The sequence below is a fragment of the Heteronotia binoei genome, chromosome 4 (assembly GCF_032191835.1).
Source record: "Heteronotia binoei isolate CCM8104 ecotype False Entrance Well chromosome 4, APGP_CSIRO_Hbin_v1, whole genome shotgun sequence".
In the NCBI taxonomy this organism is placed as follows: Eukaryota; Metazoa; Chordata; class Lepidosauria; order Squamata; family Gekkonidae; genus Heteronotia; species Heteronotia binoei.
In genome coordinates, this window is record NC_083226.1 from 139,831,325 (window position 1) to 139,975,503 (window position 144,179).

Here is a 144,179-nt window from a genome sequence, read left to right on the forward strand (position 1 = left end):
ATTTATACTCACTCTCTGCTTCCTATTACTCAGCCAGTTTTTGATCCACAAGAAGACCTGTCCTTTTACTCCATGACTCTCAAACTTTCTAAGGAGCCTTTGATGAGGAACTTTATCAAAAGCTTTCTGGAAGTCAAGGTAAACAACATCTATCGGGTCTTCTTTGTCCACATGTTTGTTCACCCCCTGCTGTTCACGCTTGAAATGTTTCAAGATGAAAATGCCAAGAACAGCTACAATCCTCTGCAGCAGGGTCCCTGGCACTTCCTATCCCTTTCCTAGACCTTTACATGCAGAATCTCCCAAATCCAGTGCCCAGGATTGGAGAAAGACCTCAGCATAAGGGACAGGCTATACCTCATGCAAAATCTCTGTGCTGGAATTCCTGACAAGTTATCTGGCTGTGAAAAGCAGCCACAGCAGATGGGGAACCAGGGCTTTTTTTGAGCAGGAAAGCACAGAAGCACAGTCCCGGCTGGCTTGGTGTTGTCTAATATGCAAATGAGTTCCTGCTGGGCTTCTTCTCATCCAGGCTTAAAGAAAATGGGAGCACTGGATATTTTTGAAGCTCCCTCCCTTCCAGCACTCCATCCAGAATGGGCTAAATAACACTGAAAGTTCCAATTCTGGAAACCCAATATCAGAGATAGTTTTGTCCTGTGATTCTGAGAAGCCACTGAGAAGCCATTTAGAGTACTACGGATACCAGCCTCAGGTGGGACCCAGGGATTTCATCTCATCTCCAGACTACAGAGATCAGTTCTGTCACACAACAGGGGCCTAGGAAGGCCTGCTACTGGCTACCACCACTCTGGTAAGAGTCTGTATGGGAGGACCCAAAGCGCCCAACCACCCCTGTCTTTCTTATTAGTAAATACGTCTTAACTGTGTCTACGGAGACATGAGGACCCAGGCAAAATAACAACAACAGTTTATTTACAGTGCTCAAATAATAAGTGGGTAAAAACAGTGGAATATATACAGTATACAGTAAAGGTGGGTTAGGCTTCCCAAATCCCCTGCCTGGGCAGGGGACCCCTGATTTGGAGCCTCCTCTCCCCACTCGGCAAAAATCCAGAAAGCGGGGGGAATGGCGGCCCTTCCCACGCAGCCTAGATCCCAGCAGCTTCTCCTCTCCCCTTCCCACTGATCCCTGATGCTTCTCCTCCTCCCTTCCCTTCTCACCTTGGATCGCAGCAGCTTCTCCTTGCCCCTCCCCTTCCCACCCAGCTCCATTGCAGCAGCCGGAGCTTTCCCAGGCTGCTTCCTGCCCCGCCCCAAAGGACCATGCGCCTTTGCACCTCCGGAGGTGGTGAAAGGCTTCAACTTTCTGTGTCTGTGTCTTTGTTACTGTGAAGAAGCTGGCTGGTAAGTAGAGAGCCAATCCCCTACATCAGATTTGTAAGAAGGGGTGTGTGTGGAGGAGAGGGAAACATCTTCATTATTTCCTATGTGAAATATTTCTCATAGGGTATAATGGGGAATTGATCTGGAGGTTTTGGGGGCTTTGGGGGAGCTATTTTTTGAGGTAGAGGCACCAAATTTTCAGTATAGTATCTAGTGCCTCTCCCCAAAATACCGTCCAAGTTTCAAAACGATTGAACCAGGGGGTCCAGTTCTATGAGCCCCAAAAGAAGGTGCCCCTATCCTTCATTATTTCCTATGGAAGAAAGACATTTAAAAAGGTGTGCTGTCCCTTTAAATGTTATGACCAGAACTCCCTTGGAGTTCAATTATGCTTGTCACACCCTTGTTCCTGGCTCCACCCCCAAAGTCCCCAGATATTTCTTGAATTGGACTTGGCAACCCTAGGTGTGCCGTCCCTTTAAATGTGATGGCCAGAACTCCCTTTGGAGTTCAATTATGCTTGTCACAGCCTTGATCTTTGCTCCACCCCTAATGTCTCCTGGCTCCACCCCAAAAGTCTCCTGTCTCCAACCCCAAAGTCCCCAGATATTTCTTGAATTGGACTTGGCAACCCTAAGGTGGGTACAAATAAACAGAAGCCCTGACGCAACTAACCAGACCAGGGGTGGCCAAACTGTGGCTCGGGAGCCACATGTGGCTCTTTCACACACATTCTGTGGCTCTCAAAACCCCCACCACTCTATCACAGGCTTGAAGGAGGCCTCTTTAAATCACTTCTCCAAGCCAAACCAGCGAGTAGCTTGGAAAGGCATTTCAAGTTAAAGCTGCTTTCTTTCCACCTCTCCCTCCCCATTTTCCTTCCTTCCCTCAAACATATGACATTCATGTCTTGTAGCTCAAACATCTGACTTCTATTCTATGTGGTTCCAACATTAAGCAAGTTTGGCCAGCACTGAACTAGACATTCTCTGCTGCTAATACCAAAACTCACCACCTTCCTTGAATGAGGGATCTTGTCCCAGCTGCAACCTCTCTAGACTACAGCCTGCCTCCAGCTCAGCCTTTCAGAGAGAACCTCCCTGCCTGCAGCCTCTTCAGGAAAGAACACACACTGTCTGTGCTTGGCCCTTTTATGCTTTCCTCCCAGGTCTCACCCCTCTTTGGGCTAGTTTTCTTTCCAAAACCTTGCCAAGCAATCAGAGGGACAGAAGGGATCCTGGGATCCTTTCTGTAATAACTCTTAGGCAGGCTTCTCTGGAGCCTATAGAACTCAATAGGCCCAGGATCATGACAAGTTCCCATAGAGAAAATGGATGCTTTGGAGGATGGTCAGTATGGCATTCGACCCCACTAAGGCTCTTGTCCTCCCCTGCTCCATACCCAAATCTCCTGGAATTTCTCATCCTGGATATGGCAACCCTACCTCTCCATTCCCTGCCAGTGGCTAGGGGGACCTGGCAACTCTATTACACGGTACTGGACTAGATAGATAAGTGGTCTGAATGCATAAGGCAGCTTCAAATCTGTTTTCCCTTTACATTGTACAGTGTTCATCACACCAAAAATAACTGCCTTATAAAGTGCGAACCAGACCTTGATCCTTCAAAAATTTTGCATGCACTTCAAAATGCATTTGACCTTAACACATTTCCCCCCTCTTGCGTTTAAGGCACCAGCTGCACACTTTATGCTTATGTGCAGTTTTTAAATGCTTGTTCAACTTTCAGTTCTGGCCTTTCACGTTTTTCATCCCTCCCCCCACCTCTCTTGGGAATGACGATTTCTTCTGCTGCCACATTGACTTGTAACCCTGGCCCTTATTTTAATCCTGAGTCAGGAAATGGAGCAGCTTTCTTGTCTCTGCAAAGAGACACCAAAAGAGTGTCTGCGTCTGCAGGACAATGATTTTTGAAAGTTAAGGTCAGTTTAACTCCTAACATCTGTGTGTATAAAATCAGTGGGATTTGAATTTGGATTACACCAATTGAGATTTGCTTCAATTGTGTGCAGGGAAATTGTCCACCTGGTTAGCAGGACAAGAAGGCTGCATGACAGGGTTTCTTTCTGGAGCAACGTAAAGACTGTTTTGGAGTTTACTTGGTGCCTGAAGGTTATTTCCACGGGCAGCGTTAGTCTAAATACTCCCTCCCTGCGCTGTCATAATCTGTATTAGGTGGCTGCAGATTTTTCCCCATGAAAGAAGATGAAACATTGTTCTCTCCCGCATTTCACATTTATTAAAAGATTTCATCTTCTCCTGTGTAATGTCTGCATCACAAAACAAATCATCAGCTTGCTTTGACCCTGACACCATTTTATAGGCTTAATAATAATAAATCTATGTCCTGAAATAGTTTCAGCAGATTACGGCAATCAATCAACATTCAGGGAGCCTTAAACCATTAATGTCATCAGCAATGATCCAGCACCATGGGAATCTATCTAAATCAGCCATTATTACTGAAAATGCTCCTTAAGAGCCTTAAGATAAGGGTAGTATTTGGGAGCATAAATTGCAGCTGTATATTTTTTTTATCAACCATTGAGAGATGATTGTCATAGTGATTTTTAAAAATGTCTTTCTGAACAAGGCATTACTGAAAAAGTGCCCTGTCTTATTGCATGCAGCAGCCTTAAGTGTTAGACTTAAAACAATTGTGCTAGAATCAGGGAGGGTACAAGATTTTTTGCTCCCTGAGCAAAAATTAAAAAGTGCCACTATTCCATTAAATGTGTCTTATCCACCAAGGATGGAGAAATATGTAGTGTAGCATTTCATTTTCATGAATGTTCAGGAGGACCATTTTTGTCCCATGTGGTTTCTTTGGGAAACATGGAGGGGAAAATATTATGCCTCTGTTATGTTAAAAGACATTTTTATGCCATTTATTATATGCCGTTTAGTACCATTCATATGATACTTGGATTCAATTGCCACAGATATATCAATTTGAATGACAATATTTCTTACTAATTTTTTTAAACTAAAATTTCTTACTATTTTTTTTTGCTAACAATTTGGATAATGGATGACTATAGTTCTATCTGAAGTATGGAGAAACCATGAAAAAATTGAAATTTTTGTATCAGGCCAAAATTATACAAAGTTCTGAGTAGAATCAGGATTGTCATGAAATTTAGTGACATTCCTCCTTTTCTTATACTAATTAACATAACAGAAGCCATGAGATGATAAGGTAAAGGGGATGTCATTTTCTTTTCTTTTCTTTTAATCTGACAGTGTTCTAATCTGGACTAAGTATTATTCCTGGATGCCTTTGACCATTATTGATTCTCCATTCAAGCATAATAAACTATCATGGGCTACCTCTCTGAAAACTTCCACTTAGTACTTTTATTTAGAAACCTGTAAATCATTGGCCACACTTGGACATATGGACATATGAAGCTGCCTTATACTGAATCAGACCCTTGGTCCATCAAAGTCAGTATTGTCTACTCAGACTGGCAGCGGCTCTCCAGGGTCTCAAGCTGAGGTTTTTCACACCTATTTGCCTGGACCGTTTTTTGGAGATGCCAGGGATTGAACCTGGGACCTTCTGCTTCCCAAGCAGATGCTCTACCACTGAGCCACCGTCCCTCCCTTCTACAGTGCCTGTACAGAAGCAGTGCATGCATTAGGTTTACCAGATGCCTGATATGGCAGGCAGACTCCTGGTAATTGTCACTGACACCCACAACAGTCATCTGGTTGATGGACAAAAGCAAGCTGGCAAAATGGGGGGCAGCCATCTTCATGACTCTATGGGTTTTCTGGGTGAGTGCTAGAGCATTGTCCTGGTGTGGAGCCAGCACTTCTGGAGCACACCGGAAGTGACATCACTGTTGTAAGTCAAAATGCCCTCAAAAGAGGTTGGGGAATTGACAGGTGGGCACCTTTGGCTTAAAAAGGATCTAGAATCTATGTATACAGGATTCCACTTCCAGAAATTATTGCTAAATTTACCAAGGACACTAATTAAGTAAAACAATTATGATTTTATTACAGAAAAATATAGAACACACACATACAAGATAATAGACTCATATAGCATACATACAGGCCTAATAAAAATAGAGAGAAAAGCATAGAGGTAACATAAGGATGGACAAACAGGGTGATAATTACTGATCATAGTCTTCAAGGAAGGCTCCAATAGCAACAAACGAGGACGATGGGGAAGGGGACCCTCAACTGGCCAAGAATCGGGGTTGTATCTAAACAGCTGGAATGGGGTACTGCTAGATGCATACCTGTGGGGAGTTAGGACTGTGGTTATAAGGACTACCTTGAGCCCTTAAGGGGTAGGAGGTACAGGAGCGGATGACAGGTGGTCAGCTGGTACATGACCTCAGAAAAAGGGGAGGCTCCGCAATGACCATAAGGGCTGGACTTATGTGGTAGCCGATAGCCAGTTTATTGGGGGCACCTAATTGGATGCCCATACCTGGCTCAATGAGCAGACCTGGCCCTGGTTACCTGATTGGACTTCCAGGTAACAATGGGCCAAAGGGGAGGCTCTAGGATGATCATTAAGGGAAAGAATGGGTGAAATTATTGGGGTGGAAGTGATTAAAAGCTATCAAAACTTATCTAAAAGGTGACAATAGATGGCCAAATTGCTACCTAAGGTAACACCCAATCTATACAAAGAAACTTGGCTCTGGGTGAAGATGTTCTTCCTCTTCTTCATTCCTCTGCTGGCACCATCCATTGTCTTGGGTTCTGTTGGACAAAGGCTTTAGGCAGTCTGACAGGATCCACGCCTAAGATAAGCTTGATTGCCTTATGCATAGGTGACATCTGTTGAGTACGCGAGCCTCCTGCTTCGCTGTAATGGAGTCTGGTACTGCAGGAAGATAGCTGCTGGTGAGGTTAGCCTTCCCATATGGATTCTATGGTCAAGGCTGGAAACCGCTTGCTTGGAGAGTTCCTGGCGGCGCAACTTCTTCCACTGCAACGGCCGAGATGGTGGTCGCACGGAGCGACTGGAAACCCATCTTTCCTCCTGGTTAGCACTCTTCCAGAAACATGGAGTGCTGCTGCAACATTGTGGCTGTTAGTACTCACATAAGTCTCTTACAGTCTGGTAGACAAAACCCATGTTTTCCTGGCAGATGTGTGTGAGTTGAGTCTCCAGGCACCCTGACAACCAAATGGGTGACTACGATGTTCTGAAATTAAGGGTCTTTTTCTCACACTGTGCAGTGACAAAGATTGCTCATGATCCTCCCACCAGTTGCCAGGCAATTCAAAGATGGATGACAGGGAAATCTGATGTTGCATCTCTCAGAATCAACCCGCATATTATATGTTTTAAATTCCATTGTGTTTTATTAGCATAGTTGGGAAAAGACTGGCAGCAGGAGTTGCTGCAGAAAAGGGGAAAAAAGAAAAAGATAAATGGACATACAGCCCTGACAGGCAAGCAAACTGGAGATCACAACATCGCTTTCTCCACTCTCATAAGAGGTAGATCACTGTCACCCCTATTTTATGCATAAGAAGACTCATGGTCCAGAAGAAGGAAATTGAGAACTCTGTCCCTCATTTGTGCTGGATGAGGGTCTCTGTGTGGTACACAGTGTGTGGTAAAAAACAGGCAAAATAGAGATGAGGGGAGAGTTTTCAGTGGAGTATAATGCCATAGAATCCACCCTCCAAAGCAGCTATTTTCTCTAGATGAGCTGATCTCTGCCGCCTGGAGGTCAGTTGCAATAGTGGGAGATATCTAGTCACCACCTGGAGGTTGGCAACCCTAACAAAGAAAGGCCTACAGGAACTAACATTCTGTGCAAGAAAGAGAGCCCCAAAAACAAGGAAGGAAGGAAGGAAGGAAGGAAGGAAGGAAGGAAGGAAGGAAGGAAGGAAGGAAGGAAGGAAGGAAGGAAGGAAGGAAGGAGGGAGGGAGCTGTAGAACTGAGAAAGAAAACTGCAGAGCTGAGAAGTTATAGGATTTTTAATGCAAGTGAACTGCTTTGAAAACCTTTTGTTTTCAAGTATTACAAATAACTAAATAACTACATAGACAACACAAACCTGACAGTTCCTGGAATATACACATCCCTTCTCTGCTCTCCAGGGAATTTTTTTCTGCTTATCAGTTTGGGTTTTTTGCCTTTTATTGTTAGCAGAAGTAGAGCTGTTTTTTAACCTCTCCCAAGTTGAAAAACCAGGAATGATAGCCTCAGGAACGTCTAATAATTTTTATATACTATGCCGACCATTCTGAGTTAACTAATTTGCATTCAGTACGAAAGAGCCGTTGTTGGATAATAAAGTGGTTAATGGGGAGCAATGCAGCGACTGGTGGTGAGATAAGCCGTAAAGACACCCTTTATGTACGATTTTTACTGTTTAAAAACAGTTACTGTAAAATACCAGAGCTGTCCGGGAAAAGAGGTGACAAAATTGCCTGTAAATGGTATGTGCTTACTTCTTATGTGGTTGAGGTTATGGTTGCGGGATGGGATTACCTTTAAAGAAGGATTACCTTGAAAGAATCATTCTAGTCTGAAGAAAAGATCTGAATGTCGAGCAAGAACTTGTTAACCAGTTCAGACTATAGCAGATGTAATCCTGTGTTTGTTATACATTAGTTTTGTTACACATTTCCTGGCTTTCCATAGACACGGAGTATAGCCAAGCAGAAGTTTTTATTACACAATGAGATTGTGAATGTTTTGATATGGATGAAATGATTGTCTATGGCATCATTTACTTTAGGATTCAGTGCTACACAAAACTTACCAGGGAACAAATCCTATTGAATTCAGTGGATCTTCATTTTGAGTAAACAATGTCATTGGTATTGTTCTGCTAAGAAAAATTAAGCAAAAAAGGGCACAGGCATCCTACAGTGTTGCAGCCATTTGCTTACTTCCCACTTCTATATCTATAGTTTGGAGATAGTTTGGAGACCAATGTCAGCAGGCAGTAAAAACACGTGATGTTGTACTGGAAATGTCTCTATTGTAGGCAACCTGCTGATGTCAGGATTCCCATGATCTGTAACATCATTATCACATTGTTAGTGTCGTTATTGTATTGTTATAAAATATCTAACTTAGTTGAGTACTGAACATCAATTAAATATGCAGCAAGTCCTGCAAAAATTCTGTTTTGAAATAGAGACTGAAACTTCTACCACAGTGGTTATAAAGCACTGACCCTGACTTTAAACAGAATGTGATCCTTTGCAGCAGTGCTCATTCCTTGACCTATATGACTTAAAAACTATCAATGAAGCAGTTCCCTGGAGAACATGAAGCATGCGTTTGCAGACTGGATCCCCTGGCATGTATGTTTTTGTTTCTATGCACTTCCAATGGACTGCACACATCTGATTGTGGAAGCATTTTCCTAATCTAAATGATTCCTGTGAAACTGCAATTAACCAAGCAGGGGGAAAATATAGGCATCATATGGGTAACTGTGTTTTTCTCCTGTGTGAACAGCAGCTTGAGGTAACATTACCAGCATTCAGGTGGGGCCTGGAGATCTCCCAGAATTCCAGCCATTCTCCATACTACAGCAATCCCTCCCCAGACACTGCCCTACTCATGCTCCACCACCAGATCTCTTGGAATATCTCAACCTGGAGATGGCAGCCCTAGTTTGAGGGAGGATTTATTTTTATTGGAGACATTAAGGGAAAGCACAGCATCTTGTCACTCACCCCAGCTTTCTCTGAAGTAAGATAAGGTAAGGTAAAATTTTATTTGTATCCCGCCCTCCCCGCCTAGGCAGGCTCAGGGCGGCTAACAACATCTTATACATATACAATGATAAATGTAAAAACTTTAGATTTAACAATAAAACTTAAACTTAACATCATAAAAACCAGTTAATATACTTAAAAGTTCATAATTTAATTTAATCTGGCAGCAGTGGTGACATTCTGACGCTAATTTCTGCCGGTGTGATTAATTCCATGTTAAGATAGGTCCTTGGACAGGACCATGTTGGCGGATCCTTAATTAACAACTTTCAGCAGTCGATGTATGCTTGTTTAAAGAGGGCAGTCTTGCAGGCCCTGCGGAACTGATCAAGGTTCCACAGGGCCCGCACCTCCTCAGGAAGCTGATTCCATAGGGCGGGGGCCGCTATTGAAAAGGCCCATGCTCGGGTGCTCTGAAGCTTGATCTCTTTCGGCCCAGGGATAGTCATTCTATTTTTACTAACTGACCTCAGTGCTCTCTGGGGTTCATATGGGGAGAGATGGTCCCTCAGGTAGGCCGGTCCTCGGCCATATAGGGCTTTAAAGGTAATAACCAACACTTTGTACTGGACCCGGTAGGTAATTGGCAGCCAGTGCAGTCCACGCAGCCCCGGCCGTATGTGCTCCCATCTCGGGAGCCCCAACAGCAGCCTGGCTGCCGCGTTCTGCACCAGCTTCAACCTCCGGGTCCGGCACATAGGTAGCCCCAAGTAGAGGGCATTACAGTAGTCCAATCTTGAGGTGACCGTTGCATGGATCACTGTTGCGAGGTCGTGACGCTCTAGGAGAGGGGCCAGCTGCCTTGCTCACCTCAGGTGGAAGAATGCTGACTTGGCAGTGGCTGCTATCTGGGCCTCCATTGATAATGAAGGCTCCAGTAAAACACCCAGGCTCTTCACTTGGCGCGCTGATTTCAATGGCGCGCCATCGAAGGCCGGGAGAGCTATTTCCCCCCCCCCCCCCGAGTGCCGCGACCCACACAAAGGACCTCTGTCTTCGCTGGGTTCAGCTTCAGTCCACTCAGCCTGAGCCACGTCGCAACAGCCTGTAAAGCCTGGTCCAAATTCCCTGGGGCGGAGTCGGGCCGGCCGTCCATTAGTAGATAGAGCTGGGTGTCATTTGCTTATTGATGGCAACCCAGCCCAAACCTCCAGGCAATCTGGGCAAGGGGGCGCATATAAATGTTGAACAACATTGGGGAAAGAACTGCTCCCTGAGGCACCCCACAATGTAGTGTGTGCCTCCGGGACCACTCATCCCCAATAGCCACCCTTTGTCCCCGATCTGAGAGGAAGGAGGAAAGCCATTGTAAGGCCAACCCCCCAACCCCAATGTCGGCGAGGCGGCGCATCAGCAGCTGATGGTCGACTGTATCAAATGCCGCCGACAGGTCTAGTAACATCAGTACCGCGCTGCCGCCTCGATCCAGTTGCTGCCAGAGGTCATCCACCAGGGCGACCAGCACCGTCTCTGTCCCATGGCCAGGACGAAACCCAGACTGGCATGTGTCAAGAACGGAGGCGTCATCTAGAAACCTCTGTAGCTGCAACGCCACTGCCCTCTCAATGATTTTACCTAAAAACGGTAAATTAGACACCGGACGGTAATTTGCCAATTCGGCCGGGTCTGCTGTACATTTTTTCAAGAGAGGGAGGACCAATGCCTCTTTCAGAGGCGTTGGAAAATGCCCCTCTGCGAGGGATCTATTTATGATGTCCCGTAAAGGACATCTAAGCTCCCTCTGGCAAGATTTAATCAGCCAAGAGGGGCAAGGGTCCAGGTTGCATGTTGTTGGGCGAGCAGCAGAGAGGATTCCATCGACCTCCTCCAGATAAAAGATAAAGCATATTTGGGGATTGCATCATGTATTTTGCACATCATTCCTGTTTTGTCCATAAAAAGTACAGAGGATGAATTGTTCCTTTCCCAAAAAGTGATGGCAGTGAGCTACTTCCAGGGGAAACCTGGAAGTGATGTCATTGCACTCACAACACTGGTGAGTTTTTAACCCTTGCCCCCCAAGTGGGGTGTACACATGTGTTGGGAGGTCTACATTTGAGACAGTTACTTCCTCTAAGCTGTGGAGTCTTGTGAGCAAAAATTCTACTTTGTGAGCTACTGCATAAATTAGTTTGCTCTGGGACCATTTTTCTTGAGCTAAGACAAAAAATGTGTGAGCAGGAGGCTAAAAAACTGTGAACTAGCTCACACTAACTCAGCTTAGAGGGAACACTGTATCATGTAACCAAACAAATATGGCAATCTGTTCATATTGATTGTAGCCATCAGGTAAATTCAAACATTGGATGTGTTAGCTGTGAAATCTGTGATATCCCTAGTAAAGGAAAGAGCACACATTCGAGACTTGAGCATTCATAATGCCAAGAGGAGTAAGTAAATATGAATGGAAAATGTTGAAGTCATGGGAAAGTAAGCCCAAAAGTAAAATGGCACCTTAAGTGACCGATAAGATTTCGAGGGGAATAAGCTTTCAAGAGTCCTTTTAAGGAACTTTGACTCTTGAACCCTCCAAACTGTCAATTCTAAGGTGCGAAGCTAGTTAGACTAAGGCATGAAGTTAGAGAGTAGGCAAATAAAAGGAAATGAACTTAGTCATATTTCAGTGGCCTAGAGCAAAAAAACTCATGGAACCCCTGCAACAAACCACAAATGTGGTTTATGCAGAATGGCCTCAAGAATGGTTTGATTCCCCAGTAGCTGTTGGGAAGGCTTGGGCTGTGAATGGGTGTGCAGGAATGAGCCATTCTGAAGTAGAAGTGTCACAATTTGTTTCTTTATTTGCTGCTTCTATAGCCTGTCTTTCTCACTGAGACTCCAGGATGATCACACCATTAAAAGCAATGCATCAGGGATAGCAGGATTCATTCAATAAACATGACAATAAACAATAATTACAAAATTAGAGAATGTATATGGGACAAAAACCTAATAAAGCAAGATTACAAAACTGGAGAACAATGTGACAAAAAGGCAACATAATGCTTATAAGGAACAATTCAAGGAAACCTACCTAAAATTTCACAGACTATGGCTATAGCCCTGCTCCCTTTATAAAAAAAATGCCCTTCTGAACAATTCCACTTTACCCATTTACACACTAGGAGCTTTATCTTATCTGGTCAGACAGATAAGTGCTAATTCATCCTCTATGAGATTGCTTTACAATCCAAACAGGAAATGGTTATTTGGCGAATGAGGGGATGAGACCCAGTGTGAGCTGCATGATGCATGGATAATTTGCAGCCCAGATAATTTTTAGACTTTAGTCTTTCTCTTGACTCATGACCATTTGTTTGGTAACTCGTGTCATTATCTTTGCTTCTGAAACTGAAGATGCTCTCTCCTTTATTTTCTCCCCGCCCCCTTTATCTTCTGGGTCAAACTAGACAGGAGGAGGAGGAAGACAACGAGGAGATTGGATTTATACCCCATCCTTCACTCAGAGTTTCAGAGCAGTTTACAATCTCCTTCCCCTCCCTACAACAGACATCGTGTGAGATAGGTGGGGCTGAGAGAGCTCTTTTGAGAACTGCTCTTGAGAGAACAGCTCTGAGAGAACTGTGACTGACCCAAGGTCACCCAGCTGCTGCCTGTGGAGGAGTGGGAAATCAAACTCGGTTCTCCAGATTACTGTCCGCCACTCTTAACCACTACACCAAACAGCAGCAAACCTGTTTCTTTAAAAATGAGTCTGCCCAGATCACTTCTAAAGCAGGAGAGAGGCGGAGATGGAGCATAAATTGCTCAGTGACACAGCATTTGCTTTGTATGCATGAAGGTCCTGGGCACAATCCTTGCCATCTCCAGTTTCAAAAATCAGGCAGAAGGTGGTGTGGAAGTCTGCTGCCTGAGACCTCAAAGAGCTGTTGCCGTTCAGAGTAGGCAACACTGACCTTGATAGACCAATGGTCTATCTTGGTATAAGGCAGCTTCCTGTATTAATGTTGTATGGGGGTCAGGGCCCAGCTGTGGCTTTCTTTTCTGCAGTCTGCATTCCCAGGCACCTTTTTTCCTCATCTAGGCTCTAGTACTGGAAGAGAACCAAGCTAGGAAAAATGGACTTGAGGTAGAAGCTGTGCTGTTTATATTTATGTTTAATTCGATTTATACCCCGCTCTCCCCACCGAGATGGGCTCAGGGCAGCTTATACCAAATCATAGTAAACTATGATTGCAGTCATAAAATCAATAAAACCATTAAACAATACAAGTTAAAACAATCTACAATTGGTGCTAACAAATCAGATGTTTTTATTTATTTATTTTATTTATATCCCACCCTCCCCGCCGAAGCAGGCTCAGCGTGGCTCACAACGTAAAATTTCACAACAATTAAATTAATAAGTATTAAAATTACACATTCGGTGATAAAATAGATATACAGTAATTAAAACAGTTAATGTTACTCATGTTCTTGAGACGACAGTTGTGTTAGGGAAACTGCTCTCAAAATGAGATTGGGGAATTAGATTGAGAGACAGCTGACCCTAAAAAGGAATCTTTTATTATCTGTGTATACCAGGCTCAACCGTTCAGATAGTCAATGCTCAATAAAGGACTCTAATTTAGTAAAATCAATTGTAATTTATTTGAAACAATAGTTCTTTCATACAAGGTAAAAATACAAAACATTCACACATTCACACAGGTCTAGGAAACATAGATAGATTGATAGGGACACATATCAGGGTAGACATACAGGGCGATATTTACCATCGTAGTTCTTCCAGGAAGGTTCCAATGGCGACATGAGAGGACAGGGGAAATGGACCCAAAACTGTGGCCAGAATTGGGGATGGATCTAGACAGCGGAAGGTGGGTTGCTGAATAGAAGCACACATGAGTGGAGTTGGGTCAGAGGTTAAATAGACTCTCTTAGACCCCTTAGGTGCTGGGAGGAGCAGGGGGAGGCTCTATGATGACCAAGGAGGCTGGACATCCCTTGCTGACACCTAATTGGATGCCAGTTTTGACCAATGAACTTCACCTTAGTCTGGTGAAGCTGGAAATTTCCAAGCTGCGATGCTGCCTGGGGCGGCTCCAAGGTATTAGACTAGGGTGAGAATGGAAATGGCTGGGTACTTAAGATTAAATGGGATTAGCTGGGAAGGTGACAATAGGGAAAAATGCTGGCCTAGGTACCACCCGGGTAAGACAAAAGACTTGATGAAGACAGGAGATGTCCTTCCTCTTTCTCATCTTCTGCTGGGCAAGATTTATTGTTCTGGTATTGCTGAGCAATTAGGATCAACAGTGGAGCTATTAATCCATTCATAAAACAGATGGGTTGCTTGCAGGCTCAGGGTGTGTACGTGTGACTTTCCCACGAAGAAGGAATGAGTCTAGCCTGGCAGGGTATGCTTGGATCAGGAAAGCAAGATGGATTCTGCTGTTGTTAGCTTTAGGTCCATGGAGCCAGGCTGGAAACATGGTGGCCTGGCTTTTTTCTACTGCAGTGGCCAAGACTGGGCACACAAGAAGCAGCTGGAGCAGGTCTGTAGTTCTGGCTAACACTCTTCAGAGATGTAGAATGCAAAGCTGCCATATAAGCCTTAGAAACTGTAAGCAAAGTCCACTTCTTAGAGCAGAGGTGTGAGAGTCAAATCTCCAGGCACCCTGGCAACCATGCTGGTGATCATGATGTTCACATGTATGAAAAGTAGGGGGCTTTTCCTCACAGTTGTTCCAAAATTCTCCTACAGTCGACTGAAAGTTTGCTGGAAGAGAGCGGTCTTGCAGGCCTTGCGAAACTGAGTGAGGTCCTGCAAGGCCCTAACCTCTTCCGGCAATTGATTCCATTAGGAGGGGGCCACCACTGAAAAAGCCCGATCCCTGGTGGTCGACAGTCTTGCCTCTTTCAGCCTGTGGATCACTAGGAGATGTTGAGAGCCAGATCTTAGTACTCTCTGGGGAACGTGTGGGGACAGATGGCCTCTCAAGTTAACAGGTCCTCGGCCATATAGGGCTTTAAAGGTAATAACCAGCACCTTGTAACGAATCTGGTATACTATTGGTAGCCAGTGCAGTTCCTGCAGAACTGTAGACAAGTTCAGTTGTGCCTCATCCTTCCTCTTTGCATCAAAGAGGATTTTTTTTTAAAAAAAAAAGCAGGCCTACACAAAGAAGTGGGGCAAGATGAGAGAACAATAAGATCTCCTTGTCTCAGAGCAGCTCTGTGATGGTGGGACAAGATGCAGCTATGCATCACTTATGCTGTGTGTTGCTCTGTCAAACCTTTAGTTCTCACTAAGCAAGCTTGCTGGTGCAATAAAAAGAATTATTTGTCAGTTTTAGCTGCTGGAACCATTGGCTGTTAAACAGGCAACCCAAATGTGCAGGGCTTTTTGTGTGGAAAAGTCCAGCAGGAACTCATTTGCATATTAGGCCACACCCCCTGATGCCAAGGCAGCCGGAACTGCATTCCTGCTCAAAAAAAGCCTTGCCCATGTGTCAGAATAAGCCCATCACAGCATAGTTGTTAGGGCAAAGGGCTTCAGTTAGTGTTATTGAGCATGCTCAGTGTGGCATTTAGCTGCATAATCTGTCAATCAGCTCTTTCTGTTGCTGCACCACAAAGTAAATTAAGTTACATATAGGTTAGGAAAGAAACATGCTGAAATAAATACATGGTGATGGTTTCTTTATGGATCTGCGTTTCAGATTAATGAACCAAGCTGAGGTTGGGTTTTTTGTATGTATATTTGTGTATAAATTAGATTTTGTATCCCATGCTTTCTTCTGTTTAAAAATTAGCTACTAACCCCTTCTCCTCATCAGAGTCTCTCCAATGAAAAAGGAAGGGAAAAGGAACTCATCATAACTTTGTATCCCCTCCACTGGAGCAAGCATCAGTGGTTGTCAATGAGGATTCCTTTCTCTTCTCTGTCTACAATTTGACTGGGCAGATCCTTTGGGGGACAGCTATAACCCCCGAGAGTTTCATTTCAATGTGTGTGTATGTGTGTTCCACATGGGGGGGGGGGGATCATCAGAATGGTCATGTTTCCCACAGAGTTCAATTGAAAATGTTACCACAGTACAACAATGAACCTGAATACATGTCAGAATGGTATCAATCCAAATAACATTTTTTAAACCTCTGTTGTGTCAGTATCCCTTTTGTGTAAGGAATGTTCTACAAAGAACCAGTCTGAAGTAACTGCCTCCTGCTTGTGGAAAAGCCAGAAGAGATTTTTTTTTTGGGGGGGGGGGGAGGGGGGGCTTCTCCTTTCCTGGCTTTCCAGGGTGTCCGCAAGACACAATTATTCCAGCGGTCTTTTTAGGCAGCCAGAACCTGGTCAAAGTGAGGAATAGTTTCATGAAGGCTTCTGGTGTTTTTTGATTGGTTTGAGTTTTAATATACTGTATATATCTGTTGTTTTAATGTTTATTTTAAAAAGGTTTTATATTGTTACCTGTTGTAATGGACTGTGCTTTAAAAGCTCACAAGTGGTGTAAAAACATGTGATATGGACTGTGTTAATGCCTTACAGATAGGGCTGCCAAGCCCCCACATTGGGCTGGCGGGGGGAACCCTCTATCCAGTGGATAAACTTCGGCAAGAATTCTCCAATGTAAATAATTGTACTGGTGTCCCCGTCAAGTAAATAATTGTACTGGAGCCGTCAAGCAGTAAAGTGCTAAAAGACGAGTGATTGATAACGGCGTGAAGCTGAAACTGGTCTCCGATAAGTCTGAGGCTTTTTCTCTCTGGTGATTGATGCACTGTGAGGACTACCTTGCAAGATTGCTTTTGGAAACTTTGAACTTTATGTCCAAACATTGATGAAGGACTACAGTATGAATGCTTTATCACCACTTACATAGAGGCTTTCTTTATAAGTGAATTTTGTCATTACTTAATGATTTCTGTACCTTTAGTGAACACTGATAAAATATGATGTTTACTTGAATGTAAAAGAGCAGTTTTTGTGCTACACAGGGATCTCTCTTTTTGTACCATATCTTACTGTGTATCCTCTATTGGTTTTTTCCCAGCTGGGGATTGGCAACCCTAGACAAATCTTGTGAAAGTTTTGCATCCATGCGGATGGCCCATCAGCACCAGCCATTTTTAATCTACACTTAAGAGAAAGGCAGGAAAGTCTGTGGTGAACATTGTTTTGCATCAATAATCTGCCCTGGATAAAATAGGCTTCCTAGTTCAAAGGAGCAACCCTCAAAAGAAGAGTGTAATAAAAAACGATGCACTTAGACCTTTGTTTAAAAGTTGCTAGCCCTCATGTTTGCTGATTATAACTGTGACTGCAATGAGACTCTAAATATGAGACAGCATGCAAAAAAAGAGCACCCAAATATTATGATTGTTTTTGGAGCTGACCTGGGGTTAGCATTCCTGCTGCTATTCAATCTATTATAGCCTTCCGCCTACAAGCTGACAGCTACTGAAGTCTTGGTTTCAGATTGTTTAGCTGGAATGATTCCTTAACTCTTCTCCCTGGTTTTGTTAATGGGAATAAGAGCAGCTGGGAAGAACATTTGCTGTGGGTCGTGCGTAGGTTGTATCAGGGATCATCGTTTAAACACACCATTTCAACACTGATGCAGAACCCATTTAGATTTCAGCTGTGAACATGTTTAATCTTGTTCAAAAGCGAGCTTCTTAGAATCTATCTGTATAGACTGAGAATGGCAAGAAATTAAGCTTGCGTTTACCTTTCCAGCACAAGGTCTCCAGCACAGCATGTCCTTGTCTGTTTGCATTGGCAGTGTACGGTATCTTTTCCAGTGCAACAAAGAACATATTCTATCAGTGTATGCATTCAACACCTTCTGATTCCTAACATGGATCTGGTCAACACATGGGGCAGAATAAAGAGATAGCATAGATTGTGCCACTTCACACTGCACATGGGGAAAGGTCATATTTTTAGTACTCCTCCATGTGAGAACTCTATGCAGACTTTTTAAAAAGCACATCAGGGAGAAAGATTCAGCCTAGGGGTCTCTACCCTTTTTACCCTGTGGGCACCTCTGGGATTCTGACACAAAATAGCTGCTGCAGGAGGTGGAGCCCACCATGAAATGGTGGTCATGAGATGCAGAGCCATGCATATGAATCCATACACACAGGAACAACCAAGTACAGGGGGAAAGGTGGGTCATTTCAAAAAGACATTGGGAAAGAGAAGTGAGAGAAAATAAAACTGACAATGTAGTGGGAGCTGTCACAGAACCAACATTATTTAAATCTGCCCAGCTAATCAGGTCTCCAGTGGCCAATTAGAAACTGCCTGGCATGAGACCAATGAGGCCCCATCAACTTCCAAAAATACTTGGTGGGCATCAGAAAAAGTATAGATGGGAACTATGCTGCCCATGGGCATAAGTTGAGGACTCCTGTTTGAGCCCTTCATAGTCTATGCTAATGTTCTGCTTACAAGATATTAATGTACAGAAACTTTGAGAATCTAATTATTCTCTGCAGTCTGAAACGTTCTATCATCCCAGCACTCTGCACCTCACCACCTCTTGCTGCTGCATCTGTAGACCAGGGCATGGTGTTCTTACAACAAAGTAGTAAAGATAATTTTCATAATATATAGCATCTATCCAGTACACCTAACCCAAATCTGAAGGATCCCCTTGGGGAGACCAAACTCTAGTAGAACAAAATGAGATCCACACAGCCCTCAGGTCTAAATTTTCTTTATTCTGGGTATGCACTGTGTAATTTTGATTATTGCTAGATGACACTCAGCCATTTCACCACCCTAACAAGGGCAAAGGCCATCTGAATCAACGTCAGCACCTTCATCTGACTGTTGGCTTTGGCAGCTGGGAAGCAAGGTCTTTCCTGTGTGTAGCAACACTTATTGATCTAGGATTATAAGGGAAAGGGGATGGCAATATCCACAAAACTGGGAGGAATGCAATAAGAGGGGAATCATTCAATATTATGGTTCCTGTACTCTGAGCTATCTCTTTGCCTTTTTACGTCTATCATGAAACTGAGCAAATTTGTATGATTCCTCATATCCCACATACTTGTGTCTGGGGTTGACAGTCAGTGGGAGAGGCAATAGGTTATGCTAGGGAATCTGACCTTGCTCTCCAATCCCTGGAAACCATACTAATCTGCTCCTCTTGCCTTGGAGATTTCAGCAGGTATTTCCTATGTTCCTTCAAAAATACTGCTCAGCCACTGTGGACTAGAAACTTGCACTTTAAAAAAAAAAGAGAGAGAGAGAGAGAAATAAGATTATCAGGTTGCTGTCTCCACCCCCCATGACCAAAAATTGAACCAAACACACCCCATTCTTTAGTCTAGTTATTATATATAATCTAAATTAGAAAACTAACAGCAGTTGGTAATGTTCAAAAAGATTTGTATCTATCTGTCATTCTGGCATCTGGTTGTCTGGGTTAGATTTCAAGAATGTCAGGGGGAGGTGGGAGAGAGAACAGTAAGCAGTTTGTGAGCTGAACTGCTGGGAGTGTGAACTTCCCCTGTTTAATTCTCTGTCAGTGCAGTGACTCCTGTTCACCTGCTCTTCTGTTTTCTCTGGTGCTGCTCCTGTGAAACACAGAAACAAATGTTATGCTGGCATGTAGGCAGACAGTACTACAGAATTGAGGGGGGATGGAGGCAGATGCTGCCCTCTGTGTATCTGAAACAGGGACAAATATTCTGCTCAAACACTCCAGAATGCTGGCAGGCATCATTCAAAGTGGTGTGTGGGTGAAGACAAAGTCTGTATTTTACCCTGGTTATAGGCAGTAACAACAGTGTCAATTTATTGTGTGCACATTGTAATCAATAATACACAGGCACCTATTATGCATGGGTGTTCTGCCTCGCTTTCATTGTACATTTTCATTCTGCATTGATTTACCTCCCTTCAGCACTCAGATTGTTTTCCAGTTGCTGTTTGGATTTTTTGAGGGTGCTTTTGTGTCAGTTTTTCCCTTGCTTTGCTTCCAAGGTGAAGGTAATTCAAAAGCATACAGATTCCCTTGGATTTTCCCTCCCTGCCATTTTCCCGCCCCTCAAACTCCATTTTCCCCTCATTTAACTTTTTTTTTTTTAATTTACAAGCAGCATGAGACTATCTGTAGTCTCAGACTGCTGAATTAAAAAAAAAAAATTAAAATGGGGGGGGGGGTGGAGTTTAAAAGGAGCTGCATGAAGTTAGTTCCCTACTGGTATTAACTTGAAAGAGGGATTGGAGAAGAAGCAAAAGTGCAAAAAAAAAAAAAAAAGGAATGCAGTGCTGCATGCAAATAAAATAGGGGGGGGAGATCATCAGTGTGGAATGAAATTGACAAAAGGGAGAGAGAGGGAGCGAGAGAGAGAGATTTTCCCATTTTATGCTTTAGTAAACAAAGTTTAGGAGGAACCATTTTGGCAGTCCCTGGAAGCCTAACATTAAAATGATGATTAAACAGACAAAAAATGGGGGGGGGGGGTATTTTCACAGATGCCCTAGTGCAACTGTATAGTAATGATAATTTCTTGCCCTTCCTTGCAAATATTTGCATGGTGCACAATGGTCATGATTTTGGCAGTTTTTAAAAGCCTGTCCTGTGAGGATTGCACTAAAGGTGGCAGACACCTGTGCATAATAAAGCCATCATTGGTTCTCCTTCAGAAATTAAATGGAAGTTCCAAGGCAACCCAGGGAAGTCAAACACATTTTATTCCTTCCTCTGTTTGAAAACTTGAAAAAAATGATGGTGATGAATCCAAAGAGGAGGGCAGGGATAGGTCGAAAGAAGACCAAGACAACATTACTGTAACATATAAAGTGTCCCCTCCCCCCCACAAATTACACTTCAAATTCTGTAACAAGCCTCCTCCCTTATTACCACCCTGCCATTGGTGTATGTTGATTCTGGATCAGCGGGACACTGTTTTTGGCTCCAAGTGATTACTGTTCTCTTCTTTTCTCATTACTAACAGCTCACTTGTGGGCTTATTAACCATGGCCCCATTCCTTCACTCCCTGTGAGGGCAAACAGAGACTCCAAATGCTGTGAAGACCCGCCTGCTCTATTTCATTCCCAGCTGGCTGCTCATCATTCCCTTCTCTTTTACATATTTCATAAAATAACAGTCAGCGGCTGGAGGATGTGGAAGGCAGGAGGTCAGTCCTCCAGCGATAGAGAAATGATCCTCCAAGGTAATTGTAGAGCCACAGTGTCATTTTCCCTGTAGGATAGGAAAAGATTTTGATAGGGGGAAGAGAAGAAGAGATTAATAGTAGGGTTCAAAATCATGGATCTATTCAAATGGTAAAAAAGCTTCTGCCAGAATACTCCTCCCCCATAAAAATTGCAGCCCTTTGCAAAGCTATGCATAGGCACATGTGTGCACACGCATGCTACCAAAAATCACAGCTTGTAATGCCAGTGTCAGTGGGTTCTACCTGCATTCTGTATACTCAGCATGTTTCCCCTTATTATGAGACTCTGTGACTTTTCCCCATTTTTCACAATGGCTGATAACACAGCAGAGAATCCCCTGGGGCTCAGCAATATGGAAATTGGGGCTTTGCAGCTGCTTGTCAATTTCAGAAAAAGTCTGGTCAGTTTCAACAGTGGGTTTCCCCTCCCTCTTTGCCTGTGTTCCTTTTTGTTCACTTTCATCCAAGGAATTAACACTAAAAGGCATACAAAAAACCTGAACCACAAGGATTTAAATGGAAGGCACTTGCTGGGCACTACTGCACAACTATGATAGGGCAATAGAGTAAATTTAAAAAAAAACCCTTTGGACACAACCCTTCACATGTCACAAGTTACATTTCATCTGGATTTAGAAAAGTGCAGGTTTTAAATATTGTAGCTGCAGAATAAATATACCAGAGGAAAAAGAAGGGTTCGTAAGGTGGGGACAGAATCCGAAGTCAAGCTTAGGTTTACTGCTTGGAAAATCTGTAGTAAAATGTGTGCACATAATGGGCCAGACCTAGGAAGGCAATGACTTGCTGAGGGCTTAATGCAGAGGACAGATCTGAGACCTTTTGACACCTCCAAAGTTAAGCATTAAGCTTCAGGGAGAAAAATTTAGAGAGTTAACCCTACCACCCTGCACTATACCATACAGAAAATCCTCTGCAGCCCAAGGCTGTATTAACAATTAGGCCATGTAAGCACTGGCCTATGGGCCCCCATGCCTTTAGGAGCCCCAGGCGGGCTCCTCCCCCCCCCCCCCCCGTTTTCTCTTGCTTGCAGCTCTCCCAGCCTGCACACACAGCCAGCAACTGACCCACTCTTTGCCCAATTTGCCTGGTGTGGCTGTTGCTGGTGGTATTGCCAAGTTTGCCTCTCTCTGCCTCTCCCCTGCAGTTTGGTCAGAGGCTTTTGGGAAAGTGCCTGCAGGCTGCAATGGGGGGTGCAAGCAATGGGGCAGGTGCTCCAACTCTGAGATAATTTGCAAGGGTGCCCCTGAGATTTTGACTGCCAAGGGGCCTCCACAGGATTTAATCTGGCACTGCCCCAGCCACTATTAGCCCCTATATAAACAAGCAAACAAGTTTCCAATTCTTATGTAAAGAAAATAGAAGAAGGTATTGGATTCATATCCTGCCCTCCACTCCAAATCTCAGAGTGGCTCACAATGTCCTTTACCTTCCTCCCCCACAACAGACACCCTGTGAGGTGGGTGGGGCTGGAGAGGGCTCTCACAGCAGCTGCCCTTTCAAGGACAACCTCTGCCAGAGCTATGGCTGACCCAAGGCCATTCCAGCAGGTGCAAGTGGAGGAGTGGGGAATCAAACCCAGTTCTCCCAGATAAGAGTCTGCACACTTAACCACTATACAAAACTGGCTATGAGAGCTTAATGGATGGGAGGTTCTGTTTTGAAACAAAAGTGGAGCAAAAGTGTGGGTAGGGGGAACAAAACTCTGACCTTTTCTGTAGTGCTCCACTTCTTCCAGAGTTTTTCTTGCAGCCTGGGTAACTTCTCGTGGGAAAAAATGCTTCTACAGTTGAGCCTGCTTCAGTCGAGCCATCTGCCTGCTTCATTTTTTATTTAAAATGTCATATTTCCCTCTCCTACCCCCATCCCCTGCTGGTGGCCAAGGGGGGCCTGGCAACCCTAGAATACAAATTCAAATTTATTAATATTACAGCCATAGCCAATATCCAACATTCAAACCCTAAAATACAAAAGAACAGGAAATCTGCCTGACTAGACTTTTCCTTGCACCCAGATGAGGGATTTCCTTTTGCGCAGCTCCCATCCAGTTCCAGTTGGGCATCTTTGTTAAATATAGTTTGCTTTGAGCTCACGCAGAACCACAGTGAGCCATGTCTTGGTCCCTGAAGTGTTTACGAACCATTTGAATCTTCAACTTTATAGGTTGCCTAGCACATAACAATGACAAACAATTAACACATTCTGAGGATCTGACTGGGATGATTCAAGTAATCCGGGGATTCAAATGTTATTAGACTTGCAAGAGCTTTGGAAAGTTCAAATTTTTCCTGCATGCATTATCCTTTCTGAGGATATCAACAGCTGTTTTCATTCTTAAAAGCTTTGTCCCAGTTGTGTCTCCACAGCCTTCCTAATGCCCTCTGCAGATATCTCTGCAATTACAAGTGTAAGCCTTAAAATACAGAATACCACACACAGAAGGAATCTGTCTGAGAGCAGTAGATTGAGTTGAATCAGTGATTTGCAAACCTGAAATTTGGGTTCAGATGTTTGCTGAGTAAACTCATTATGGGTGTTCCTTCATAAACAATGATCTCTGCTTTCAGAGTATACGTGGGGCGCATCTAGATGGCATGGTTTGCACTAACTGCTAGCAAACTAGGAAGCGCAGTTGCGCCAAATTACCCAAAGACTGTCCACTTATCAAAGATTTCAGGTTTTCACGGCTGGTAACATCATTAGGGTTTGTAGAATCTTTCGGGCTCAAGTGCCGTGTTCTACCAGAGAAAGTTTTCTTCCAGATGTTTCGTTCTCAGCTGCGGAGAACATCCTCAGTGGCGTTGCAGCTGGAGCAGGCGCTCTGACCTTCTTGGCTGCTGTGCATTGAGTGGGTTGATGCACAGCAGCCAAGAAGGTCAGAGCGCCTGCTCAATGCACAGCAGCCAAGAAGGTCAGAGCGCCTGCTCCGGCTGCAACGCCACTGAGGATGTTCTCCGCAGCTGAGAACGAAACGTCTGGAAGAAAAACTTTCTCCAGTAGTTCACGGCACTTGAGCCCGAAAGATTCTACAAACCCTAATACTGTCCACTTAGTCCACTTCCTGTGTCTTATTATGCCTTTTCCAGATTTCTTTCCAGAAACCTTTAAACCTCATTTAAGAAGCTGACACTTTTTGCAATTCATCTGGATGAAAGTTTTATTCTGTCTTTCTTCTTGGCCACTGAACCATTACTCCATGACTGAAACATTTTCCTCCCTTTCTTGTAGCATTTTTATGATGAATGTTGTGTTTTCATTAACTTAGAGAACAACTTGTTAAGTGTATCGAATATGAAAGTGCTGTAGAAGGAACCAGTGGGTACATCTCTTCCAGTTATGCATGCCTGGGATTGTTAACGGCTCTCTAAGGTCTACTGCAGAAGACCTCTCAGCAGCATTAACTGAACTCCTACCTGCAGTTTTCAGCTGAACCTGGGACATTGTGTATGGAAAGCATGTGCTCTACCACCAAGAAAACAGAAACTGGGTTTACTTAAAACAATATACATGCAGAGCTAGATTATCAGGGGCCTATAAATAACAAAGAGATTACTAAAATATCACTTAATTATTTTTTTTCTGTATTGTTATGGGACTTCTTAAACTTCATGTAGTTTAGGGCCTCAGTATCTCTTAATCCAGCCCTCTGTGTATGGGATCAATTGTTGTGTAGAATAAAACTTGAAAAAGTCTGGGATATTGATCCTGGAAGGAGGAAGCATGTAAGAAAATAAAATGAATGGTGTTGACCAAAAAGAAACTGATGCTGATCCAGATGCAACCTGTGACTGACCTCATATGGTAGCTGGAAAACACCTCTGAAGTTTGCTGGAGATTCCAGTGCCCCCCCTCAGCATGTAAACTCTGTTACAGAGTTTCAAGGAAGAGCAAGGGGAAAGTGCGCATCAGCCCTTAAAAAGAATGCCCTCCCAAACTTCTAGCCCAGACCTAATTTGTTGCTAAGAGACAAGTTCTGCTGCAAAAAGAGCTCAATAGCTGCTGGGTCTCTTTTGCGCTTGTTGGAAATTTCTGCTTACACCTGTCCCAGCCAAGGGACCACTGAAGGCAGGCGGGTGGCTGTGCTTGGTGGGAGAGCAGAGTTAGGAAACTTTCCTTCCGAGGGGAGGGGGGAGACGGAAATCTGGCCTGGAGAGAAAGTGACAAGTCTTCCAGTTTTCAAGCTACCATTCAATGGTATTGGTAGGGCTGCCAACTCTGGGTTGGGAAATACTTGGAGATTTTGGGGTTGGAGAGAGGGTCTTGGGGTGGGGCAGGACCTCAGTGGGGTATAATGTCAGAGTCCACCCTCCAAAGAAGCCATTTTTTCCCCAGGGGGACTGATCTCTATTGCTGGGAGATCAGTTCTAATTCCAGGCCCCACTTGGAAGTTGGCAGCCCTCATTATTGGAATTATTCTAATAACAAATAACAGAGTAGTAAATTGTGAGTAGTTTTATATTCAAGCTTGATGTATTGATTATGTACACAGGATTATGATCCATATTTATTGAATGACTGAAGTGGATCTCATCCTTGAAATCTATGACCTCCCCAAGGACACTATGCTTGAGCTGTAAAGAGAATAACTATTGGGATTTTTTTATTCCTTTACTTCCAGTTCCAGTTCCACAGCAGTCTAGTGGTAGCAGCTGGCCTGCCTTACAGCATTAACTCAAACAGAAAGGGCTGGAATTTGCAATTGCTTGTGCTACAATACAGTTATTGTAGGTGATGTGGGGTTCTTGTTTTGGTTCACGCAAACTTAACAAGGCTATCCACGGCTATTTTAGGTCCAGTACATTCACATTCTGATGAATCAGATGGTGGGTCCTTTTATTACACAGAGCAGTCAATTACATAGAGCACAAGAGGGCAAATCCCTGCCCCAAGGACCTTACAATCTGAAATTTGAGACAAGGAAGATGACAAAGAGAAGGGATGGACCACAGAGGTAGGGCAAAACTGGGGAAGAATGTGTGTTCATTCCACTGTTCCAGTAGGGAGCAGAGCTAAGCAGTTGTGTGAAAAATTCCAAGTTTCTCATAGGTTGCGGCTTTTTAATAAAGTAACCTCACATGCGCAAAGCATTTTGCACCTTATCGGAAAGAATATGAGGAAGAAGCAACTCTGGATCTTATTCAGAGACATAACCACTTCAATAATGGGATTGTAGCCCAATGGTAGAGTAGGGTTCCAGCTTCTATCCAATCTCCTCTTTCTGTAAGCAGCCCCACACAAGCTCCATCTTCAGTACTTTGCCTGCCGTTCCCACTGGCACTCCTTTCTTCTCCATACCTGCAACTCTCTGAGTGTGTGGACTGTTGGGATTAACTGGTATAGTCAGGCCAGTTTCCACTAGTTAGCAGAAGCTACAACTACAGGAGTGCCACTTAACCAGGTTACTCAGCTTACAGAGCCAAGTTGCAAGTTTAAAAGGAGCAAATACTCTCTTTATTAGAGAAGTACACCTTGAATAGGAAAGAGTACAGACAGGATGGATTACTAACTTACTAGCTAAAGATGGAAGCAGATGCCAAGAGGTGCCAGGAGCAGATGGCATGTTGTCTCTCCCAGTGTGTGCAGGCAGAAAGGAAGAAGCATTGTGTGAGAGAGGGTGGACGGAAGGAAGTTCCCTGAGAAAATAATTTATACTTCAAAGGGATAGAGGCAGAAGAGTATACATGTAGGAGGAAAGGGTCAGTGTGACTATCTAGCAATCTACTCTGTTGCCATGATGTCTGGAGGCTGATATGAGGGACAGTGCCTTCACTTCCAGCATGGACTAGGTTGTGGGAGCTCCATGTTTGAATCCATTCTACTTTGGAAGCTTGCTGGGTGACCTTGGGCCAGTCACACACTCTCAGTCTAAATTAACTCACAGGATATTTGTGGGGAGGAAATGGAGGTAGCGAGAACAGTTATTCTGGGTCCACATTGGGGAGAAAGGCAGATTATAAATAAAGCGTTCCAAAGCTCAATGATGAATCTCCTGCTCTTCCCCCTCCTTCCTTCTACCCCCATCTTCTTCAAGCAGTTCCCACTGAGAAATCTAGGTTTTTGTCTTCTCCACTGGACCTTTCCCATCCCTCTTTCTAAAACTTCTCCTCTAATGACCTCAGCTCCCTTTCTCCTTTAATTGACTTCTCCCCTCCAGTTTGGTGTAGTGGTTAAGTGCGTGGACTCTTATTTGGGAGAACTGGGTTTGATTCCCCACTCCTCCACTTGCACCTGCTGAAATGGCCTTGGGTTAGCCATAGCTCTCGCAGAGGTTGTCTTTGAAAGAGCAGCTGCTGTGAGAGCCCTCTCAGCCCCACCCTCTTCACAGGGTATCTGTTGTGGGGAGAGAAGATGTAGGAGACTGTAAGCCGCTCTGAGTCTCTGATTCAGAGAGAAGGGCAGGGTATAAATCTGCAATTCTTCTTCTTCTTCTCTTCCTCCTCCTACTCTGACTTCTCCAAACATCTCCCACTTTCAGCTCAAGCTGAGATGACTTCTGGCTGAGAAAACCAAGGCATAAATTTTCAAATGTACAAAAATAGCCTTCCTTGTCCCCTAAGTCTCCCAGTGGCCCCCTTGTTGCTGGTGCACCATTTCTCCTGGTTCCAACTCATTCTTCTCCTTGTCTGATCCTTTCTCACTAAAGACCATGAATTAGAGTCAGCCCTCCATCCATTAGCTCACTCTCATTCTCTGCCTCAAAGCTTTTCCGTTACTTCTTTTTTCATCCATTCACCTCTCCATCCCCCAAACTCTCCTGCTAACAGCAGGCTTCTCCACCTCCTGTCCTGCTAGCCTAATTTCTCCAGCACACCCACCCTTGGGGATATTATATAACCATACACTGGTTCCCTTCAGTCCTCTGTCTAGCAAGTATCTGGTGGGCTGATCCTGAGTGTGTATTCTGTGCCTTCCACAGTGAAAGGTGTACTTGTGTTCATTGCCTCTCTTTTCCCTGTTCTATGTAGTCAACAAAATTGGATCTTTTAATTTAAATGTGCCTCCTCATCCTTAAATGGTTTGGCATGCATGTGTGAAGATCCACACAAATGTACCCCCTTATATTTTACTCACAGCTGAATGATCATCTACAGTATGTTCAACATTCAATTTGGGAGAACCAGTTCCCTACAAACAGGTTTGCATGAGAGTGCTACAAGCATGACCGTGGCTTTGACTAAAGCATAGCATATGTCAGACTGTTCAATAGAAGCTGAGAATCAAAATTAGAAATGATGAGACCACCAAATTAGACACAGATTCTGGGTTTTTCAACTTGCACAAGCAACTTTCATCTTAACATCATGCATACATAAAGTGAACCAACATTTTTATAGAAAACAGCCAACATTTACAATGCTGGGAACTCAAATGTTCTCTTCCTGGATTTGAAATATTAGTTGGTTCAATAAAACATAAGAATCCTTCACTTATTTTGTCTGCCAGTCAGTATTTCTTGTTTTTTTGCATTCAGATCCTCTCAACCTTCCACGCTGGTGCAGGCTGGAAAGCATACTTGCTTCATCCATGTTTAACACGTCATGGATGCAGTAAGCAGAACCCCAAATGCTGTTTATAAAATAGCTTCTGTAGGCAACATATTGTTTATAGCTGATAGATCCACATTCTTGACAAGCAACGTGTCAGACTAGGAGCTGGAAGACCCAGATTTGAATCCCTACACTGCCATGGAAGCTTGCTGGATGTAGAGGATGTAGTGAGGGCCACAGTAATACACAGCTTTAAAAGGGGATGGGGTAGATTCATGGAGAAGTCTATCGATGGCTACTAGCCATGGGGACTGAAAGGAACATACAGAGACAATAAGCCTCTGAATCCCAGAGCCAGGAGGCAACAGCAGGGGAAAGCCCTAGCTTTTATGCCTGTTGTTGGCCCTCCAGAGGAACTGGTTGGCCACTGTGTGTGACAAGTTGATGAACTAGATGGGCCACTGGTCTGATCCATCTCTTCTTATGTTATTAGGACCTTGAGCCAGTCAGTTTAACGTACCTCACAGGGCTCTTTTGAATATAAAATGGAGGAAATAAGTGTAAGCTGCTTTGGTCCCCACTGAAGAGAAAGGCAGAGTATAAATGCAGTATATAAATAAACTTCCCTCACAGGATTGTTATGAGGGTAAAATTAAGGAGAGGAGAATGACACATTTTGGGTCCCAATTGGGGAGAAAGGTGAAATATAAATGAAATGAATAAAATGTCATTTTACATTGTTTGTGGCTATACCTGACACCTCCACATGGGCTGACCAGTGCTTTGTTGTTCTGAAGACATTTGCTCTGTATTATTCTTTTATGTTCCACCTGTGGACTAATTAATATGTCTGTATTGACCCTAAAATATGCAGCTAGAGCTTTCTTACCTGTAACATTATAAGAAGGCTCAGCCTTATGACATTGGGAACAGATGGATCTGGCTCTAGCTGTGATTTGGCAAAGGAAGGAAGTTACCAGTGCCTGGCAGATGGGTTGAGGAGCCATTTTGCTATCAGTTCCTCCCGTCAACTGAAGTCTTCCATGGTTGGCAGACAACACGTGATTAGATTACTCATCCTATGAATTGCATTGATTGACACTGTTTCAGTTTCTTATTATTACGGCCCATGGCCAACATAGATCAAAACAAACTAATTTACATAAAATACAGAAAGTGCACAGCCACGCCTAAGGGACATTTTTATCACTCCTTTGTGTAGTCTTTGCAAATTCTAAAGGCTGCAGCCAAAAATCTGGAGCAAGCAAGTGTAACCTGGGAGTCAGAATCTGCCAGAAGTATATTCCATAATTCAGAGTCTGAAAGACTCATAAATTTCACCAGTAAAGGTTGGATAAATTTGGTTCGTATTTCTTTATAGAGACTACACACAAGCAGAGTATGTTCAATAGTTTCTACTTTACCTGTGCCGCTCAGCCATAGGCACCTTTTTATAGCGACCCTCTATAACACTCTATGATACTGTGTAATCTGCCCTGAGTCTCAGTGAGAATGGTGGAGTATAAATAAACAAAATTTGCCACAGCTTGCAATTTATATTGTAGCCCATGAGAGACAGTTTGGTGTAGTGGTTAAGAGTGGCACACTCTAATCTGGAAAACCGGATTTGATTCCTCACTCTTCCACATGTAGCTGCTGGGTGACCTTGGGTCAGTCACTTCTCTCAGAGCACTTCTTGAAAGAGCTCTCAGTCCCACCTAAACTGTAAGGTAAACCAAGTACCTGTTTACCTTAAGGACTGTCTCTCCCCACACATTCCCCATAGTGTACTGAGATTCTGAAAGAAGGAAAAGGAAAGGTCCCCTGCACAAGCACCAGTCGTTTCTGACTCTGGGGCGACGTTGCTTTCACAACATTTTCATGGCAGACTTTTTACGGGGTGGTTTGCCATTGCCTTTCCCAGTCATCTACACTTCCCCCCCCCCCCCAGCAAGCTGGGTACTCACTTTACCGACCTCAGAAGGATGGAAACCTGAGTCAACCTCGAGCCGGCTACCTGAAAACCCAGCTTCCACCGGGAATTGAACTCAGGTTGTGAGCAGAGCTTAGGACTGCAGTACTGCAGCTTTAACACAAATCCAATCTCCTCCTTCTCCTTTGACTTGAATGACAGATGTTTCAAATGATGCATTCAACTTGCAGACATGACGATGGCAATAATGATAACCGCCGCCACCACCACCTAACACATTTTGATGCTATCTTTCCACCCAATCAGGATCCACAGGGCAGTATCCATTAAAAAAAATTAAAACCTTTTAACAATTAAGAATATATTTAAAATTATAAAATAATTCAATTAAAACACTTAAAACACCAGAAGGGCAAGCAACCACTATTGGGGTATGCCAGACAAAACAAAAAAGCCTTCTATCTGCTGGTGAGGGACAAACAAATCTCCCTGGGGAGGGAGTTCCAAAGCAATGAAAGATACATAGTAGTTCCCATTCCTTACTTATCACAAATGTTTATTAGGAATGTCAGTTAATTTTTCTCATTCCACCATATTTTGTGTTGTCTCGCTGCTTTGAATGCCGATTTTGATGAGGGGAGACACAAGGACTCTCCCGTCATTCAGTTCAGCAGGGAGGTGGCTGTTCAAAACCAGAAAGTGGTGTTGCACAGCGACTCTCCCTCACTCTTCCCTACCTCACAAGGCTGCTGCCACGACTGATGAACTATGAAACTATGCTGAGGGTGGGGAGAAAAGCCAAAGGGCAGTGGATTTTCTTTTGGATTTTTATTGTCTGGTTGCACTCAAGATGGGCTAGGCTCGAACCCAGTCGTCTGCAACCTTTATATTCTGGCACACAGCCCTTGTTTCACCTCCCCCTAAACACAGATCTGTCATCTCTGCGTATTGCTCCACAACCAATTCTTTCAATAGTAAGCAAACCAATCAGTCATTTATAAATAATGTGTTTTAATGAAGTGTTAACATTTGGTATTCATTTTAGTTCACATTACTAAGTTAGTTCACATTACCACATAATATCACTTTACTCTTTCTTTATGGTCTGCCTTTCTCACTGAGACTCAAGCTGGATTATGCAGTGTATATGTAACAGACTGATAAATTCAAAGAACATGGCCAGGTAAAAAGATGGAAAATATTTCTGCTAACTTAGAAAGGCACCCAGGGTTGCAGAAAAACCTTCTACATTTAAAACATTGGGGGAAGTGTAACACCCCCCCCCCAAAAAAAAACACCCCAAAGGTGAAGTCTGCAGCACAGGCAATGTGATTCTTGGCTGCCATTGCACCCAGCTTCTCCTGGGAGGGGCGCTCATGGGCGGCTCTGCACCTCTTGCTCTCTTCGCAAGCCCATTGGAGGGTGGAGGCAGCAGAGAGGACAGAGCACGCAGTCTGGGAGCGCATGGCTGCCTAGTGCCTTCCCTCTGCCAGAGACCTTCTTTTGAACCGGAGCTTTGGCCAAGCCACCTGGAACTGCGTTCCAGCTCAAAAAAAAACCCTGGTCATATTACAGTGTGTTTTTGAACAACTTGTTGGTTTCAAAATTGGTTTCTGCTATATAGAAAATAGTTTGAGAATACAACTCAATTATTTTTTGGACATCCAGAACTAGCTTCATATTGCTTTGTACCCCAGCCACACCATGTGTTCTTGAAAGGATGTGCACCAAACTTGAGCCATGAATAATCTCATGGTATTTTTTTTTAAAAAATCACAAAGCTGTTGGGGGGAATATAGATGTACTGTACTGTACTGTACAAAGATAAGTGAGACAATAAGCATGGGAGTGATTCAACTGCTGGGGTGTCAAATAGCTTATGAAAAGGAAATTTTAGGATTTTTAAAAACATGCCACCTTCCTTTATTTCCTTCCAAGTTACAATTACTCAACAGAAAATAAGCACAAGTCCAGAAGACACTAATGCTCTTATTGAGGATTCAACATGTAAAGTGCAGTTTCAAAACAATCTTTATTCTTTTGGAAAACCTAATACAATTTTTAAAGCAACTTAAAAAAAAAACAGGACATAGCTCCATCAATTCCAGAAAGCCAACATTTTTAAGGAGGCACATTTTAAAAATATTGCCTTTTAAAGGCAATTTATAACTGACCCATTTAGCTACTGCCTCCCACCCTATTAAACAACCATTATAAACAAAGAAATGTTAATGTTTTAAAGACATTTAACAGAGTAGAGCTTAATTTTCTGAGGGGGAAAAATTAAAATAGCAGCATCTTGGGCAGCTAATGCAATCTCATAGGGAAACATGCAATATCACTTTTCCTAGTTTTATATCAAGCCTATCTGAATCACGATTCTTTTAAAAAGAGCAGAATATTGCATCTTGAAGCACGTCCCATGGGAGGCATTGTGCTTGGAACTGCCCATTCTGAAAAGCAATCCTGAACAGAAACAAACCTTAAGAATCGCTTTCCTAAACAAATACCATGCATTGCAAAAGCACTGCGTTAAAAACTGATGTCTTCCCCATCAAAAACAAAAACATCAGAACAATTGTTTTCCAAGCATCAAAGCTCATTGTTAATTACAAGACAAAGCCACTTTTTCTACACAACAGCTGACAGTGAAAAACAGAAGATTTGGCTTTACACATTAAAAGGAAGTTTTACAAACATGACCTTTCCAAGCTTCCTATGTCTTTCAAACAGATGAATCCTGGCCAGTCACTCTTCAATAGTATCTCATTTGCAAAAATAAAATAAACTCTGAATATGTGTGCGTTTTTTTTAAAAAATGGTTAGAGGTTATTTTTTGTATGACCACTGCACACACACCAAATTTCTTTATTCAAAATTAATTTATAAGAATATCCTCGCTATTGGAACTGAATTTATGCCCATGTAAAAAGAACATTCCTAGTTATCTCCAAGCATCCAAAGACAGTAAGTTTAAAATTAAATTTTATTGTTTCAGTATTTTCTCTGCCACATAGTACAAAGAGACTAGGGCCCGCTAATGACATATAATATAACAATAAAATCCAATCAAGACCATTGCCTCTTCTCCTGGCTATCAGGATAAATGTGAAATTTGAAGAGAAGTTTCACTGTATATTTAAGCTTGCACAAAGCTACACTTAGAACAATAATGCATTCTCTCCTTTTTTACCCACGCACACACACATATATACAAAAGAATACTAGACACCATGAAACCAAGCCTCAAGTTAAGAAATCTGTAACTTGTTTTGTCTGTAGTAGCTGTATTTACTTTAGGTGCATCATGACGTAAAAATGGCAATTTATCTTTCAGTAGCCCTGTTAAGTTACCTTTGTAGTTCATGAGCTATTGTATCTTGGTGCTCTTAACCAGAGGGAGATGCATGTATAGAAACCTGCTATCATACATGCATCCGCTAGTGGTTCTGGAACTGCATATTAACAGTGCCACCCTGAGTTACATCTAAACTCACTGGCTTCAATGGGTTTACAAGGGTGGCATTGTGCTTAAGATGGCACTGTAAAAAGAGTCTATGTGCAGTTCTCAAGGCTCTAACTCTGTACCCAGCACTTGACTGCAAGTGAGGTTCCTCCTATGGAATTAGCAATCACATACAAAGCACCAAACAGATGGTCAATGCTGCCAGATCTAACAGTGCTGATCACGTATTTCTGTTTTGGGGGGGAAGAACTGAATCTTACCTTCGCTTATCTTGATAATAAGAGTTGGGTTTTATACCTCGCTTTATACCTCAACCTTAAGGAGTCTCAAAGGGGCTTAGAATCAGCTTCCCTTCCTCTCTCACAAGCCCCTTGTGAAGTAGGTGGGGCTGAGAGATTCTGAGAGAACTGTGACTGGCCAAGGTCACTCAGCAGGCTTCATGGGGAGAAGTGGGGAAACAAACCCAGTTCTCCAGATCAGAGTCCACTACTCCTCTCCACTACACCATGCTGGCTCTCAAAAAGGCCTAGATGCAGGCTTCCTGCTCCTACAAACATAAGATGATCAGGGCAGACAGTCACAACTAGTTATGTGCAGAGAGCTGATGTACACTTTTAATTCTCTGAAGCAGGGACTTAAAAAAAAATTCCTTCACAAAGTGCTTTTGGAGTTATATTACAATTTTAAATTGTTTACTGTCCAATGACCAATAATAATTTGGCCATCAAAAAAAATACTTAAAATAGAGCAAAATCTATCATGCAATACCATGTCGTTATATTACTGAGAGGTCTAGGGAAGAAGAAGACAGGATTTAAAGAACACTGATGTAAATTGGGAATGATCTTTGCTCTATGAAATGACTTTAAACCCACTTCCTCCTGCAGCAATCTAGTGCAACAGGGATGGAACTTGCAGCCTCAACTCCCACTGAAGCCCTTATTAAGGACTGAAAAATCTCCACGGGGTTTTAAGGGGTTTGAATTAAATGCTTCCACATGTTGAAATAAACCACATTTCTCAAGAAAGCAGTTGACTGACTATAAAGAAACTCCTCTCAGCATCACTGATAATAAAAGAAGGAACAAACCAATTTATTTATAGTGTTACAAAATGAATGAAGTTATATCTACAAGAAGTCCTTACTGTTTCACTTTAAGAAGCATAAATTGTGAAAGGAGTCATAAACCACATTAAAAAAAACCCCGCTCCACAAGATCTATCTTTTGCATTTGCATTAAACAGTCCTCCCGAGTTCCTTAATGCTAATCTGTAAAATCTAAAGGATATCCATAATGTTTGCTCAGCTGTTCAAGAAATGCAGAATTTGGCGAAGTAATATAACACTGAGGTTTTATGTTTCTCTCATTACAATTAACCATTGATACCTGCTTTAAAATTGATAGTTCTCTTTTTTAATTCTTACTGAAAGAAAATGTCACAGAAAGTGGGCTTCCTAAAATTATCCTTTATATATTATGCACACTTACTTTCAGAAAAAAACCAGTTCTTCCATATGACATGAAAAATATCTTGATGTACTATCTAGAATTGTTGGTCAAGATTGATTACTCTAGTAGTCAGTATGTTCCATCTGTTTATCTGCAGCATTCATTATAAACTGTATATCTCTCTTCTTCCAAATACAATCAGAAGCCAGACAGAAATGTAAGACACCCTCTGAATAAAATATAATGGGGTACCATAAATCTGAAGATATTTTGAAACAATATTTTTGGACTCAGTGATACTTTGCAATGTTCATATATTTTTTTTATTGAATAAAGCAGCTTTGAAGCTTATCAGGCACTGCCCAACAAAATAGTTAGTTCAAAAGGGAAATCATGAATTTTAACCTTGAGCTAGCAGCCCAATACTATATACAAAGGAAAATAACCCCCTGTAAAATAGTTCATATGTTTAATTTTGAAGCCAACTTCTACTGGCATCCTGTACACTTCTTTAAAAAAAAACAGAATGAAGAAAATGAAAATGAACACACACAAAAATCAAGGACTTCTAGTTTTAGGGGATGTTCTGAGAGGAAAAAAAACCTAGGAAAAAGGCTTATCCTCTAGTTACACATGAAACTGAAACAGAGTCTATAGAAGATGAAGTATTGCATAGCAGTGTAAGGATTCAGCTTTTGGCGAAACAAAGAATGAAAACAGAATGAGTTTGGTATTGACAGTATCCGCCTATGATAGTTAGTCATCCTGTACTATGTACATTTTATATACTGTATGCCATAAAAAGTCCAGATTTCTTCAGTCTTAAATATCTTCTTAAAACAGATTTTAAAAGTCTAACCAAAAACACTTCCTGGCACTTCTGTCACCATATGTTTCTCCAATAAACATACTGTCATCAAAGTCTTTTTAAAGTGTCCCTTAAAAATGAAAGTGCCATTCTGCTACATATCATCCACCAGCAATCCACAACGTAGGGCATCTGCATCCACTGTGCACAGCTGTATCGCCCAAGTCGCTATGGAGAAATTTCACTGCCATTTACGCAGGCCCAGCTGGACTTGAGGGGGGCTGTGGAGTTCCAATGTCTGAGCTCTTAAAGCTTCTTAAAAGAGATGGTCAACAAGCACCATGGTTAAAGGCCTCTATGTCCCTGCAGGGAGACTGGTATAGCACTTCTTTCTCTCTCTCTTGCTGCGTTTTCCTTTGCTTCATTATTTGTTTTTAAAAAAGCACTTTAGATTAGAAATGTATGTTCACAGCTCTCAACTGCAACCTCTCCCACTGTGGTTGTGAAGAAAGCTTCAGTCCCATCTGAAGACAGACAGCTTTGACACCGCATCTCACACATGAGCATTCTCTACCCAGAGGCCTCAAGATTGCTGAGTTATCTTTGTGGGTATTTAAGTTAAAAAAGAGACAAACCCCAGAATATTAGCTTCTTCATCGCCTCTGCTGTGCATATACTGGATAGGCTAGTGTGACGTTGAGAGAGTCATTGTGCTGAACAAGCGACGTGTGTTGATAATGTAGCACCAGTTCTCTCAGTGAGTTGTACAAATTATATGGCTCTGCAAATCCATACCCAGTGGGTGTTTTGTTGATGACGCAGTGCTTCACTTCACCATCCACACTAGAAGTAGGGAAAAAGAGGCTTGGTAAATTGTCAAAAAAGACACATTGTGATTGGTTTTACCTTTATGATTAATTGTCCAATATAAATAAGTAAACAAAAATATCCTTTGGGACTGCATAGCCTAAAACTAGTTCCAACCAATAATATTTTACGACTTCTCACTTCTTTCATAGACAGATAAAACTTTGTGGCACTTCTACCATTAAGGGATTTCTTATTAATCTTTCTTAGCTTAAAACGGCACTGTGTACCTCAAAGTCATCTGCTTAAAATGGGTCTCCTTAAATTCACACTTAAGACATTTAAGTGCCTCTTCTCTGCCAAGCAGATTCACTCTGTAAACTGGGATGGAAACCCTACAATGTTAGTTTTTCAGCTAGAACAGGGCTTCCCAAATCATGTTTTGGGATCCCAAAATAGCTAGAACATACATCATGGGTGTGTCACTAGGCTGAGAACAGGTGGGGAGTGTCCTAAAGACAATAGAAGAGAAGCAGCCAACAGTGTTCTGTCCTCAAGAGTTATGTGTGCCTAGCGTGAAGCTATTCAAAATCTATTTCTCCCTGTATTATAAATTCCTTAAAAGACAAGCCAAACAGACAGATACTCAGGTTTGAAATCTGACTTATCTCCAGATAGAAATAATTAATAATTGCAGACAGGGACTGGGATGCAGAGCCACTGGGAACCCCCTTTAATTATGCTGAGATAGCATCATTAAAAGGCAACTTTAAATACTAGAGCGTATTTACAAACATTTGTTCCACGGAACAAATGAACCAGAAAACTCTTAACTAAAACAGAGAAAAATATAAATACAGGTTTTATTTATACCACAGAAAAGCAAAAAAAAAAAAAAAATGTGGATACATACACAACAGAGCAGGCATAGCAGCCCTGTTTGCTGCTCTCCCGAACAAGGAATGTTCCATCACGTTTGCCACGTAGTAAATTTTCAGCTTGGCTTCTATTGATATTCCCCACATTCCATGTTCGTTCATCTTGATGGGGCAAATCCTCATCATCTTCCACCATAGAGTACTGGCTGTTTAAAAAGCAGCAACAAAAACCAGACATAATCATTCAAGATTTGAAAAGGTTCTCTCAGCAAGTAATTGTTAGTGAGGTCAAATATCGCAGCTTTTAAACTATGATGAGAAGCAAATAACTTTTAAATTATTATGAAGATTATCTTCTAAAATGAGGAAGAAGCACACTATGGTGCAGACAATCAAGGTCCCCAAGTCCACACAGCATTAAAAACCCTGCTGCTTTTGTTCAGAGTTTTGCCAAAGGAAAAAAAAAAGCATTCTAGTAAGCTTTGCAACAACCTTGTTTTAAAAATGTAACACACCCATGGAGTTTTCACCCCCTGCTTCCAGTTTTGCCAACTGATGCCAGATTTAAACATTAAAGAAGAAGACGACATTGGATTTATATAGAAGACGACATTGGATTTATATAGCTGCCCTGAGCCTGCTTCGGCGGGGAGGGGAGGATATAAATCAAATAAAAATAAATATTCTGCCCTCCACTCAGAGTCTCAGAGCAGCTCACTATCTCCTTTATCTCCCTCCCCCATAACAGACACCCTGTGAGGTGGGTGGGGCTGAGAGGACTCTCACAGCAGCTACCCTTTCAAGGACAACCTCTGCCAGAGCTATGGCTGACCCAAGGCCATGCTAGCAGGTGCAAATGGAGGAGTGGGGAATCAAACCCGGTTCTCCCAGATAAGTGTCCGCACACTTAACCACTACACCAAACTGGCTCTCCAAAATGGAGGTGCTCTCTAGTTCACTGAAATGCTTCATGAACAAATACATATGATCTGAAGCATAATAACCAAACAGCCTAGCAGCAAATGCCGAAGGCCTCATATCAGTGCAGTTTGTTCATATCAACCAAGAGAAACAGCACCAAGCTATCACTCTTTTATTTTTCAGATTTTTTTTTAAAATTATCTGTGAATTTTGCTATTTGCTTTGCTTTGTTAACTTACAATGAGGTCTGTGTTATACATGTCAGAATATTCAGCAACTGCATAGTGAACACCAGGGTTTCTTTTTTGTAGCAGGAGCTCCTTTGTATATTAGGCCACACACCCCTGATGTAGCCAATCCTCCTGGAGCTTACAGTGGGCCCTGTACTAAGAGCCCTGTAAGCTCTTGGAGGATTGGCTACATCAGGGGTGTGTGGCCTAACATGCAAAGGAGGTCCTGCTACAAAAAAAAGCCCTGGCGAACACCCTTCAAGGAGGGCAGTGTTCAGCATTTGAAGACTGATAAAAAACTGGCTGCACTTTCATCCTCTTTCTTCAGATAAAAACTGACTGCTGCAAATCACAAATTTGGATATAAAAAGACTAGGGTCCTTACTGGCTATGATATGTGTCCGAGTACCCAACAAAAAATCCTATGCCTGCTCTGCCCATTTCCTTTTATTGATGAAAACAGGAAGTGCCACACTTTTTAGATGAGGGATCTGCAGATGGCCAGAATTAAATGAAGATGATAGTTCCTTGCACCTGAATTAATGGAGAAGTCAATGTAAGCAAGGACTTTCTCTTATTATTCAAGGTTGCAGATGGGCAAAAGATATAGGTTTTAGTCAGATTTACGTGGGTAGCCATGTTTGTCTGAAGCAGCAGAACAAAGTTTGAGTCTAGTGGCACCTTTAAGACCAACAACGTTTTATGTATAAGCTTTCGTGTACACACTTCTTCATATACAGCAAAAAAGAACTTCCTCAACCATTACATATAGGTAGAAAGAGAGTGAGAGGTTAGTTGTGGTGGTGATGTTTTAAATGAACAGAGAAGCAGCACAAGCAGTTAGTTTAGTTGCCTATTTAGTCAGGTTGTTGGGTCAAGTTAAGGACAGTGTCAGAATTCTAGATTTCCAGGTTTTCCTCTCTTAGTGTTCCCTCTGGCACAACATTTAACAAAGCTAGCTTTTCCAGTGATACAAGGTATCAGAGCCACAGTAGCATAATACTTTTTGGAACAGATTTATTTCTCACCATTGAAAACTCACTGAACTAGAATTTAGCTGAGTCACTACAACCATTCAAAAAGATTTGGGATACTCACTCTTCTGTATTTTCATTGCCAAGCCATTCATTCAGTTTCTTTTGTCGAACACCCTTCTGAGTTAACCACCTGAATAACAATTTTGAAGACATAATTAGTTACTGTAGTCTTAATAAAAACAAACATTATTGAAATAGGTTTGCCATTTCATAGCTACTTACATCAAGTACTGATCTCTTGTCTTTCTGAGCTGTATAAGGTCTGGTTTGATGCTGTTCATGCGTTTATCAATCTCTCTGTATTCTGCAGCTTGCTTCTTTAAATCCTCTTCCAGTCTACGCCGGCTATCCACGATTTCACTGATTCGAGATTTCAACTTTTCATAGTTGTGCATAATTCTGGAGAACAGATTTTTAGGGCGTTAGATTTTGGTCAAACAGCTAGGATCCATAATTTTGAAGGAAAACATATACTTTTTAGATTGACTGATATTTTAAATGCAGAATCTTAAGCACTGCTACCAACCTTTGTATTTCTTTTTCATTCCCCTCCCGTTTAAATTTTTCAATGTATTCTTTGCTGTATCTTTCCTGTGTTTGGCACTGCTCTTCAAATATTTTTATGGTTTCATTGAATGCCTCAATGGCAGTTCTTTTCATTTGAATTTCCTGAAAGGGAGAAAAAGCTGGTCTTCAGTTACAGCAAAATTCAAAAGTAAAATGGCTATCTAAAAACAGTGGCTTGGTTGTAGCAGTGATTTTTTTCCTAATGAACAGAGAGCAGCACAAACAGTCACTTGCCTACCTATCATCCTTCCAATGCATGAAAGGTCATTTTTGGCTATGTATGAGAAGCCACTCAAATAACTACTCAGCTAGCCTATATTATTATTGTTATTTTCAAAACAGGGATGTTTTAATCACTTCTGCTTCACTCCAAAGCAGTCTGTGATACAGTGGGAGTGTGTACTGAAGGAAAACTCAAAAACCCAATGGAGCTCACCCAAACAAAGTGAGGTTCCAGCCCTCAAACCCTTATTTATTTCTGAAAGAGTGACTTCCCCAGCATTAAAATTGAGGCTTATCTATCAAATTTTTAATCCATCACTTTCTCTAGGGAGCTCATGGTACTTTGCTCTATCATTTTATCATCATAACAATCTTATATGGGAGACTGAGATTGTGACTGCTTCTGTATCCTTGCTGAGTGGAGATCTGTGTTCTACACAGGATACAGATTCTAGTGTAACGTTCTAACTGCTATACCACAGTGGTGCCCCAACATCAGGCCCTGGCCTTGGTCCCCTTGTCTAATGGACATCAGAGCAAGTGATTAGTCACAGTGTGAAATAAGATGCCGGATTAGCTGGACCATTTATGTTATCAAGTTCTCACACTTACTCTTGAAAGATTCAGCAGCAGAAACCAAGAATACTAACATTTCAGACAGCTTTTCATATTTTTGTCAAGAGTTTACTATAGTGTCCTCGCCAAACAAGCCAAAACCAAGAACCATTAAATCACAATAAAAACTGCATGTATAAACAGAAAACAACTTCAGCATTAGGAAATTGGGAATTAAGATTTTTAAAAACATACACAAAAATTCACCCTTTATTTATCATCATATTATACTCAAAATTTCATATTTTCTAGGCAAGTTCTTCAGAAGAAAACATTTCTTCTTAATTTCAAGCACACTATTATTTAGTTATCAATAAAAAATATGCCATTGTGCTAAAAGTTATCAGAGGGCACAGTGCCTGTTAAGCAAATGAGTACTCAGTATATGGAGTACCTATCAGAGTTGGCTCTGGGTCACTGGATTCTATTGATAGTTTAGACATCAAAGCAATTTGAACTTATCAGCTTTAAAGCACTTAGATCAAAGCTCATTTTAGCAATCTGAGTCAAAATCTTTGAAATGTTAAGACCTTTAACCTCCAAATACTGTCAATATCAACTTTACTGAGCAGACTGGGCCCTGTTCCAGTGAAGAGCTCTTAGATCGAAATTCAGCACTGCTCACCTGAGATGTTCTTGTGTAGTCTTCATACAGTCTGTCATATTCTCTGTTCTTTTCTTGGAACTGGATGTTATATTCATGCAATTTCTTTCCCACTGCTTCAATACTATCCTCTTTAACCACTTGATCCTGAGGTGATAAACAATTAGGAAGAAATTTAATCATGATGTGGCTTCTTAGAGAGTACTACTATCTAGTAGACACCACTAATTAGGTTGTAATTTGCAAAGAATTGAAAATCCACATGTGAGCCTTCTTGCAGCAAGAGCTGGATTCTTTACACAACAGTACTTATTAATGATAAATGATGCTACCATCACAAGCAGATGATATACGTATTGTGGGATGAACTTTTGTAGGCAAGGGGCTACTTCATAAGATGCAACGGTTGCCTCTTACTTCAAAAGTTCACTGTAAACTTTTATTATATTTTTACATTTTTACAGGACTCTTTGTGTTTGCTACAACAGATTAATATAACTACTTTCCTGAAATGTACTACTATAAAAAACCCACTCTCACTCAGAACTGTTCACAGATTTACAATGAGTAATTCTCTAATGAGAATCATATACACATTTAAGCATAGCAAGAACATTTTAAAGGCCTTTAAATCCAAATTCCAGAAAAAAAGAACATATTCTTTACCTGTTGATATTTGGATACTGGATAAAGCAATTTAACATCCAATTTTGGATTATATTGAGCTAAAGACTCATTCCGGTAGTGGTTTATTAGCTCAACCACAGAATTGAATGTTAATGGATCAGAAAACCCATATTTCCCATCTCGGTGAAATATTTTAATTAATTTATTATTTCCTCCCTTCCTATAAAAGAAAAAAATGGGGGGGGGGGGGGGGGAGAGTCAGCCATATTTATGCAAAATCATTTTCTTAAATGCAACACTTAAATAATAATTTGATTCAGTTCTCCTTACCGTAATGTAAGTGTGTAGTCGCCATGCATTTTGGTGGAGGCATCTCGTACCAAGAAGGTACCATCAGCAGTGTCACGAAGCTTCTCATTTACTTCCTCCCTATGATTGAAGCAAAAGCAACATTTGGTTTAGAAACTGACTTCTAAAAATACTGACTTTAACTAAAACATAATATCTTCAAACTAGCATTAAAAAAATCTGCACAACTTAAGCATTGAGAAGGCATCACATGAACTCTTGTATACTTTCTGCACTAGAACAGTCTGCCTGGTACCATTATTTTCTGCTGGAAAAGTTCTCTTCCCACTTGTCCAATAAGTGTGTTCAAAGGCAGTAGTAGCCTACTTCCTTCATCTATATAAAAATGCTCAAAAATCTAGACATAAGTTGTACTTCTTACCCTACCCTTAACATCCTATCTACCAGAGTTTTCATTTGACAAATGCTAGTACTTGTGATATGTTTGCAAATAATCTATGAATTGTAGTAAACATACAGACAGATTTTATCACTTAACTTTGTTATATTTGATACTCCCCTACTGGTAGAAATACATTTTTATTCCATTTAAATGTAGTGTATAATAAGTAAATACATAAATCAGTACAAGATAAATGGGTTTTGTTGATATCCTTACCTTGAGATATCTCCCCAGTACCATTCAGCATCTTGCAGAGACATGTTATTATTCATACCGTTATTTATTACAGTATTAGGCTTTGGAGGTTTAGGAGGCAGTGCTGCAAATGAAAAGAACCCACATTTGTAGTCTTATCTGTACACCATACAGTATATGCTAAATAACACTATTATTAACCTAAACATATCCCTGTTAGAATCACTGTTAAAATCAGCTACATTTTCCAAATCTCCCTTCCCTTCTTGTTCTTTAGAGAATCAGGAAACAAAAACCATTCACAGTAAGCAGGTCACCAACTAATGCATGTATTTTAGTTACCGAAAGTCTTGCATTTCTGGCCAAGAACTGCTCCTCTCTTCTCCAGTTATATTTCACAAACTGCAATTTGTTTTTAAAAGATACAAACTGAAGTTTGCTTTCTATTAACATGTTTATATCATCTTATGTAACAAAATATGCTGCATCTGCCCCCCATTCTCATTTGATGATATAGAAAAAAATTATTTTGCTTTCTAGCTCCAGTACTACAGTGCTAGATCAGCAAATCCACAACACTGTTCTGTAAGAAAGGAACTGGATTTCTTATGATCCTTTGCATTTTGTATAATGGTCCCCCCCACAACTCCCCCCACACTTTAAGGAATCAATCTATGACCCAATATCCCTGGTGTTAATCGTAGCATTTTGTAGGATAAAACTGTTCCAAAATGGTAAGACTGATTATAAAACCCACATCCCTTTCGCTTCAAAGCTGCAGACCACTGAGTGCAGGAAAAGATACTGCAGCATTCTTGGTTTACCAGCAAATAAAAACAAAACTGAAATCATATATATGTATATAGAAAAAAATTAAAAAAGCTTGTATACTTAATTTAATTCTGTTTATATGGTACAATGCATATGTAAAACAGACATGTCAAAATGAAGGTTGTATTCATAGGTTCAATGTAGTCTAATGATTTTCCTATCTTGTGCTAAATGACTGCATTTAAAACAGCCAAACCTAACAACTGTAACTAAGAGTGCCCAGTAACTTAAAATGACAGCTTCATTTTTAAACAGGCATCTTTTTACAGAATTTTGTGTCTGGAATAATGCAGAAAAGGCTGCTCTGTTTTTACTCTATAGCAAACATACCTACAGGTGAGCTAAATCATAGGACTATAGTTTAATTAAGCAAGTCTAAAGAAATTTTATAAAATAGCCTTTACTGACTACTACTTGCATTCAGTAAAACACAATTTAATTCTATGACAAGGTTAAAAATTAGCCTAAAAATCTGATTCTCCTACAGCAGCAGTTATTGCTACATCCAGAATAGGCTAGAATTCAAAAATAACACTGCAGTATTACCTGGTGGATCCATTTCTATGTAAAACATCAAATCCGTGCCATAATTTATATCTGCCCTGGGATAGTCTATGTCCAGTTCTTCCATGTTCCAGACAGTGTTGTACATTATCAGCAAGTATGCTCAGTTATAAGGAAACAGTCAGGATCTCTTTGTAATGGTGTCTTGGAATTCATTTTAAAACCTATAAGGGGCTGCACTGTAACCTATTACATCATAATCCCCAGCCAATCATGTCAAAAATAATGTCACTGGACCACTCCTGTTTCATCATTTTCATTCTTCATTGTTAACGTTGTAACAATTGTCATTTGAGGGGAAAAACAGTTAACAGAATTGTGGTCGGCACCTGATCTTACTCAGAAGACAGAATGCATTCTCATTTACACTGATTTCTCTCTCCTTCCCCCATCCCTCCCCCCGCAATCTTTCTTGTCTGCTGCTTGGTACATTCCACTGCTGGCAGGTTGACAAAAGGCTGATATGCTGCAGCAGGAAGCATTTTCTCTCTGTACAGGAGATTTTCTTGGTTTACAAAGCCAGATCACTTCTCGGTTAAAGCATTCTAAGACTTAAACATAGTAGGGGTTACTAACTGGATAATTTTTATGCATATTTTGAAGCCTCTGTGTGTATGCTTTATAAAGGGCAATGTGGGCAGGAAACTCCAAAATCTACTGCAAAGTGCCCTTTTTGTGCACTTCTATGTTCTAAATACTCTAAAAGTCACAATGCTTCACACTATTGTTAGAAATTTGTCCCTAAGTGATGCTTTTTTAAAAAAAAATGTGGCTGTCACACAATTCTTTAATCATATGCAAAGTGATTTATGCTTGAAACCAAGCTTTGCTATATTAACTGCCAATCAAATTTTATTAAGAACAACATTACAATGAGTAAAAACTGAGTAATATCCTGACAGTTAAATCACTCTGCCAATTATTAAATGTCTGGTAAAATGCTGAAGAATATTTCGGTTTGCCTGATCTAGCAGGTTCTTTCAACCTGCTTTCTTCAGGGCATCTGCCATTTGGGCAGTTCCTAAAGAGCAAAGATTCTTTTGTCAGTCTTCTCTTTCTTAGAATTTTCCTGCTAAGATGAAGTAATCTCCTGCTCAACCTCCCCAGAATAATCCTGTTCAATACAGACCTTATTGTGCACCTAATTTCTGGGTAGAGTAGAACTGGCAACTGCAGAAAGCATACTTTAACAACACTATATAACTTCTCAGAACCACTCATGCCATATGGAATTACTGGACAGACACTATGACAGAAAGAGGTAGTGCAGAAGATAACAGAATAAAATTATTCACATGTCCTAAACAAATGAACAGTGTCCTGGTAATTTTTAAAATCCTTTTGAGACAAGTACTGGTGCATAACAGCAGCAGCACGCACACACACATGTTGTCCTGATTAAACCCATCCTAAAGTAGCCTCCCTCCCTGCCCATTTAGGTGGACATGTTCCAGAGATTCCTTCCATTTGCTTTGCGTAACAGGACACTTCAGACAGTCCCAGACACAAGTCCAAACATTGAACTTGAGGGTTTAGCCCACCTGCTATCCAAAATAGCTGGGTTGCCAAGGTACATCGCTTAAATTAGGCTAGGGAAGACACAAAGCATACAAAGCTAGCTACCACAGTCCAACAAGGCAGGTTCTACAGTTTCTTTTTGCATGTATTCAACAGCAAAACGGGGGGAAAGAGAGCTCTCTCATTAAGGTTTTACTACTAGCTAAATTCTGGACAGTCACACTTGTATGATCAGGTTACCGCTCAACCCAAACTAGTCTAGCTTGCTCTGAAATACCATGTGGCAAACCAGGCAAGATACTGACAGACAGGTGATTTTCCACTGTTCCAGCATTACTCTAGACAGGTATCAATTTTCACTCCTCCATGTTTTTAAACTATGAAACTGTTACTTGTAGATCAGACTCTCTCACCCCACCTTGTCTCCTGCTCTTTAGATCAGAAAAAATATACAGCCAGACTAAAACTTACTTACATTGCAAACTGTGCATGGCACACGATAACCCTTTAAATACTTGCATCCAACAATCTAAAATTCCAGATGGTAAGTGGCCTCTGTTCAGCTCCACAGTTTTTAAAAAATATGAAAAAGCCAGCGCATAAACTATCCTTGGATCAGAAAACAAAAAGTAGCTCTGTAACTATAACCTATTCCTCTGCTCCCTTAAATCCAGAAGAAAAGCAGCAACGTGCACAATCAAGAGGAAAAAAGCCCAAGTCCTTTTGCTTTGGAAAGAATCAGCTTCTGTGCTCTGAAGTTATCAGTTCATTTCTGTTTCATCACTGATTTTAGCAATGTTTAAAAAAATCCTCAGTAGCTTGCACGTCTCTTCGAGATAAAGATCTGTTTCATGATTAACTCAGGCAGGTTCAAATATTTGCTGAGCAAGGCATTTCAGGTGGGGGAAGGGAACCAGCGTCAAAGTCAGAGTTGTCATCAGCTAACAAGTGGTCAATGCAAGACTAACCGGTCTCATTTTAGCCAAGTAAATGAGAAGGCCATTGTAAGTGGCCTTAAAATAGTCTCTGTAACTGGCTGATGCATGCAGTATTGAAGTAGATGACTGTCAAGAAAAGCATTATGAGCGGCCAAATACAGGAAGTGGCTGAGCTCGTTCAGAGGGGGGGAAATAGAATGAAAGCCTTCCTTGTAAACTTCTGTGCCTCCCAGAGCCCACAAATGCTGAAGAAACTTGTTAGCATTCACTGTACCACCTCCCACACACTTTCACCAGACCACAGCGACAGGTGTTGCTGAAGACCCATAAAACGAAGACCTGCACTGGGAAGTCAAAATTAAAGCCACCCCTTCCTAAAATGCCTGCTAGCTTCAGTTTGATAAGTTGACTGCTACTGAACTTGCAATAAATTCAGCACAAACATTCTTTTTGTGCAGTGTCACTGGGCATTGCGCAAGGTCAGATCCTGACCTCTGTCTTAGGTCACAGCAATTTTGCTGCATTTAACATGGGGGAAGTATGCACATGCAGTGAAGGATAAAGGGGGGGGGAATTAAATCAGGGACATAGCAAAAGCTCTACAAAGGAACAAGAATAAAGCCCACAGCATGGCTGGAAAGCACATAATACAAGAAGTTTACTGGTTAACTACCTGCATTGGTGACTTCCTGAGAACCACATATCCATTGCCTGGAATTCCATGATGGAAGAAAGGCAGGATATAAATGCAGTGCAATACAGTCAATTAATAAATAAAGCCTTCAGTGAACAAAGAAGCAAACATACCAACTCCTTTATAGTTCTCAAAACTGAAAACCACCACTGAACTGCTTTCAGAAGCCAGATAATGCACACACAAAACAATTAAACATATAAAAATGTGGTTTAGTTTTATCTACTGCCATTTTTGAACTGTGCTGGTCTTGGCTTTGAGTTAAAGCACTGTTGTGCTTGGCATAGGGAATGCAGGAAGTGCCAAGAGTAGCTGAGCTCTTGCTGTTAACATTCAATGGTGCTGACCAGGGTGGGGGTGGGGAACTGGATGGAGTGAAGATGGGGATGAAATAAGGAGGCAGAGGTGAACTGGAGGCCAATTTATGCTTGTCTAATTTCAGAGTATTTCTGAGGCAGGAGCTGGAACCTACCTACATTTTAATCCTTGGTCCTACGCGTTTGGCCTTCCTCACTTTGATCAAAGGGGATAATCTTTTATGGATATGTAGCTTTCATTTTATAACTAGTCAGGGACTTAGGAATGGGCCACGGGAGCCTCCAAAGGAGACTGCATGAGGCCAACCCATTACAAAGACAGGCATTAATCTGGGGAAGGGAGATGATACTTAAGACAGCAGTCATCAACCTGCATGGACACTGCCTGGCATCCTTCTCGTCCCAATTTTTTGCCTGCAGCTAGACTGGGTCCTATAACTATGTCACGAGGCACAGCCCTCTAGCCACCAAACTGCTTGCATAGCTGCTGGTTCAATAAAGCTGTGTCCTGTTTTCACCCCAGCCACTGTGTTTGCTCTTTTCCTTTTTCCCTGTTCCAACTCTGGGCACAAACTGAACTTTTGTTCATATTTGTACGGAAGCAAGATTATCTGGAAAGAACAGCAGAATTTCACTGGTTATCAAGTTTACTATAAAATGTTCAAAAAGAAGGTGTAAAGGTTTGGTAACTAATGGGTATCCTAGCAGCTGGTTTTTTGTTTTTTAATTTTTTTTAACCTTAAACTATCTACATGCCCTGTGGAACTTGCTTTGACATCTCTTGTGATACTCTGCCTGCGTAACAGGTGGTATCCTCTTTCCTAAGCACATACTTGCGGGCCTGGTGACAGACTATATGCAAATGGATGATACAAATGTGCCACAATGTCTTGAAATTGGGCAGATTCAGGCCTTTGGGAGATGCCAATTTATCATGTTGTTCACACCCACTGTCTTTGGCTACAGAAGAAGTAGTTATTGACCACAGCAAGAATTAACTATTCGTTTTTTAAAAACTTCTACCTGAAAACAGTTCAAATAGTCACAAAAAAACAAACAAACCATACTTTGTTCATATTTTACTCCAGAAACTGCTCTTAATTACAGACACTTCCAAGCCCTAGTTTTTCCTTCGGTTTTAATGATCCATGAAAACAAATTTCCATTGGCTATTCTCTATGACATGCATGGATTTTATCAAGTATCAATATGTTTGAAAACATTTACAGTAACAACAGAGCACAGAGCAGCAGGGAATCAGTCAAGGCCCTATGCAATAAAAAGGAATGCACATTAAAAGTTGTGCCTGGTTGGGAAGGAGAGCTGCAAACGGAGCCCCACATTTGGACTAGATCCAGAGAGGAGCTGGACTGTGTCGTATGTTGGCAGGTTGTTTCAGTCTCCCTTGGTTTTATAAAATCAGATTTTTCTCATGTCTTGCATAATTGGTTTTGATACACAGAAGATGGTGCTTGAGAAATCCAGTTACCAAACCATCTAAAAGCAGACAGCTGAAAGGAGTACGGACGACTGCAGCAATTGCCTACATGAACATTCTACTATACAGTTTGTATCAAGGAGAACTGAGGTCTTTATTTTCCATACCTGAAGAAAAAAGTAATTGACAAAATTTGGGATTCAATGTTTAGTAAGCTTTTTTATACCTAAAAAACTGCATGTAACCTCCTGATTATTACCATTAGCATAAAAAGAGAGCCCTCTGCTGGACAAACATTAGACTGAACACTGGTTTGAAGGGAAAGCAAAGGGGAAAAACAAACAAAACTACTTTCCCCATTATGTTTCCTATGCTAAATCACTCAGTCATTATTTCTTAAAGTATATATAGTAAGTTCAAGATTTATACTGAAATCTCAAGGCTTATTATCAATCAATAATGTACTTAAAAGATTCTGTAATAGAATATTCTTATTCCATCACTGTATTAATTATTACAGGTCTCTACTGCTCAACTAAATTTGACATTCTTAAAACATCAGTATCAATTTCAATTTTTTTATACAAACTTTATTATTTTTTGTTAGAAAATGCACTTACAGGTAAAGATAAATTGCTCATTAAAAAGTATCAATTTCATAAAAATATGAAAGACTGGTTGATATTTATGGTTTAACAATTTTTTGTAAGTAGTGTAAGGATTTGCATATAGAATTTTCTGAATCCTGGCCTAACAAACTAGGGATGCTGAACATTCCACCAGAAATTTGTAGGTGCTCAAATTTGTTGATCAGTTGTTTGCTAATTACCCAGTCTGTTTGGTTCATGTTAAATAGCCAGGAAGGCCCGCTGAACAGGTTTGCACTGGGTATTTGTGACACTACATATGCACAATGATGCTGATTCAAACCAACAGGCAGTCATTGCTAGGGATTACTTAACAAGTACCAAAGAGTAAGTTTTTATTAAAACACAGCATTTATCAATTGTTGATTTTAGAAGATGTGACTAATTTAACTGGAAATTCAAAGAACTGCCCATTGAGTGCAGCAGGCATGGAGAAAGGACAGGGCAGGGAGTGGAACTCCACTGGACTGTGTGAGAATGGACCATTCATGAAGGGTCCTTTTCCTCTGAGGAGGAATATCTTGATGGATGTGAGTGACTGCCTCAACAGGGAGACCAGTTCTTTAGTAGGCTTAGCATCCTAATTTTTAACTATGGAGTTCTTCTGTTCCTTTTCCTTTTTTCCCCTTTCTTAATACTTGCTTATACTCCTCTGTTTTCTCAATCCTAACTTATCCTCTGAGTCTTCTCCCCCCTCTTCCCCTTCTGAAAAAGTCTGCAGGAAACTTGGCAAATTGCATTGGCCATTTCAGGCTGACTTCGAAGACAGCAGTCATTATCTTCCTAATGGTCATCTAGAGATGGTTTCATCTCCAAAGGGGAAACAGCCCCTCTGCTCATGGTCATCATGCTGTAGAGCAGGAGACAACTCAGTCCGTTCAAGCTAACTTGAACTTGAACCGGCCATGTCGGCAGTTCGAAAGCACACAAAAATGTGCTGCTTGGAATTGATGGCCACTCCAACCTGGCAGTAGTGACCTTTTTGAAGCAGCTATTTCGATGCACGTTCCAGCCCCCATGTCAAGTCCAGGGAAGCTGAAGTCCCCGTGAGAAATGGACTCAGATTTACCTCCTTCATGGCAAATCTCAGTGTCACAACCCAGCCCCTCTCTACAGATGGGAAATATACCTGGCCCCAGGACCTTAAATATTTCCTCAGACTTCATGAATAGGATAAGGCAAACTATGATGGAGGAGATTTTTAACTTTTGTAACCAAGAAGGTTTAAGCTCCAACAGAGTTCCTTCAGACTCCTCCCCTCCCCCAACTCCAAGGCACGAGGCTACTGATTACAACAAGGGCACCCAAGGGTCAACCAAGGCAGCCAAAAACAGTCTTTTGACAGAAAACGAAATAGGGAAGCGCACTGGGAGGCTGAGCTCTCTTTAGGTAGTGATAGGGAAGACAGAGAAAAGGGAAAGTTCTTAACAAATAATGATGATGAGGAGATTAACGTTCCTAAACAATCTAGTCATTGTTTTAAGCGTAAGGACTACCTTGCTGGCTAAGACCCTGTCATATCTAGATCTCAAGTGTCTCCTTTAGACAATGACCCTACACCTCCCAGATCAAATACCAAAGCCAGACCTAGAAGGAATAAGGAATTCTTTCCTAGACACTCCACATCAGAAAGAGTATTTCCCTTTCCTTTATTTTTTGAAAGACAAGGCAGAATGGGTTAAGCCTTTGGCTAATTGGCAGTTTCTAAGCTTTGTCAAAAAACTATGCATCGCCAACTTTGCAAATGAGATTTTGCAGGTCCCCTTGGTGGATGCACCTGTTGCAGTTCCACAATCGTTTGGCCTCCTATTCAAAGATGGCCAGAATTAGCCCAAGACAATTTGGATAAAAGAGCAGAAGCTGCCTTGAAAAAGGCACACAAAGCCACTGCCATGCTGATTAAGGCATCAGCCACAGCATCCATCACTTCCAGGGCAGTCATAGTCCAGGCTTGGAAGCTGATCCAACACAATCGAAGAGACTAGAAGGGGCCAACAGAATCCTGAATGCCAATGTGCTTAGAGAAGACACCACACTGGATGCTCTAACTTTCTCTTCAACAGCTATGACTTCTGCAGTGGGATAAAGGAAAGTGTTGTGGTTACAAGCATGGCAAGCAGATCTCCACTCTAAAAATATTGTTTCAGCCTACCAATTTCAAGGTAATGGGTTATATAGACATGGTCTCAATAAAATCCTCATTGAAGCCAGGAATAAGAAGAAAGTGATGCCCAGGGCATTCAGATTCTCCAAGATAGAATCTTCAGCAGCCACTCCTTCATTCGCAGTATGCCTTACCCAGATTTATAACAAATAAATATTGTGATCACAATTACTATGGATAATTATTGAAAATTACAACAAACTTTACTGTAATAATTATAACCAAAGCAGTCCATAGAATATTCTAAGCACTCAATCCCATCTTACAGACAAATCAATTGGTGGGTATCGTGCTAATGAATATCAATGAACTCAATGTCCATATGGCTCCTATTGAAAGCCCCTAACCCCAATGTCCAAATTCAGTCATAAAAGGACATGCAATTCTTTTTTCTTAATCCCATGAAATAATACTGAAACAGGGATGCCAACTCTTTTCCTGTTTCCAGAATCCTTCCTCAGGCAACAGATTAATCATTAAACCAATACACAGTAAAAGTTCACTTGGGACCAATGGTATCCATGAAGTTTCTATTCAGGGAACATGCTCAAACAACTCCAGATTTAAGCAGGAGACCAGACAATCAGTCTGGGGATCATCCAGATAAGCATTTAAAAAGGACCATTCAATTCTCAATTCAACAAGCAACCAGCAAACAGAACTGACAGAACATATTGTGATGTCAAGTCCCCAAAGGAATGACTGCTCAAGCATTCCAGTAGGAGGACAGCTATTTCTTTAAAGAGTTTTGCTAGGCTACTCCATAGAGGTCATCAGAACTTTATCAAATTGATTTGTCATCTCCCCCATGCACAACTGGACAAAACAATGCATAACATTCAAGGCAATCCTGCACCTGCTAAGTATTCAAGCAGTAGAATTTATACCTTCAGTGGAGAGGGACCAAGCAGTTTATTCCATCTTCTTCATGATCTCAAAAAAGAATGGGGATTGAACTAGATCTCAGGTTCCTAAACAAATTAATCAAGCTCAGGCACACTTCCACAAAGTCACACTAACAATGGGCCTAGCCTTCCAACCCAAGGTCAATTCCATAAGTACCAGGAAATCAGTTTGACATCCTTCTGTCTAGAGCCTAGACATCCCAAGGAGAAGCAATGGCATATACTAGACAACAGAAGAGCGCTTAAAACCTTTTTGTGCAGGACCGAGTATATCAGAAAAAACAGATGTGCTATTTCTAAACACTTCCCCTCCTAACTTGGGTAGGAAGATGTCAAAAACTATTATCAGCACTACACTCAAGACCTGCATCATAGAAGCTTATAAGTCATTCAAGCCCCATCCCTCATTACTCTGTTTGCAAGGTGGCAACATGATCCACTATAATATGAACCTATATGATTCAGCTAATGCTGCCTTCGGCAGAAGAATACTGCAAAGACTTCTGTCAAAGACGATGACCCTCCTGAATAATGGGGACACTGCTTTGGGAGATTTCACCAAGGTATCTTCCGCTCTCAGAGGTAGAACAGACCATGAAGGATCCGTCTCCTCTGAGGAAATGAAGTTCTCTTGTCCCTCCTGAAGTCACTGTCAACAGAGGCCACCTTCCTTGTATATATCTTGATTTCTTTATGATTCCTCTTAATTACCTGGTTTCTCCTGGTTTCATGTTACTACTTTTTGGAGTTACCAAAACTGAAGAGATGGGTGACTCCCACCACAGACAGGAAGAGAAAAATTCTAGTTCCTGCCTTCCTGATAGGATGGTGGGAGTCACCCACCAAGATGTCCTCCACCTCCAAGGTAGAACATGCATGTGCAAAAAGACCCCATGGAAAACCCAACTGTGCTGTACTGAATGGTCAGGAAGGAATACAGTGAAGCAACCTGCTGAATAGACAAGAACTGCTCAACAAATAGTCAAGAACAGGTTGACAGACAGTCAAACTGATCACTGAAAAATTGGCTCCTTGATCACAACTGGTGAACAGGACATCAGCTAAACCTGTGAGTGTTCAGGCATCCCTAAAAAGAATCCCATTGCCTGCTTGCTTCTCTTTGGTAACTATGACCTCAACCATATATCGCTATTATAGACTACAAACATGTAGCTCATTTTGTAGAACAGGAAGTCCTTTAAAAAGTTCTGTAACATATATATTACAAATAAATTGATTTATGTATGGCCTTCATTCACAACATGGCCTCAAGCACCTGTACATGAAACATTCTGCTCCTAACAGAAGGTAATGGTAAAGTCAATAAATACATGGAGTTTTATTAGGTACGAGAGCTGCTGAACAATGTTCACGTTCTTTACTTTGGTTCAGCACGTTTGTAATGTTGAACACTTATCATTCATAAAGCATCTCAGTCATTCAAAAACTTCCACATGAAGTCTGTCACTTGACTAATCCACTAAGTATTTTTTTAACCAATGAAGCAACTGATTAAATTTACATAAACAGTACACAGTCAGTCAACCTTTACTACAGCCCATAAGCCATATAGAAGTCAAGCAAACAACATGAATTAATTAACCTAAAATCATATCTCAACATATATCATTCAATTCCAGTACATCATACAATGAAAAGAGTTTGGAGTTATTAAAGAAAATTATACACCAGACGTTATCTCAGCCCATATTTTCAAAGCACAGGATAGAAACTCAGCTACTTGTACAATGATTTTTAGTCAACCCCAGCCAATCAAATCTGAAGAATAAGAACATAACAGAAGCCATATTGGATCAGGCCAATGGCCCATCCAATCCAACACTATGTCACACAATGGCCAAAACCCAGGTGCCATCAGGAGGGCCAGAATCTTCTGCTCAGTACATTTATTTGAGATCCAAAACTTATTTAAGTATGCAACAGGCATCATCCTCCCTCCTCTGTGTAAGAAGACCATTAATTCATGATACTTATGCTTTGTTTCAGCTTTCTGCAATTCTAATCCTATAACATTGCTTATGGGATGTGCCATCCTGTTGATTGTATTGGCTTACACCGTGTATGGGATGTGCCATCCTGTTGATTGTATTGGCTTACACCGTGTAGCCCTCAACAGTGAGAACAGTGGACAATAAGTATCGTAAATAAATTTTCTATCATAACACTATCTGCATTTTTAATATGAGTATATAAAAAAGGTTGCCCAATTAATCTGGGTAATTTTTTTCATCTGATCCTAACATTTTGACAGATACCTCTTACTAACTACCCTTACTATCTTACCCTATATATGTCAGTAATCCCTGTAGCAACTCTGTAATGTCCCTGACACTGACATTCAGATAGACATTTTAATGGTATGTGTAAACAACAGTATCATTTTCTAAAACAATATCTACATATATGTCTGATTTAAATTCTGCTCCTGATTAAGGCCAATACTGGTATCTGTTTTCAAATCATGTTTTTTTCTGATCTGAATGAAAGGCATCGCAAATAGCCATTAATAACTGGTTGTATTTATGTGGTCAGCAATTATGTGGAGGATGTTGCTTGTACATTATGCATTTGATTCCTGATAATATGCATTTCTTAGGGAATTTCCCCCCCAAAACACTGTTGAAACAAATAACTAAGAAAATTTGCTAATGGGAAAATAACAGTTTGTAATACTACACATGTCTACTGTACCATTTAAAAACTCTCCATTAAAAATATGTACAGTGAAATATTTTATCTCATTTGGAGACCATTTATTTTAAATTGGGTCTCTATTTATTTACTCGTGTAAATGATATGCTAGATATCTGTTCCATTGGCAAGTACTTATTTCTTACATGTTTCAACAGGCTACTTGATTTCAGGGGCATAGATCAAGAAAAAGCAAATGCAAAAGGCAAACCCTCATTTCAAAAGAGGAAAAATTGAAATACTAAGGAAAAATGCCACTAACAAAAGTTCATTTTTAGAAATGGAAAACAATACATTTGCTATGGATTAACACAATTTCCAAAATATGTTCTTACCTGGTGCAGGTTGTCTTTCATTCCATTCACTTGTAATTAACAGTTCCAAGATCTTAATGTGATGTTCAATACTGTCAGAGCTATAAAAATAATTGCAATATATTACCGTAATAAAAAGTATGCTGAATGTGAATTAAATATTCTAGATAATAATCAGATATGTGTACATTTCTCACCTTGCCACCTGGGACCTGAACAGCAGAGTACTAAAAATTTCAGCCAATGATCTTGCATTCAAAAGATTTTTGGTAGAAGTCTGACAAAGTCTGGAGAAGTGTTTGAGCAGATATTGGAGGGTAAGCCAGTACTGTTGAGGTATATTAGATGATCTGATGAGCTTCTTCAGCACCTGAGCAGATTCCTCTGCATTCTGCCCTTCTGCAAAGAGAGACATGCATCCTTGATAAGCTTGCACTCATCCAATAATTGCTTTAAAACTTCAAATGTATACTTTTTTGGGGAAAAATTCACTCCTTCAAGAAAGGCACAAGCCTTTTAAAGAGCAAAAACTTTGTGAGCAAAACCCCCCAACTCTACAGAAGTCAAACTGAAAGTGAAGAATCACTTGGTAAAAACCACAAAATGTTCAATTTGTGCTGGCAGACATCTGTCTTCTGTTTAGTATCATACATGATTGGGTAATTCTAAGACGCAGCAGATAGGTCTCAGAGGTGCTGTTTTAGCTTGAAAGTTACACCAGCATTAATATCCTCTTCCCTAGGACTTTCAACTAAATATGAAACTGGTCACTGAGAAAGTTTTCAGTCTCACTGTCTGAAATAATTATTACAAGCAATGGGTTTTATCTGCATGTATTTATTGCACTGTATTTGATAATTGCCAACGGACTTCAGATTCTTGTGCCTAATACATTTACTCTGAAAAGTGCTGATAAAAGGTTAACAATTAGCTCTTTCTGCATACGGACAAATCCTTGATAGTTAAAACAGTGTTCGTGCAGATACTGTACTTAGTCAAGCACACCAAGTTCTTAACTTTGAGAACCATTTGCACTTTATGCTTTTAAACATCTAAAAAGAATGTTAAGGTGCACTCATAACATGTGTACACGTTTCAACTGTGAGTTATCTTAAAGGTCAAATATTGTATCTGAGTTTTGCACAAGATTTTTCTTTTGGGCACACTGAACTGCACTATGCTTATTCAAACTTTTGTAATCCTATTTCTAAAATATTATTTATTAAATATACCATCATATGGATTGTATTGATTTACACTGTGCAAGTAACTTTCACTTTAAGTCTCAGGGAGAAACATGATCTAAAAAGAAAATCAAATTAAAAAAATATTGTAGCCAAACCTGAAATACAGTTAATCCCTGCACTACTGATTCTGAGAATTCTATCTACAACAGTTCTATGCTGAGTAATATTTTCTTATTCTCACCTTGTGCTGTGGAAATAATTTCATTGTAAACAGATGCTGGAATGACAGGATTTGGCAGGTCCAGAAAGTACCTCTTCAAAGCATCTGATAAAATCTGCAGATCAATGGCATCAAAATCCACTGTTGAAAGATCTGGAGAGAGAAAAAACACTATGCTTTGATTTCTAGACCTTTAAAAAAATCTGTATTTTTTATTAACATGCACAAAGCTAATACTTCAGTTTGATACTTCAATGTGATTTTTGTAGCAAGGCACTCTAGTGTGTACTTTTTTAGATCTTTAGAAGACTGTCATAAAAGACATCAAATGGGCTTCAGCTTTATGTAGCAATCAATCTAAAAACGCTGGTTTGTGTCCTACCACTTTGCTCAGCAAAGCCTTTCTCCAGTCTAAGGAACTTTAAATACACTTCCATTAGAGGAAGGCTCCTTAAGCTGGATAAATGCTTTCTAGTGATGATGCTAGTTGATAGTTAAGGAAGAACATGACAAGGTACATACTGATGATGGCCTATCATGCAGACCATTATGTTACTGAAGTGACCAAATCTCAAAAATGTTTTAAGTGTTCTTTGCAACATCTTTGATTCTTGGTATATTTACCTCTGCTTCAAGTGGCAATATTAGTAGATCACTCTGGGCCTTGAAAGTTCAAGATATTTTTGAAAGGGTTGCATTTTACATACTAATATTTTGAGTAAACAGTAGTGCAGTAGAGAACAACTAATATCAAGGCCAGGGTGGGGAAAAAAATCAAGTAGCGGCATTGAAATTGAAGTTTCTTTTAGAGTTCTAGCATTATACCTGACTGTATATATGCAAACATTCGTGCACTTGAGCCTATGGAATAAAATTCTTTAAAAGTATAATTTTAAGTTCAAAAAGTTCCATAATTCCTAGCAGTATATAGGTACAATTACTTCCAGTTATATTCACTAGCGTTCTGGACTCTCAAACTCTGCACGGTTCATAATGTATTATTATTAACTCTGGAAGACCAGGAAATCCTCCAGTGTTTTAGATGTTTGTTTACTGAACAAAAATTGCTAAAGGAAAGCTTTCAGCTGAGTCAGCAAATTCATTCAACTATTAAGTTTAAACTACTCTTGTCCCATTGACTAAACTGGGTTATAAATGAAACACTGGATTGTGGAGTCTGTTTTTCATCCTCCTAAGACAAAGAGATATCTCACACCACAAATACTGCAAAATGCTGTGGCACATGAAATAAAAAAATGTATCACACAGTCACAAAGATAGTGTTTAAACCAAAATTCCCTACACTGGTTTCAGCATCCTTCTTGCTATAAGTTCTTCTGATAAAAAGCATTGTGGTCAGTGGCTGTATTTGGACATTATAATAAAGTACAATTAAACTCTATGCTGCTCACTAAAGGAGATCTTTAGATTTCAGTCATTACAAATAGGACATAACAGACAAACAGCAGCTTGCTCTGAATACTCCCAAACTTTGGGCAGGATGTTACCTTGAATTATACCATGTATTCTTACAATTATTCAGTCAACTAAGTTTCTTCATAGCTAACTTTGTACAAGGTATTTATGGAAAAGCCTACATTTCTCTTATGATCATTATTGTACATTTATAGTTAATTTACTGGACTACATATTTAATTAGAGCCAACACTGTAATGATACTAGTATACTTTTAAAAAGTATTTTATCTAAATGTTTATGGTTCACATGTAAAAAAGCTTGTTAGATTAAAGAGCGCAATAAACATATTAACACTGTGACCTTACGCAAGTGCACCTGAAAGTAGATCACACTGAAATCCAGCCACTTATTTTTCTTATTAACATACTTTAGCTGGGCGGGGGACACTTACCGCACTCTGTAATTTGTCTTAATTCTGCAATGCTGCTTGACCCTTGTGTTCTGTACAATGTTGAACATTCCAGTCCTTAAAAACAGAAGAGATTGGTCTTATGAATGAGAGCATCTTCTAGCTCTTTCTGTATTCACTTGTCTGAAATCTTTCCTGGATGGTTCATGGGCAGCAGGTGTGCACTCCATGTAGGCACTGCAGTTGCCCATCTTTCTTTTCCACATGTGGTGGAGGAGGGGAAAGGAAACGAAGGAAAGAGAAAGTGTGCCAATCCTAGCAGCTGCCGCCTTTGCTATCTACCTTCTAACCTCCTGGCTGCCACTGTTTTTCCTCCCTTCCCCCCGCCTCCAATCTGCACTCTGAGGATCAGGTTCAGAATTAGAAGTGTTAGGTGATTCTGTCCTCAGTCACTCACATGCATCACAGCAACATACACTGTGGGAACTGCTTTCTAGGGCAACTGGAGGCTATGCCTGACATATTATTCAAACCCTTTTTGCATGGTCCCTTGTTTTTTAATGTACTTAGAGACAGATTAAACAGTACAGGTTGGTTAAAACCTCTCATTTTAAAGCAGCAAATAGGTGCAGGGTCTGAATTTCATGGCCAGAGATACAAAACAGCTGCATTGGTAGAGAACATCTGATATAGCAACTGCACATTTTGAAATAGCAGCTTTAGGTGTAGGAACTACCTGACCTACCACTTTCTGTTCAAAGGATGTGTTTGATGTTGCTGACATTAAACACTGGCTCCACTTAAGAGAAACAGCAGGTCCAAATGGCCCATTAAAATGTTGTGTATTTGCTATCCTCAAAGGTTAGGCAGCCATGCCTGCCAGGATAACAGTGGGAGCCTGCAAAAACACCCTACAGAAAACAGAACCTTGCCGCCCAGTTGCCAACAATACCCACTAGGGTTGCCAACATCCTAGAGAAAAAAATGCTCCATTTCTTTATCAGAGGCTGAATGGCTTGTTACTTACCAGGTGATGTTATTTAACTCTATGGCATGAAAAGCTTTGTCTGCCCGTTTCCACATATTAATCCTCTATTAAAGGCATAGGTAATTCCTCCCACCCCCCAGCTGTTGGCAGCCCTAATGCCCTCTTCTGTTAGAACTTCAAAGGTACTGCAAGAACACAAGTCTTTCTATTAGGGAAGAGGCAATGAATATGTAACAAGGAAGGTAGTGGAGTAATGCAAGAAAGCAATTATGAAGAAATGCATACATAATATTCACCTTTGGTTGAAAAATACAGAATACTAGAACGGGGAAAATTCTAAAACAAATACTTTTAGACAGTTTAATATGATGGAAGAAAGAAACCTTTAAGGGGAAAAATAAGTATATTTCTATACATTCACCTGACAATTACACTGAATGGGTTTCCTATCTCTGAATGAATGGATTTTCAAGGAGTTGAAGCATATGTTTATTCTCCAGCTATTAGGAGGCAACACAATGGGTGGAGAAAAACTTAATAGCAAATTTGGACACAGAGAGATAGAAAACCAAGGACTTTTTAAAAGCAGAATTCACTGAAACTGAGAAGAGCTCTGCTTATATATTCATAGTATTAAAAGGCATTGCAAGTTGACAGAGCTGTCTCTCTCTTATCCAGATGAAACTGAGCCCTGATGTACTGCTCAGGACTTCTCACTGCTTGAGGAAGGGCTATCACATAATATCAAATAGTTTTTCTCTTCTCTTGGAACAAAGGTTTACTGCCATTACTTTCAGGGCTAGAAATACTATTTGAAATGAAAACAGTTTATTTTTACTGGTGTTTTCCAAATTCATACAGTTGAGTTCCATCCTACTGTGAACAGAAGGAGTTTTGCAGTTATTCCTCTCTCCACTGAGGCTCAATCAACCCCCCTCCCTCAAGCCACTTCTCAGTGTCAGGAAGAGACCCTCAGGAATAGCAACAGAATGTGATATGCTTTGGGGACCAGCAGCCAAAAAATCCCACCTCCTGCAAGAGCATTTCCATGACTCACACAATGGAGGAGGGGAGGGGGGAGAACAGACAATTCCTGCAAATTCCCCTTTATGGTTGTATGACCCCAAATCATATCCTTGCCTCTTCCCCAGCCTTGAAGACCAGTTATTCTTAAAGAGAGAGTTTTAATTTACCATCTGTAAATTTGCTCCATTCACAGTAGTATATGTTAACTTAGGGTAATATCTAGTTCAGTACAGCTCTATAATCAATGGGCGAACCATACAAGCCTGACTAATTTTTCAATAATCCAAGCAGCTATTAATCAAGCAGCAGATGCATACCCATGGAGTACATCTGAATTAGATTTGTTTGATTATTAATTGGGGGAAAAACTCATAGACTTGGGATTCTATTCTGACATTACTATGCAAGCATGTAAGAACTGCAAAAGATTAAATAGTAACTAAAGTGGTTCCTAACATTTATAGCTGCAGCTTGCTATATAAAATACAACTCTCCAGAGAGCCTGTTTTGAATATTTGGGCACGTAGCAAATTAATAAGCTAGCCCTGTTCATCCACCACATACCTTTTCTTTCAATGGTTTCCACTAATTTGACAAGGAGTGGCGGGGCATTATCAGGTGGTGAAAATTGTTCAGAAAGATCTGGAAGTGTAAAAGCTGTAAAAAAAAGAACAGAAATAGATTAAATAAAACAGTTAAGCTAAGGAAGTCATGAGATGTAATGTAGCTGGTTAAATTTTAAACACTGAACAAATTCTCTTTATCCTCTGTCAAAGTCTATGTAAACAATTTGCTCATTGGTCCTTGCTTGCGTATTAGAATCTTACGTAATAACTTTATTTAAAAGAAAGGGTACTTCACTCTCAGATTTCAAATTTTATGTTTAAATAACTGGTTTCTAATTAGAAAATCTGCCCTGGAAATTCTTCTGTCATTGTTACACCTTTCTTTATATAAGACTCTTTAAATCCATATCACATCAGAAATATAAGCCTTGAAGGATAACAAAATGATCTGCTTTATTAATCCAAACCCTCTCATGGACATGTCGTTAGGCAAACTGAGCACCTTCTGGAGTTGCCTAACTGTGTAATCCAGCCACACCTTTCCCAGCAACCTTTGAACACTGACCCCACCTCCCCTCTCAATGTGACTGATAAGGATGACTGCTTGGCATGGCACACAGCTCAGCATCCGAGGACATTGACAGGATGCTGACCATCTATGAAGGTCAGGTGCTGCATCATTTTTCCATCCAAGATCCACTGGCACTGGGCAATCCCAAGAGATAAGGCACAAATCAGCAATCCTTTGCCACCATTTCATCCTTTGCTGCTTCTAGGACCTCCTGATACCTATCTCTATAGGACGCTTGCTGTATCTTTTACTTCCCATTAACATACAGTGCAATTGATGTCCAACCTTCCCTGCTTCTCTGCCTTTTGATGTCCCTGCAAAATCTCTATTGGGCTAGCTTGCTACCTTTACTAGTAGAGAGCTCCCTCAAATCACATGTGCAGAGCTTTCTATGGGGGAAGGGTGCAATACTGTACATTCTGCAAATGCTACCTAACTCTCAATGTGGTGTGGAAAATTCTTGTTTCTTCTTTCTTTACTGGTAACAAAATGCTTGGAACAAAATGGCACTTGGTGAAAGCCATTTCCATTGTCCTCTTCCCTACACTGGCTTCACTGGGTCAGTGCCTTTCACAAATCAGTGCCTTTCACAAGCACTGCCTTCCTATAGCCACACATCTCTGTTTTTGAAGCTATGAGTCTTCATTACCAGGAGCAGGTTCACACCTTAAATGCAGACTCAATATAAATACAGAAAAAAACAAACAAACAAACAAAATCCTTTTATCTATCTAAAGCAGGGGTGGCCAACGGTAGCTCTCCAGATGTTTTTTGCCTACAACTCCCATCAGCCCCAGCCATTGGCCATGCTGGCTGGGGCTGATGGGAGTTGTAGGCAAAAAAAACATCTGGAGAGCTACCGTTGGCCACCCCTGACCTAAAGGACCTACCCACAGTGTTCCCAATAAGCTGAGTTAGTGTGAGCTAGCTCACAATTTTTAAGTCTCTAGCTCATACATTTTTGTCTCAGCTCAGGAAAAATGGCCCTAAACAAACTAATTTGTGCAGTAGCTCACAAATTTGTGCCAGTAGCTCACAAAGTCAAATTTTTGCTCACAGGACTCCACAGCTTAGAGGCAACATTGCTTACGCACACCTTCTTTTGTCAAACAGTTGTACAATGATTTAAATTGTTTACAAAAATCCATTTAAACATCATATTTTAAAAAGCTGTTAAAATCAAAATAGAAGTAATTATTTGAACCTGCCATAATTAGTGGGTGCCATCAGACAGGCAGGTTGCCGCAGCTGTATCTCAGCTTTAAATAAGTTACTTGAGTTTGGGGCGGTGGTTTCTGTTGATCAGACATTGCTCCCTATACTGTCATCACAGTGCTGCGGACCCATGGTTGGTCATTCAGATCGTGAACACATTGCAACCACAGACCCATATGAACATTTTAAAGAAGCTATGTTTGCTCCTTAAGAACTAAACTGTTTCAAAACATAGGCTCATCTACCCACTGCCAGAAACATCTTGTTTCAAAAATAAAAGTATATGCATTCCAAGTATGTAAATCAGTAGTGAATCAATTAATGTGCTGACAATTACATCTTCCCAATATATGCACATGTGACTGTGTATATAAGGTTCTCCTACAAGAGCAGGAAACCTTGTATATGTTTGAAGGTGCATTCATAAAGGCAAAAATGAAAGGGAATTATACTGCCTCTCACTCCCTCTAGTGGTGTCTGCAAGGAAAGCAAATAATAGATGTTCTCATTCTTCTGAGGTCCAAGGTCTACAGTCTTTTACCAGAAGAAATCCATAATTGTCAAAACATCGCTAAGTATATAATATACATAATACATCCTATGTTCCTTTATTGTCTATTTTCAACAAAAACTAACACAGTATGTCCATATATACAAGTTACTATAATCTGGTGAAGCAAGTTATATGTCAATTGAAACACCAAAACAAGCAAATGGAATGTTCAAAGTATCTAGTATCCTGTTACCTTCCCACATATTTAAAAACAGACAAGGATATCTGAACATTCCTTCCAGGAGATAAGGCAACCTGTATTTCAGACTGCCAGCCTTGGATTTTATTACTGGTCAATTTTAACTATTTAATGCCTGGGCAGAAACACTCTAAAGGTAAAGGTTTGATCAACAACTGCAAGCACCAGTTGTTTTTGACTCTGGGGTGATGTTGCTTTCACAACGTTTTCACGGCAGACTTTTAACGGGGTGGTTTGCCATTGCCTTCCCCAGTCATCTACACTTTCCCCCCAGCAAGCTGGCTCCTCATTTTACTGATGGAAGGCTGAGTCAACCTGGAGACGGCTACCTGAACCCAGCTTCCAAACTCAGGTTGTGAGCAGAGCTTTGGATTGCAGTATTGCAGCTTTACCACTCTGCACCACGGGGCTCTTAGAAACATTCTGGGGAGTGTTTAGTATAAGCTTTCATGAAACCAGAATAATTCCATAATTATACAAAGGCACTATAATTTTATAGTAAGTATTAAACATTACCTCTGAAACTTATTAAAGTATTAAACATTACTTCCGAAACTTGTTCCAACTATTCTACTTAGCAAAATAGTGCAATATGGAATTGAGCATATTCTTACAATCCATTTGCTTTCTGTTACATACAATTTATTTTCCTTCATCTAACTTTTTTAATCTAACGCTCATCCCACTTAATTAAAACTAATTCTGTAAATTTTATTTTAATGAAAAGTTAACATTTCAAAGGCAAATTATTACAACCTACATAAAAACAGAATATGATGAAGTGATAAATGAAAAATATGATGAGATATCATCAACCCTGAAATAATAGTATAGGAAGTTATTTTACAATTGTTTTAATTTTTTTTAAAAACTGGTCCCAAGCAGAAGCTAGCTGTACTGTTCTGCATGTCTCATATATAATGATCCCACACCCTTATAACTGATCTGGTACTCTCAACAGTAAACTTTCCACCTTTGGCAGAAAACTGAAAATTACAGTCATTTAAAGTAAAACAAAAAATAAAAAAACAGAAAACCTCAAGAAGCATTAAGCTTGCCAAACTAAACAGTTTATAGCATCCTTAGAACTAAATTCCATTTTATAACATTTAAGCAGAAGGCCAGGTTTTGTTCTTGCTGTTTTTAATTGTCAAAATGCTGACATTCTACAGCGTGGGGGGGGGGGGGGGGAGAGTAAGAATGCTGACTTCCAAAGCCAAAACAGGCTCTGAATATGGATCAGAGCAGAGGACTACACACACATCAAAAGAAATACAGTGAGAACTGAGCCCTACTTTCAACATGCCATTTTTTAGGGAGCACATGCATATAATAAAACTTGACAAGCAGTTTGCAAATCAATACCTGACTTTAAAATTATCTTCTGCTTTGAAGTGTGCTGTAATGCAGCACAGAAGCTTGGGGAGCCAAGTCCATTCTTCAAAATCCGGGCAACTTTGCAGATCCCTTTGCTGCAATCCAGTATCAATTTTTCACTTAAAGTAATCATGTTACACTTCACACAAAACAAAGGTTACTTTTATTTTATTTCTTTTAAATCCTACTATCTCCAAAATGCACACAGTGCTAGAGGTGTCTTGGACAGCTAGTCATGCCTTCTTTACTAGTCATTAAGCATTTATCCCAGGTTAAGGGAGGCTTCTGATGACATGTCAGAAATGCAGGATTTTCCACAGGTTCTATTTTTACTTTGCCACAGTGATAACCAATCAGATAGCACAGAAGCTGTAATTCCCTCCAATCCACATGCTCTTCCCTCTCACTAGCGAAGACAGGCCTGAACAGCATTTAGCAACAGCAACGTGTGGGAGCCGACAAACATACCTTGCATCTAAGCCCTGCCAACATAGCTACAAACTGCAAGACGAAACCGGCACGCAGCTGCACCTTTTGGAGGAGTTCTCAGTAAAAAGAGATATTTCAGAGTTATTACCTGGCAAAGACCTATGGAAAGTTAAAGCTGGAAGATTAAATCTGCAAGTGTCTGAGCCAAATCTTTCATTACTGCTGGAGGAAAGCATGAAAGTGAATGGTACAAAAATTATAACCTAACCTGCCCTTTGAAATGTAATAAGATACACTGTGGAAAAAAGGCTCATTTACTAGAAGGTATAATGGAGATTATGCACTAACATTTCCAGTTTAAATCTAAACCCAAATCATCCTATCTTTTCATTTCTCTTGGACTGTCAATGACTCTCATGCACAGCAAACATGATATGAAGATATTACATGCCTGCTGTTTAGATATACCAATCAATTATTTGCCGAACTGGTTTCTTTGTGCCTAGCAGGGCTTTATTCCAGGTTCCTCAATCCCTGGCATCTCCAGCTCAAAGGATTAGGAAGGAGGTGATGTGAAAGACCTCCACCTAAGACTCTAGAGAGCCGCTGCCAGTTTGAGTAGACAACCCTATGGCAGGGTGGCTTAAGCTGAGTCGACTGAAGCTGAATCCTACAAAGACAGAGGTCCTTTGCCTGAGCCGTGGCGGCCTGGGAAGGGGAATCCCCCTGCCAGCTTTTGATAGTGCACCACTTGTAGTGGTGCCCAAGGTCAGAAGCTTGGGGGTGCTACTGGAACCTTCACTGACAATGAAGGTGCAGATAGCAGCCACTGCCAAATCCGCCTTTTTCCATCTTAGGCGGGCAAGGCAGTTGGTCCCCTTCTTTGACCGTGATGACCTGGCAACTGTGATCCACACTATAGTTACCTCAAGATTGGACTACTCTAACACCCTCTACATGGGGCTGCCCTTGTCTCAAATCCGGAGACTACAGCTGGTGCAGAATGCAGCGGCTAGGCTGTTATTGGGGCTTCCCATGCGGGAGCACATATAGCCTGGGCTGCAGGAGCTGCACTGGCTGCCGATGGTACCAGATTCGCTACAAGGTGCTGGTTATTACCTTTAGAGCCCTATACCTTAGGGACCATCTCTCTCCATATGTTCCCTAGAGGGTACTCAGATCTGGAACACAGAATCTGCTATTGATTCCTGGGCCGAGGGAGATTGAAGACCACCCGTGAAAGAGTCTTCTCTTTAGCGGCCCCCTATTGGTGGAACCAACTTCCAGAAGGCTTGTAAGACAGCTTTGTTTCAACTCGCTTTTAATGGATAGCAATATATGAGGATACTCAAGAAGGCTGAAGAGATTGAAATCTAACATTAGCACCAAATTGTTTTAATAATGTTTTAACTGTTACACTATTCAAAGTTTTAAATAGTTACTGTTTTGTATTGAAAATGCTTTTATTGTTGTAAGCCGCCCTGAGCCTGCTTTGGTGGGGAGGGCGGGATATAAATTCAATAAAATAAATAAATAAACTCTGACCTTGAGAGACCAAAGGTCTGATTCAGTATAAGGCTGCTTCATGTGTTCATGTGATTTTGAGCTTTTGAGAGTGGTAAACTGCTGTACTGCAGTCCAAGCTCTGTTCTCAACCTGAGTTCAATCCCAATGGAAGCTGGGTTCAGGTAACCAGTTCATGGTTGACTCAGCCTTCCATCCTTCTGAGTTTGATAAAATGAATACCTAGTGTAAATGACTGGCAAACCACCCTGTATAAAGTCTGCCATGAAAACTTTGTGAAAGCAACATCACCCCAGAGTCAAAAATGACTAGTGCTTGCACAGGCGACTGATTACCTTTTTTTGTATTATTACTTTACAGTTGTTAATTCTGAAAACAACTAGGAATTTTTCTAGGATAATTACATTAATAATCTTGCATGGCATGTTGGGTGCACTCAAACCCTTGTTCTTCATATCATTTCATACTCACTGGAACATAGTAATCTATTCTGATGAGACTAAAGTGCACTTGACCTTTTCTGGGATTGCATCATTTATCTTTAGCACAGAACTATTAATGACTGCTTTATCGGTAATGGACTCAATGGTGAAAGTTAGTGAACTGGCATTTACCTACTACAGACAGATCTATGTCAAGCAAGACAATTCATGACATTAGTGACCCTAGAGAGTTTTTAGAAAATTTAACACACAGTTTACTTGAAGACTGTGGAGGGGAGTTTAACATCTCTTTCCTTAGCTGTTTCAGAATCAACAACTATGAAAAAAGAACTTCTCTCTTACATTTTAACATTCTGAGAATTAGCTACTTTTCTGTTTTCTATAAAGGAAAAATGTCCTATTTAAAAAGCTTAAATATTAAGGGAGGGACGGTGGCTCAGTGGCAGAGCATCTGCTTGGGAAGCAGAAGGTCCCAGGTTCAATCCCTGGCATCACCACTAAAAAAGCGTCCAGGCAAATAGCTGTGATAAACCTCAGCTTGAGACCCTGGAGAGCCGCTGCCAGTCTGAGTAGACAATACTGACTTTGATGGACCGAGGGTCTGATTCAGTATAAGGCAGCTTCATATGTTCATATTCTGAGCACAAGCCTTTGGCACCACCGAAGGGGCATAGTACTATAAAATAAGTAAAGCATGTCAAGTAAAGTAAGTGGAGCATGTTTCAAGACAGTTTGTAAAATATTTTTAAAAGTCACACAAAATCAACAAGATTCCATCAACAGCCACGGTTAACAAATATCAGAGAAGATTTAACTTTAAAAAGCTTTCTGGAATAAAATGGCATCCATACTACAAAATGGAATGAGTTCTACAGAGCAAAGGCAGCTGCCAAGGAAGCCATCATGTAGACTTCTCAATGATCTGAAGACAGAAGCGATGCCTCATAAGCATCCTGACCACAGCATTCTGAACTAGCTGAAACTTCCAAATCACCCCAAAAGGCAGGCCCCGTACCTGGATGCTACCAAGATACATGTGACCATGGTCTTGGAGGTTTGCCTTGTCCAGAAAACCAGCTGCTGGTATATCAACTTAGGCTGGAGGAACACACTCCTGGGCTACCTCCATCACCTGGGCATCCAAGTCAACTAGGAATCCAGGAGTACATTCACACTGTGAGCTTTCTCCTTTTGGGTGCAACCCTATCCTATGCAGGCTGAATGTTTATTTTGTATCCTTGCAAGTTATTTATTTTGTTACATTTGAATCTTGAATCATGCTGTTAACTTCCAGTTACAGTTCTGTGAAAAGACTGTGCAATTGAGAAAAACCAGTAAAGAAGCAGAACAACTTGACTAAGAAGATTCTGTTCAGTGAAAAGTTTCTATCACACTTTTAAAAAAGGACTGACCGATCTATATTTTTTGAATTAATATGATATATTAAAAGGTGCATTTTTAAAGTCATCATTCACCATTACAGGATCTTAACAGAGATGTAACACTGTCTGTATGCACTCTATAATTTTTAAAATACTGTATATAATGTAGCTCAAAAGTGATTTTTCTCTTTTCAGAAGTCATCCCTAGTGCATATAAAGTACTAGGTTATTTCTTGCATAATTAATCCAACCACAGTTTGGAGAACAAACAGCACAATTACGTATTGTTATTGTGTAATGATGCTACAGCATGCATTTTGGAATTCTGCCAACAGAAACTTAAAAGATGAATCCCATTCATTCATTTATTTGGACTAAAGGAAGCCATGTTTTAAAAGACAGAGTACTATGAAATGGGTAATCATACATTTAACTACATGCCACATCATCTCCTTTCTCTATAGTCTACACACAGCAGATCATAGACAACACTAGTATATTAGAGCTTTCCAGGACAGTAAGGTGGGATGGACAGTTTTGAGAATTTATGCCCAACTCCCTTCAGGACACTGCTGGAAAATAATGATGAAAACTCTGGTAAGTTTTGTTTCTCTCGCTGTCAAGTCGCAGTTGATTTATGGCACCCCCACAGGGTTTTCAAGGCAAGAAACCCCAGAGATGGTTTGCCATTGCCTGCCTCTGTGTAATGACCCTGGTATTCTTTGATGGGCTGGTTTCACACTGTGAAATTGACACAATTTTATCCTGTAGTGAAAAAATCCGCTTCAGTTTGAAGCATTTCTGGGCTATCAGGCAGCTGCTGCTGAAGCGGAAGGATCCTGGCAGCGTTCAGTGGCTGCCTGTTCACACTGCTAGCCCAGCTCAACCAGGACCCGCTGCGGAAAGGGTTGTCTTTTTTTAAAAGGCCCCACTGTGTGCGTTCAATCGGATAAGCACACGAGTGCACCTCGGAGAGGGGTTGGAGGGGATAACACACACACCTCGAGCTTGCCAGAAACGGCTTGGCGGAATCACACAGCTCTTCCGCATGAGTCGCCCCAGGGCATTCAGACAGCAGTCAATTATGCAACCTACATCCAATTCAGGGGGACGCTACCGGGAAAATCCAGGTAATTTTTGATGCGGATAGGTGTCTGAAGATGGGGTGAGAACAAGTGCATCTCAGAGGGCAGATGTGCTCGTGCGATTGTGCACTTTTAATCCGAATGGGAGGCAGTGCTAGGTCGGGCCAAATCTCCTGTGTGAAACCACCCATGGTCTCCCAACCGAATACTGACCAGGGCCAGTGCTTTTTTGTACAAAAAGCTCAACAGGTGCTCATTTGCATATTAGGTCACACCACCTGGCCAGGGAACACATGGCTGCCACATGGCTGGTTGAGTTAACTGGACCTGCAGCCAGCCCCAGGCAGAGCTCCACTCCTGTGAGCTCCGGCAGAAAAAAAAGCCCTGACCAGGACCAATCCTGCTTAATTTGCAAGATCTGACGTGATTGGCCTAGCTTGGGCTGCCCAGGCCATGGCGAGTTCTGGTATACTGATTGTTTTTACAACAGCAGAAAAAATGGTAAGGAATATTTTCCATACAATCTTATAACAGGCATGACATGCAAGAAGAGGTCTCAGTTTTAAAAGAAAAAAATCAATACGGCAATGGTACGAACTGGAAACCTTCTAACCAATTGTCTCTTCATAACAGACAGTTCCAAGGCAGCATTCTGAAGATGATGAGACACCCCACTTCTACATTGATTATTCTAACAAATGCAGTAAATTGGAAGTCTGTTCAGTATGTTGCAATGCCACACTTTCTTGTGTTAAAAGGAAGCAATATTGTCTGTGAGGTGGGGCGGAGTTTGGTACATGATGTTCTATCAGATTAGGCTTTGGTAACTTTATGAATTATGAGCTGTCATCCACTTTTTCATCTGCTATAGAATATACTTCTTGGAAACTGGAGCTATAAATAAGATGACAGATGTTTTTTGCTGGCTCTAACTGGAACCTTTTTTATAACATGCTTGCAGTTAATGTGTCTGTTATATTCTACTCCCCCTATGGGCCATTTTTATAGTTCTTCTGTTAAAGAATTAATGGCATTACTTTCACTCAGGCTTCTTTAGAAATACTCCCCATGCTACCTGAATGTCCACAAGGAAAAGAAAGGCAGACAATAAATATAATAAATAATGGGTGCAATCCTTCCATTAACAGAGCAAGGAAGTTACACTACCTCCCCCAGACACTCCTGAGCATCAGGAGACTTTCAGGAACACTACAGGCAAAGAACAAGGTCTAAAATAAAAGGAAGGGGCTGAGATGTCACCCCTCCCTGTCCTGCACAAGTAGAAAAACTCCACAAAACAGGCTCATAGCTACCATGCCCCCGACGTAGGGGAGGTCCCCCAAGCCAGCGCTGCATCTCTCCTCCCCCATCCCCCTTCCAGGAGAGCAAGAGGTCTCAATACTTTTCACAACCTGATGGCTGGGAGAAGCAGGAAAACCAGGCCTGCCACCCTGCCTCTCTTTCCCTTCCTGTTCAGCCAGGCAGGACAGGAAAGTAAGAGGCAGTAGCAGTGGTCTCCGTGCTTCTTGCTGGCTTAGCTGCTAAAAACACAAAGAGCCGGCCTGCCATCCCCACCTCAATTGAAGGAGCTACAGTTCTCCATGCTTCTTGCAGCTGCTCAGCTGCTAGAAGCAAGGAGAGATAGCCAGCCGGCCCTACCTCTCGTTGCCCTCCTGCTCAGGAGCAGGAGGCAAGAGAGAGGCTGCTGCAATCTCCATGCTTTTTGCAGCCAGCTGGCTGAAGCCATAAAGAAAAGTTCATACAATAAGGATAAAGATGTTTTTGCTGGTTCCCTTACTACAGCCTCCTACACCACATCCCATAGCTTCCAAAGGTGCCCTTCTCTAGGAAGTGGCTTTCAAGGGTACACAAGGATGCAGTAGTTGGAAGAAGAAGGTAGTCAAAATCTTTCCACCCAGCTCTCTCCATTCCCAGGAGGATTAAATATAACCCTGTTGAAATAATAATAACTCTATAAACGCAGTGACAACAGCATCAGAAGCAGAACAAAACTGCTTACCCAGCTTATTTCATATAGAAAGAAAAACATTTTTCCTTAGAAAATTCGTTCCAATGTTAAGACAGCAGTAACTACAATAAAACTGAACTGCAGCCAGAAAATATTTAGGAACAGGATGAACATATATGAACATATGAAGCTGCCTTATACTGAATCAGACCTTTGGTCCATCGAAGTCAGTATTGTCTTCTCAGACTGACAGCGGCTCTCCAGGGTCTCAAGCTGAGGTTTTTCACACCTATTTGCCTGGACCCTTTTTGGGAGATGCCAGGGATTGAACCTGGGACCTTCTGCTTCCCAAGCAGATGCTCTACCACTGAGCCACCGTCCCTCCCCAGCAGGAACTCATTTGCATATCAGGATGTTGGATAATAAAATGAAAAGCTCTCTTAAATAGCCATCCTTTTAGGGAGAAATTAAAAACTGAACTCTTCAACAGAAAACAGTTTAAAAAGCAACAGAAGAGATGTTTCTCCAGTTATCAGATCATCTTCTAATAGATCAGTGCTCTTATTCCTAAGGACAATGAAGGTGTCACTACCCACAGGATCCAAAATCGTATTTCAATTTCTGCCTACATAATCCTAAACTCAAAAATTTATGTACATATCGATTTGATTCGCTTCCCTGTCCATATGTTTAAATAAACCAAAATTTGTTTAAATTCCACCAGTACCTACAGTGAGCCCATTTTCAAGAAGGGTGAGATAGGAATGAAGGAATATGCAAAGTAAAAAAGTCCCTCCCTCCCTCCCCCTCTCAGCCTTGCCCCAGGACAGATGAGGATTGGGCCACTGGGGAAGCTGCTAGCCAGAGGCTGTTGCTAGGCAGTAAAGGGATACTGCTTCTGATAATCTGGCTGACGGTATAGAGGCTATGGTGGGGTGGTTAAAAAACAGACTGAGATTGAATCTGGTAAAAATGGTGGTTCTGTGGTGGTGGTGGGGGCTTCAGGGTTCTATGTCATTATATTCAGTCACCATTGTTTCACACAGGGCTTTTTTGTAGAAAAAGCCCAGCAGGAACTCATTTGCATATCAGGCCCACCCCTGATACCGAGCTACCTGGAACTATGTTCCTGCTCAAGAAAAGCCCTGCTTACAGCTAAATTGATGTGACAATTGTCTACCTCTTCTACCTCACCATTGCTTTTATATAGAAAGAGTTGCTACCCTCTGGGTAATCTAAGGCTATTTACTTATTCTCGTCACTTATGGATTTTCTTCTCCACAAGCAATGTTTTTAAAACTGCTGGACAATCTCTTTTGTTAAGCATCTTGGTAAAATTTAATCTTTCTCTGATATAACAGCCACACAATGGTCTTGCACATCGCCATCTGTGGGAAATGATTTGCAGTTTTTGTCTTAAGTAGGCAGCTGGTCCATCACAGGCACGTATAAATTAAGCATAATGAATCTGACACTGAATTTGTTCAAGTAGTTGTAGAATTCCTGAACTGAAGCCATAAAGAAACTAAGAAGTTCCATGTGCAATTTATATTCCATGGTTCCCTACCAAGGAGCAGTCACTAAGGTTTATTATCAGCTGTTTCAGAATGGAGCATGGTCTAAAGAAACATCAATCAACAGTAGACTCAGACTACTAGTTTGCCCAGTAAGGGGTACCTGATTTGTTATATTTTTCCAGTTAGCCAGTACAAAGAAGAGGGATAAACCCCACTTATTGTCATCTTCCAAACATGTCACAGGACTCACATTTCCCCCTATATCCACAAGAAAAATGCTATGTGAAGCTTTAAACTGCTAACAACACCCACTGATAGAGTATCAATATACTCTGAAACACCAAACTATTATTGTTCTGCAATGTTATGTTAAAATACCAGCTTAATGAACATTTAAGAAATAACTCACAGTTAAACCTCCAATCTTTCTAGAATTCAGCATGGCTAAATATTTCATATTTTCTAGCACATACAAACACACCCTTTAAAAAAAAAAAAAATCATCCTTTATTCCTAAGCACTATCATCTTGAGCCCAGTACAATAAATTGGAACCACATTTAATCCTACATTTTCCAACTTAAAAAAAAATCCTCACACCATAAACTCACTATACTTCAACACTGGGGCTTTTCCGCTCCCTGGCATGCTATAATCTTGCCAGCAGACAAGCTTTGCTTTTACTAAATCAGCCTGCCAACTTAAACAACAGTCTCCTAAGGCAATCAAATAATGAAACACACACATGCATATACTTGCACGTAACTTGTCAGAAGCTTGTGCTGATCAACACAAATTGTTCCTACAATAGTTATGTAAATGTGTGTTCATTATTTAGTTAGTATTTGGCAAAGTTAAACACAGGAAACATATCCTTTCATATAATAAAACCATAGTGGCATTGGCCAAATGGAGCTCTCCCATTGGTTGACACCTGAGCTCCATAAACCATTGGCCCATCATCTATCAGTCACCACATCTGGATTCCCATTGCCTGACTCTCCTGCCCCCACCCACATATTTTTTTTTGAGATTATGAGGGATTACTATATTAAGCCTTTATTCAACCAATCATTCCCCTCTCCCCTCAATACTCTGGAAACCCTGGCTCGTTTGCTCAGTGATAAGGATCCCAAGAACACTCTAGCAATTGCAAAATTTGTCTCAGTCCTTTTAGCCCTTGCATTAAAAAATGTCTTCTGCTGCTCAAAATTAGTGTATCTATGAGCTTCTAAGGGTAAAAAAGGAAAGGAGAGAAGATTGCTCCCTGGGGAACCCCACAAAACAGGGCATACTCAGGTGACACCCTCTCCCCTAGCTCCACCCTCTATTCCCAACCAAGGAGAAATGAGGTAAACTACTGTAAGGTGTAAGGCCACCCCACAAACTTCCACATCAGAGAGGCAGTGAGTCAAAAGAACATAGCTGACTGTGTCAAACGCTGCTGTGTGATCTAACAGCAACAGCAGTGTCAAACTGCCTCGATCCAGCTGATGGAGATCGTCTGTCAGGGAGACCAACACCATCTCTGTCCCATGGCTGGGGTGGAAGCCAGACTGGAATGGGTCCAGTGCCGAATTCTCATCCAGAAAGCTCTGGAACAGCTAAAAAAAAAGTGGAAACATTTGTTTCATGTTTAGAATTATGCCACTGACTGGAGAGTTTATAATTGTTATGCCTTTCTTGATAATATGTGCAGAAAATTTATTATTCACTACTACATTTTTTCCCTTGCTGAATAAATGTGGCTAGTATGCCTTAATCAATTTTCCTTCCTGACTGACAAACATCATTATTTGGATGGTGTGAACTAATCCCATAACAGTTTTCCAGTGCTGGGAATCCCTACTTAAACTACACCTTAAAGACATTTAGGCCTTGCATCTTTATGCTACTTTCTGTACAGTGATCTCACACTATTGCTTGGGTAGCTAAGGTTTCTTTTTGAGACCATATATCAATAGTAGGTTCAGAAGGTAGCCATGCTAGACTGCAGTAGAACAGCTAAAGTCCAGTAGCATCTTAGAAACCAACAAGATTTTCAGGATATGAGCTTTCGAGAATCAAAACTTCCTTCATCAGAAACCCTGAAAATCCTGTTGCTCTCTAAGGGACTACTGAACTCAAATCTAGCATATCAATAATAGCAGATGGAAGTCAGAAACCATTCAGGGCAATATTTTTTTATTTTAAAGAGACATACATCTTTCAATCAAATTCTATCCGAAGCAGCTTACACTTGGACACATACCCTTTCTTGCATATCTGCAGACCTAGGGCAAAGTTCTTTCTGGCAGAGTTGTGATAGAGGCAAGCTTCCTCTGCTGTTGGGTTCCTTGGCTCATACTTGGGGCAACCTGCTCTTCCCCTTTGTCATGGTGCTCTGTTGGGGGCAGAGTGGAAGCCAATTATTATTAAGCTGATGCTATAATGATGGGATTCCTCATCTGAGTCTATGGTTGTACATGACTCATTTCAGTCACTAAACAAATAAAACAAACTAGTGGGAAACAGAAACGATCAGTGCGTTATCAACTTAGTTCTAGAAGTCAATGTTCTCATGCTCACCGCTATGCTCAGATAAGAGCTCTGCTGGATCAGACCAGTATGCATTTACTTCAGCATCCAGCTTCATGTAGCAGCCAGCCACTTACTATGGAAGACCAAAAAAAGGGCACAGAGGCCAGGACTTCTCCTGATGCTGCCTCCTGTTGATGTTTGCTGCCTCTGAATGTGGAAGTTCCCTTTAGCCACTGACAGACCTACTCTCCGCACATCTGTCTAATCCTCTTTTAAAGCCTGTAGTCATCATTACATAGGGTTGCCAGGTCTCACTCAGGAAACATATGGGGACTTTGGGGGTGGTGCCAGGATGTGGCATTGCTTTTGTGATATCACATCCTGTGATGTCACATCCAGATCAAAGGTCAAGGATGCCACTTCCCAAGCTCCTCTTCTGATGATATCACTTCCAGCACTCTGCACCAAAACCCCAGCTCTTCTCTTCACAACAAAACAATTCCTGTACAACAGCAGCCTTCCAAAGTAATGCATGATGGCAAGAAAACTTTGGCTAAAGCGACAAGACAGTAGAATCCGACTGGAATGGGAGTGTATGTGTGTGTGTGTGTGGGGGGGGGTACAGACCAAATAACAAAATATGTATTGACTTGTACCCAAAATAAATGAATAAAGAAACTGACCAAAGCACTCTAGATTTTTAAGCAGTTCAAGCTTACACAGAAAATAATCCAGGCAAAAAAAAGAAGTTTGATTTAAAGCAGCAAGAGAAAACTCCAGCAGACCCATTCCACTCAGCTCACACATAGGGTTGCCAGGTCTTCCATAGCCACTAGAAGGGGATGGGAGGGGGGAGGGGGGAGGTTGCCAGATCCAGGTTGAGAAACTCATGGAGATTTAAGGATGGAGTCTGGGGAGGACAGGAACCTCAGTGGGGTCCCAAAGAATCAATTTTCCCCAGGAGAATCTGGAGCTGAGCTGTAATTTTGAGGGATCCCCAGATCCTACATGGAGGCTGGCATCCCTACCATACACCATGCGTAGTGTATGCATAGCTCTATTGTGTCTTTCCAGAATCTTCACTCTTTCTTCAAAGGAAAGGTGCTCTAACCCCTATTCGTCAACGAATAACCTGAAAATTGGCCCTTAAACTTAAGAAAATTCAGGGCACATTTAAACAAGCACTTGTAGATAAGTTTTTGCATGCTTTGAATCACTAAGGTACAGAATAGCATTAAATGGCTACATATGAAGTCAACTTTACTGAGTAGACAAAAGATAGCAAATGGTCAGCAAGTAATCCTGTTTTCCTGCAGGAATTTTAGAAAACCCACTAATAACCCATAGCCAATACAGCTGTGAGCATTTAGCACAGTAGCCCAACTCTGTACTTTCTCAGACAAGACTCCCTCAAACCAACTAAGACCAATTCCCCACTAGGCTTATTCCAGTGTCAGAGCTCTTCCCCCCACGCTTCCATCCGATTTCACATAAGCTGCCACGGGGCTGCCCTGCCTCTTTCCTGCGGCAAGCAAGATCCTCTGAAAACTGATTTCTGCTTGCCGTGAGAAAGAGGCAGTATAAGTCACAGCCTTGCGGCAGCTTGTGCAAAATCAGACAGAAGCATGGGGGGGGGGGGAGATGGTTAGCTCTGACATCGGAGCAAGCCTAGCGAGGAATTGGTCTAAAAGAACTAATCATGGATAATTTGTTTAGGTCTGGTCCCATTTTCACACAAGTTAATGAGGGATTTGACTGCTAGCTTGCTCTTTCCTGTGCTACAGTTTGGTGTAGTGGTTTGGTGTAGTGGTTAAGTGTGCGGACTCTTATCTGGGAGAACCGGGTTTGATTCCCCACTCCTCCACTTGCACCTGCTAGCATGGCCTTGGGTCAGCCATAGCTCTGGCAGAGGTTGTCCTTGAAAGGGCAGCTGCTGTGAGAGCCCTCTCCAGCCCCACCCACCTCACAGGGTGACTGTTGTGGGGGAGGAAGGTAAAGGAGATTGTGAGCCGCTCTGAGACTCTTCGGAGTGGAGGGCGGGATATAAATCCAATATCATCATCTTCTTCTACACTGAGCAAACAAAGAATACTAAAAAACAGAACAAACTCACTCTTGGAGAAAATATTACTTTAGATTAGGCCTTTCAGTGATTGTCACTGAACAGAAAGAAACTGTTTATCCTTGCAAATAAAAATGGCAACATGTCCTTCTTAACATTGTCTTGGTATAAACCCTCAATGACATATTATGCACATCAGATGAACAAGGCAAATTTTAAAAAGTAATCCATTTGGTTTCTTCTGTTACCTAAACATAATAAATAACTGTGCATGTGTGTTTTGGGAGGAAACATCTGGAGAAAAACCCAGACCAGTATATAACTGTCTTCCCCTTTTCACAGAATAGGTTAGTAAGGTGATTTGGACCAACTTCTCTTGATGCAAATGTTCAAGCTTTACTAATACTTCCACAATTAATTTGAGTCTGCTTGTACAGTAATCCCCAGATGTACATCAAATGGATTAAGTGACCTGGTTTTTATTTGTGTTTTTGGTGGTATGCTTTTCAGAGATATCAAAAATAGAACTCAGCCTGTTTGCTTGAGCAGCCTGCCTTCTTGCAGAAACTGCTAAAAACACACACAAATAAACCCTTGGCCCAAGAGGAACAAATATAGGTTTCATTTATATTAAGTTGAATTCTCAAGTAATAAACTAATTCAGTTGTCTCAGGCACCATCTTTCAGCTTCAGCCATCCTCCTCATCAGTAGTTAAGGGATAATGATCTTGGCCTGTCTTATGAACTACTGGAAAGATTGCTGAGATTGCATTATGTGAACTGTTTTGAGCATGTATTTATATAATACTATTTCCTAAGGGTATGATTTAATCAGGTCCTACTGATTTCAATGTCCAGGGTTAACACACCAAAAGGAATATGGCAATGTGTTTAATTTGGTTTAATAAGTGCTTAATTTTACCTTACATATTAATACATATTTCTGAACATTTTAATGTAGAAAATAAGGCAATCCTTCCCTTGTTTTAAGAGAACTAATTCCACTTAAATTTAGTTAACATCAATGCTTTCCAAATTTGTAAACACATTTGGGTTAATAGGTATAGTAAGAAAGATGCTCACCCCTCAGTAACATGTGAAATAGTCAAGAAATAAAGCTTTGAACCACAAAATCAAATCCAAAAGGCTGGGAACATACATGAGTTGACTGGCCTTCAAGTAAGAATTAAGGGCTGCCTTCCTATCCACCAGTAGACCACTAGAGGTTTACAATGATAATAGATTGCCTTTTAATGCAACGCTGTCAGTTGTGTGTTAGGACAAGTGTTGGGCTAGAACAGATGCCTCTAATGTAAATGCATGCTTATTGCATAAGGAGACACATATAGAACAGTGATACTTTTCAGACCCTAGCAGAAGAGAAACACACTCTGAACACTTACTAGTTCTCAAAACAAGCCTTGACTTATAATTTTTTTAAAAAAAATTACAGCTGTCCAGAAATTTCTAAGGCGGTGGGTGGGTGGGGGATTTCTGCAGATCATAATCTTTATTTGAAAAAAGGTATTGTTTCAACAGTTATTGGTTTTAAGTCTTTAATATAGCAATACCGAAGATTCACAAGATTTTCTCAACACAAATTGAAAGGCTTAAAATACTGATCTTTCATCTTCCAGTTTCTTTGTGAGCACAGATTTTGAGTCAATTCAAAGAGGTAAACAGGAATCACGATTGAAGGCAGAAATTAAAAACCATGGGTTTTAATTTTGTCCAGTAAGAACAAAGTAATAAAATATGGCTTGCAAAGAATGTGGAAATCTTCAGTTTCCAAGTTGCATGCATGGGAAGAAGCATGTAAGCCCAAAGATAACCAAAGATTGTTCCTGTAATGACAAGTCATGGTTTGTTATGTCTAAATTTAGGTCACACACATTATTTGAGGGGAATGCAAGAGAAATTTAATCCACATAGCCTTATTAGTCAGCCCCAAAACAAATAACTATATTGCATAGTACTGACATAAGAAGAGCTTACTCCTTTCCTTTTCTTTATTAAGCTCATATGATCAAAGGTCTTAAGCATAAAACACAGGTCTTAAGCATAAAACACAACACAGCAGAGCAAAAAATAAAAAATAGACAAAGCCAGCATAACGTAACATAATACAACAGTACAGACAAGAAGGTAAAATACCAAAGCAATAAAATACACATCTCATTAAAAGTCTAAAATTATACATTCATAAATTATAAAAACATAGACAGATAAAATATAACAGTGAAATAAAATTACTCAAAAAGTCAGCACGATAATATTCAATTTAGCATTTTAAAGAGAACACAAGTGGCAAATATTTTGCAACAGATCTAATGCTGGCCTTAGTTTCTTCCCACAATGGAACTGCTAGTCTGTAGTTTGGCACCTGGTTTCAAGCACAGGGTTCTGCCCCATGGGGGAGGGGAGGTCAATCTAGAGGTGACAGTGTAGTTGGGTCCAAAAGGAGTCCCATAATTTTAAAATCCCATGACAGCTTGATCTTGATCCGATCCACAGCACAGCTCTTGTTCTCCATGCTCTTTCAAGTGCCATAACAGTAGCACCCCCATAAGGTTTTCAACACTTGAAAAATCGTGGTGGAGTGGAGACAAGAGCCTGCCGCATTGTGGTCCCAATCAGGACTGGGACCTCAGAGCACTTTAAAATTGCTTTAAAATGGTGGCAGTACCCTCAGGTCACATCTAGTTTGGACCTGACTCTCCCCCTCAAATGGTCTCTCAGCCCAGTATTATTAACATTTTGAAACAAAGCCAGGATTGGGGAACACAATATTTCATTTCCGCCCTAGGCAACATGGTTACTGCTTAGCCTCATCAAATCAAAACTCCAATTTTACCTTCAAACTGACAATTAGATTTCGGAAGTATTTACATTCATAGTGATACTGTACAAGTGAACATGTTGGTATGAAACAATTAATATAAGCGTAAATTAAAAGGATATGAAATATTCCCAAATTAAATTGCATTATCACTAAACTTTATTTCCCTCAGTTTATTGTCATTATTATGACGACTCTCTAAACAGCTTAGATATAACCAAAAGACTGTCTTCTCCCTTATGTCCCCTCACACCCTAAGATCAATTATGAGTACTCTCTTTACAATGCTATGTGCTACATTCAGATAGCAAAGGCATATAAAGAGGTGTTCTTGGTGGCTGCCTCACAGCTGTGGAACTCCCCTCTCCTTGGAGGCTTGCCAAGCACATTTTAGAAGGACAGTGAGATCTTTGTTTGGAGTTCCTTGTGGGGGTCAGTATTTAGCCAACACACAGTAGATTATAAATATGCTTTTAAAATTCTGTTTTATAGATCCACTTTTAGAATTCATTGTTACTAGAATCTTCAGGACAGTGTGGATAAGTTATTTAAATAAGATGTATAAAATGATACAGCATTCTATTTTCAAATAAAAATTAAACTGAATAGATCAGCACTTTTCCTTCGTTATAACTATGATCTAATTGCTTCGAATTTAGAATGTGAATAATGCCTCTGGATATTTAAGCCTTCTCCACACAACATCCTTAAATTATAACACAAATGCTCTTTTCATTCCAAACTATTAAATTAAGGTAATTCCTCAGATTTCAGCCTTCAGATTGATTTTATGGTAGTTCATCATGGAACCAGATTGTAAGCTAGATACACATGCGAAAAGTTTTATGGCCAGCTGCACTGCAGACATCTGTGTTTCTTCACAAGAACTGTGTGTGCATAAATGGCATTAAAGATTTAAGAGGGCATAGTAATTTACTTAGTACTACAGAATTATCACTGGCAAGAATTTAGCTATTGCAAACAACCATATGTTGAATAAACATATTTTCCCCAATACTCCCTCCCCTACCAAGAATCAGCTAAACTATTCTAGACAGTGTCAGGTAACAGATACTAGTATAGGATTAAATGTGCCCCAGTTGTGACTGGGACTCACTCAAGGCAAAAAACCCCCAAACCCAAACACACACACCCGCTCAGGCATGCAACTTGCCACTTCAAGACAAAAATGGACAAGGCTTTTTGTTTCAAAACTGCAGCAGAAGTTATCATTAGCTTAAAGTTTAGGTACTAAATAATTTCTCTTACACAATTCATACTATTAAAATGTAACTGATGAGTTGAAAGTAGAGAGAATGGCTTTAAACTCTGATTTCTGTAACTTATCAGAAATCAGAGTTTAAAGCCATTCTCTCTACTTTCAATTCATCAGTATGGTTTTTTAAATCTTTCTGTCCTATGATTTTTTTTTAACCAGCAGGTGGAGTCAAACAACAGAGAAGTAGTTCTAGATGGAGAATAGGTTCCATTTATTTTTTAAAAAATCTGATTAACATATTTCTGTAGCACTTATGAAACAAAGGCGGAACATTCTCAACTTCAGCATAATTTCAGATCAAGGGATACCTCACTAAATTATTACCATAACTACCGTAACAACATGAAGCAGAAAATGAGGTTCTTCTAATACAACTAAGCAGGGTATTTTGAAATGTGTTATAAAATCAAGTAGACAAGTTGTTTACAGCTGTGTCAGCCCAAAACTCAGCCATTAAGTGATTATTTTTTAACAAAAACTGGTAAACACTTCTGTCTTTAATTATATTACAAAATTCTGTATGATGATTCATTCTAATTTCTTAAAAAAAAACTTTTTATCATCCTAATTCCTTATTTTCTCATTGAAGAAGAAGCAGCCTCATCCTGTTTCAGTAGCTTTCCATTCCATAGATCATCTCTTCTGTTCCAGAATGCCTCAGCTACTGTACATTCTTTGCAATACAATGCAAAGTCCAATGGGACAGTCCCAGAATACCTACCCACGCAAATTCTATAGCATCTCAAATGGATTCCAAGCACTTTTTCAATGAACTCTGAAGAATACAGAACTCTGTTCCTCAAAAGTTTTCAGGTACTACCAAGCACCAATGTGTGTGTATATATATATATATATATATATATATATATATATATATATATATATATATATATATATATATATATATATATATATATAGGAACAAATGACTGATTACTGAAATGTTATGTCCACCACAGGTAGCTTACCCATTAACTCTTTTGGGTTGGAACACAAGTGAAATTGTTTACACAGAAACAGAGCAAATACAAGAGCTGAGAGGAAACAAAAGTAAGTGTCCCGCCCAGCCCGGGCGGGGACTGCGCGGAGGAGACCCCCCGGCGCCTGCCAACCGTTCCAAGCCCCCGTCATCGCCCCAAGAGCCTTCCCCACCTCTCCAAGCCCCTGGGGCGGCCCCACCCCTCACCTTGACTGACGGGGCAACAGCAGCCGCCTGAGCAACACCTCCCAGACGGCGAGCCCGGCTTCGAGTCCGCGAAGTCTGGCCAGGGCAAGACGCCGGGAAGCAAGAGGGAGAAGCTGAGCCCGGCGCCAGAGGGGGAGACCTGTTCGTCTCGTCGCAGCGCGAGACGCCCCATCGCAGCACGCAGCCGAGGGCTAGGACGCCCGAGGCACGCCCAGTCAGCCCAGCCCCGGCACGCCTCTCCTGGGCGTCGGGGGCTTTGAAGGGGGGAGGGGCCAGAGGGGGGCAGGACCCGGGAAAGGGGAAGGAGGGGTCGGGGAGCATAAAAGGAGGGAGGGAGGAGGTCACGGAGGAAACTGGCTGATGCGCAAAGAGGCTGCCTCGCGAGAGAGAGGGACAGGAGCCACAGCACAGCCAAGAGGGGAACGGGGGCCTGCGGTGAAGTAATCCAGCGCCCACCCCTGTTTCTGAGACCTCCGGGGAACGCCCCAGAGTGCCCGGGAGGGGCAACGGCGACGCCGGGAGACCGGGAGGGGTACCGAAGACCCGACAGTAAGTTTCTAGCTTAGCACTTTTAAAACTTCTTTTTCACCAGGGATAACTGAACATACAATCAACATCGCAACAACTGTATCAACACATGCACTGACCTAACCCCCCCCCCCAAAAAAGTACGTAAATAATCCTCCTTTGAATTATACCCCATTGCTCTGTAGAGTACAGAAGAAGAAGAAGAATTGCAGATTTATACCTCGCCCTTCTCTCTGAATCAGAGACTCAGAGCGGCTTACAATCTCCTATACCTTTTCCCCCCACAACAGACCTGTGAGGTGGGTGGGACTGAGAGGGCTTTCACAGCAGCTGCCCTTTCAAGGACAGCCTCTGCGATAGCTATGGCTCACCCAAGGTCATTCCAGCAGTGCAAGTGGAAGAGTGGGGAATCAAACCCGGTTTTCCCAGATAAGAGTCCCCGCAGTTAACCACTACACCAAACTGGCTCTCCAAAGACCAAAGATGTTGAGTTGACCACTAACCTCTGAGTTTATTGCGCTAGATTTAATTCTAAACGTTCAGAGATCAATATAAATGTTACATTAAAATGTAAACAAGGGCAAAATGTTACTGTTTGTAACAATGTTATAACTTCCTGAAAAAGACTGCTCTGTGGGAGAAAATTCCTTCCTCCTTTCCTCCCCCAAAGTAGCTCCTTTTCCCTTTTCATTAAGTTTTTACACAAGGTTGCAGCAGCAGCGAGGGACTGCTGGCTCTCTCTGTTAAAATAAAAAGACTAGGTCCTGACCAATACTCATTCTAAGCTGTGGAGTCTTGTGAGCAAAAATTCTACTTCATGACCTACTGGCATCAAATTTGTGATCTATTGCATTAGTTTGCTCTGGAGCCATTTTTCCTGAGCTAAGACAAAAATGTGTGAGCTGGAAGCTAAAGAACTGTGAGCTAGCTCACACTAACTCAGCTTAGAGGGAAAACTGGTCCTGATCCATGCACCTCCTCCAGTCAGGAGGTGGGGGCAGGCTTATTCAGCTACCTCCCTGAATATCCTCCAGGCCCCCAGCAGGGGTCAGTCACCAGACATATACACAACATACATGAAAAGTACAATACCACCCCCCCCCCAAAAGAGGAAAGGAACAGAAAGAAACTCTTCTATGTCCTTTTCCTCATGTCCTCCACAACATAAAGTTTTGTTTCCTGAAAGCTGGGTAGAGACCACTGCCACACACACACAATGAAAAACCTTTAAGTTCTCTCCGTTCCCTCCTTGCACACATGTGCAAAAGGAATCACCCACTTCACCCTGAAAGCAGCACTTCTCTCCTGTTGTCCTGCTCTGCAACAACCCATTGGTAAAGGAGGAAAGCAACACCTTCCTTTGTTCCAGAGAACACAGCATAGGAGACTTCTAAGAGGGCTTTCACAGATGCCAACAACAGGGAAGAGTTTCTTGAATCTTCTTCAAAAGCCCAGTGTAAATCTGAACACATTTTCCTTCTCCGTTCACAGGACATGTTACTTGGGGAAAGGGTTAGTGGGAATAAACCAAAATGGCCCATTGGACTTACCGTGAGGGGTCCTTCTCCTCAAAGGTTCGGAGGACATCTCCATGGGTTATTCCTATTGGACCCTTTAGGGAGGCAGGAAACACTTTCCCCCCTTCCTTTTGGTGCCTTCGGAATAACCCCACCTCTCAGTTGTGGGACTCCGAAAGCAATGATGTCTTCCCTCTATCTAGAAGGATTATAGACAAAACTAACAACATATAACTAGAGAAACTAACGTCAACTCCTATAATACTATAATGCAAAAGTACAAAGGAGAATGAAAACTATAACAAGTAGAAATAACAATATAGTATAGAGACGATGAAAAACACTGGGAGTGGTGAGATGTCCTCCGAACCTCTGAGGAAAAGGACCCCTCACAGTAAGTCCAATGGGCCGTTCTCCCTCAGAAGTTGTCGGACATCTCCATGGGACCTCCCAGAGCAGTCCCCTAGATGGGTGGGTCTTCATCGTCAGCCTCGCCCAGAACACTTTTCTGCCGAACGGTGCGTCTGCTGAGGCCATGTGCAGTTTGTAGTGTCTTACAAATGTAGAAGGTGAGGACCAGGTCGCTGCTCTGCACACTTCTTCTGCCGAGGCTCAGTTTAGTAGGGCTGCATTGGTGGATGCACTTCTGAGAGAGTGTGCTGTAATGTCCTTAGGAACTTGCAACCCTGTTGCCTTGTATGCTTCCACAATGCATGCTTTAAGTACTGCAGTGACTGAAGAAGTGGACAGCCTCTCTCCGAGTCTAGGTAGAAATGTTGATGAACATATAGTCTGATTTCCTAATAGAATGGGATCTCAGGATGAAAATTTTCAGTGCTCTGCGTACGTCTAAAGTATGCCACACATCCTTTGGATGTTTCGGATGTGTACAAAAAGTAGGTAGAAAAATTTCTTGAGTCCTGTGAAATCGAGACGCCGCCTTAGGTACAAATGTGGGATCTGCACGTAGGACCACTTTTTTTTTGTGGAATATGCACAATCCTGATTTAATGGATAAGGCTCCCAGCTCTGATACCCTTAGAGCTGATGTGATGGCCAATAAAAAGAGAGTTTTCATTCGAACCCACTTTAGATCAACGTCCAAGAGAGGTTCAAATGGTTTCTTGGTGAGTGCTATCAGGACTGTATGAAGTTGCCATGATGAAAAATGGTGGATAGGAGGGGGCGACTTTAAAGTAGCGCCCTGTAGAAACAATTGAATGTGTGCATGCTGAGACAACCTGTATCCACCTATTGATGGTATTACAGTAGTCAAAGATGCTATCTGCCTACATAGCGTAGCTGGTTTTAGACCTGACTGAACTCCCTTCTGTAAGAAGGCTAACACTGCTGCTGTTGATGGAGAGAGAGAGGTATCTTCTTTCTCTGACACCAGTGGATGAACGCCTACCGTATGGTAGAAGGGTCTCCTGGATGCCAGCATGGTAGAAGTTGCATCTTCAGAGTACCCTAATCCCCTAAAAGTCTCCCGCTCAATCTCCACACAGTCAAGTGAAGCCACCCTGGATCCAGATGCCATATTGGGCCCTTGTGTAGCGTGTCAGGAAGTACTGGTAGATTCAGAGGAGGGTCTGCAGAGAGTTTTGCTAACATCAAAAACCACGGTCGACGTTGCCAGAAAGGGGCTACGATGATTTCCGCTTGTAGCTCTAGCATCCTCCTGATGATTCGGGGAACTAGAAGTACTGGAGAGAAGGCCTGAAGGCCACTGAGCTGTCAGGGCGTCCATTAGTTCGGTTTTTGGATGGAAGAATCTCGTGCAGAATCTTGGTAGCTGACTGTTTGTGTCGGATGCGAAGAGATCCACTTCTGGTTGCCCCCAGCATTGACAAATGAGATTGAATAGACTTGGATTTAGGGCCCATTCCCCCTCGCAGAAGGTTTGCCTGCTCAGCCAATCTGCCTGAATGTTGTTTTGGCCCTTGATGTGTTCTGTCCAAAGAGAAGCCAGATTCGTCTCTGCCCACACTAGAATCCTTGATACTTCCTTGTGGAGTTGGGAAGATCTGGACCATCCTTGATTGTTCAGGTACGCTTTGGCTGCTATATTGTCTATTCTGATCAGGACATGTTTCTGTGATAGCTTCTTCTTGAAGGCTGCTAGGGCTAGATGGATGGCCCTGACCTCTAGAAGATTGACGGGAAGCTGACCTTCGGAAGGCGACCACCTGCCCTGGACAGGTATGCCCTGGAGAATTGCTCCCCACCCCCAAGCTGGCATCGGTGAACAGCTCTAGGTGAGATGGGGGATGAAATATCTTGCCCTGTTGCAAGTGTAGCAGGTTTGTCCACCATTGCAGACTCGACTTGACTGAAAGTGGAACATGAAGGTTCATATCCCTTTTCTTCATGATGTGAAGTTGGAAGGGATGTAGGAACATCTGCAGAGGTCTGGAATGGAATCTGGCTCAATTAATCATATCTATGGTCGAGATCAGGAGACCCATCAGTTTGGCAAGCAGAATCAGCCCGAAGCCACAAGAGACGCCTGGTGACCGTCGTGGATGCCATGGCCTTTGAAGCAAAGGTTAGAATGCCTAGTGTTGCATCAGCAGTGAAGGATGCTGCGACTCTGGATGACCCTGGAAGCTAAATCCCTGATCATCCTGGCCTTGGATAGCGGAAGAAACAGCGAGTTGCAAGTAAAGTCTATCACCGTCCCCAAGTGTTCCACTCTCTGAACCGGCTGCAGTGAACTCTTTGCAATGTTTACAATGAAGCCGTGGGACCGCAGACACTGGATAGTGAGTTGCGTGTCCTGCAGTGACTTCTTCCTGCTGCTGGATCGGACCAAGAGATCGTCAAGATAATAATGGACATACACACCTTGTTTCCTCAGCTGAACCACCGGATTAGAATCTTGGCAAAAACCCTGGGGGGTGTTGTTAACCCAAAGGGCATTGCTCTGTATTGATAACGCTGGTCCAGAACCACGAATTTAATGAAAAATGAGGTTCTGTCAAATCTATTGATGTGAGGAACTCGCCCGGTAGTAGACCCCCTTTCCTCTCTCTGCCCCCAGCACCGGTTCTATAGCTCGGATGTCTATAAGATGTTGCACTGCTCTTAGAGTAATGAATCTCTTGTTGAGTTGTTTGGGAGTAGGAGATCTGATGAACCGGAGAGGATTCGTAGTCATGACTGCTTGGACTCATTTTCTCTGTCTGATTTGTCAGACTTGGAGAAATTATTCTGGTTTAAACTTGGAGCCGAAAGAGCCTCTCTTAAATGCGGTCTTTGCTGTCTCCCAACTGGATTTCTTTGTGTCTGAACGATACCTGGCCAGAGAATGTTGCGATCGAAAGGGTTGAGTGCCTCTTCTGTCATTTCTCTTTATGGATTTGGGCATGACTTTCTTTTTATAAGGAGTTTCCACAAGGATTTTTTCCAAGGCCTCTCCAAAGAGCCGGTCTCCCTGGAAGGAGTAACCAGCCACTGTGGATTTAGAAAGAAAATCTGCTTGCCAAGCCCGAAGCCACAAGAGACGCCTGGTGACCGTCGTGGATGCCATGGCCTTTGAAGCAAAGGTTAGAATGCCTAGTGTTGCATCAGCAGTGAAGGATGCTGCTTTCAAAACACGAGTAGCACCTTCTAAAAGACGACAATTGTCCTCAGGTAACATCTGAAGTAATTTGTGCATCCAGACTATGGACACCCTGGATACCAGGGAGGCCGTAGAGGACACTCTAATCATCATGGCTATAGATTCATGAAGTCTTTTCAAGGTTGCCTCAGCTTTTTTGTCTAGGGGGTCCCTAAGAGAACCTAGACACAAGACCAGAGAATTGGAGCGCTGCTACAGGGCCGTCAACTGATGGTGCCTGAAGCAGTTCATTAGTGTAAGCTGGAAAGGCATACAGCTTCTTAATTGAATGAGGGAACTGCCTGTTAGAAGCTGGCTTTTCCCATTTACTCCTAACTTGCTTTTCAAAATACTCTGGAAAAGGAAAAACCTGCTCAGAGGTTTCCCCTTGAGGAAGAAACTCAGCATTCCCACTGGTTCTGGATCTGAGTTTCTTAGTGCTGCTGGACTTAGACTCTTCTTTAGGAGGACCCTCCTGTATTTCTAAAGCTGAGAGGGTTTTTGCAAGCAAATAGTGATAATCTTCCTGATGGATGAAAAGACCAGCCTGTTCAGGTACTTTGACTTCCTCTTGTTCCTCCTCAGAAAAGCACTCCCCCTTCTCCCTGTCCTCATTATCCAACCCTGAGGCTATGGACTCAGATTCCATGGGTTGAGTGGGGAGGGGCTGAGAGAGCACCTTTTAAGCTATCTTCATAGGCCAGGTAAAAGGGGGGAGGGGCAAGAGGAAGAGGGTACTTGGGGAAGAAGACCCATCCGAGTACAAAAAGAACTCATTTCCTCTTGCATTGCCCGTCTCCAAAAAAGCATAGCCTCTGCATCCAGAGGGTAGCCCGCTGGCAGTACATTACCCCCAAGTAGCCCTGAAGTTGGTTGAGATCCGCCGCAAGCATTCTGCAGGCTCCCACGGGCCTCTGAAGTGCTTGCTGCTGGAGTGTGGAAGTTCCACACTTCCCAGATGGCTGCCTGCAGTTGTCATTGCTCCCTGAGCACCAGTAGGGGTCTCTGTTAAGCGGCGTTTTTTGGCACCGGGCACTAAATCATCTTTGGCAGCATTGGGGAGGACACGATTGAGCCACAAAGGCAGGTCGGCGCCTCCAAAGTTTCCCACCACGAGCAACGTGGCACTGGGCTCTTCCTCCTCTTCTGACAAAAATCCATCGTTGCCCTTGTAAGCCATGGGTCCCCATATGGATCAACTCTCCCAGAGTTTGGTCCGATGGAAAAAAGAAATTGAAGGAGAAGGAGAGAGAGTAGATATTAGAGAAGTTTAGAAAGTAAATAGTCTGCAGAGAAATCGTTTGCAAGGGAAAATAGCCAAGGAAAAATGCTTAGCCTAGCCTGCATGCTGCTGCTCCCTATTGAGGCAGGAACTAAACTGGGAGGCGGAGTTATTCCGAAGGTGCCAAAAGGAAGGAGAAAAAAGTGTTTCCTGCCTCCCTAAAGGGTCCGATAGGAATAACCCAAGGAGATGTCTGACAACCTCTTGAGGGAGAATGAACATCCTTGAGTCCTCTATCCTTAGATAAACCAATATATATGAGAATGCTAATGATTCTCCAGTATTTTAAGAACATAAGAGAAGCCATGTTAGATCTGGCCAACGGCCCATCCAACATTCTGTGTCTCACTGGCCAAAACCCAGGTGCCATTTTGGATGACATAAAAATCTGCCACAAACACAGTGTTACTATAAATACCCAGAAGAATTCACTGTGTGTTTCTGTCTGAAAATAGGAAATAACTCTTTGAAGACGGTTTTCTTTCTAGCTCCAGATATCATCATCATAGCTCCTCATGCTGAGCTGTGAGTACTTATCTTTTCAAAAGATTTTTTTTCAGTTGTCAAAACACCAGGTTTGTTTCTCATATTCTATAATAACTGTATTGCATCCAATGCACAAATATAATTTGTTTATCAAGTTCTGAAGTCTTAATAAAAACAGCTATCTTGTAGATAGAATATGCTGCTGCTTCATTAAGATGAACTGCAACTTTTCCATACTTCACTGGAAGCCACAGTTCCTGAGATTATTTGCGCAAGAGGCCTCTTTAGGAATTATTTGCATAATCCTGAAAATTGTTCTCCAATTTGATTCCCTTCCTTCGTACAATCCTCTAACCAACAACACAGGACACTGCAAAGAACAGTGTTGGTAAAGACAAATTATACATGTTGCAATATTGGAGGAGAAAACAATTTTTATCCCTTCCTCCCCCCCACCCCAAAAGTTTCTGAACTGGCAGAATGTGCATCTATATAAACAAGTTGTAAAGGAATGCTCCCGATCATAGTCCTTAAATCACAGGGTCTTGCCATCTTGCATCAAACTCAGGGAGCCTGATGTACATTACAGAGTGGCATGTTACCACCTGCTAATGGCCAAATCCCTCACTGTTCCAGTAAAGCTTAAGAAAACTGAGAGAAATAATATGGATGCCTTCCCCATCAGCATCACTAGCAGGTGTGATCCTGGGGTGTGAAGTATCACATGATTTTTCCATATTCCACAGTCCTTTTTTCCAAATATCACTGGAACAAAAAGCAGAGGACCTAAAAAGAAACAGGACTCATCACTCAGGACACACACATACATAAAGAAAAATTGGCTCTTGCTGCCAAAACTTATTTACATACACAAACATTTCAAATTTCTGTGATGAGGCTGAAGAAGACCATTATTAGTAGTCTACTACCATCTGCTGAAATTTCTATGGTGCTAGATAGAACATGACATTTAACAGGATTCCCCCACCCCGAACCACATATTGTATGAAATTCTGGTTTAACTACTTGGTCAGCTTGGTAATCGAATCTGTTTCAATTATATGGTGTAAGTTAACAAAGACAACTCACTTTAAAAAAAAAAATAACTGCATCAAGTATAAGGCTGTTCTGGTTTTGATAAATACTAGTTAAACCTCCAAAAGTTTTGTTTACAGAAGCATTCATGTTTAAAATATTTTACAGGTATTTTATGTTAATATAGCAATGAGAAACCACAACTTAATCTGCAGGCCATACAAGTCAAATGCAACTACATTTTCAATCTGACTCTTAATTGTTCCGTGAGAAACATCACTATCCTGGCCTCTCCCCCTCATATTGATAAAGAGCAGTTTCAAACTGTTAAGCCCAGAAAATATAAACATGACCAAATACAGTCAAGCAAATCCTACATTAAGATCTCCAAACTCAAAATGCACTCAGAGAACTAGTTTATTGTCCTGGGAAGATTCCTGGTGGCTTGCTGCCAGCTTGTGTCTGGATTGTATAAAAGAGTAACCATTGCATACTCTTGGGAGCAGAAAATCCAATTTTTCCACTTTTAATCATTTAGACCGACTGTAAGAGTATATAGCCACTGGTATTGGCACTAGATATTTTCCCCACATTACAAGATCTAAGGGAGTTTTAAAATTTTCTGTCAGAATGTCAAGAGTGAACTACATCAAATATATAATGGTTTATTAGAGAGTCAACAATTTCTACATATAGCTAAGGTAACTATTATGCAATTACTTTCTGGAATACAGATACATTGTGAGCAACAATGACTTCCATAACCTTTCTCCCAGTTTAGTTTGTTCTTCTTCAAGACAGACCTCAGTCATATGTCAGCTATCACAGGACAGCATCCTACCACTGTGTGCACTGGATGTCATTTTTCCACGTTTCTATTTTTGCAGACCCTTCCAGCCCCTGGAAAAAAATCATTCCCATGGCTGCAAAACCATACAGAACAATAGCCAGCAGGCAGGGCATGAGTTGGAATGAGGAGGACGAAGAGCAGAAATTGCTCCTCCTTTCTCTTCTACAAGTTCCGTTGAGGGAAGGGACTGATTTGATATCATCCCATTGGCCCTTCTCACTGCAACTTACTGATTCCTTCCATGGATCCTGCAGCCCCAGGAATGATCATTCCATTGGTCAGAAAGTTGCAGGAAAAGAAAGGGATGGAATGTGGGTAAATTCTGCATGCCTTCCACACACAGGTCCTCCATGTTAATATCCCATGTCACTACAGTATGCATTTGAATATGGGTGATACCAATTATTTGGATCACTCCTATCTTCTAGCCAGGCAATAACTAGGTATTAAGGCATGACCATAATTCCAGTAGGACGCTAGAGGATACCCTATGAAAGCTTTCAAATACACGGAATTAAAATGGACGCTTACAGTAAGGGTTAACAGCAAGCTACATATCCCCTTTGACTTTGAGGGCCTAATGCCCAATGAACCTCTTTCCAGATCTGAGAACAGCTTTCACATTCCCATCCAATAGAGAAAATGGATGTAGTCAGATCCAAGAATCCATGCAGTCATGTGCCCTGTTGCAACTGGCTTCCAATCTACTCTACCAATTAGCTGATGCCTCCTTTCCATAAGCCACTACTCTTCTGCATCTTGCTCTGACAATTTACCATTCAGCCATAGGAAACAGGACAACTGTCAGAGGCAGCTGGAGAAAGCAAATGTCATTACTGAATAGTTGTTTGAGCAATAGGAATTTATGCTAAGTGGAGTTATTTAAATAATAAGATGATTTGCTAGCTGGGATTGGTCTTTTGTTTAAAATGCATATAATCAGAAAGCTTGTAGAAAACAGATGAAATCAGAAGCCATCATGAGACAAAGTTGGCATAAATGTAGATGCATTACTTTAAAAAGTTATACAGCTGCCTTCTTTCAGTACTGGCACAGATCAGAACAGGACAGAATCTGCTATGGGATAAATAACTTTCTGTTAAATAAGAAACTATTCTGAACACCATGCCATTTTATTCTATAAAGGGCCAAGCTATTGAGTATTTACATTGAACAGCATCAGAGCGCCAGTGTGGCACGGAGGTTAGGAGTGGTAGACTCTAATCTGGAGAACCGGGTTTGATTCCACACTCCTCCCCACAAAGCCTGTTGGGTGACCTTGGGCAAGATACAGTTCTTGCGAACTTTCTCAGTCCCACCTACCTCGCAAGGTGCCTGCTGTGGGGTGACGAAAGGAATGTGCTTGTAAGCTGCTTTGAGATTCCTTAAGGTAGAGAAAAGTGGGACATAAAAACCTATTCCTCTTCTTTCTCATTTAAAGCTGGGATGGGTACAATATTTTAATAGCTGATTATACATACATATGCCCTCTGCTTCAAGCATTTAATGTTAAATAATCTGGCCCATTTTTAGTTTAATCATTAACACAATTTAAAAGTGATACATATTCACTATTGATTTTTGACTATGAAAAGCAAAATTCCATTCAAAGCCATTTTACATTCTTTTTATGTTTAAATACATATCACTAACCTAGGTATATAAGAAACATAGTCCAACAGTAGTGTGTATACATGGGGAGGAGGAGCATTTAGTTACAAGTAGTAATAGTGACAGCATTTTCTTCTTTCACATGTTATGACATAGGAGTATTTAGACTTTCTTTCCTTCAGGGAATCTTCACTCTTGCCTAGTAGGCAATGACAGCACATCTGCCTCAAGAACTATACACATAACAGAGGGTTCAGAGAACTGTTCTGAGGCATGGTGCTCTGCTTATTAGCTGGACACACTGCATCAGTTGCATACTGCAGAAGATGACAAGCAATGCTGTGGACAATCCGTTTTTCAAGGAAGTTTGTCTGCCCTGACAGTTTCACTGAGGCATTGCAAGGATTTCCAGAACATTCCAAATACTCCCAGAACTATTACAAGTATTTTGAGCAACCCATCGTAATTTTTCAGAGGCAATACAAAGCCCAAATACAGTATAAGTTCAACTGAATTCTCCTGTAGGGATTGAATACATTAACATGGAAGAGAGGAAAGAAACCACCAATAAGTATACAAACAGACAAGACAGACACAACTAACCTGGTTGATCATTGTCTGTTCCTACTTTTGCAGGACTTGGTGCAACAGGAAGGGGTCGAACAGGGCGAGGCTTTGGAGTCGGGGGAGAAATTTTTTTTCTTCCAATATATTCTACGTAAGTTCCTGGGAAGTCCCCTCTTTCTCCAGTAGTTTCATTAAAGCCATTCAACCAACCAATTTCTTCAGGTTTTGCTTCTTCCCCTTCACTGAATCCAAGGGCAACTAAAGTACCTTTATTCACAGTTAAAATATCTCCCAAGTGCAAGTCAATGTCTTCTTCTCGCTCTTTTTTGTAATCATATAAAGCTCTGTACTGATATCCTTCTGCACTCATTTTGGCAAATGTTTTAACATTCAGTTATTTTAGTGAACAACAAAAGAACTGTTCTATTCAGTTTATTGTATATATAACTTGAGGATTTCTAAGCACGGTAAGTAACGTAACAGTTAAAAAGACTGCAATACAAAGATGTAAAAAGCACCAGGATCTAATGTTGAATGGCTGTTGTAGTTTTGTCTTTATATTTAAACAGTGAAAATACAAAAGAAAACTCTCTTCTATCTATGTACCGTCTCCCTACTAGATCCTTGTCAGATGTGCTTGGCACTTGTGGGTATAGTCTTCCAGGGTGAGCTGAATATTAATCCTTGCTGCACCTCTTTCTGATGTACTTGCCATAAAATGTCCACTTGTCTTAAAACTTTGGTTGCTGAATTCTGCCTGCATTCTTCACCTATGGAGAAAGAATATTCAAATGTAAGATTACTGTAATTATTTTTTTTAATTATTTAATGCTCTAACCTATAGGATGCTAAGTTCTGTGGATTCTTTTCAAACGCTGGAGCATATTGATAAAAAGCAAAACTCATGATGAAAACCCTGAGTAAAAAGACAGCATACAGAACTCTAAATGGTCCACTAGCTCAAAAGACGATCTCTTGGGAACACTAAGGATGCCTTCCCTTAAACAACACATGTATGGAACACCAGTCCATCCAAAACTGTTCTACAGAGAGAACAGGAAAGCCATCCTAATTAACATGAGCATAATTATCCATAATATGCCATCTTTGTATAACAGATGATGAGTACTTATGATGTGTTCCTTCAAACTATAGGGGCTTGTGACAAGATAGAAAGATGACAGAAAGAGAACTTTCATGCCAAGCACCTAATGTTCCAAACCCAATGACCTCCCAGATTGTGGGGTGAGGGAGAAGATATGACAGGTTCAGTTACAATTTTTCTAGGAAGCCTTTCCACTTACTTGTTTTCATACATTTTATGTTACAGACTTCCCAGATTTTTATGTAATTATGCTTCAGCTGATGCACCTAGACCACCTAAGAAGCAGTATTTGGATGGGTTGGAGGGGAAGTGGTAAATACTTAAATTATATCTGAAACAAGGCTTGGACATTTCAGTCCTGTTGGCTTAATTGTAAGTAATACAGTGCTGAAAAAATAGTTTAAATATACAATAAATACAAGCTTAGAGAAATCCAAGAAGTAAGTACCTTATAAGTAACCTTATAAAGTTTTATTATTTCACCTGTTACTCTTTTTGTTTCTATAAAAAAAAAATCAAAGTCCAAGTCATTCACAATCTAACTGGTTTACTAGTGAACACTTTCTAAAGGAAGAATGAAGTTCTTCAGGGAGCTATCATATATTCCAACATACGAAACTATTTACATGGTAATTACTTCTTTACATAGCATCAAAACAACTAGATCTAGAGGAATATTACTATATATATATAATAATGCAGAATAACAGCTCCTGAATTACCAATAGTGTTCCACCAATGCAAATAAAAGGGAAATAAGAGTGTTAAAGCTGCAGTACTGCAGTCCTAAGCTCTGCTCACGACCTGAGTTCAATCCCCAGTGGTAGCTGGTTTTCAGGTAGCCGGCTCGAGGTTGACTCAGCCTGCCATCCTTCCGAGATCAGTAAAATGAGTAACCAGCTTGCTGAGGGGGGGAAAGTGTAGATACTGGGGAAGGCAATGGCAAACCACCCCGTAAAAAGTCTGCCGTAAAAACATTGTGAAAGCAACGTCACCCCAGAGTTGGAAACGACTGGTGTTTGCACAGGGGACTAAAGGGAAGAAAAAGCAAAGAACACGTGGAAACAACTCATTCTATATGAGTAGCCCCTACCAAAGCAGAAGTTGCATTCTAGAGCTATTGCACTCTGTACAGAAGTGTCAACCATTTGCATGGATAAATTTCAGCCTCCCTACCCAAGCTGTTCCTTCCAGTGCCCCAAAGTTTCTGTTCTGCTTACAAAATATAAACATGCAAATTATGCATCAAAATATACTACCGCTTTCTAGTGCTGATGGGGTCACTAGTACTTTCTTTGTAGAACTGGCCATAAGGGGAGGAAATCATTCTTCTAAACAATGGGAGTGCTATGGTCTATGATAGACATCTATGTAGCAATTGTTACAGGGGGAAATATCTAGCATAAAAGGCAAAAGATGCCCTTATCTGAGCTCCAAACTGTTCAGGAAACCCTCTCACAGAGACAGAAAAGTGCTTCCTGCAAATTCAGCACTCATAATTTAGCAATACATTTCCAGTGCATATGGGGAAGTCAACCATATACTTTACATTTGATTGAACTTCTGAAAATGGACACAGGGCTACTTTAAATTTAAAGGCCATACACCTTAACATATACTAGAAAGGAAATTTAGCCTTTGGTATTAGCTTGAAAGTTTACTGCAACTTGATTTAGAATTTTCACACCTGTGTACAGAAACAGAACAGGAACTGACAAACAAGAAGGAAATACTTACTAAGCACTAACTAAATTACCCTACAATTGCTTCTATGTGGATGGTTTTCTTCCCTAAATCCTCCACCAAGCAAACACACCTTGGTTTGGATTTCAGAACACTGCCAACAGCCACCGATTTGCACCTGGCAAGTACCAGAAAATTAAGCATTCCCTGAAGTTCTAAATGCTTTGAAATATTATCTTAAACTGGAAATATTTCTTAAAACCCAAGCGTGCATGCATGACTACTAACTTCGTTCACAAGCATTCTGGCAGACTGCCAAAAAAAGTTCTTGTCTAAACACTGCAAAATTTAACCTATATAACCTATTTCCCTAACCAACTCTGTGTTGGGAGAGATCATTTGACACTTTCTTCTTCCATAAAAGTTTAAAATGTATACTGTTCTGTAGGAAGGAAAGTATAGCAAAGACTCCTATAACCATGGCCTTTTAAAAGTAGGAACGCAGTTCCGGCTGGCTTTGTGTCAGGGGGTATGGCCTAATATGCAAATGAGTTCCTGCTGGGCCTTTTCTATGGAAAAGCCCTATGTGAAACAATGCTGATGTCAGGGGTGTGTGGCCTAATATGCAAATGAGTTCATGCTGGGCTTTTTCTGCAAAAAAAGCCCTGACCATAAGGCTTAAGGTTATGTCACATGAGAAGAGCCTCAATATATTACTCTGTTCTGAATTTTCTTACAAACAGTGATGTGTTCTTTGAACACAGTAATTTTGTTTTGGGTTTTTTTTTCACTCTTTCAGCACAGGCTGCCTGGAAATTGGGGCCAAAGTATCATTAGCAACAGTGCCCCAATAGGCAACACAAATATCACACACTGACCACATCCATGAATATCATTTAATGATAGGCTACTGACAGCATTGTCTTGTCTGCAGTCTGGGGGGAGGGCAGAGAGTAGGATTTCCCATGACAACGTAACTAAGTTATTGACCAAGACAAGTTAATAAGAATTTTCTACTTTTGGAGACATATTGATGTGTTGTTTTTAGATCTGTTGAAAGACACTCTCCTAAACTTACAAATTAAGCAACAAGACTGAGAGCTATTTATTCATTGTCTTTACTACTTGCACTAAATTACACAAACCAAGTACCTTAATCCAATATTAAACTTGTCTCTGGCTAGAGTTGCATAACTCTCTTGAATTTATAACATTTATAAGTGAATAAGTTATAACTAGCACCAAATATTACACCAGCAGCAGAACCAGATATGCCATACAGAGTAGCCATTATGTCCCAAATTTCATCTACCGTATTTTTCGCTCCATAAGACGCACCTGAGCATAAGACGCACCTAGTTTTTAGAGCTGTTTGTGTGAATTTAGAGGCATTTGTGTGAATTTTTTGCAGTATTCGCTCCTTAAGACGCACACACTTTTCCCTCCACATTTTTTGGGGGAAAAAGTGAGTCTTATGGTGCAAAAAATACGGTACTTGCAGTTTACAGGTCAAGTTCGGATCCAGAGAACTGAGCACATCCATATGCATTCCTGCACACAAATGGAACACTTCCTGCACTTGTCTTCCATAAAGATACAAGGAGCTTTTTTATATTGCCAAACCATCTGTCCACTTAACCCAGAACTGCCTATTATGACTGGTAGTGGATTTCGAGGTTCTCAGAAAAAGTCTTTCCTAGCCCTGCCTGAGATGACTGAACTACACATTGAACTATTCAAATCTAGAAGATTGTTATCATGCTCTGAACTGCTTCCGAATCCTGTAACTCCAGAAAAAGAGAATCAATGCCTTTCCCAAATAATGCTTTGTCCCTTAAGGCACCCCCAGTAGCTCTTCCTACACAAGCCATATGTTTGAATTAATTATTTCTCAGTGATCACACAGGATATGTACACAGAACCCTTACTTAAATGTTCTATGTCATCACTTAAAAATGTCTTGCCCGTTATCTGGATAGCAAGGCATTCCTTTGGCTTTCAAATAGTTGCACCCAAGTCTTACACCCTCACAGTATCACCATAGTTACACTTTCATCTAATATTGCTTATAAAGGCTTCCTGAACCTGCTCAGCCCAGATGAGAACTTCTCACAGCAATGAAGACATAATGCATAGTAAATAGTGAATTAACATTAAATGAGGTTCCAACAGTTGACAGATTTACAGTGCAACCCTATATAGAATTACTTCAGTCTATAAACCCATTGATGTCAGCAAGCTTAGACTGCAATTACTCTGCAAAGGATTGCACTGTTGGGCTTACAGAAACTGCTCCTAACAACTGGCACCCCAACCCTAAACAACTTATTCAGAGATCAAATCAAGATGACACGCCTCCAGATATACTACATTTACATCTCATGTCAAAGTATTTCTATAGTAAAGTGGGATACCATTACTCCAACACTATTTACTACTGAAATTTAATTTTGGTGCAAGACTGTTTGCCCCATACTACAGATGCACCCTTGAGGTAAAGAGTTTGTTATCATTAATGGGGGGGGGGGGTGTTAAAAAACTATTCTGTATTATTCTTCCTCCAAGGAGTTTAAAGCATTTTTCTCCTATTTCACTTTATCCTTAGAACAGCTATGTGAGGTAGGTGGGGGTCTTATAGTTCAAAAGATTAATGTCATGGCAAGAAAGCAGGCTACAAACTAAGTAAATGAATCAGAAATCCACTTAAATATTACAGATATCAAGACCAGCACACAACTCTGGGTGTTAAAAACATACACAATTTTAATTTAATTTTTGAAAATTCAGCTTGCACCAAATAACAAGAATGTTCCATGCCAGAAATAATCCCCTTAGAATGTTGCATGGATGTATACAGGCAGAGGTCAATTAATGGCCTGAATCAATGAGAGAGAGCCTGCAGGCCAGAATTCATACCCTAATTCTGTTCCTTCCAGTTGCCAGAATATTCCACACATAGTTCTTCCAAAACTGCGAAGCAAAGATTAGGCATCAGAAAGCACAAGATTTTCTTTTCAAGAAAGTCAAAGTACACAATAAAAGCTAATCTTGCACAGCATCAAGAAGCCCCAAACACATACCAAAATAAGGCTCTCACTAGCACAAGGTTTGCTTAAAAACTGTTAAAAATTGCTTTAAAAATTTCACAGAAGCTTCACCATATATTAGCCTCAATAAATTCAACCAAACTGCACCTCAAGCTTAAACGCATGATGGAGCTGTTACTAAAATCAGTATCTAGGATGGGCTGGTTAAGAGTCTATATGCAAAGAAGAGGCACAAATGTTAAAAAGTTTTCAAAGAATGCAAAGACAACATTTACAGAGCCAAATGCAAGTTTGGCAATGTATGCAAATCCAGCACAAGTAGCAGGAACAATTATAGTAGCATAGAAGAAGAGAAAGCCATTCAATGCACAATTAAAATTCATATCAAGAATATGGTGTGAAGTAATTTTCCAAATTAAGCTTGGGGAACAGCTCACTTATCCTGAGAATGGTTTTTTAGAGCAATATTTAGCAAGCTTTATTTAGCATCCAGTAGTCCAGCACCTTGCTACACTCATGCCATTGCAAACTGTCTAGACCAGGGGTCCCCAACCCCTGGGTCGTGGACCAGTCCCAGTCTGTGGCCTGTTAGCAACTGGGCCGTGAGCTGTATAATTATTTCATTATATATTACAATGTCATAATAATAAGAAAACATTGGATTTATATCCTGCCCTCCACTCCGAATTTCAGAGTCTCAGAGCAGCTCACAATCTCCTTTACCTTCCTCTCCCACAACAGACACCCTGTGAGGTGGGTGGGGCTGAGAGGGCTCTCCCAGCAGCTGCCCTTTGAAGGACAATTCCTATGAGAGCTATGGCTGACCCAAGGCCATTCCATCAATTGCAAGTGCAGGAGTGGGGAATCAAACCCAGTTCTCCCAGATAAGACTCCACACTCTTAACCACCACATCATACTAATAGAAATAAAGTGCACAATTGTATCATTCCGAAACCACCACCACCACCCCCGTCCGTGGAAAAATTGTCTTCCACAAAACCGGTCCCTGGTGCCAAAAAGGTTGGGGACCGCTGGTCTAGACTACAGAGTGCCATTCACTCTTTTGGTTTGCTTTAAAAAAAAATCTGATAAGCAAGCAATGGACTTGGCACATTCTTGTGGAAGAGACGGAAGTACGCAGAAAGCACGGGGGAAGAGAAGAAAGGGAAAGAAAATAAGAAATGCACAGTCAGCAATGGACTATTTTTAATGACTGCTTGTGGTTTTAAAATTTTGATTTAGAAGGCGATTAAGAATCTGCCCGCTCTTGGTACAACTCACTGGAGATCGCACGCTGACCAACACCACTCACCACCAGAAAGAAGGAGGAGGGGGAAACACGTTTCTTGCAATCCGTCACCTCTGCACCCTCCCTCCTCCTCCTCCCATCTTCTCAACCCCCAGAGAGGCAGAAGACCTTCACTTTCCCGCTCGGGCATACCGCAGTTTTCAATCAACACAGCCCACTTTAAAAGTGCTGCAACCCCGAACTACATTTCCACAGAGACTCCGCCTGAACTGAGGCGGAAGGAAAGGGGGCTTCCTTCCTTCTACAACACAATCCGGCTCAGGGCTGCAGCACTGAACTTCCTCCAGCCCGGACGCGGGAGGAAGAAGAAGGGGGTTAAGATTAATGCAACTGGGCTGGAGGCACTGCAGTCCTCTAAACCCCGTCGGGAAACACACGCAAGAACACAAGAACAGGGCGAAGGAGCCGAGCGAGGAGAAAGCGCCTCCGCCTCGCACGCCCCTTTCTCCCGAGGCTGCAAGAGGCCTCTTGCCGCCGAACAGGATGTCGCCCGGCCAAGCAGCTCAGCGGCCCGACAGACGCCTCTCGCCCAATTACTTCCCTCCCTTCAGCTAGGCCGGCGCGGGAAAGAAGGGACCCCACAGCCTCTCACCTTCGTCTGTCATACACCCTGCTGGCCCGGCCGCGCGTCTCTGGAGCGGCAGAAGGGGGGAAATCCGCAGCTGCGCCGCCACCAACGTTCCTTGCCCAGGGCGGCCGCTCTGCAGCTCCGCTCGCCTCAGTCCCAGCCAGGCAGCCCGAGCCCAGCAACGAGGGCTGGCTCTTCTCCCGAGCTCTCCTTTCGCTCCGCCTCCTGTGCCTCAGCCCTGCCAACCCGCTCCAGGTCTGAGGGACCGAAGCACCGCCTACCTACCCTCCCTCCCCGCTTGTCACGCTGGCTAAGCTGCTGGGGCGGCTCTTGCCATGGCCGTCGGCTTCCCCTCAGGCTTGGCGGTCGCTGCCTTCCTTCCCCTGTCGCCTGTACCCGCCGCGGCTGCCGCGTTCCATTCCCTCACCTCTGGCGGGCCGCTGCTGCTGAGCGGACAGGAATGAGGCCACGGTGGGGGGAGAGAGGCAATATTTTGAGGATAACTTTCCCGGCGGCAGCGCTACAACTCCCTTGCCCTTTCTCACCAGCCGCAGTTGGGGCTTGATACAGGATGGGGCAGAAACTTCCTCGAGAAAACCCATCTTTAATATTGCAGCCTCTGCTTCATGTTGCTGTGTCTGTAACTATCAACCCGTTTCCACCTCCCCGCCCCACAGCAGCAAATTTTATTTTTGACAGAGAGAGTGCCTACTTCTTTGTCCCCTCGCCTCCATCAAGTTTGCTTGGAAGTGAAACCATGAATTTCAGTGGGGTTTAACTGCAGCTCTACTAACCGAAATTTTTCCATGTAGGGGGAATGTGTTTCACCGGCTGCATTTCTGCTAGTCCAAAGTTGGCTTCAGCAGATGAACCCTCTATGCCATATGCCATATGTGCTTGAGGGTGGACTCCTAGGTTTGCTTTCATATTGACTTCTGAAATACTGAAAGTAAACTGCCCTCTACTTCAGAAAGGAGTTAGCACCTAAAGTTGTCAAGATTCTCATATCAGCACTTCATATTTAGAAGGTATTTGGAAGAAAATTAAATCTGACCAACATAAGAGCTAGGTGTGGTTACAGTCACAATGTCTAAGCCTAACTTACTTCACAAGGTTGTTGTGAGAAAAAAAAATGGAGGAGAGGAGAATGGTGAAAACTGGGCCCCCATTGTCAACAAAGGCAAGATACAAATAACGTAAATAAAAGCAGTCTTGCTGGATCAGACTAGTGGTCCATCTTGTTTAATATCAGATTTCACAGAGTGACAAGCAAGATGCCCTCAGAAGACCTACAAGCAAAGCATAGAAGCCAAAGCACCACATTGTTATCCAGGGGGCTGCTATCAATGAAGATTTGGTTGAGCCATCATAGCTAACAGCAACTGGTACACCTATTCTACATGAATTTTTAAAAAGACAACTACTGGCCATTATATCTCGGGACAGCTACTTCCATAAATCAGTTACTGTAATCTAACTGCCTGTGAGCTGTTCTCCTGTGCGTGAGCTAAGTGCCATCAATTTGCTTCTGACTTATGCTGACCAATGAATTAATGACCTCCAAAATGCCCTGTCATTAACAACCTTGCTCAGGTCTTGCAAACTGAGGACCTTGGCTTCCTTGATTGAGTCAATCCATCTCATTTTGTGTCTTCCTCTTTTCCTAGTAGTATTGTCTTTTCCACTGAAGTTCTACAGTTGCAGAAAGGAAGCAACTTGTCAAAAACCTTCCACAAGCCATTGACATCCTTTCCCCTGTCCCCTCACCAGACCTAAGTTGTTATAAAATGTAGTGTGTTGTTTGGCCTTGAGTAGCAGAAGCTCATGCAGTGATTTATTTTTTTCTTGAAGAAGTTTTTCTTGAAGTTCTGAATGAGAGATGCTTGTCAAAGAAATCAAACTGCTCCAAAATCAACAGTGAGATGAACAGCTTCAGCCTGAAGAATACTGACAAAAAGGATCTGGGTTAGATCAGGGGTCTTCAGTGTGACCAAGTAAATAATTCAGCAAAGAAGTCCTATTATACCAGGGGTTATTCTAACTGTTGGTTGAAGTTCAGATGATATGGATAAGTATATATAGTTGGACAATGTAAGAATAGATGTATAAACAATAAAATAAGTCTTCATAGCTAGGATAGGAACTGAGACTATCAAAAAGATAAAATACTGTCATATTGATTACCAAAGTACATGGACCCAAATGCATTTTCATGTTGTATAGATTGGGGAAAATGGCATTGCTGTAATAAGGTCACAGATTAATACAGTAAAGATAAATGAATGTTTCTGCATTTTGAAAAAATAGGAAGGAGTCATAGCTTTTAGCTGTGTGCAAGGAGGAGATGAAGAAGATGATCATGATATTGGATTTATATCCCACCCTATATCTCAGAGCAGTCACAATCTCTTTTACCTCCCCACCCCACACAACAGACACCCTGAGACTCGTAGGTGGGGCTGAGAGAGGTCTCACAGAAGCTGTCCTTTCAAGGACAACTCCTGTGAGAGCTATGGCTGACCCAAGGCCATTCCAGCAGCTGCAAGTGGACGACTGGGGAATCAAACCTGGTTCTCCCAGATAAGAGTCCACACACTTAACCACTACATCAAACTGACTCTCTGAATAAAATATTATAAAGAAGACAGGTGGGGCGAGACTTCAGCTGATAGATCAGCTACAGCTATTCTCAAAATGCTTGCTCTAGCCATGGTGATGATCCATGCTGTGATCACATCCCAATCAAACCACTGCAATGTGCTTTACATGGGGCTCTTTGAAACTTCCATTTGGTCCAAAATGCAAAATCTGCTTCAGGCTATTATCAGAGAAACAAGGATAATTTCACTCCTGTCCTAGTTGCCTGTTTTTTGCCCCAATTCATAGTGTTGGTTTTACCAAATAGTTTGGGTTCAAGACTCAGTCAAGTATCAACATTGTATAGAAAAAGGACATCAGGAACAGCCACAATGTTCTCTCTAAAATGTAAACAGGATATTTAGTAAGGATTCACTGTCAATTTATCATAATAGAAGCAGCTCAGGAATTATTGTATAGAACAAAAATTCAGAATACTTCCATTCTCAAGCATTTTCTATGGTGATTATTACATAAAAGAAATTTTATTTGCTGAGTCAGTGAAAGTAAGTAGTGAACAGATTACAAACGTTATCTGTTATTGCGACATCTGTGTTTATTCTTCAGTCCTGTAAAACTATGACAACACAAATCTTACTTTTTCCTAAAATATGAGTAAGGCTTTTACTGCCAACAAAGCAACAATAAAAACATGAGCCACATACCCCGCAGACAAATAGTGCCTGTATAGCCATGGAGACAGAAGTCTACTGTTCAGAGAATAATTGTACAATAAGCTGTATTTTCATAGGCTCCTAGCAAATAATTCCTTAAATATATTATAAAGCAAGTCAGCTCTGACCTGAGAGAAGGTGCAATTTCTTGGAGGTAAATCAAATGGCCTGAGGTGACTGTAGAATTATCTACTGCTGGGACAATTTTCTTATTGTTTGTTTCAACTTATAATGTGACAGATGGCAGATAAGTCTGGAAGATTACATTAGTATCTTTCCTAGATATTGCCTACATCTATTCAATAACTTATTGATATCTTGATGTGTGTCTTATGATTAGCAAATACCCAACAGAAGCCAGGAGTGTCAAGTGATACATGGCAAAGGTCGGGGCTGTAAGTTAAGACTGATATGATCATGTAAGATTTTTTAAAAAGTCAGTGAAGGCCCAGGTTGTCCATCAAATACACTTTAAAAAAAACAAACCCAAAGTTATGTTTGCACATGATAGGATGAAATTATTCCTACATGTACAAAAGTGAAGTTTGATTTGCCCCCTTCTATTATGTGGGACGTAGCAGTCCAGCAAGAGCTAGTGTCAGCATATGTGGTAAAGCCCAGCCCCAGGCTACTCTGCATAAGGGTGTTCACCAAACCACTAGGTGACAGGTGTGGCTCTTCCATAGTTTTTCTATTTAATAGTATCCAGGATAGTGCCCATAAGTGATTCTGCTTGTTATTATTGATCAGAGGCTTCAATATGTGAAGAATATGTGCCCCTGGAAACACTAAGGTACTGCTCTGGGTGACTCATAGCCAGCTGATGGCAAACTTCCCTTTGACACAGGCTGCCTTTTTTTTCCTTGTGAGAATTCAGCTGGGGTATCATTGCCACTTTTCCATGGCCTATTTGCATTCTGTTGAGCTAGAGATCTCAGAACTGAGGGTTAAGTTGCCCCAGTGAACTTGGAATTGGTATGGAAATCTGGTTGCTCAGACTATGCCAGGGTCTTTTTTTGAGCAGGAATACAAAGGGACGTAGTTCCAGCTGGCTTGATGTCAGAGTGTGTGACCTAATATGCAAATAAGTTCCTGCTGGGCTTTTTATACAAAAAAGCCCCATGTGAAACAATGGTGATAACAGGGTGTGGCCTAATATGCAATTGAGTTCCTGCTGGGCTTTTTTCTACCCCCCAAAAGCCCTTGATTACACACAGTGCAATCAGAAGCAGAGTTACATGTCTCTAAATTGATTGAAATCAGTGAGTTTAGATCAGGGGTCCTCAAACTACGGCCTGCGGGCCAGATGCGGCCCGCTGAGGACGTTTATGCGGCCTGCTGGGTTATGGCAAAATCAGACCGGAAGTGACGTTCGACCTAAACTCGCGTTAGCAACGCACACTTCCGGCACTGGGCTGAGGCGGCGGAGACAGAGTGTGAGGCGATACCGAGGTGAGGTGAGTTCCCAGGCCGGGGTGTGTGGTGTGGGGAAGGGAGAGAGAGAGATGCAGAAGACGGAGAACTGACGGCCCGCGGCCTTGTACAGTAACGGCAGTCCGGCCCTCCAACAGTCTGAGGGACAGTGAACTGGCCCCCTATTTAAAAAGTTTGAGCAACCCTGGTTTAGATGGTGTCACTCAATTTAGGACTGCACTGTTAACATTTAACACTATTGATTTATACATATATTATCTGTTATATATGTTGTAATTTTTAGTATTGCTAATTAATTTTTTTTAAAAAAGGACTGCACTGTTAGTGACTCAATACTGTTAATATATCAGTTGTATTTCCTAAGTGTAAATAAAACATGCTGATAGCACAATTTGGCTTTACAAACTCAGAAATCATCAAGTCATTTGTTTGTTTAATTTCTTGTACTTTTTAAAGTGGAAAAGTTGTATTAAAAATCTGAATGACTACAGGCCACCCATGGTACTGACATGTTTTATAGATAGGAAGCACATGTATGGGGGCAGCAGATGTTTAAGGGGAAAAATATTAGCAAGGATTGATGGAAATGCTTCTATTTGTCATGAAAACTGGCAGGCATAAATGGAGTGGCAATAATGGAAGGATGAGGATATTTATCTAGTGAACACTGAGTGATTAAGTAGATGTCAGATTAACAAGATTACTGTATCATTTGAAAATCCATCATTTAAAAAATGTATTAAGAGTTAGTGTAGCTTGCTTTATCTGGAATGTTCAAGGCAAGTAAAACAGTATTTTGGACTATTATGCATTAAAGAGAAAACCGTAGATCATTCTCTCTTTCTCAAAAAAGGCTGATAAAGGAATTTGAAGCTAAAGTTTAAAAGGATTTTAAAGGCTCACTTAGAATATATTGTATTATGAGCATTCTGCTGGTTTCTTGTGTTGGTTGGACGAGATGGTAGATTTCTGCATAATTTAGCATGTGTGATACAAAGTAAACTGTAGCCCACAGTGTCAGTCTCTACTGTTAAATACACAATAATCACTACAGTTCCAGTAGTTTGAAGAAATTTGAGAACCTTCTGATGGTGAAGTGTGTTTGATACTGGAACAGTCTCACCTGTGAAGTGCTGGATCCTTGTGAAATGGTGGATCCTTCATCACTGGAGGTTTTGAAGTATTGATTGGATACTTACTTCCTGAGAATATTACAGTTGTAGCTCCTGCTCTGGTAGGGGGTTGGACTAGATGACCTTGGTGGTACTTTCCAACTTTGAGGTTAAATAAAATAAATACATAATTTATATAGATCTTTTATTCTTATTTTACACCTTGTCCACAAATAGGGGAGCTCCACTCCTTAGCCACCTGGTTTTGCAGTATCTCTGCTCACTGTAAGGATCTGGGGTGTGTTGGGGGCTTGTCATTAGAAAGGAGTACCCTTAGGCAGTTCCGGGTGTGAAGATCTCTTGAGGGCATGGTAACCCTAATGATCTCCTCTGGGTAAAGAACGCCTTACAGCTTGGTTCTCATACTTATTTGATTTTCTGCAACCCATATCTCACCACTGCTAAAGAGATGTGTTCTCCAACCACTTGAATCCTCCCTTGAAGTCCTCCCAGTGAATCAGGCCTACTTACCTACCTATGCCCAGGGCTTTTTTTGGTAGAAAAAGCCCAAAAGGAACTCATTTGCATATTAGGTCTCACCCCTGATGTCACCATTGTTTTGCACAGGGCTTTTTTGTGGGAAAAGCCCAGAAGGGACTTGTTTGCATATTAGGCCACACCCCTGGCAGCAAGCCAGCCAGAACTGTGTCCCTGTGTGTTTGTGCTCAAGAAAAGCCCTGCCTATGCTCATGTATACAGAGAATTTTCTTGTCACAATAATAGCTGATTATCACTTTAAATTGTACAACAGAACATGTGAACTGTGGAGATAAAAAGCATTTAGTTAAGAAAGCATTAAAAAGTGCTACATATCTATCCAGAAGTCTTGCTATGAAAATAATATCAATATACTGAAATGCACTCCACAGACTTTCATTTAATGATAAAATAAGAGTCAAATTATCCTTACCATTCAGTTGCCATTCTTATAATATCAGAAATGGCCAGAACAACCAACTGATTTAATGTTTTTAACTTACATGAAAAGTCATGCAACTCCATAACAGTTGTTTTATCTGTTAAACCACAAAAACTGTAAAAGAAAAAAAACTGAAAAGGAAAAGCATGGAACTTCAAAGATATGGCTGAAACTCTGTCCTTTAACTTTTATATTATGCCTCATTCATTATAACTTGCATGGGAACTGTTTTCCATAGGCTTGTAAGAAAATATTTACTGGAATATGAGGATTTCTGCATAATTAAGCATGTGGGATACAAAGTAAACCGTAGCCCACAGTGTCAGTCTCTACTGTTAAATACTCAATAATTGTTTCATACAGCAAAGGTGTCCCAGAGAGCTAGGACAGTTGGTGCAGAGGCCATTCCCAAAGTTCCATGGCTGCAAACCAGTATCTTCTCACATACAATCTCTTGTTCTGCAGTAGCAGCTAGTGACTTGAATGTTTTCAGCTGGAGAGAATGTTCTTATAACAGATTCAGTATTTTTCACTGGATCTCAGATTGGGGTATTTGGTTAATATAGCAGAGTTTTCACGAGTCATAGAAGCACGACGCTGAGCGCAATAAATAAACCTCTGAAGAATTATATTGCTAAACTTACACTTATTCAAGATCCAGTTCACATTCAGTTTGCAGCTGAAAGGAGAGAGAGAAGCCTAATCTAAAGAGTACTTTATCACAAATGGCAAGCTTGTCTGGCATTAGGTTTGTGGGAGTATGAGGGAATTGTACCTACAGGAGAGGTGTAAATAGTGAGAGGAATAAGTGAGTAAATGAGTGAGTAAGTGAGAGGGAGGAGTGGTAAGAGGGCAGTTGTCAGTTATGATAAAGGAAAGCATCCTATTCAAGGAGTAGGGTTGCCAATCCCCAGGTGGGGGCAGGGGATCCCCCGGTTTGAAGGCTGTCAGAAAGCGGGGGGAGGGGTCATCAGAAAGCAGGGGGAGGGGAGGGAAATGTCTGCTGGGAACTCTGTTATTCCCTATAGAGATTTATTCCCATAGAAAATCATGAATTGATCCGTAGGTATCTGGGGCTCTGGGGGGGGCTGTTTTTTGGGCTAGAGGCACCAAATTTTCAGGATAGCATCTAGTGCCTCTCCCCAAAATACTCCCCAAGTTTCAAAAAGATTGGACCAGGGGGTCCAATTCTATGAGCCCAAAAAGAAGGTGCCCTTATCCTTCATGATTTCCTATGGAAGGAAGGAATTGAAAATGTGATGGCCAGAACTCCCTTTGGAGTTCAATTATGCTTGTCACAGCCTTGATCTTGGCTCCACCCCTAATGTCTCCTGGCTCCACCCCCAAAGTCCCCAGATATTTCTTGAATTGGACTTGGCAACCCTATGAAGGAGAGAACTTCTATACACCCTTAGATTGATGTAGAACCGCCCCCCCCCCCCCAGTGTTCAGGCATGCTGAGTTGCTCCAACAGTTTGTTCACACATGCAGTGTGCAATCCACTTGAAGAACGGAAATGACTAAGTTTGAGAGTCCCTGACAAGAAAAGAAATACTTGGAATTAAGCAAACTCAGGGTTCTATGGTTGTCTTGCAGTGCTAATGTGAGTGATGGGAACGTGTCTGTAAGGGAGAATTATTGGGTAGAAGGGAAATACTTAACCCTTCTGCCCACTGATTCTTCCTTGCAATATCTCCAATACTTTAAACCTATTTTTGGTTGACCTCTGAAACTGGAAGTAAATACAACAGAGGGAGAGGGAAGAAGTGGTTGAGAAAGTTCGTGGGATGGGTACAGGAAGGGTTATGTTGCTCCTCCTACCAGTATATTTCCCCACCAAATGCAGTTGTGAGAACACAATTGTGTAGTTGTGCCCTTATATGACACAGGTTACAGAACACTATAAATCAAAACAGATGTGCTTGGATTCTTCTAAAAATTATTCTGACATGAATATTGATGTTAGTAGAGTGTGATTTCCTTATCCCCAACCAGCAAAATGAAATTCTGCTCCTGGGAGACAAGTAGGGTGGCCAGACCGTCCCGGTCTCCCGGGACATTCCCGGTTCTGGCCACCCAATCCCGGCTCCCGGGCTGCCTATACCGGGACCATTAAAGGTCCCGGTTTAGCCAGCCCCGGAGGCGGTGGGCCGCGGGCGCCGGCGGGGAAGGCGGCGAGTGAGGGAGGGAGCGTCCCTGCGCCTGCGCAGGGCCCCTGCGCACGCGCAGGGACGCTCCCTCCCTCACTCGCCGCCTTCCCCGCCCGCGCGCGGGGCCGGCAGCGGTGGCGGAGGCCTCTCCGCGGCCTCCGCTGGTCGCTGGAAGCCCTCCAGAGTCTCTGGAGGGCCTCCAGGGACCAGCGGAGGCCACGGAGAGGCCGCGGAGCAGCCGGCGCTGGTCCCGGAAGGCCTTCCAGAGACTCTGGAGGGCCTTCCGGGACCAGCGCCGACCAGCGAAGGCCTCCCCGCGGCCTCCGCTGGTCCCTGGAGGCCCTCCAGAGTCTCTGGAGGGCCTCCAGGGACCAGCGGAGGCCGCGGGGAAGCTGCGGAGCACCCGGCGCTGGTCCCGGAAGGCCTTCCAGAGCCTCTGGAAGGCCTTCCGGGACCAGCGCCGGCCAGCGAAGGCCTCCCCGCGGCCACCGCTGGTCCCTGGAGGCCCTCCAGAGTCTCTGGAGGGCCCCCAGGGACCAGCGGAGGCCGCGGGGAAGCCGCGGAGCACCCGGCGCTGGTCCCGGAAGGCCTTCCAGAGCCTCTGGATGGCCTTCCGGGACCAGCGCCGGCCAGCGAAGGCCTCCCCGCAGCCTCCGCTGGTCCCTGGAGGCCCTCCAGAGTCTCTGGAGGGCCTCCAGGGACCAGCGGAGGCCGCGGGGAAGCCGCGGAGCACCCGGCGCTGGTCCCGGAAGGCCTTCCAGAGCCTCTGGAAGGCCTTCCGGGACCAGCGCCGGCCAGCGAAGGCCTCCCCGCGGCCTCCGCTGGTCCCTGGAGGCCCTCCAGAGTCTCTGGAGGGCCTCCAGGGACCAGCGGAGGCCGCGGGGAGGCCGCGGGGCACCCGGCGCTGGTCCCGGAAGGCCTTCCAGAGCCTCTGGAAGGCCTTCCGGGACCAGCGCCGGCCAGCGAAGGCCTCCCCGCGGCCTCCGCTAGTCCCTGGAGGCCCTCCAGAGTCTCTGGAGGGCCTCCAGGGACCAGCGGAGGCCGCGGGGAAGCCGCGGAGCACCCGGCGCTGGTCCCGGAAGGCCTTCCAGAGCCTCTGGAAGGCCTTCCGGGACCAGCGCCGGCCAGCGAAGGCCTCCCCGCTGCCTCCGCTGGTCCCTGGAGGCCCTCCAGAGTCTCTGGAGGGCCTCCAGGGACCAGCGGAGGCCGCGGGGAAGCCGCGGAGCAGCCGGCGCTGGTCCCAGGAGGCCTCCAGAGGCCAGCGCCGGTAGCGGAGAGGCCCGGCGCTGGTCCCTGGAGGCCTCCAGAGGCCAGCGCCGGCAGCTCCCTCCCTCCCTCGCCGCGAGGCCGCCGCCCTGGAATCGCCGCCGCCGCCGCTGGACTCTCCGCCGCCCTAGAATCAGGTAAGGGGGCCGAAAGCGGGGGGGGCGGGGGGCGGCCTTCCTTTCTTCCCTCCCTCCCTCCCTTCCTTTCTTCCTTCCTTCCTTCCTTCCTTCCTTCCTTCCTTCCTTCCTTCCTTCCTTCCTTCCTTCCTTCCCTCACTCCCTTCCCTTCCTTCCTTCCCTCCCTCCTTCCTTCCTTCCTTTCTTCCTTCCTTCCCTTCCTTCCCTCACTCCCTTCCCTTCCTTCCCTCCCTCCTCCCTTCCTTCCTTTCTTCCTTCCTTCCCTCCCTCCCTCCCCCCTTCCTTCCTTCCTCCCCTCCCTCCCTCCCCCTTCCTTCCTTCCTTCCTTCCTTCCTTCCTTCCTTCCTTCCTTCCTTCCTTCCTTCCTTCCTTCCTTCCTTCCTTCCTTCCTTCCTTCCTTCCTTCCTTCCTTCCTCCCTTCCCTTCCCTTCCCTTCCCTTCCCTCCCTCCTCCCTTCCTTCCCTCCTTATGTTCTTATGTGACACAGAGTGTTGGACTGGAGGGGCCACGCTGAAGCAGCACACTGAAGCAGCCTGTCAGTCACTTCCGGGTTCCTGTCCTGCATCTCGACCTGTGTTATTAGTGACAGGCTGCTTCGGCGTGCCGCTGCGCCGGCCCCCTGGGCCCCACAACGATGGGACCGATGCCACAGGGACGGGCTCGAAACACTCTATAACCCCTCAAAAGAACAGCAGTCTAGCTCGCTTCCCCCGAGCCCTGCCGCCATAAGCCTCAAGGGGGCTCATTTTGCGGCATCTCCCGGCGGGAGGGTGGCACCCTCACGGGACACATATCAAATGAAAGAGGGGGCGCAGCGCTATCAGAAACAGCCGGCGGAGGGAGTCGGGAGAGCACCCCACTGGGGGATCCACACCCCGAAAGTGATGAAGGTGGCGCAGATAGAGCCAACAGAGCAAACAGGACAAAATAAATAGGCTGCATTATGCAGCACAGTTGAGAAAGTGCCTTATCCCATATACTGATGAAGTATATACAGGATTTCAGAACAAAATTGTTTCCGGCGGTGATATTTGGGGGATTTTTGGGGATGTCACAGGAAGTGCTGTGAAGTCACTTCCTGTTTCCGGCAGTGGCATTTGGGGGAAATGATGTCACAGGAAGTGATGTCACTTCCCATTTCCGGCAGGTGACGCGGGGAAATGATGTCACAGGAAGTGATGTCACTTCCTGTTTCCTGTGGTGGCATGACGTCACCGGAAGTGACGTCACTTCCTGTTTCCGGCGGCGCGCGCGTGCACCCCTACCTCCCCCCCCCCCCAACGTGTCCCTGGCTGGCCTTCAGACATTATGGTCACCCTAGAGACAAGGGACTCTTCAGAACACTATGAGGGGAAGACTGGGAAAAACCACCCCCCTTCTGTCAGTGGAAATTATTGGCAGCCTTACACCCACAAATAGTGGCACAGAACCATGTGCTGTTAAGAGTTAAAAGTCAAGTCAAGGATGTGGATATACAGTCACATCTCACCATTGCAAAAATAATTGTGTAAACTAGGTCTTGTTTTCTTTTTTTGTGCTGATTTTTTTTTCTACAGCTACTTAGGCCATCGAAGTAACATTTTGTGGAAGTGCAGGTCCTTGGCAGGTCATCTGGCCAAATTTCGGTATGAAAATGGTATTTCTTTTTCAGGATATCCTGACCACTCACAAGTTTTGTAAAAATTCAATTTGTTTGTTGTTCATCTTTGGCCAAGAGTAAGATTTTTTTTGGAAGTCAAGTCACAACTGACTTATGGCAACCCTGTAGGGCAGGAGTGTAAAAAATGTGGCCTGCAAGTTACATACATCCCACATAGGGTTCAGAGAGAAGGGCGGGGTATAAATCTGCAGTTTTTCTTCTTCTTCTTCTCCTGTTCTGCTTCTGCAGCATTGCAGCTTGCTTTGCCAGACTCTCTCAGTAGCACAGGAGATATAGATAGGCAAGCCTCTGTCTGTTCTATGCATTGGTTGAGGCTCCGCCTACTCCTCTTTCCAGGGGGAGTGAAGAAAAGAGTCAGGACTTGCTTCCTGGCCAGGCTGCTCCAGTCGCACAGGAGACAAAGGCAAGCCTTTCCTTTCCCTTGGCTGAGGCTCCTCCTCTTCCTCCTCTTTGCTTGGTTGGCGCAATCACAAAGGAGAAATACCAAGCACCTTTAAGACAAACACAATTTTATTCAAAGTATGAGTTTTTGTGTGCCTTGCTACAGTGTGTGTATATTTTGTTGAGCTTGTTATGCTGTGGATCTTCCAGGTACAACTGGGTTTGCCTCTCCTTTTTCATTGTATTCAGGCCCTCATGATCCAGTCTTTCTCAGAAGGAAAGCAATGTTTAGATGAGGAATAACAGCAAGCCAATGTGGTGGATTAGGCTGAGAATGTATGCCCAGACCAAGTTCACCCAGCACATTTCCTTTGTAGACTGGGAATTTTGACCCTAGACTTCCCAGATAGTAGGCTCAGGGCTTTTTTTGTAGCAGGAACTCCTTTGCATATTAGGCCACACACCCCTGATGTAACCAATCCTCCAAGAGCTTACAGGGCTCTTAGTGCAGGGTGTATTGCAAATTACAGGAGGATTGACTACATCAGGGGTGTGTGGCCTAATATGCAAAGGAGTTCCTTTTACAAAAAAAGTCCTGAGCAGGCTGATATTGATCACTATACACGTCTTTCTCTCTATTCTTGCACTGCCTTATAAGAGTTACAGTTATTTTTCTGAGAAGACTATTGTTTTATAGACAAACACATGACACTGTGTCATGATGCCTTCACATGTTCTTGGCCAGCACACAAAGCAATGTATGTAGAAAAGCTTGCAATGCCCAGCCATTTCATGTTTTCCCCTGGGCTCAGAGCACTGAGCATGAGATTTCTTAATGAATGTCAATAAGTCAAAAATTGATTTGCAGCTTACAGATAAATACCCTAAACAGCATACTCAAGATTGCTTCAGCACAGACATTTTGATGCAATAATTCAGAGCATGAGGTATCAGTTATCAGAGATGTTAAATAAACAAAATATTAAACGAGTGCTAATGTTTTAAGCATGTTTGTATTTTAAGTTTTCAAAAATCTTTAATTGTGTTTGTGTCCTTTATAAAGGTTATATCTCTGCTGCCTGGCATCACATTTTATGACATACATGGCCCTGTCCAACATACATGTCAAATCTGGCCCTCATAACAAATGACTTCAACATCCCTGCTGTAGTATTCAGAGGTGGTTTGCCATTGCCTGTCTCTGCTTAACAACCCTGGTGTTCCTTAGTGGTCTCCCATCCAAATATGGACCCCTACAACCCTGACAAGATCTGCCAAAATTGGGTGAGCCTGGACTATCCAGATAGGAAAAATCCAATGCATGGTTGTAGGATGGGGGAGACTTGTCTTAGCAGTACTATGTGCAAAAAGGATCTAGGGGGCTTAGTGGATCATATGCTGAACATGAGTCAACAGTGTGGTGTAGTGACTAAAAAGACAGATGTAATTTTGGGCTGTATCAACAGAAGTATAGTGTCCAGATCACGTGAAGTGATGGTATCGCTTTACTCTGCTCTGGTAAGACCTCACCTGGAGTACTGTGTTCAGTTTTGGGACCACATTTTAAGAAGGATATAGATAAGCTGGAATGGAGGGCGACAAAGATGGTGAGGGGTCTGGAGACCAAGTCCTATGAAGAAAGGTTGAAGGAGCTGGGCATGTTTAGCCTGGAGAGGAGGCTGCTGAGAGGTGATATGATCACTATCTTCAAGTACTTGAAGGACTGTCATACAGAGGAGGGTGTGGAATTGTTTTCTGTGGCTCCAGAAGGCAGGACCAGAACCAAATCGAGTTTCCAGCTCAACATTAGGAAGAACTTCCTGACCGTTAGAGTGATTCCTCAGTGGAACAGGCTTCCTTGGGAGATGGTGGGCTCTCCTTCCTTGGAGGTTTTTAAACAGAGGCTAGATGGCCATCTGACAGCAATAAAAATCCTGTGAATTTAGGGGGGAGGTATTTGTGAGTTTCCTGCATTGTGCAGGGGGTTGGACTAGATGACCCTGGAGATCCCTTCCAACTCTATGATTCTAGGTCAGGGCTAAGAATTCTTTAGTGTCATGTACATTATGAAAATAAGAACTGTATTTAAGTGATTTGCAGTGTGACAAGTCAAGTCCATGGCCATTTATATCCATTAGAAAATAACCTCTTCGTGACAGAGTATGTGGAAAATAGTCGGCAGTGAAAGATAGATGGACATATAGACAGAGGAACATGGACACTTAAACTCTAATCCTATCAAGTGAGTTTCTAATGATTACTGACAGTTCAGCAAGAAGGAAAGGGATGAAAGAAGATTAAATACCCACCATGTCAGATAACTACAAAATACTTTGTAGGATTAGAAAAAAAAATTGTTGCTTCTCACAAAGAACTAGAATGTTTACAGCTCACAGATTGTATTGACCAATAGAAAATGGTTTATCACGGAGGACCTGTGTTATCAAGAGCCTTTTAGTTTTATGGTTACAATTGGTTAGCCATTTTGGTATCACAGAGGGGATGTAAGCAGGCAGATGAGAAAGGCACTTGGAACAGGCCCATAGCTTCATTAGGGGCACGGGGGGCACAGTCCCTCTGTTTAAACCCCCCTTCCCTCTATAGGGCCCCTCCATTGGAGCCGCCCTCTAAGAACCTGACGCACTTTCTTTCCGAGCAGGGTCTGCTGAGTGGACGTGGTGAAGCCAACTTTAAAGGGGGGGGGACAGCGAGCAAGTGAGCAAGAAAGAGGGAGAGAGCAACAGAACGTGCGGGGGGGAAGCGAGAGACGGAAAGTGAGAGAGAGCGAGGGGGAGAGTGTGAGAGAGTGCGACAACACCTGGGGGCTGCGAAGGCCACAAACATCTTGGGGCCCGCGTGAACAGGGGCTCCGTGCTACCACAGGCCCTTTCCCAAACTGTCCTCTGACTCTGAGGCGGCGGCAAAGATCTAGAAAGGCAAGTGAACTGAAGGAGGAAGTGGTTGCCTGTTGGGCCAAACAACTTGCATCCTAAAGTGGGGGGGAGAGTTATGTCCTTCCTGAAGCCCTCAGTAACAAATGAAAGTCTGCTCAGAACAGCATGACTGTTTGGAGGCTGTCACTCAGCACTGGTGGCTTAGTTAAAATGACAGCGACTTTGCCGAGGACTGAAATACACCGTGATATCTTGCTCCTCCCTGCTATAATAGCATGGTCCAACTCGACCTTCTTAGAGGGCTGAGAGCGGTAACAAATGTTACTGCCTGAGCAGAGGGGGAGACCGAGAGGGTCACTAGGAGCCTAAACCCCACCCATCAATGGTCCAACCCTCTTTTGTAAGCGGCTGACTGTTCCACTGACTGCCAAGTGATTCATGGGGGAAAGCATCATTTTTCAGTACAAGGATTTTAGCTGCCTGCCGTAGCAGATTGAAAATTAGTCACGTGACCCTTCAATGTAACTGGTTTTCTAGAAGCAAAAGCACATACTCGGTGTGACAAGGTGGGGGGGGGGGCTTCTTCCCTGTTAGCATTCCCCCCGTTCGCCCCCACCTCATGGCCGGACTCTGGTCTGCTGCAGGCTGCTCAGGCAGGCATGGGCTTTCTCTTGAGTAGTAGGGAGCAGTAATTCTCGCCTGGGGGCAGGTGGAGGTTGAAAGCAGAACCGGGAAGAAGCAGCCAAGTCCTGTGGCCCCCCCACCTATTTTTTTTTCCACCTGGGTCCTCCACCCAAAATTTTGTGGCTATAGGCCTGACTTGGAAGATATTAGAATTTTAGGCCAAAGAGCCATCTTTTTAAAGTTAGTAAAATATAAATATACACTGTGAAACACTGTGTGGAACAGCTATTGTGAAACTTATGAGTAGCTACATAAGTAACGTTATTTTTACAATGGAGCTAACATCTGCTTCAAGGAATGCTTTATAGAGGTGAAAACAGATGGGAGGAGAGGCTGAAGCTTCTCTCTGCCTTCTTTGGTAACAAACAGAAAACAGCCGGCATATGTCTGGGAGGCACAAAACTTGATCACACGTGATGCAAAGTACTCACGTTGTTCTGAACAAAAAATGAGGACTTTATAATGTGTAGATGGAGCCTCAGTCTTTTTGGCTGTGATTGTTTAGCCATTCTGGCATCACAATGAGGATATAAGCTGACAGATGAGTATGAGCTAGCATTGGAAAGATGGCATAATGTTGAACCCAAGGCCAAAGAGTCATTTTTAAAGTTAGTAAAAAATAAACAGAAATATACACCATTGAAGTATTGTCGATTGCCTAGAACAACCTTTATGAGAGCAACCCATTCCAGTGGTTTCAATAACATTTCACAGATATATGCATTATCACCACCCTTCTCCTCATTTTATGCCACCTTTCCCTCCAGTCAGGATCCCCAGACAGTCCACATTAAAACCTTTGAACAATTTAAAACATTTAAAATTATAGTATATTTCAGTAAAACCAGAGAGGACAGCCAATAACCCTTACTGGGGTATGTTAAACAAATCAAAATCTTCATCCACTGGCAGAAGACACTGATAGAGGGAGATAGACAAATCTCCCTAAGTAGAGAATTCCAAAGTGTTGGTACCACCTAGTCTCAGATAGCAGGGGCAAGTGAAGCGGAGCCGTGAACCGGTATCGGGCCATGGCCTATTTGCAATGGACCACACAGCTTCGCCCCCCCCTGCAGCCTTGCCACCCCCCCGTTTTCACCATTAAGACTGGGGAAAGGGCTGTGAAGCACCTCCCAGGCTGATCTCCCCACCAATTAGCTGATTGGCCAGGAAACCTGCCACGGCAGTGGCAAGGGACACTTCCCGGGGGGGGGGGGGGGATGGCCTGGGAAGAGCTTCACAGCCCCTTCCGCAGCCTTAAAATGGTAAAAATGGGGGGGGGGCGGGGAGGAGGCAAAGCTGTTCTGGGGGGTGAAGGAGGGAAGAGGAAATGGGGGAGGAAAATAAGGGAGGAGGATAGATGCAAGTGGGCAGCTGTGTTGGTATGAAGCAGTAGAACAAAGTAGGAGTCAAGTTGCACCTTTAAGAGGCAGTGAGGCTGCAGGGGGGAGGGGGAAATGGGAGGAGGAGGTGGCGAGGCTGCGTGGGGGGCAGTGGTGAGGCTGTGCAGGGGGCGAAGGAGGGAGGAAGAAATGGGAGGAAAATGGGGGGAGGAGGCACCGCGGGGGGGGGGGGAGGTCAAATTGGGTGCTCCCACCCTGCCGGCCCTGGAGCCGCGGTCGGTGGGGCAACCCTGGGGCCAAAAACATTGCGGACCACTGATTTATGCAATTGACTGCTAAGTGGGGAATAGTGAGGTCAGGTCTGTTAGGAGAGGGGGAAGTTAGAACACTTTTCAAGCTGTACAGTTTACATTGTCCCTTCCAAGACACTAGAGCAAACAGTGAAAATGAAAACTTCTCTCCATAATTTATATGCATAGACATTTGCTGGCGTTGGGGTTTTATACCACCTTGTAATTGGGGTTGAAATTACCCCCAGAAAAACCAGTGTTTGCAATGTGAATTGTGTTATATAGCAGGATCAGGTAAAAGCCCTGTGTTTGTGCTCTGTCAAAGCTTCACTTATGAACTTTTTTGCAATTTTGGAAAATGGGGTCATTCTATACCCCTTGCAAGACAAGGCAGGACATGTCTTTCAGGCATCCTTTGATTTTCACATTTTCCAGACTTCATGGAGCCACTCAGCCTCAACATTGGATGACCTGTAGCTATCCGATTGTTTATCTTTGATGAGGTAAATCAAAGCACAAATTGAACTGCATTGCAGTTTTGGAAAATGGGTTCATTCTACCCCCCTGCAAGACAAGTCACTTTTTTGCTACCTGTTTTTCCACATTGCACTATTATTATGTTTTCAGTACTGTATTAGTTAAAATGATTGCTTTATTACAAATAAACAGTTTTACAGATTCCCAGCTGTGCCTTATGCTTTAAAAAATGGTAGGGTCAATTTTACCCATAATAATAATAATAATAATAATAATAATAATAATAATAATAATAATAATAATAATAATAATAATAAGAAGAAGAAGAAGAAGAAGAAGAAGAAGAAGAAGAAGAAGAAGAAGAAGAAGAAGTTTTTATTTATACCCCACCCTCCCCGCCAAGGCAGTCTCAGGGCGGCTTACAAAGCATGATATAATATCATGGTATTTATCTTTCTGGGTTTGTTTGTTTTTGATGTTTTCAATGAGGGGTATTTTGGATTGATTCCAATGTTACACTTTTTCTTCCTGCATTGCTGAAGAAAGTTATTCTTGAGGTGACTTTTTTTTCTCAGTAGCTAATGCCACGATTGAGAGAGCTATCAGGTTTCCATTAATTTTGCTGTAATATGGGATAGCTTTGACCCCTGTGTAGTATGGTCAGTTTTTTTTTCCTTGAAGGGACATGAATTTATTTATTCATTTTGATGGACTTTTAGTCCTCCCTCAGCTGCACAGCAGACTCAGGTTGGGTTACAACATTTTTAGGACATACAAAGATTTAAAATAGAATATAGTTCATAAAAAAAATCACTTACGATACAAGATTGTATTGCATGAAATATGGCTGATTGCCCTGTACTGCATTGTTTAAATGAATGAAAAGTAACCCAATGAACATGCTTGAACTGTCCCCAAACAGCTGAATGCCACATAGAAAAATTAAACTCCATGCTTGTCACCCTTGGGAAAAAAAACATGAATCAAACCAGTGGGGATTTGAACACCCCTAGTTAATGTGATTGAATTGGGTGTGGTCCTACTCTTTTTGTTTTGTCTTGGAAATGACCAGAGTTATTAGCCCTTTGTGACATACAGAGAAGAACTAGTGGGGAAGAAATAGGAACAAAAATAAAGGCTTCCTGACCACATTATTCCAGCAATGCATGTAGTTGTCATGCTTTGATACAGTATTTCTCATCAGGATTAAGGAGCATAATTTGGGGGATGATTACTTCTGACAGGGCTTTTTTTTTGTAGAAAAAGTCCAGCAGGAACTTATTTGTATATTAAGCCACGCCCCCTGACACCAAGCCTGCAGGAACTGCATTCCTGCTCAAAAAAAGCCCAGACTTCTGAGAGGATAAACAGTGAAGCAACAACATTAGAAAAAGATAATGAAGATATTGAATTTATATCCTGCCCTCCATTCTGAAGAGTCTCAGAGCGGCTCACAGTCTCCTTTATCTTCCTCCCCCACAACAGACACCCTGTGACACAGTAGAGTGTTGTCTTCTAAATTAGGCCAAATGAGAAAATAATTTTTCCTAACTTTTCATGAGTAATGTGCATTTTGATAACTGCAATTCCCTTTTGGCTCTGATTTATTAAAATATAAAGTATTTTCCCCCTTTTGGCCATAAGCAAAAGCAAAATTCATATCTGTGCAGTCACCTAAACTACTTTTGTATGTTGGAGTTTGAAAACAGTTAATAATTTATGTTGTTCTGATTCCAAAGTACAGGAGTGTGAAAAGGAATGACTTTTTTATTATTGATACAGAATAGAATTTTAAACTTTTATGAGAACATCTTGGCTGTACGTATGTTTTATCTCTAAGGAAAGGCTCAGCTACTGTGGCCAACAAATATGTATTGTGTAAGGCCCTCCTGGACAGAAATAACCGAGGAAGGAACTAGTTGCCGCTTCAGATTTGGGGTTTCTTTGCAGGAAGTGGTTTTCTATAGTAGAGAGAGGCCATTTAGAAAAAAATAGCCTTTGACTTTAGATATATATGTATATATATTTGGTGTGTGAAAATGCTGGAGCTAAGATAATTCATCTCATCCTTCTATATAAAAAAACAAGCCAGGCTTCATTTTCCTGGAATATGCCAGATGTTGCTGCTGCCTTGTCTTCTGTGACTGAAAGGTTCAAGGTTACGTTGTTTATGGTTAAGGCTATACTGAAAGTACAGTAATGACTTTTGTACTGTGCTTCTTGCTCATACAGGAGGGGCTTTTATTTAGTATACATATCGTAAGTGTCCTCATAGGTCAGCATTGTGAAATCCATTTTGTATGTCTTCAGTTACGAACTCTTGTTTTCAAAAAATTCTGCTTCCTCACATGTCACACGAGCAGTTTATTCCACTTCAGGGAACAAGCCCCCCCCTCAAGGTAGTACAGAATACCTGCTTTGCAAAAAGCCTGCATTTTAATGACCGCAAAATATGGGGCTCCTGAGCTTGCATATGAGTAGGATTGCCGGGTCCAACTCAGGAAATAGGCTTCCCAAGCCTCCCGCTCTGCCGGGGGCCCCCCGGAGTAGACCCATCCTCCCCCGGTCTCCAAATATCTCGAGGCGGGAGGGGGGGAGGGGGAAGGGGGAAACCGGCGCGTCTCTTTTCCTGCCTGTCTCCCTGGCAGGCTTCAGCCTCCTCCCTTCCTCTGGGTCACAAAGACCCACCCACTGCCGGCCTGCTATTCGCTGCAGTCTGGCCTCCCTTCGCGAGATGCATGCTGGGACTCGTAGTCCTTGCGTCCTCTTTGGCTGCGAGATGCATGCTGGGATGCATGCTGGGTGGCGAGGACCATGTGCATTTCCTCGGGAGGCTTCAGTCGCTGATTGAAAGGCTTCCTCTTGGGATGGTGTGTCTGTGTTACTTTGAAGAAGTTGGCAGCAACTCGTGAGTAGAGCGGCCCAGCCCCCTTCAGAATCGCCAGAAATGGGGGGGGGGGAGTCTGCTGAGCACTTCATTATTCCCTATGTGGAGGTTCTCATAGGGTATAATAGAAAATTGATCTGGAGGTTTCGGGGGCTCTGGGGGAGCTGTTTTTTGAGGTAGAGGCACCAAATTTTTAGTTTAGTATCTAGTGACTCTCCCCAAAGTATCCCCCAAGTTTCAAAACGATTGGACCAGGGGGTCCAATTCTATCAGCCCCAAAAGAAGGTGCCCCTATCCTTCATTATTTCCTATGGAAGGAAGACATTTAAAAAGGTGTGTGGTCCCTTTAAATGTGAAGGCCAGAACTCCCTTTGGAGTTCAATTATGCTTGCCACACCCTTGTTCCTGGCTCCGCCCCAATGTCTCCTGGCTCCACCACCAAAGTCTCCTGGCTCCACCCCCAAAGTCCCCAGATATTTCTTGAATTGGACTTGGCAACCCTATCAGGAAATATCTGGGGTAGAGTCAGGATACTTTGGGGGTGGAGCCAGGAGCAAGGTTGTGACAAGCATGATTGAACTCTGAAGGGAGTTCTGGCCATCACATTTAAAGGGACTGCAGTCCTTTTAAATGCCTTCCTTCCATTGGAAATAATGGACGATAACAACACCTTCTTTTTGGGCTCATAAAATTGGACCCCCTGGACTAATATTTTTGAAACTTGGGGGTGGGGTTTGAGGAGAGGCACTAGATGCTATGCTGAAAATTTGATGCCTCTACTTCAAAAAACAGTTCCCCAGATGCCAGTAGATCGAGTCTCCATTATACCCTATGTAGGCTGGTCTCCATAGGGAATAATGGAATGTCCAGTGGAAATACCCTGTCTCACTTTCTGATAGCCCTGAAACAGAGGGGGCCTCCAAACCAGAGATCCCCTGCCCCCAACTGGGGATTGGCAACCCAACTGTGGGCCACTAGTAAAACTAACTTTTTAAAAAGACGGAGAGCTGGTGGGTATAGTGGTTAGAGTGTCAGACTAGGACCTGGAACAATCCAGTTCAAATTTCTGTTCTGCTAGAGAAACTTGATGGGTAATCTTGAGCCCATCACACTCTTTCAGCCTACCCTACCTCACAGGGTTGACTTAGGGTTGCCAGTCTCCAGGTGGGGCCCGGAGATCTCCCACTTTTACAACTGATCTCCAGCTGGCAGAGATCAGCTCCCCTCAAGAAAATGGCTGCTTTGAAGGGTGAACTCGATGGCATTATACCATGCTGAGGCCCCTCCCGTCCCCAAACCCCACCCTCTCCTGGATCCATCCCCAAGGTATGGATTTAACATTTTCTAATACAGACCTGGCAACCCTAGTTGCAATGAGGATATAGGGAAGGAGGGGAAAATATTGTGAGAAGCTACTTTGAGTTCCCATTGGGAAGAAAAGCAGAGTAAAAATAAAAACGATAGACTACATAACCATCCTATAACATTCTTTAGCAAATAGACAGAAGGAAGTAATTGTGGTCAACACAGTAGAAATTGACCTGACTTGAAAACTGTATCTGCTTCAAGGATAGGGCCATGTTGGAGCCTTCATTGACGATGGAGGCTCAGATAGCAGCCACTGCCAAGTCCGCTTTTTTTCATCTTAGGCGGGCGAGGCAGTTGGCCCCCTTCCTGGAACGTGACGACCTGGCAACAGTGATTCATGCTACGGTCACCTCGAGGCTGGACTACTGTAATGCCCTCTACATGGGGCTACCCTTGTGCCGGACCCGGAAACTGCAGTTAGTGCAGAACGCTGCTGCCCGGCTGTTATTAGGGCTCCCAAGATGGGAGCACATTCGGCCGGGGCTCCAGGGTCTGCACTGGCTGCCAGTAATATTCCGAGTCCGGTACAAGGTGTTGGTTATTACCTTTAAAGCCCTATATGGCCTAGGACCTGCCTACCTTAGGGACCGTCTCTCCCCACACGTTCACCAGAGAGTACTACGCTCAGGTTCACAAAACCTGTTGGTAGTCCCCGGGCCAAAGGAGGCCCGTCTAAAATCCACCAGGGATCGGGCCTACTCAATAACGGCACCTTATTGGTGGAACCAGCTGCCGGAAGAGGTGCGGGCCCTGCGGGATCTAGGGCAATTCCGCAGGGCCTGCAAGACAGTCCTCTTCCGGCAGGCCTATGACATTAGCTGACAATGTAAAACATCTTGGATGGAACAAAATGTATCTATAGGCCGCCGGTTTTATTCTATCTTGTTTTTTTTTTTACTAATTTATGGTTTAATTGTATTTTTAAATGTTTTAAACTGAAGTTGTTTTAATTATTATGTTGTAAGCCGCCCTGAGACACTTAGGTGAGAAGGGCGGGGTATAAATCTTAATATAAATAAATAAATAAATAAATAAATAAATAAATAAATAAATAAATAAATAAATAAATGTTTTACCACTGTGCTTACATTCATGACTGTGTTAACAAAAGACAGTAACAATCATACAATTATCTTAGTTGGCCTTCTCTATACAAGCAATCCCCATTCATCAACCCCAAAGTAGTAACCGAGCAAAACATGAAAGCTAGCACTGTTGACACTTTATTTTTTAAAAACCTAAACTATCCATGTAGGATATGGAGCCTAACTTCCCTATGCATGAAACATAGTTGCATCTTTTCCAAACCTCTGCTAATGGGCTTTTATTCTTATGGAGTTTCAGATTTTACCGCAAAAATCTTCTCTCTGTTCTCATCTTATGCATTGGTCAAACAAGACAGATGCATGGTGTGTGTGTGTGGCGGGGGGGCGGGGAGGCATGATAAGCCTAGGCAGGTGGCCAATATCAATTACCATATTAAATATGAAAAGCACAACCAAAGTAAGGTGAAACCCTTTATTAGATTAGCACTAGCTGATGAGAGTGAGAGCATTTAGGTTTTACAGATTTCTTATTTGGGCAGAAATGCAGGTGGAAATAAATCCTATATTTACAAACAAATGAAGAAAAATGAATTAGTATGTACCTATCTCATGAACTACATGTTCCCACTGCTAATTAAGTCCTGTTAGCCTATGCTCAGAGGTTCAGAGAGAGCCAGTTTGATGTAGTGGTTAAATGTGCGGACTCTTATCTGGGAGAACTGGCTTTGATTCCGCACTCCTCCGCTTCCATCTGCTGGAATGGCCTTGGGTCAGCCATAGCTCTGGCAGAGGTTGTCCTTGAAAGGGCAGCTGCTGTGAGAGCCCTCTCAGCCCCACCCACCTCACAGGATGTCTGTTGTGGGGGAGGAAGATAAGGGAGATTGTGAGCCACTCTGAGACTCTGAGGTTCGGAGTGGAGGGCGGGGTTTAAATCTAATATCTTCTTCTTCATGTAGAGGATTTTCATGAGAGATTTTACTTCTTGGTTTATGGGATATGTGAACACTCAAGAATGCCTGGTTAATTTCAATGTCCTTCTAGTTTGTACAAATGTTACCCATAGGATAATATTTATACAAATGCTGTCAAATTCCAAAATGAGGAGGAGGCGATCACAGAAGTTAAATCCCACCATAGAATTTTTCGGAAAGTTACCAGATAGGTTCTTACTGCATTCAAACTCAATGATCACCCATTTTGACAAAGAATAAAGTTATTTATGGGCATGGGGTCCCAAACCATGCATTGCAGACTACGGTGCTCGGAGATGGTAGATCTTGTGAACATTCAAGAGAAAAGCTAAGAAATCTGTGGCATGTACCATGGGTAGGGTTGCCAATCCCCAGGTGAAACAAGCAATGAAAGTTAAACAACTACTTTGATATGCTGGCTAACAAAGTTTAATAAAACCTTTTAAAAACTTCATATATTTTAATACTTTATATTGTAACAGAGGTCCAATTTTAACATTCCCATATTACAAAAAAGTCCTATGAGCACCTGGATGTAGGCTCATTTCGTCAATAGACTTCCTCCCAGATGCACATTTAATTTTATAATTAATTGTACATTTTTAATTTTAATTTTAAGCAAGCCCTGCTTTTGACAGCAATTTAGCTCAATAATGAATAAGTCTGGACTGGCTCAAGCTCCTATATGAAAAATATATACACTTAAGTGTCACTGGGTGGTAAGTTTTTTACAACAATATAAAAACTTAAGAATTTTTTATTTCCATTCAGCTTTGTGGTGTCTCTTGCTGTTGCTATCTTGGTTTATTCCAGAATGAGAGAAAAGATGTTGCAGAAGAACATTAATATTTGGTTGGTACTAGAGGCTGTTAACCCTGGAAGAAACATAGAAAGGATTACTCCCAAGGAAGTCTATTGACGAAATGAGCCTACATCCGGGTGCTCATAGGATTTTTTTGTAACATGAGAATGTTAAAATTGGACCTCTGTTACAATATGAAGTATTAAAATCAAGTGAAGTGATAGGGATGGACGGTGGCTCAGTGGTAGAGCATCTGCTTGGGAAGCAGAAGGTCCCAGGTACAATCCCCGGCATCTCCAAAAAAGGGTCCAGGCAAAAAGGTGTGAAAAACCTCAGCTTGAGACCCTGGAGAGCCGCTGCCAGTCTGAGTAGACAATACTGACTTTGATGGACCAAGGGTCTGATTCAGATTCTGTCATAAGGCAGCTTCATATGTTCAAAATATATGAAGTTTTTAAATGGTTTTATTAAACTTTGTTAGTCAGCATATCACAGTAGTTGTTTAACTTTCATTGCTTGTCTCATTAACTGTGATCCCTTTTTTGTTTATTATACAATCCCCAGGTGAAGGCAGGAGATCCCCCAGTTTGGAGGCCATCCCCCCCACTTCAGAGTCATCAGAAAACGGAGGGGGAGAGGGAAATGTCTGCTGGGCACTCCATTATTCCCTATGGAGACTGATTTCCATAGGTATAATGGAGAATTGATCCACAAGTATCTGGGTTCTGGGGGGCTGTTTTTTGAGACTGAGGAACCAAATTTGCAGCATAACATCCAGTGCCTCTCTTCAAAATATCCTCCAAGTTTCAAAACGATTGGGCAGGGGGTCCAATTCTATGAGCCCTAAAAGAATGTACCCTAATCTTCATTATTTCCAAAGGAGGGAGATTATTTAAAAGGTGTGAGGTCCCTTTAAATGTGATGACCAAAATTCCTTTGGAGTTCAATTATGCTTCTCACACTCTTGCTCCTGGCTCCATTCCCAATGTCTCCTGGCTCCACCCCCAAAGTCCGCAGATATTTCTTGAATTAGACTTGGCAACCCTAACCATGGGGCAATGGGAAAGGGCCAGATGCACACTGCGAATGCCATTGTATGAGTTGAGGCCTATAAGCCTGGATGCAATTAATAGTTAATTAATTAAAACATATCCTGTTTTCATCTTGGTTCAAGGCAGATTGCAATAATAATTAAAACATCTCCAGTAAAATCAAAGATAAAACAACTAGCCATAAATCACTCCCTCCTCTCCACCTTAAAAATGCCTACAAAGATCCCCAGAATAACAAAATGGTCAAAGTAGACAGCCAACAAATATATTAAAATAATGTTGGCAATCTGAACTAACATAGGATTACAGTAGACAAAATTTGTCCCTGTTTATGTATTATATTAAATTTATGAATTGCCCAATCCCTGCTATTGGAAGGCTCTGGGAGATATATAACAAAATAAAAACATCAAAAACATCTTTGTTTATCACATGAACTTTATTATGGTTACAACAAAGAAACTTGACACTTTTCTGGCAAGGACAAATCTTACTTTTCATGTTTGGTTGCCCAAGACTAATTATATTAAGTTTTTCATCATGTGCAATTCTCATTAGTATTTGTTCCTTTTTCAACCATTTATGATTGATCTTTGTAGAATCTTTCCTTTGAACGATATCTGGCTTTGAACAAAAGGAGCAACAGAGCTACAGATTCTATGTAACGTGGTTCTAAACCCCCCCCCCCCCAAATCTTTGTGACTTCCTTTTGCATTCTCTACAATAGCTACACTATAGTGAAGAATGCTAGGAAATGTACACTGGAGGGGGGGGGGGGAGGATTCTAGACAGTTAATTTGGAGTTGACAAGAACAAGGGGATTCCCCAGTTCTCCTTTATGTGACCTGGTTGGTTTAAGGAGGGACCTTTTACTTCCTTTTACTTGTTCCCCTTTCATTTTTTTTTAAACTTTACCCCCTCTCATAATTTCATTTAGTGTTCAGGAGAAAAGATCAAGTGAATGACACATGCAGGATGTTTCCAAGTGCAGCGGTATCCTCAGTGCCAGACCTACATTTTTGGGATCCTGAAGCTTGAGCTGTTATGGGGGCCCCTTCTCAATCATTAACAATAGAGCAACATCCAACAAGGTCCAAATGGCCTTGCTGCCCTTGCAAGGATTTTGAGGCCAAAATGGTGGAGAACAGGATGGTGAAAATGGACCATCAGTGAGTCCCTTCCCACCAGCAATGAGGTCTGAGTAACAGCTGTTAACTTTGGTGGGTTTGTTCCATGGCAGATCACCACAATTTTTTTTAAAATTGTAACCACTACATCTCAGTTTTTGATTTAAATTGCTATTCTGGGTTATCTCACTTAACGTCTTCATTTATTTATTATGTATTCATTTATATGTTGGCTTTCTGTGATGAATTTAAGACAGCCTACAGATAAAATAATAAAATAGCAGAATTCTCTTAAGCCACTGGTGGTCTTTTGCGAGTTGATGGAATGAGTTACCAAGCATGCATTTTCTTCAGTTATCTCCCCCCTCACTTTTTGAAAATTTTCCATTCATCCGCATGAATATGAGGGAAGGGCAAAGCTGTTTCTCAGGCCATTGGTGGTCTTCTAGCTCTTCATATATTTACAAGCAGGGGCCCACAATGAATGTGGGGAGGGGGGACTTCATTCTGTCTTCTTTTACTTCCTTCCCTTTTCCCTACTCCTTCTCTGATATTCATGTCAGTCTGGTGTAGTGATTAAGAGCAGAGGACTCTAATCTGGGGAAACCAGGTTTGATTCCCCACTCCTCCATATGCAGCTGCAATCTTAGTTCTCTTAAAGCTATTCTCTCAAAAGAAATTCTCTCAGAGCTCTCTCAGCCCCAAGGTGTCTGTTGTGGGGAGAGGAAAGGAAGGAGATTGTAAACCACTTGGAGACGCCGACTGACAGGTGGGGTATAAATCCAATCCCCCTCCTCTTCTTTTGTCTTTCTTTTTCCACCCCGCTTCTCATGCCCCCTCTTTCTTTCTACTCCAACCATCCTCTGTCACCCCTAGCCTCTTGTGCCACTTGAAGGGGTATCAATGACTCTTACAGTCCCCCTCCAACTTAGCCAGCTTCGGGGCCAGCGACAACTCTCATGCCCCCCACAGCCTTCCGCTTTGCAAACTTGGGGGGAGTGATGATTTGTATGCTATTGTTGCTGCCTCCAGTGTTGCTGGCTTGTCAGAAAGCAGTAACAACTCCCATGCCCCCCCTCATGTAGCAGCTTTACCAGACTGACAGAGGGAGCAATGCTGACACCTATGCCCCCCTCCAGTTTTGTCTCCTCAGCAGCTGAGGGAAGGGAGAGAACAACGGTTCCTTCTCCTTCCTCCTCCTCTTCCTTGCATGTGACAGCAACTTGCATGTGGCCCCCCCCAGCCAACTCAAGAATGGCAGCAGCAACCCCCACCAGTGTAGCAGAGCATTGTCTGCACATGCACTGACAACACTCTTCATTTGAGGTGGGGAATTTAAACACCTCTCTTCCATTTTTTAAAGTTTTTAGATTTTTCTGTAAGACTGGTATCTCAAAGGCTTGTAGAAAAATCTTACTTCTGTGTAAAAGACCCCAATCCATGGATTTAAGTATCTGCAGATAACGGCATATTTGCCTATTAGGATATAAGATGTAGTTATTTATTATTTTGAAAAAAATAAGAGGCCAAATCTCCAAAGATCCCTTCACAAAGGAAAAACAAAATAATAAAATCGTAAAAACAACAACTGATGTAAAAGTTAGCAAACAATCCACCAGGAGCATAAAAACAGCATAAAAGCAGTATCCAGCAGAGTAGTAATAAAATAATTGAGTGGTCATAAGAATCTTTAGGCTAGAGGCAAGATATTAAATAAGATTTAAAAGCATAACATTTTAATTAAAAAGCTTGGTCTACTCTAGAGCAATATTTTGGCCTGGTGCCTGAAAAGACAGTGAGGTAAGGCACCTGATGTGCTTCAAGGGACAGGGCATTCCAAAGGCAAAATGTCACCACTGAAAATGCCCTGTCTCTTTGCTATTTGCCTCACATCTGAAGGCAGGAACATATGGAGCATATCTCAGTTGCAAGCTGGACAATATGGGAGAAAGAGCCCCACCCCAAGCCATTTAGGGCCTCAGGGGTAAGAACCAGTTTAATGATTAATTACTTAATTCTACACAAGCTTTCAATTAACTTATGAATTACCTTTCAGCAGATTTTGTATGATCAAACACTTAACATTTGTTGTAAACTGCCCAGAGAGCTTTGACTACAGGCGGTACAGAAATAAATTAATAACAATAGCAATTACTACAATGCTACTACAATAATAAATAGCAACTACTACAATAATAAATAGTAATGTCTTTGAGGTCAGTAATTAGTGAAGGAAGTATAAATTATAATTGAAATAAAGTACCAGCTATAGCTAGAAGATTTTCCCTTACATTTTATAGCCTACTAGAAACAAAATGACCTCAAAAACAACCACGTGTTTCTTTAACCAACAGCTCCACCAAATAAATTCCCCCTTCACTGATTAGTAGGGAGACATTTTAATCAGGTAAAACTTTTGTTTATAATTCTGTATACAGTATACGTAACTGTAGCCACACCTCCACACCTGTACATGTCTACTCAGAAGTAAGTATCACTATATTCAGTGACACTTACTCTCAGGTCAGTGTATCTAAGATGGTGGTACAGGATGATAGCAAATAGTTCCTGGGTCTGGGAACCAGGGCTGAGTTGCAAAGAAATAAGTTTAAAAGGGGTAGTGTTGACTGATGTAACACTTGCTATTCAGGGGGGAAATTTTCTGGGGAAATGTTTTCTCTTCTGGTTGTACAAAATCTTGAATTATAAACCACTCTTTCTTTTAACTGTTCCCAAAATTGTGCTATTGTTTGTCACACATTTAAATGTCATTTTTCTGCCTATGATTTCATCTGAACAACCTACTTTGTACGTTTCACTATATATTCAATAAACTGAAATGTTCAGTCTTGGGAGTTTAAGACTCCCAACATTAATCAAAATGTCATGTGGCTGAATTCAGAATTCTACCAGTGTGTATATTTTCCTAATGAAGCCAAAATATTAAATGTTTATTTTTATTTAGCTTTTTTTTAATGTTAAAAAAGCCCAGATCACTTAGCACCTCCATTAAACACAGCAAAGCATGGGATATCTGGACAAACTGCAGCCTCACTATCATAGATTATAGAAATTGGTGGTGTGTCTTAAAGACATGGCAAGTACTAGGCCCTAGGGGATTCTAAATTGGATCCAGAAACAGAGGCCTCAGGCATTCAGCCAACATAGAAAGCCTGAGAAGAAGCTGATTCAAGCACAGACACAGGCACAGCGTGTACTATCTTTGATATCTTTTGGAAACTTCTTGTTTGAAAGCACATCCAAATATTTTCCTGATTCTGCAAAACTTAAAGAGGCAGTGGGCCATCCGATGGTCCAATTACCGCCCAGTCTTAAACTTACCGTTCCTGGGTAAGGTAATTGAGAAAGCGGTGGCAGAGCAGTTTCAAGGTTTACTGGAGAATACTTCTACCCTCAGTCCCTTCCAGTCCGGCTTCTGCCCTGATCATGGGACGGAGACTGCTTTGGTCGCCCTCACAGATGAACTTAGAAGGCATCTGGATAAAGGCGGGTCAGTGCTGCTACTGTTATTAGATCTCTCAGCAGCGTTTGACACAGTTGATTATGATCTTATGACCCACCGCCTTGCCGACGTCGGAGTTCAAGGGGTGGCCTTACAGTGGCTTTCCTCTTTTCTCCATGGTCGGGGACAAAGGGTGGCGATTGGTGAGCAGACCTCTTGGCAGTATCCACTGGAATGTGGTATGCCACAGGGAGCTATTCTCTCACCAATTATGTTTAACATCTACATGTGCCCCCTTGCCCAGATTGCCCGAGCTTTTGGGCTGGGTTGTCACCAATATGCAGATGACACCCAGCTCTATCTGCTGATGGATAGCCATTCGGACACCGCCCCAGACCATCTAACCAGGGTGTTAGAAACCGTGGCAGGTTGGTTGCAGTTAAGCCAGCTGAAGCTAAATCCAACTAAGACAGAGGTCCTGTACCTGGGTCGGGGGGGGGGCAGGATTGGGCATCTGACTACCCACCCTAGATGGCACCCCGTTGGTGCCAGCTCAGAAGGTGAGGAATCTGGGGGTGACACTGGATGCCTCCCTTTCTATGGAGGCCCTGATCACAACAGTTGTGCGATCTGCCTTTCACCATCTGTGGCAGGCCAAACAGCTGATGCCCTATCTGACATCACAAGACCTAGCTACAGTGATCCATGCAATGGTCACTTCCAGGTTGGACTACTGTAACTCACTCTACGCAGGCATGCCCTTGAGGCTGATCTGGAAACTTCAACTGGTGCAAAATGCGGCAGCATGGCTCTTAACTGGATTGCCTGTTTGGGCAAGCAGTCGATCGATGCTGTACGCACTGCACTGGTTACCGATTGAGTACTGGATCCATTTCAGGGTTTTAGTACTGACATTCAAAGCCTACGCAGCCTGGGACTGACATACCTGTGAGACCGCCTCTCCCTATATGAGCCCCGAGGGATGTTGCAATCGGCCAACCAACACCTTTTGGTCATCCCTGGCCCTAAGGACATCCAATTTGCCTTGACTAGGGCCAGGGCCCTGGCCCCAACCTGGTGGAATCAGCTCCCAGTGGAGGTGCAGGCCCTGCCAGATTTGTTACTCTTCTGCAGGGCCTGCAAGACGGAGCTGTTCCGCCAGGCATTTAGTTGAGGCAGGCGGGTGTCCTCTAATCTGTTGCCTATACCATTGGCTCCCCGCCCCCCCCCCCCGCCACAGTGATCTGTCATCTGAATCTTTATATTCGGGCCACTGAATGACTACACCTAAAGTTGCACTATGTGCCGCCCGCCTCTGCTATTTAATGTTGATGTAATGCTGTTTTTTAAATTGTATTTATTGTATTTATTGATTTTATTATATATGACTGGTTTTATCTGAATGTGATCTATCCTGAGCCCGTCTGGGAAAGGGCGGAATATAAGTGAACCAAAATAAATAATTAAATAAATAAAATGGCACATAGAAGCAACTTCCTTGAAGCACTGGTTTGTATAGATCAGCTAAACGCGATGGACTTTCTATAGTGATTCTGCTCATGTATATTTGAGGTAGCACAGTTTTGGAAAGACAGCTCTGTACACCCCACAAACATCTGAATTGGTTCCAGATGTAGAGATCCTTCCGATCTTTCCCAGTTTCTTCAAGGATTTCTCAGAATCAGCTATTAACTGACATCTCTGTGGAAACTTCCTTGGTCAGGTAAGGCCCACTGAGTCTCAGACATTCTGCTAGTAATCTGGTTTCTTAGGATTCCTATCCAGGTGGGGTCTGGAGGTCTCATGGAATTACAACTGATCTCCAGGCAATAGAGATAATTTCCGCTGGAGAATATGGCTGCTTTGGAGGATGGATTCTATGACATTGTATCCTGCTGAGATCCTCCCCCTTTCCAGATTCCACCCTCAAAATCTCCAGGCCTTTTTCTACCCAGAACCAGCAACCTTATTAGTCTCTTCATACTAGGCCAACTTGAGTTGGTTTCCTCTTGCCAGTTTTCATTTGCCTTTCCTCATTTTTGATAGATTATTGCTCTTAATTCTGAAAGTAGCATAGATTTTGCCAGTCATAACAGTCATCTCACTCTAGAAGGTGCAACCAGATGAAGTCCCCTAAGCCTTCCTGGTGACCCACTTTGAGTGTACAGACAAATCGGCTATTAATTGTTGATCACATTTGAAGCAAGGTACCAGATCATGTGTGTTCCTGTCATGCCCTTTTCTGGAAACCCACTCAATGGAAGACACATTTAAACAGACACTGGCATAGTTCATATACTGTAGACAATACAGTGAATGAGCATGGAGGGATCTTTTGGGTCATATATATTCTCTCACCCCCTCCATCTCTCCTTCTCTTACATGGTGGTATCATGAAATATTTCTACTGTCTCAGCAAATCATCCTTTGCCATTATGGCTGAACCACAAATGATGGTTTGCACTTCCCCCTCCTGACAAAGTTTCCTGACCAAGGCTCTTTCACACAGCAGACGGCCATGTCTGAAGCATGTCATTTTTAATTGTTTCCTCCATAAATAACTTTCCTTAATCACGGCTGCTGGGGGAAAATGCACTGATCCATCTGAGGAAAACAGTCAAGCCACTGTTTCATAAATATTACTTTATGTACAGAATAAGCATTAAAAGATAGGAATGTATACATACATGGAATACTGGTTAATTAAGGTGAGTTCATCTCTAATGGCTGCCTTTCATATGGCCCGATCCACTAGGATATTAAAATCAAAGGGCAGCTGCATGAGAAGCTGGCCACTTAATGTAGGTAAAAGAAATTGGTGTCTTTAACAGCTTTGGCTGGGTTACTTGAGACAGTCTTGTCTTTGATTTAGTTTTTATAAATAGCTTTGGACCATGAGAGGACTGGAAAGACTTGCCATAAATCCAGTGCACATAAATCAAACCATTTCCCCCATCCCTTATTGCCAATGACCAGCTGCCATATGGAATAAGCTTCAGCCAGCCACTGAGGAAGTCTTTCAAACAGAGCATTTCATACAGGTGACCCCATTGAAATAAAGATAGTCCAGCACAGAGAAGCCTGACTTCTGCTGTGGCCAAGGCAAAGCAGATCTGACTCTCTATCTCAGCGAAACCAAAGAAATTGTTCAGCTTTGTCAGCTTATTTGTAAAGATGATAATTTCTGAAAATGAATCCTCTCAGAATATGGGCCAATTGGTCAGCTGCAAACTTGGCACAGCTGTGATGCGTGTTTGCTGAGATGTTTGCAGGAACACAATGTTCTTTTTCACTTCTGATTGCTAAGGAGAATGAAATCAGAGCTCGGCCTACAGAGCTGGCTCGGTGTTGAAATAGAGGGGGCGCTAAGAGAAAATGAAGGAAGAACTGAAGTGAAATGCTTAAGCTTTTTAAAATGTGGGTTAGAAGGAAAGAGGCCTCAGAGGAACACACATACACAAAGGAGCAAACAAAAATAATTTATTTTAGAATTTTTCAGAATTACTGTATGAATTGGATCAAAGGTGGAAAGTTCTCAAAGTTTTATGAAATTTGATCTCTCTAGCAAAGATATCAGGAAAAATCTCATTCCCAAAACATCCTCTACAACACTGTGTTCCTGATGATATTAAATTATCAGGGGGGAAATCCCATAATAACCATTAAGCTACATTTTGAACTTAGGGTTGCCAACTTCCAGGTGGGATGCAAAAACTGGGAGAGAAGTCATTCAAGACTGTGTAACAATAAACAACCCAAAGGGTTATAGTGACCAAAAATTACTAAGGTGTAATGTACTACAATTCTCAGCATTTATAGGTAAAACATAGTTCATAAATTAAGAGAAGAGTGATATTGGATCCATCGGCTAAACTCTGTCGCGTCATATGGTCTGAATAATGCATTAGATTTTTCTTGCTTGTTATAAGAATTGTTGTAAATTGATGCTGATGAAAGTTGTTGAAAATTACTGTGTTATAAAGATTATTGTAAATTGATTGTATGTAGTGCATTGAAGAAATGGCAAAGTCAACCTTTGTGTAGATGAAATGCGGTTTGTTTAAGTTCCGTGATAGGTGAAATTGATTAGGTGTTTAAAGTCAGGATGCTACTGAGTGGCGTTGCCTTGAGCTGTTCTTTGAGCTGCTGCCATTTCGAAAATAGGGAATTGAGACTTTGTGTCCAATTGTGAATGTACTGTGTGTAATATTATTAATAATATTTGGAGGAGGAAGAACTCGGAGTTGTCTTCCATTTGAAGTTGTTTTCCTTGAAGGAAAGATTGTAGAGTATACCTTTGCTGGAAGAAACTTCGAAGCAGGATATCAAGTCAACCTCCTGTACATTGAAACTCTACTTCATATTGGGAAATCCCTTTTGGGATTATACTTGGTATTGAGATTGTTCCTTATATGTATGTGTATTTGTGAACTATGTTTTACCTATAAATGCTGAGAATTTTAGTACATTACACCTTAGTAATTTTTGGTCACTATAACCCTTTAGGTTGTTTATTGTTGCACAATTTCCAGGTGGCGAATGGAATTCTCCCAGAATTACAACTGATATCTCGACTCGAGAGTAATTTCCCCAGCAGAAAAAGGCAGCTTTGGAGGCTGGCCCCTGTGGTATCACATCCATTCCCCCCCTGAGCTCCCTCCCCTGCCCAAACTCTCTCCTCTCCAGGATCCATCCCCAAATCTCCAGAACTCTATTCTAAGAACACCTCATGCATGTGACAAAGTGGCCCATGGAAGTTTACATCACAATAAATGTGTTAGTCTTCAAAGTGTCATAAGACTGTTTTTGGCTGAACTGGCTAATATAGCTATCACTGTGGGTTTTATTTGTTTAGAAAATGTATGTGCTGCATCTCTGAAGATACACTCAAGGAGGTTCACAATTAAAACAGTACAACAACAACAAAAAATCAAAAAGCCATTAAAAACAATCCATAGCATAAAAGCAATATAAAGCAACAGACTGAAATAATATTATCCTGACCTGGGCAGCCCAAGCTAGCCCAAATCTTGTCAAATCTCAGAAGCTAAGCAGGGTCAGTCCTGGCTAGAATTTGGATGGAAGACCACCAAGAAATACCAGGCAGTGCAAACCAACTCTTGAAAAAACCAATGTTAGATCCGGCCGAATTGGCACATTATTGGCCGGTCTAGAATTTACCCTTTTTGGGTAAACTTATTGAGAGGGCAGTGGCGTTGCAATTACAGAGTTTCCTGGAGGATGCTTCCGTTCTTGATCCCCATCAGTCTGGCTTTTGTCCGGGTCATGAGACAGAGAGAGTACTGGTTGCTCTGGTGGATGATCTTCAGCGGCATCTGGATCGAGGTGGCTCGGCGGTACTGATGTTGTTAGACCTATCGGCAGCGTTCGATATGGTCAACCATTGGTTGCTGACCTGCCATCTCGCTGACTTGGGGATTCAGGGGTTGGCCTTACAATGGCTTTCCTCTTTCCTTGATAGTCAGGGACAAAGGGTGGCGATTGGGAGTGAATTGTCCTGGAGGCGCCCGCTTGATTGCGGGGTGCCTCAGGGGGTAGTCCTCTCCTCGATGTTGTTTAACATCTACATGCGCCCCCTTGCCCAGATTGCCCGGAGGTATGGGCTGGGTTGCCACCAATACGCTGATGACACCCAGCTCTATCTACTCATGGACGGCCGGCCTGGCTGTGTCCCAGAAAATCTGGACCTGGCGTTACAAGCTGTGGCTAGATGGCTCAGGCTGAGTGGATAGAAATTGAATCCAGCGAAGACAGAGGTCCTTTGCTTGGGTCGGCGTGATCCGGGAAGGGAAATTCCCTTACCAGCTTTTGACAGTGTGCCCCTGACAGAGGCACACAGGGTCAGGAGCTTGGGGGTACTATGGAGGCCCAAATAGCAGCCACTGCCAAGTCTGCATTTTTTCATCTTAGGTGGGCAAGGCAGTTGGCCGCTTTCCTGGAAAACGACGATCTGGCAACAGTGATGCATGCAACGGTCACCTCAAGGTTGGATTACTGGAATGCCCTCTACATGGGGCTGCCCCTTTGCCAAACCCAGAAGTTGCAGCTAGTGCAGAATGCCGCTGCCCGGTTGTTATTAGGGTTCCCTAGATGGGAGCACATTCAGCCGGGGCTTCGGGGACTGCACTGGCTGCCAATAATATACCGAGTTCGGTACAAGGTGCTGGTTATTACCTTTAAAGCCCTATATGGCCTAGGACCTGCTTACCTTAGGGACCGTCTCTCCCCATATGTTCCCCAGAGAGTACTGAGATCGGGTTCTCAGAACCTCCTTACAATTCCCGGGCCAAAGGAGGCCCGTCTGAAGTCAACTAGGGACAGGGCTTTTTCGATTACAGCTCCCTGCTGGTGGAACCAGCTGCTGGAAGAGGTGAGGGCCCTGCGGAACCTTGGGCAGTTCCGCAGGGCCTGTAAGACAGTCCTCTTCCTGTTGGCATACAACTGACCGGCATCTGAATATTTGAATTTTAAGGAAGACTGTAGGATAACATGCTGATGAATTGTGTTTATTTTATTGTGTAAATTATTAATGTATTTTAATTTTTTATTTATTGTTAGAATTTTGTGTTGTGAGCCGCCCTGAGTCCGCTTTGGTGGCGTAGGGCGGGATATAAATTGAATGAAATAAATAAAATAAATAAATAAACTCTGAACGCCTCTTTCCTTGAAAACTCTAAGACAGCTGTGACTTGATGGCTATATAATATTCATAAACTAGTGCAGGTTAGAAACAGGCCACAAAACAGCTTTAAAAAGATGGAACCCCTCGGTTAAAAGTTTTGGTACCAAACACATACCAAATTTCTTTGAAACAATTTTGAGATGTTATTGTTCAAATGTGGATCAGCATTCTTATGGCTCAAACTGTTGTCTTTAACTGACTCTTGGGATGACAACATGGTTTCTGCAGTTTGGAATTATCTATTACAAGGCTTTGATAATGCATTCGATGAAATTGCTGAGCAGACAGGTTAAAACGGATAAAAGGAAGTACTTCTTCACCCAAAGGGTGATTAACATGTGGAATTCACTGCCACAGGAGATGGTGGCAGCCACAAGTATAGCCACCTTCAAGAGGGGTTTAGATAAAAATATGGAGCACAGGTCCATCAGTGGCTATTAGCCACAGTGTGTGTGTATATATAAAATTTTTTGCCACTGTGTGACACAGAGTGTTGGACTGGATGGGGCGTTGGCCTGATCCAACATGGCTTCTCTTATGTTCTTATGTTCTTATGCCAAGCTACAGAAGCCGTGTTGTCATCCCAGGAATTAGCTAATTCAGGAAACCATAACCTTTTGCCTTGTTGCATGTCTGTAAGACTGGGATGTCTTTACATTCTTTACATTCAATATGGCCACTATACCAGCAAGGATGGGCAGTGGTGCCAAAGGTTGCCAATCTTCAGATGGGGTCTCAAGTCCACCCAAAACAGTGTTGCCAGCCCCCAGTCCCAGTGGAGGTTTCCCTGCTTTTGGGGGCATCAATCCACCACTAGCCACCTTGCTGGTGGGGGAAATGCCACCCTCAAACAGGGACATTGCTGTGCAGTATTCCCAGTGGTGACAACATCATGCCAGGGATGTTGTGCAGTGATGCTCTGGTATTTGGGGAAACTATGGTTTTGAGGGCAAAAACCCCATAGAGTTTCACCCAAGTACCAGAGTGTCCCCATGTGACATCCTTGATGCATCATTACATGTCCCTGCCCACCCAGAACACTCCCCCCCAAATCCCTGCCAGACAGACAAGAGAACCTGGCAACCCTATCCAAGGCTTTTTTTTGTAGAAAAAGTCCTGCAGGGACTCATTTGCATATTAGGCCATATCCCCTGACATCACCATTGTTCAATACAGGGCTTTTTTGTAGAAAAAGGTCCAGCAGGAACTAATTTGCATATTAGGTCACACCCCCTGATGCCAAGCTACTGGGGAACTGTGTTCCTGTGCATTCCTGTTCAGAAAAAGCTCTGACCCTAATCCAGAATTATAACTGGTCTTCAGACAAAAGAGAAAAGGGTAGCTTTGGAGGGCAGTCTGCATGTCATAACATGCCTGCTAATCTCCCTTCCTTTCTGAAACATCACCCTCTCCAGACTCCACCCTAAGGTGCCAGGCCCCCTGCTATGGCAGGAGGCCTTCTGTTGATTTTTGCTATTGCCTGGAGTGGCAGAAAGAAGGGAAAAAATCACCACCAGGATCTGTGCTGCTACATCACTTCCAGGCACGACATGGAAGTGACAATGGATAGCTCTAGGAATTGCCAGAAACTCCATGTCCCCACTCCTAATCCTCCTACTGGTTTCTAGGCTCAGCCTGGTATCCCTACTTTCATCCCAAATATCCAAGAATTTCCTAACTTGGAGCTGGCAACTCTAGTAGTGGGAGAAACCAGGACCCTGCTTCAGAGGCTCAGCCTAGAGAACTCAAAAGCAGGATATAATTTTGTGTCTGAACTATTAACCCAGTCTACAATAACCCAGGCTATTAAACCTAGTCTACAATTCCATCTGAGATCACAGTATTGTTGTACAATGGGATAGGTAGCCATAAACAGCTAAGAAGAAGAGTTGGTTTTTATACCTTGCTTTTCTCTACCTTCTAGTAAGAACCCCGTGGCACAGAGTGTTAAAGCTGCAGTACTGCAGTCCTAAACTCTGCTCACAATCTGAGTTCGATCCCTGGTGGTAGCTGGGTTTTCAGGTAGCTGGCTCAAGGTTGACTCAGCCTTCCATCCTTCTGAGGTCGGTAAAATGAGTACCCAGCTTGTTGGGGGAAATGTAGATGACTGGGGAAGGCAAAGGCAAACCACTCCGTAAAAAGTCTGCCATGAAAACATTGGGTGTTTTCGCACTCATGTTTTACTGGCGCCACGACCCTCCTGACGCCGGCGAATCTGCATGGATTTCGCACCAGAAGCGCCGGCGCACCCAGAAGCGCCGGCTACTTCCGTCGCTAAGCCAGCGCAAACGTTTTCCTGCATCTTTGCGATTTCCGTTTGCGCTGGCTTAGCGACGGAAGTAGCCGGCGCTTCTGGGTGCGCCGGCGCTTCTGGTACGAAATCCATGCAGATTCGCCGGCGTCAGGAGGGTCGTGGCGCCAGTAAAACGTGAGTGCGAAAACGGCCATTGTGAAAGCAATGTCACCCCAGATTCGGAAACGACTGGTGCTTGCACAGGGGACCTTTCCTTTCCTTTCTCTACCTTAAGGAGTCTCAAAGGGGCTTATAAGCACCTTCCTCTCCCTACAGCA

General features: G+C 42.3%; 1 protein-coding gene across 4 annotated transcripts; it reads right to left on the bottom strand.

Moving 5' to 3' along the window:
• Positions 1-34,805: 34,805 nt before the first annotated feature.
• On the bottom strand, positions 34,806-97,141 carry PIK3R1 (phosphoinositide-3-kinase regulatory subunit 1). Of its 4 annotated transcripts, none has more exons than XM_060235879.1 (15): positions 96,395-97,141; positions 62,728-62,820; positions 60,192-60,266; positions 58,343-58,474; positions 57,112-57,313; positions 56,936-57,015; positions 43,894-43,996; positions 43,257-43,355; positions 42,966-43,146; positions 42,321-42,446; positions 40,818-40,960; positions 40,514-40,690; positions 40,353-40,421; positions 38,139-38,309; positions 34,806-37,261 (listed from the first exon to the last, which is right to left on the bottom strand). In XM_060235879.1, the coding sequence occupies exons 1-15, from the start codon at positions 96,726-96,728 to the stop codon at positions 37,072-37,074; spliced, it is 2,175 nt and encodes a 724-aa protein (XP_060091862.1). In that variant the 5' UTR covers positions 96,729-97,141; the 3' UTR covers positions 34,806-37,071. The 4 variants fall into 4 exon arrangements, with proteins under 4 accessions (XP_060091862.1, XP_060091863.1, XP_060091865.1 ...); XM_060235880.1 differs by lacking the exon at positions 96,395-97,141 and adding an exon at positions 66,633-66,830; XM_060235882.1 differs by lacking the exons at positions 56,936-57,015; positions 57,112-57,313; positions 58,343-58,474; ... (1 more) ...; positions 62,728-62,820; positions 96,395-97,141 and adding an exon at positions 47,261-47,577.
• Positions 97,142-144,179: the final 47,038 nt, after the last annotated feature.

Excerpts from the sequence above, each read along its gene's own strand:
- PIK3R1 (XM_060235879.1), bottom strand. The coding sequence starts at position 96,728 with ATGAGTGCAGAAGGATATCAGTACAGAGCTTTATATGATTACAAAAAA. Across the intron at positions 40,691-40,817 it reads AATGAAAAAGAAATACAAAG|AATTATGCACAACTATGAAA; the intron begins GTTGGTAGCAGT and ends TCTGTTCTCCAG. Across the intron at positions 40,422-40,513 it reads ACAAGAGATCAGTACTTGAT|GTGGTTAACTCAGAAGGGTG; the intron begins GTAAGTAGCTAT and ends ATTGTTATTCAG.